General features: G+C 48.8%; 24 non-coding genes across 24 annotated transcripts; all 24 read left to right on the top strand.

Annotated features, from left to right (window-relative positions):
• Nucleotides 1–38180: 38180 nt before the first annotated feature.
• Nucleotides 38181–38253, top strand: Trnat-agu (transfer RNA threonine (anticodon AGU)). The gene has a single exon. It is a non-coding gene; the product is annotated as a tRNA-Thr (tRNA).
• A 1515-nt stretch (nucleotides 38254–39768) lies between these two features.
• Nucleotides 39769–39841, top strand: Trnat-agu (transfer RNA threonine (anticodon AGU)). Its single transcript has one exon. It is a non-coding gene; the product is annotated as a tRNA-Thr (tRNA).
• A 1515-nt stretch (nucleotides 39842–41356) lies between these two features.
• Nucleotides 41357–41429, top strand: Trnat-agu (transfer RNA threonine (anticodon AGU)). Its single transcript has one exon. It is a non-coding gene; the product is annotated as a tRNA-Thr (tRNA).
• A 1504-nt stretch (nucleotides 41430–42933) lies between these two features.
• Trnat-agu (transfer RNA threonine (anticodon AGU)) lies at nucleotides 42934–43006 on the top strand. Its single transcript has one exon. It is a non-coding gene; the product is annotated as a tRNA-Thr (tRNA).
• A 1514-nt stretch (nucleotides 43007–44520) lies between these two features.
• Trnat-agu (transfer RNA threonine (anticodon AGU)) lies at nucleotides 44521–44593 on the top strand. Its single transcript has one exon. It is a non-coding gene; the product is annotated as a tRNA-Thr (tRNA).
• Nucleotides 44594–46107: 1514 nt separating this feature from the next.
• Nucleotides 46108–46180, top strand: Trnat-agu (transfer RNA threonine (anticodon AGU)). Its single transcript has one exon. It is a non-coding gene; the product is annotated as a tRNA-Thr (tRNA).
• A 1515-nt stretch (nucleotides 46181–47695) lies between these two features.
• Trnat-agu (transfer RNA threonine (anticodon AGU)) lies at nucleotides 47696–47768 on the top strand. The gene has a single exon. It is a non-coding gene; the product is annotated as a tRNA-Thr (tRNA).
• A 3099-nt stretch (nucleotides 47769–50867) lies between these two features.
• On the top strand, nucleotides 50868–50940 carry Trnat-agu (transfer RNA threonine (anticodon AGU)). Its single transcript has one exon. It is a non-coding gene; the product is annotated as a tRNA-Thr (tRNA).
• A 1515-nt stretch (nucleotides 50941–52455) lies between these two features.
• On the top strand, nucleotides 52456–52528 carry Trnat-agu (transfer RNA threonine (anticodon AGU)). The gene has a single exon. It is a non-coding gene; the product is annotated as a tRNA-Thr (tRNA).
• Nucleotides 52529–55627: 3099 nt separating this feature from the next.
• On the top strand, nucleotides 55628–55700 carry Trnat-agu (transfer RNA threonine (anticodon AGU)). The gene has a single exon. It is a non-coding gene; the product is annotated as a tRNA-Thr (tRNA).
• A 1514-nt stretch (nucleotides 55701–57214) lies between these two features.
• Nucleotides 57215–57287, top strand: Trnat-agu (transfer RNA threonine (anticodon AGU)). Its single transcript has one exon. It is a non-coding gene; the product is annotated as a tRNA-Thr (tRNA).
• Nucleotides 57288–58791: 1504 nt separating this feature from the next.
• Nucleotides 58792–58864, top strand: Trnat-agu (transfer RNA threonine (anticodon AGU)). Its single transcript has one exon. It is a non-coding gene; the product is annotated as a tRNA-Thr (tRNA).
• A 1514-nt stretch (nucleotides 58865–60378) lies between these two features.
• Nucleotides 60379–60451, top strand: Trnat-agu (transfer RNA threonine (anticodon AGU)). The gene has a single exon. It is a non-coding gene; the product is annotated as a tRNA-Thr (tRNA).
• A 1514-nt stretch (nucleotides 60452–61965) lies between these two features.
• On the top strand, nucleotides 61966–62038 carry Trnat-agu (transfer RNA threonine (anticodon AGU)). The gene has a single exon. It is a non-coding gene; the product is annotated as a tRNA-Thr (tRNA).
• Nucleotides 62039–63553: 1515 nt separating this feature from the next.
• Nucleotides 63554–63626, top strand: Trnat-agu (transfer RNA threonine (anticodon AGU)). Its single transcript has one exon. It is a non-coding gene; the product is annotated as a tRNA-Thr (tRNA).
• Nucleotides 63627–65141: 1515 nt separating this feature from the next.
• Trnat-agu (transfer RNA threonine (anticodon AGU)) lies at nucleotides 65142–65214 on the top strand. The gene has a single exon. It is a non-coding gene; the product is annotated as a tRNA-Thr (tRNA).
• Nucleotides 65215–68295: 3081 nt separating this feature from the next.
• Nucleotides 68296–68368, top strand: Trnat-agu (transfer RNA threonine (anticodon AGU)). The gene has a single exon. It is a non-coding gene; the product is annotated as a tRNA-Thr (tRNA).
• Nucleotides 68369–69884: 1516 nt separating this feature from the next.
• Trnat-agu (transfer RNA threonine (anticodon AGU)) lies at nucleotides 69885–69957 on the top strand. Its single transcript has one exon. It is a non-coding gene; the product is annotated as a tRNA-Thr (tRNA).
• A 2956-nt stretch (nucleotides 69958–72913) lies between these two features.
• Nucleotides 72914–72986, top strand: Trnat-agu (transfer RNA threonine (anticodon AGU)). Its single transcript has one exon. It is a non-coding gene; the product is annotated as a tRNA-Thr (tRNA).
• Nucleotides 72987–74501: 1515 nt separating this feature from the next.
• Trnat-agu (transfer RNA threonine (anticodon AGU)) lies at nucleotides 74502–74574 on the top strand. Its single transcript has one exon. It is a non-coding gene; the product is annotated as a tRNA-Thr (tRNA).
• A 1503-nt stretch (nucleotides 74575–76077) lies between these two features.
• Trnat-agu (transfer RNA threonine (anticodon AGU)) lies at nucleotides 76078–76150 on the top strand. Its single transcript has one exon. It is a non-coding gene; the product is annotated as a tRNA-Thr (tRNA).
• Nucleotides 76151–78754: 2604 nt separating this feature from the next.
• Nucleotides 78755–78827, top strand: Trnaa-cgc (transfer RNA alanine (anticodon CGC)). The gene has a single exon. It is a non-coding gene; the product is annotated as a tRNA-Ala (tRNA).
• A 25274-nt stretch (nucleotides 78828–104101) lies between these two features.
• Trnaa-cgc (transfer RNA alanine (anticodon CGC)) lies at nucleotides 104102–104174 on the top strand. Its single transcript has one exon. It is a non-coding gene; the product is annotated as a tRNA-Ala (tRNA).
• A 3104-nt stretch (nucleotides 104175–107278) lies between these two features.
• Trnaa-cgc (transfer RNA alanine (anticodon CGC)) lies at nucleotides 107279–107351 on the top strand. The gene has a single exon. It is a non-coding gene; the product is annotated as a tRNA-Ala (tRNA).
• The last annotated feature ends 35263 nt before the right edge of the window (nucleotides 107352–142614 follow it).

Raw genomic sequence — 142614 nt, forward strand, 5'->3', positions numbered from 1 at the left:
TGAAAGACACCCTAACGGATACATAGAGAGTAGTGTTTGTCTGCTGAATAATGGGAATGCAAGGGTCTGTGTCGTATATATGGCTGTATGTAGCACCATTAGTCTTCGGGGGCGGGCGTAGCTCAGATGGTAGAGCGCTTGCTCAGTATGTGAGAAGTACTGGGATCAATACCCAGTGCCTGCATAATTTTTAACACACCTACATGCGCACCTTGCCATGCAAGAGGAATAATTCACAACCAGCAGATGTGTCTAGGAAGATACAAGCGAATGATTAGCATCCACAATTGACAAGCGTGCTGTTATTAGTGCGCAGGAAGCACCCTCCTCCCACGCCTACACTTAATTTAGAAACAGTACAAGTGTTACCGTGAGATTCTCAAGCCTATGTCGGAAAGATCTGCCTTGCGCCAAGTTCACGTAAATCCCACTGCACATTCCTATTCTTTGCGTGTAGTCAGCTGCTACTGGTGTTGCTAGTTGTGACTGCTGATAACAGATGCCGTAGCAATCAATTCATGGAGTGAGTTGTGTGTTTTGCGATAGTCTGTCTCTGACAAGCAAGTACAGGTGACATAGGTGCGAACACAGGAAGCTTGCAGACCCTCGCTGCCTGCAGACACCGAGCAGCCACACTAGGAGGGCGGCCTAAGCCGTAGGCGAAATGTGCTCATTCGCTTTGGCGCGACGTCGAACTATAAATAATGCTGTCACTAGCGTGAGCGTTGCGTGAGCGTCGTGGAAAGTCGGAAAAGTCGGCTGCGAGGGTGAGTGCCAAGTTTGGGGAATGTTTCGTAGTATGCGCATTGCAATGGAGACGCGGAAACTTGTTGTGGCCCAGTGTTTTGCAGTTGGACGACAAGATTGGTACACAGTAGTAAAGAGCGAGGCACTGAGTTGGCATGAATAATGGAGTGCACAATGGGGCTCGAGATGTGTTTGTTACCTCAGGTGCTGTATGATTGTCGACAAGGAGTGAAAACGGAGCAATTTATGACGGCTCTTTCAATTTAAGACGTTAAAAACAGACGGAATTTGCATTTGTAATACCAGAGCATCGAAACTACTTGGAACTTTTGTGTATATGAACGGGTCCGCGCCTTTGTACTCTGCTCCCTTCACCGCTACAAACCAACCAACCATCGTGTCCGTGCGCATCTGAGTCGCAAAGAATGGGGAATAGCGCAGTTTGCTCGTGCATGGGGCGTAGCTCAGTTGGTAGAGCGTTCGCTTCGCATGTGAAAGGTCCAGGGTTCAAGCCGCGGCGCCTCCATTTTTTGTGGTCAGTGCATGATAAGTGTTGGTCGCGGCGAACCTAAAGGCACGCAAGATGTTGCAAAGCCAGCGTCACAGACTGATATGATGTATACTGACGTAAGGAGAGCAAGATGTAAGTGTGGGGACTGGCTGTTATCGAGGTGTCATCGAGTGCAGATCTGTCTTAGGTATCGCGGCTTAACCTCATTGAAGTCTAGAGGGTGGACAACACGTTGGTCTTACTCAGAGCGGTGTCCGAATTCTATTTTCGACGTTATACGTTCCACTTTCATTGTGGCCAACTACGATTCGATACAGAATGCACGAAACCTGAAAGACACCCTAACGGATACATAGAGAGTAGTGTTTGTCTGCTGAATAATGGGAATGCAAGGGTCTGTGTCGTATATATGGCTGTATGTAGCACCATTAGTCTTCGGGGGCGGGCGTAGCTCAGATGGAAGAGCGCTCGCTCAGTATGTGAGAAGTACTGGGATCAATACCCAGTGCCTGCATAATTTTTAACACACCTACATGCGCACCTTGCCATGCAAGAGGAATAATTCACAACCAGCAGATGTGTCTAGGAAGATACAAGCGAATGATTAGCATCCACAATTGACAAGCGTGCTGTTATTAGTGCGCAGGAAGCACCCTCCTCCCACGCCTACACTTAATTTAGAAACAGTACAAGTGTTACCGTGAGATTCTCAAGCCTATGTCGGAAAGATCTGCCTTGCGCCAAGTTCACGTAAATCCCACTGCACATTCCTATTCTTTGCGTGTTGTCAGCTACTACTGGTGTTGCTAGTTGTGACTGCTGATAACAGATGCCGTAGCAATCAATTCATGGAGTGAGTTGTGTGTTTTGCGATAGTCTGTCTCTGACAAGCAAGTACAGGTGACATAGGTGCGAACACAGGAAGCTTGCAGACCCTCGCTGCCTGCAGACACCGAGCAGCCACACTAGGAGGGCGGCCTAAGCCGTAGGCGAAATGTGCTCATTCGCTTTGGCGCGACGTCGAACTATAAATAATGCTGTCACTAGCGTGAGCGTTGCGTGAGCGTCGTGGAAAGTCGGCTGCGAGGGTGAGTGCCAAGTTTGGGGAATGTTTCGTAGTATGCGCATTGCAATGGAGACGCGGAAACTTGTTGTGGCCCAGTGTTTTGCAGTTGGACGACAAGATTGGTACACAGTAGTAAAGAGCGAGGCACTGAGTTGGCATGAATAATGGAGTGCACAATGGGGCTCGAGATGTGTTTGTTACCTCAGGTGCTGTATGATTGTCGACAAGGAGTGAAAACGGAGCAATTTATGACGGCTCTTTCAATTTAAGACGTTAAAAACAGACGGAATTTGCATTTGTAATACCAGAGCATCGAAACTACTTGGAACTTTTGTGTATATGAACGGGTCCGCGCCTTTGTACTCTGCTCCCTTCACCGCTACAAACCAACCAACCATCGTGTCCGTGCGCATCTGAGTCGCAAAGAATGGGGAATAGCGCAGTTTGCTCGTGCATGGGGCGTAGCTCAGTTGGTAGAGCGTTCGCTTCGCATGTGAAAGGTCCAGGGTTCAAGCCGCGGCGCCTCCACTTTTTGTGGTCAGTGCATGGTAAGTGTTGGTCGCGGCGAACCTAAAGGCACGCAAGATGTTGCAAAGCCAGCGTCACAGACTGATATGATGTATACTGACGTAAGGAGAGCAAGATGTAAGTGTGGGGACTGGCTGTTATCGAGGTGTCATCGAGTGCAGATCTGTCTCAGGTATCGCGGCTTAACCTCATTGAAGTCTAGAGGGTGGACAACACGTTGGTCTTACTCAGAGCGGTGTCCGAATTCTATTTTCGACGTTATACGTTCCACTTTCATTGTGGCCAACTACGATTCGATACAGAATGCACGAAACCTGAAAGACACCCTAACGGATACATAGAGAGTAGTGTTTGTCTGCTGAATAATGGGAATGCAAGGGTCTGTGTCGTATATATGGCTGTATGTAGCACCATTAGTCTTCGGGGGCGGGCGTAGCTCAGATGGTAGAGCGCTCGCTCAGTATGTGAGAAGTACTGGGATCAATACCCAGTGCCTGCATAATTTTTAACACACCTACATGCGCACCTTGCCATGCAAGAGGAATAATTCACAACCAGCAGATGTGTCTAGGAAGATACAAGCGAATGATTAGCATCCACAATTGACAAGCGTGCTGTTATTAGTGCGCAGGAAGCACCCTCCTCCCACGCCTACACTTAATTTAGAAACAGTACAAGTGTTCCCGTAAGATTCTCAAGCCTATGTCGGAATGATCTGCCTTGCGCCGAGTTCACGGAATCCCACTGCACATTCCTATTCATTGCGTGCAGTCAGCTGCTACTGGTGTTGCTAGTTGTGACTGCTGATAACAGATGCCGTAGCAATCAATTCATGGAGTGAGTTGTGTGTTTTGCGATAGTCTGTCTCTGACAAGCAAGCACAGGTGACGTAGGTGCGAACACAGGAAGCTTGCAGACCCTCGCTGCCTGCAGACACCGAGCAGCCACACTAGGAGTGCGGCCTAAGCCGTAGGCGAAATGTGCTCATTCGCTTTGGCGCGACGTCGAACTATAAATAATGCTGTCACTAGCGTGAGCGTCGTGGAAAGTCGGAAAAGTCGGCTGCGAGGGTGAGTGCCAAGTTTGGGGAATGTTTCGTAGTATGCGCATTGCAATGGAGACGCGGAAACTTGTTGTGGCCCAGTGTTTTGCAGTTGGACGACAAGATTGGTACACAGTAGTAAAGAGCGAGGCACTGAGTTGGCATGAATAATGGAGTGCACAATGGGGCTCGAGATGTGTTTGTTACCTCAGGTGCTGTATGATTGTCGACAAGGAGTGAAAACGGAGCAATTTATGACGGCTCTTTCAATTTAAGACGTTAAAAACAGACGGAATTTGCATTTGTAATACCAGAGCATCGAAACTACTTGGAACTTTTGTGTATATGAACGGGTCCGCGCCTTTGTACTCTGCTCCCTTCACCGCTACAAACCAACCAACCATCGTGTCCGTGCGCATCTGAGTCGCAAAGAATGGGGAATAGCGCAGTTTGCTCGTGCATGGGGCGTAGCTCAGTTGGTAGAGCGTTCGCTTCGCATGTGAAAGGTCCAGGGTTCAAGCCGCGGCGCCTCCATTTTTTGTGGTCAGTGCATGGTAAGTGTTGGTCGCGGCGAACCTAAAGGCACGCAAGATGTTGCAAAGCCAGCGTCACAGACTGATATGATGTATACTGACGTAAGGAGAGCAAGATGTAAGTGTGGGGACTGGCTGTTATCGAGGTGTCATCGAGTGCAGATCTGTCTTAGGTATCGCGGCTTAACCTCATTGAAGTCTAGAGGGTGGACAACACGTTGGTCTTACTCAGAGCGGTGTCCGAATTCTATTTTCGACGTTATACGTTCCACTTTCATTGTGGCCAACTACGATTCGATACAGAATGCACGAAACCTGAAAGACACCCTAGCGGATACATAGAGAGTAGTGTTTGTCTGCTGAATAATGGGAATGCAAGGGTCTGTGTCGTATATATGGCTGTATGTAGCACCATTAGTCTTCGGGGCCGGGCGTAGCTCAGATGGTAGAGCGTTCGCTCAGTATGTGAGAAGTACTGGGATCAATACCCAGTGCCTGCATAATTTTTAACACACCTACATGCGCACCTTGCCATGCAAGAGGAATAATTCACAACCAGCAGATGTGTCTAGGAAGATACAAGCGAATGATTAGCATCCACAATTGACAAGCGTGCTGTTATTAGTGCGCAGGAAGCACCCTCCTCCCACGCCTACACTTAATTTAGAAACAGTACAAGTGTTCCCGTAAGATTCTCAAGCCTATGTCGGAAAGATCTGCCTTGCGCCGAGTTCACGTAAATCCCACTGCACATTCCTATTCATTGCGTGCAGTCAGCTGCTACTGGTGTTGCTAGTTGTGACTGCTGATAACAGATGCCGTAGCAATCAATTCATGGAGTGAGTTGTGTGTTTTGCGATAGTCTGTCTCTGACAAGCAAGCACAGGTGACGTAGGTGCGAACACAGGAAGCTTGCAGACCCTCGCTGCCTGCAGACACCGAGCAGCCACACTAGGAGTGCGGCCTAAGCCGTAGGCGAAATGTGCTCATTCGCTTTGGCGCGACGTCGAACTATAAATAATGCTGTCACTAGCGTGAGCGTTGCGTGAGCGTCGTGGAAAGTCGGAAAAGTCGGCTGCGAGGGTGAGTGCCAAGTTTGGGGAATGTTTCGTAGTATTCGCATTGCAATGGAGACGCGGAAACTTGTTGTGGCCCAGTGTTTTGCAGTTGGACGACAAGATTGGTACACAGTAGTAAAGAGCGAGGCACTGAGTTGGCATGAATAATGGAGTGCACAATGGGGCTCGAGATGTGTTTGTTACCTCAGGTGCTGTATGATTGTCGACAAGGAGTGAAAACGGAGCAATTTATGACGGCTCTTTCAATTTAAGACGTTAAAAACAGACGGAATTTGCATTTGTAATACCAGAGCATCGAAACTACTTGGAACTTTTGTGTATATGAACGGGTCCGCGCCTTTGTACTCTGCTCCCTTCACCGCTACAAACCAACCAACCATCGTGTCCGTGCGCATCTGAGTCGCAAAGAATGGGGAATAGCGCAGTTTGCTCGTGCATGGGGCGTAGCTCAGTTGGTAGAGCGTTCGCTTCGCATGTGAAAGGTCCAGGGTTCAAGCCGCGGCGCCTCCATTTTTTGTGGTCAGTGCATGGTAAGTGTTGGTCGCGGCGAACCTAAAGGCACGCAAGATGTTGCAAAGCCAGCGTCACAGACTGATATGATGTATACTGACGTAAGGAGAGCAAGATGTAAGTGTGGGGACTTGCTGTTATCGAGGTGTCATCGAGTGCAGATCTGTCTTAGGTATCGCGGCTTAACCTCATTGAAGTCTAGAGGGTGGACAACACGTTGGTCTTACTCAGAGCGGTGTCCGAATTCTATTTTCGACGTTATACGTTCCACTTTCATTGTGGCCAACTACGATTCGATACAGAATGCACGAAACCTGAAAGACACCCTAGCGGATACATAGAGAGTAGTGTTTGTCTGCTGAATAATGGGAATGCAAGGGTCTGTGTCGTATATATGGCTGTATGTAGCACTATTAGTCTTCGGGGCCGGGCGTAGCTCAGATGGTAGAGCGCTCGCTCAGTATGTGAGAAGTACTGGGATCAATACCCAGTGCCTGCATAATTTTTAACACACCTACATGCGCACCTTGCCATGCAAGAGGAATAATTCACAACCAGCAGATGTGTCTAGGAAGATACAAGCGAATGATTAGCATCCACAATTGACAAGCGTGCTGTTATTAGTGCGCAGGAAGCACCCTCCTCCCACGCCTACACTTAATTTAGAAACAGTACAAGTGTTCCCGTAAGATTCTCAAGCCTATGTCGGAATGATCTGCCTTGCGCCGAGTTCACGTAAATCCCACTGCACATTCCTATTCATTGCGTGCAGTCAGCTGCTACTGGTGTTGCTAGTTGTGACTGCTGATAACAGATGCCGTAGCAATCAATTCATGGAGTGAGTTGTGTGTTTTGCGATAGTCTGTCTCTGACAAGCAAGCACAGGTGACGTAGGTGCGAACACAGGAAGCTTGCAGACCCTCGCTGCCTGCAGACACCGAGCAGCCACACTAGGAGTGCGGCCTAAGCCGTAGGCGAAATGTGCTCATTCGCTTTGGCGCGACGTCGAACTATAAATAATGCTGTCACTAGCGTGAGCGTTGCGTGAGCGTCGTGGAAAGTCGGAAAAGTCGGCTGCGAGGGTGAGTGCCAAGTTTGGGGAATGTTTCGTAGTATGCGCATTGCAATGGAGTCGCGGAAACTTGTTGTGGCCCAGTGTTTTGCAGTTGGACGACAAGATTGGTACACAGTAGTAAAGAGCGAGGCACTGAGTTGGCATGAATAATGGAGTGCACAATGGGGCTCGAGATGTGTTTGTTACCTCAGGTGCTGTATGATTGTCGACAAGGAGTGAAAACGGAGCAATTTATGACGGCTCTTTCAATTTAAGACGTTAAAAACAGACGGAATTTGCATTTGTAATACCAGAGCATCGAAACTACTTGGAACTTTTGTGTATATGAACGGGTCCGCGCCTTTGTACTCTGCTCCCTTCACCGCTACAAACCAACCAACCATCGTGTCCGTGCGCATCTGAGTCGCAAAGAATGGGGAATAGCGCAGTTTGCTCGTGCATGGGGCGTAGCTCAGTTGGTAGAGCGTTCGCTTCGCATGTGAAAGGTCCAGGGTTCAAGCCGCGGCGCCTCCATTTTTTGTGGTCAGTGCATGGTAAGTGTTGGTCGCGGCGAACCTAAAGGCACGCAAGATGTTGCAAAGCCAGCGTCACATACTGATATGATGTATACTGACGTAAGGAGAGCAAGATGTAAGTGTGGGGACTGGCTGTTATCGAGGTGTCATCGAGTGCAGATCTGTCATAGGTATCGCGGCTTAACCTCATTGAAGTCTAGAGGGTGGACAACACGTTGGTCTTACTCAGAGCGGTGTCCGAATTCTATTTTCGACGTTATACGTTCCACTTTCATTGTGGCCAACTACGATTCGATACAGAATGCACGAAACCTGAAAGACACCCTAACGGATACATAGAGAGTACTGTTTGTCTGCTGAATAATGGGAATGCAAGGGTCTGTGTCGTATATATGGCTGTATGTAGCACCATTAGTCTTCGGGGCCGGGCGTAGCTCAGATGGTAGAGCGCTCGCTCAGTATGTGAGAAGTACTGGGATCAATACCCAGTGCCTGCATAATTTTTAACACACCTACATGCGCACCTTGCCATGCAAGAGGAATAATTCACAACCAGCAGATGTGTCTAGGAAGATACAAGCGAATGATTAGCATCCACAATTGACAAGCGTGCTGTTATTAGTGCGCAGGAAGTACCCTCCTCCCACGCCTACACTTAATTTAGAAACAGTACAAGTGTTCCCGTAAGATTCTCAAGCCTATGTCGGAAAGATCTGCCTTGCGCCGAGTTCACGTAAATCCCACTGCACATTCCTATTCATTGCGTGCAGTCAGCTGCTACTGGTGTTGCTAGTTGTGACTGCTGATAACAGATGCCGTAGCAATCAATTCATGGAGTGAGTTGTGTGTTTTGCGATAGTCTGTCTCTGACAAGCAAGTACAGGTGACATAGGTGCGAACACAGGAAGCTTGCAGACCCTCGCTGCCTGCAGACACCGAGCAGCCACACTAGGAGGGCGGCCTAAGCCGTAGGCGAAATGTGCTCATTCGCTTTGGCGCGACGTCGAACTATAAATAATGCTGTCACTAGCGTGAGCGTTGCGTGAGCGTCGTGGAAAGTCGGAAAAGTCGGCTGCGAGGGTGAGTGCCAAGTTTGGGGAATGTTTCGTAGTATGCGCATTGCAATGGAGTCGCGGAAACTTGTTGTGGCCCAGTGTTTTGCAGTTGGACGACAAGATTGGTACACAGTAGTAAAGAGCGAGGCACTGAGTTGGCATGAATAATGGAGTGCACAATGGGGCTCGAGATGTGTTTGTTACCTCAGGTGCTGTATGATTGTCGACAAGGAGTGAAAACGGAGCAATTTATGACGGCTCTTTCAATTTAAGACGTTAAAAACAGACGGAATTTGCATTTGTAATACCAGAGCATCGAAACTACTTGGAACTTTTGTGTATATGAACGGGTCCGCGCCTTTGTACTCTGCTCCCTTCACCGCTACAAACCAACCAACCATCGTGTCCGTGCGCATCTGAGTCGCAAAGAATGGGGAATAGCGCAGTTTGCTCGTGCATGGGGCGTAGCTCAGTTGGTAGAGCGTTCGCTTCGCATGTGAAAGGTCCAGGGTTCAAGCCGCGGCGCCTCCATTTTTTGTGGTCAGTGCATGGTAAGTGTTGGTCGCGGCGAACCTAAAGGCACGCAAGATGTTGCAAAGCCAGCGTCACATACTGATATGATGTATACTGACGTAAGGAGAGCAAGATGTAAGTGTGGGGACTGGCTGTTATCGAGGTGTCATCGAGTGCAGATCTGTCATAGGTATCGCGGCTTAACCTCATTGAAGTCTAGAGGGTGGACAACACGTTGGTCTTACTCAGAGCGGTGTCCGAATTCTATTTTCGACGTTATACGTTCCACTTTCATTGTGGCCAACTACGATTCGATACAGAATGCACGAAACCTGAAAGACACCCTAACGGATACATAGAGAGTAGTGTTTGTCTGCTGAATAATGGGAATGCAAGGGTCTGTGTCGTATATATGGCTGTATGTAGCACCATTAGTCTTCGGGGCCGGGCGTAGCTCAGATGGTAGAGCGCTCGCTCAGTATGTGAGAAGTACTGGGATCAATACCCAGTGCCTGCATAATTTTTAACACACCTACATGCGCACCTTGCCATGCAAGAGGAATAATTCACAACCAGCAGATGTGTCTAGGAAGATACAAGCGAATGATTAGCATCCACAATTGACAAGCGTGCTGTTATTAGTGCGCAGGAAGTACCCTCCTCCCACGCCTACACTTAATTTAGAAACAGTACAAGTGTTCCCGTAAGATTCTCAAGCCTATGTCGGAAAGATCTGCCTTGCGCCGAGTTCACGTAAATCCCACTGCACATTCCTATTCATTGCGTGCAGTCAGCTGCTACTGGTGTTGCTAGTTGTGACTGCTGATAACAGATGCCGTAGCAATCAATTCATGGAGTGAGTTGTGTGTTTTGCGATAGTCTGTCTCTGACAAGCAAGTACAGGTGACATAGGTGCGAACACAGGAAGCTTGCAGACCCTCGCTGCCTGCAGACACCGAGCAGCCACACTAGGAGGGCGGCCTAAGCCGTAGGCGAAATGTGCTCATTCGCTTTGGCGCGACGTCGAACTATAAATAATGCTGTCACTAGCGTGAGCGTTGCGTGAGCGTCGTGGAAAGTCGGAAAAGTCGGCTGCGAGGGTGAGTGCCAAGTTTGGGGAATGTTTCGTAGTATGCGCATTGCAATGGAGTCGCGGAAACTTGTTGTGGCCCAGTGTTTTGCAGTTGGACGACAAGATTGGTACACAGTAGTAAAGAGCGAGGCACTGAGTTGGCATGAATAATGGAGTGCACAATGGGGCTCGAGATGTGTTTGTTACCTCAGGTGCTGTATGATTGTCGACAAGGAGTGAAAACGGAGCAATTTATGACGGCTCTTTCAATTTAAGACGTTAAAAACAGACGGAATTTGCATTTGTAATACCAGAGCATCGAAACTACTTGGAACTTTTGTGTATATGAACGGGTCCGCGCCTTTGTACTCTGCTCCCTTCACCGCTACAAACCAACCAACCATCGTGTCCGTGCGCATCTGAGTCGCAAAGAATGGGGAATAGCGCAGTTTGCTCGTGCATGGGGCGTAGCTCAGTTGGTAGAGCGTTCGCTTCGCATGTGAAAGGTCCAGGGTTCAAGCCGCGGCGCCTCCATTTTTTGTGGTCAGTGCATGGTAAGTGTTGGTCGCGGCGAACCTAAAGGCACGCAAGATGTTGCAAAGCCAGCGTCACAGACTGATATGATGTATACTGACGTAAGGAGAGCAAGATGTAAGTGTGGGGACTGGCTGTTATCGAGGTGTCATCGAGTGCAGATCTGTCTTAGGTATCGCGGCTTAACCTCATTGAAGTCTAGAGGGTGGACAACACGTTGGTCTTACTCAGAGCGGTGTCCGAATTCTATTTTCGACGTTATACGTTCCACTTTCATTGTGGCCAACTACGATTCGATACAGAATGCACGAAACCTGAAAGACACCCTAGCGGATACATAGAGAGTAGTGTTTGTCTGCTGAATAATGGGAATGCAAGGGTCTGTGTCGTATATATGGCTGTATGTAGCACTATTAGTCTTCGGGGCCGGGCGTAGCTCAGATGGTAGAGCGCTCGCTCAGTATGTGAGAAGTACTGGGATCAATACCCAGTGCCTGCATAATTTTTAACACACCTACATGCGCACCTTGCCATGCAAGAGGAATAATTCACAACCAGCAGATGTGTCTAGGAAGATACAAGCGAATGATTAGCATCCACAATTGACAAGCGTGCTGTTATTAGTGCGCAGGAAGCACCCTCCTCCCACGCCTACACTTAATTTAGAAACAGTACAAGTGTTCCCGTAAGATTCTCAAGCCTATGTCGGAATGATCTGCCTTGCGCCGAGTTCACGTAAATCCCACTGCACATTCCTATTCATTGCGTGCAGTCAGCTGCTACTGGTGTTGCTAGTTGTGACTGCTGATAACAGATGCCGTAGCAATTAATTCATGGAGTGAGTTGTGTGTTTTGCGATAGTCTGTCTCTGACAAGCAAGCACAGGTGACGTAGGTGCGAACACAGGAAGCTTGCAGACCCTCGCTGCCTGCAGACACCGAGCAGCCACACTAGGAGTGCGGCCTAAGCCGTAGGCGAAATGTGCTCATTCGCTTTGGCGCGACGTCGAACTATAAATAATGCTGTCACTAGCGTGAGCGTTGCGTGAGCGTCGTGGAAAGTCGGAAAAGTCGGCTGCGAGGGTGAGTGCCAAGTTTGGGGAATGTTTCGTAGTATTCGCATTGCAATGGAGACGCGGAAACTTGTTGTGGCCCAGTGTTTTGCAGTTGGACGAGAAGATTGGTACACAGTAGTAAAGAGCGAGGCACTGAGTTGGCATGAATAATGGAGTGCACAATGGGGCTCGAGATGTGTTTGTTACCTCAGGTGCTGTATGATTGTCGACAAGGAGTGAAAACGGAGCAATTTATGACGGCTCTTTCAATTTAAGACGTTAAAAACAGACGGAATTTGCATTTGTAATACCAGAGCATCGAAACTACTTGGAACTTTTGTGTATATGAACGGGTCCGCGCCTTTGTACTCTGCTCCCTTCACCGCTACAAACCAACCAACCATCGTGTCCGTGCGCATCTGAGTCGCAAAGAATGGGGAATAGCGCAGTTTGCTCGTGCATGGGGCGTAGCTCAGTTGGTAGAGCGTTCGCTTCGCATGTGAAAGGTCCAGGGTTCAAGCCGCGGCGCCTCCATTTTTTGTGGTCAGTGCATGGTAAGTGTTGGTCGCGGCGAACCTAAAGGCACGCAAGATGTTGCAAAGCCAGCGTCACAGACTGATATGATGTATACTGACGTAAGGAGAGCAAGATGTAAGTGTGGGGACTGGCTGTTATCGAGGTGTCATCGAGTGCAGATCTGTCTTAGGTATCGCGGCTTAACCTCATTGAAGTCTAGAGGGTGGACAACACGTTGGTCTTACTCAGAGCGGTGTCCGAATTCTATTTTCGACGTTATACGTTCCACTTTCATTGTGGCCAACTACGATTCGATACAGAATGCACGAAACCTGAAAGACACCCTAGCGGATACATAGAGAGTAGTGTTTGTCTGCTGAATAATGGGAATGCAAGGGTCTGTGTCGTATATATGGCTGTATGTAGCACTATTAGTCTTCGGGGCCGGGCGTAGCTCAGATGGTAGAGCGCTCGCTCAGTATGTGAGAAGTACTGGGATCAATACCCAGTGCCTGCATAATTTTTAACACACCTACATGCGCACCTTGCCATGCAAGAGGAATAATTCACAACCAGCAGATGTGTCTAGGAAGATACAAGCGAATGATTAGCATCCACAATTGACAAGCGTGCTGTTATTAGTGCGCAGGAAGCACCCTCCTCCCACGCCTACACTTAATTTAGAAACAGTACAAGTGTTCCCGTAAGATTCTCAAGCCTATGTCGGAATGATCTGCCTTGCGCCGAGTTCACGTAAATCCCACTGCACATTCCTATTCATTGCGTGCAGTCAGCTGCTACTGGTGTTGCTAGTTGTGACTGCTGATAACAGATGCCGTAGCAATCAATTCATGGAGTGAGTTGTGTGTTTTGCGATAGTCTGTCTCTGACAAGCAAGCACAGGTGACGTAGGTGCGAACACAGGAAGCTTGCAGACCCTCGCTGCCTGCAGACACCGAGCAGCCACACTAGGAGTGCGGCCTAAGCCGTAGGCGAAATGTGCTCATTCGCTTTGGCGCGACGTCGAACTATAAATAATGCTGTCACTAGCGTGAGCGTTGCGTGAGCGTCGTGGAAAGTCGGAAAAGTCGGCTGCGAGGGTGAGTGCCAAGTTTGGGGAATGTTTCGTAGTATGCGCATTGCAATGGAGTCGCGGAAACTTGTTGTGGCCCAGTGTTTTGCAGTTGGACGACAAGATTGGTACACAGTAGTAAAGAGCGAGGCACTGAGTTGGCATGAATAATGGAGTGCACAATGGGGCTCGAGATGTGTTTGTTACCTCAGGTGCTGTATGATTGTCGACAAGGAGTGAAAACGGAGCAATTTATGACGGCTCTTTCAATTTAAGACGTTAAAAACAGACGGAATTTGCATTTGTAATACCAGAGCATCGAAACTACTTGGAACTTTTGTGTATATGAACGGGTCCGCGCCTTTGTACTCTGCTCCCTTCACCGCTACAAACCAACCAACCATCGTGTCCGTGCGCATCTGAGTCGCAAAGAATGGGGAATAGCGCAGTTTGCTCGTGCATGGGGCGTAGCTCAGTTGGTAGAGCGTTCGCTTCGCATGTGAAAGGTCCAGGGTTCAAGCCGCGGCGCCTCCATTTTTTGTGGTCAGTGCATGGTAAGTGTTGGTCGCGGCGAACCTAAAGGCACGCAAGATGTTGCAAAGCCAGCGTCACAGACTGATATGATGTATACTGACGTAAGGAGAGCAAGATGTAAGTGTGGGGACTGGCTGTTATCGAGGTGTCATCGAGTGCAGATCTGTCTTAGGTATCGCGGCTTAACCTCATTGAAGTCTAGAGGGTGGACAACACGTTGGTCTTACTCAGAGCGGTGTCCGAATTCTATTTTCGACGTTATACGTTCCACTTTCATTGTGGCCAACTACGATTCGATACAGAATGCACGAAACCTGAAAGACACCCTAGCGGATACATAGAGAGTAGTGTTTGTCTGCTGAATAATGGGAATGCAAGGGTCTGTGTCGTATATATGGCTGTATGTAGCACTATTAGTCTTCGGGGCCGGGCGTAGCTCAGATGGTAGAGCGCTCGCTCAGTATGTGAGAAGTACTGGGATCAATACCCAGTGCCTGCATAATTTTTAACACACCTACATGCGCACCTTGCCATGCAAGAGGAATAATTCACAACCAGCAGATGTGTCTAGGAAGATACAAGCGAATGATTAGCATCCACAATTGACAAGCGTGCTGTTATTAGTGCGCAGGAAGCACCCTCCTCCCACGCCTACACTTAATTTAGAAACAGTACAAGTGTTCCCGTAAGATTCTCAAGCCTATGTCGGAATGATCTGCCTTGCGCCGAGTTCACGTAAATCCCACTGCACATTCCTATTCATTGCGTGCAGTCAGCTGCTACTGGTGTTGCTAGTTGTGACTGCTGATAACAGATGCCGTAGCAATTAATTCATGGAGTGAGTTGTGTGTTTTGCGATAGTCTGTCTCTGACAAGCAAGCACAGGTGACGTAGGTGCGAACACAGGAAGCTTGCAGACCCTCGCTGCCTGCAGACACCGAGCAGCCACACTAGGAGTGCGGCCTAAGCCGTAGGCGAAATGTGCTCATTCGCTTTGGCGCGACGTCGAACTATAAATAATGCTGTCACTAGCGTGAGCGTTGCGTGAGCGTCGTGGAAAGTCGGAAAAGTCGGCTGCGAGGGTGAGTGCCAAGTTTGGGGAATGTTTCGTAGTATTCGCATTGCAATGGAGACGCGGAAACTTGTTGTGGCCCAGTGTTTTGCAGTTGGACGAGAAGATTGGTACACAGTAGTAAAGAGCGAGGCACTGAGTTGGCATGAATAATGGAGTGCACAATGGGGCTCGAGATGTGTTTGTTACCTCAGGTGCTGTATGATTGTCGACAAGGAGTGAAAACGGAGCAATTTATGACGGCTCTTTCAATTTAAGACGTTAAAAACAGACGGAATTTGCATTTGTAATACCAGAGCATCGAAACTACTTGGAACTTTTGTGTATATGAACGGGTCCGCGCCTTTGTACTCTGCTCCCTTCACCGCTACAAACCAACCAACCATCGTGTCCGTGCGCATCTGAGTCGCAAAGAATGGGGAATAGCGCAGTTTGCTCGTGCATGGGGCGTAGCTCAGTTGGTAGAGCGTTCGCTTCGCATGTGAAAGGTCCAGGGTTCAAGCCGCGGCGCCTCCATTTTTTGTGGTCAGTGCATGGTAAGTGTTGGTCGCGGCGAACCTAAAGGCACGCAAGATGTTGCAAAGCCAGCGTCACAGACTGATATGATGTATACTGACGTAAGGAGAGCAAGATGTAAGTGTGGGGACTGGCTGTTATCGAGGTGTCATCGAGTGCAGATCTGTCTTAGGTATCGCGGCTTAACCTCATTGAAGTCTAGAGGGTGGACAACACGTTGGTCTTACTCAGAGCGGTGTCCGAATTCTATTTTCGACGTTATACGTTCCACTTTCATTGTGGCCAACTACGATTCGATACAGAATGCACGAAACCTGAAAGACACCCTAGCGGATACATAGAGAGTAGTGTTTGTCTGCTGAATAATGGGAATGCAAGGGTCTGTGTCGTATATATGGCTGTATGTAGCACTATTAGTCTTCGGGGCCGGGCGTAGCTCAGATGGTAGAGCGCTCGCTCAGTATGTGAGAAGTACTGGGATCAATACCCAGTGCCTGCATAATTTTTAACACACCTACATGCGCACCTTGCCATGCAAGAGGAATAATTCACAACCAGCAGATGTGTCTAGGAAGATACAAGCGAATGATTAGCATCCACAATTGACAAGCGTGCTGTTATTAGTGCGCAGGAAGCACCCTCCTCCCACGCCTACACTTAATTTAGAAACAGTACAAGTGTTCCCGTAAGATTCTCAAGCCTATGTCGGAATGATCTGCCTTGCGCCGAGTTCACGTAAATCCCACTGCACATTCCTATTCATTGCGTGCAGTCAGCTGCTACTGGTGTTGCTAGTTGTGACTGCTGATAACAGATGCCGTAGCAATCAATTCATGGAGTGAGTTGTGTGTTTTGCGATAGTCTGTCTCTGACAAGCAAGCACAGGTGACGTAGGTGCGAACACAGGAAGCTTGCAGACCCTCGCTGCCTGCAGACACCGAGCAGCCACACTAGGAGTGCGGCCTAAGCCGTAGGCGAAATGTGCTCATTCGCTTTGGCGCGACGTCGAACTATAAATAATGCTGTCACTAGCGTGAGCGTTGCGTGAGCGTCGTGGAAAGTCGGAAAAGTCGGCTGCGAGGGTGAGTGCCAAGTTTGGGGAATGTTTCGTAGTATGCGCATTGCAATGGAGTCGCGGAAACTTGTTGTGGCCCAGTGTTTTGCAGTTGGACGACAAGATTGGTACACAGTAGTAAAGAGCGAGGCACTGAGTTGGCATGAATAATGGAGTGCACAATGGGGCTCGAGATGTGTTTGTTACCTCAGGTGCTGTATGATTGTCGACAAGGAGTGAAAACGGAGCAATTTATGACGGCTCTTTCAATTTAAGACGTTAAAAACAGACGGAATTTGCATTTGTAATACCAGAGCATCGAAACTACTTGGAACTTTTGTGTATATGAACGGGTCCGCGCCTTTGTACTCTGCTCCCTTCACCGCTACAAACCAACCAACCATCGTGTCCGTGCGCATCTGAGTCGCAAAGAATGGGGAATAGCGCAGTTTGCTCGTGCATGGGGCGTAGCTCAGTTGGTAGAGCGTTCGCTTCGCATGTGAAAGGTCCAGGGTTCAAGCCGCGGCGCCTCCATTTTTTGTGGTCAGTGCATGGTAAGTGTTGGTCGCGGCGAACCTAAAGGCACGCAAGATGTTGCAAAGCCAGCGTCACAGACTGATATGATGTATACTGACGTAAGGAGAGCAAGATGTAAGTGTGGGGACTGGCTGTTATCGAGGTGTCATCGAGTGCAGATCTGTCTTAGGTATCGCGGCTTAACCTCATTGAAGTCTAGAGGCTGGACAACACGTTGGTCTTACTCAGAGCGGTGTCCGAATTCTATTTTCGACGTTATACGTTCCACTTTCATTGTGGCCAACTACGATTCGATACAGAATGCACGAAACCTGAAAGACACCCTAACGGATACATAGAGAGTAGTGTTTGTCTGCTGAATAATGGGAATGCAAGGGTCTGTGTCGTATATATGGCTGTATGTAGCACCATTAGTCTTCGGGGCCGGGCGTAGCTCAGATGGTAGAGCGCTCGCTCAGTATGTGAGAAGTACTGGGATCAATACCCAGTGCCTGCATAATTTTTAACACACCTACATGCGCACCTTGCCATGCAAGAGGAATAATTCACAACCAGCAGATGTGTCTAGGAAGATACAAGCGAATGATTAGCATCCACAATTGACAAGCGTGCTGTTATTAGTGCGCAGGAAGTACCCTCCTCCCACGCCTACACTTAATTTAGAAACAGTACAAGTGTTCCCGTAAGATTCTCAAGCCTATGTCGGAAAGATCTGCCTTGCGCCGAGTTCACGTAAATCCCACTGCACATTCCTATTCATTGCGTGCAGTCAGCTGCTACTGGTGTTGCTAGTTGTGACTGCTGATAACAGATGCCGTAGCAATCAATTCATGGAGTGTGTTGTGTGTTTTGCGATAGTCTGTCTCTGACAAGCAAGTACAGGTGACATAGGTGCGAACACAGGAAGCTTGCAGACCCTCGCTGCCTGCAGACACCGAGCAGCCACACTAGGAGGGCGGCCTAAGCCGTAGGCGAAATGTGCTCATTCGCTTTGGCGCGACGTCGAACTATAAATAATGCTGTCACTAGCGTGAGCGTTGCGTGAGCGTCGTGGAAAGTCGGAAAAGTCGGCTGCGAGGGTGAGTGCCAAGTTTGGGGAATGTTTCGTAGTATGCGCATTGCAATGGAGTCGCGGAAACTTGTTGTGGCCCAGTGTTTTGCAGTTGGACGACAAGATTGGTACACAGTAGTAAAGAGCGAGGCACTGAGTTGGCATGAATAATGGAGTGCACAATGGGGCTCGAGATGTGTTTGTTACCTCAGGTGCTGTATGATTGTCGACAAGGAGTGAAAACGGAGCAATTTATGACGGCTCTTTCAATTTAAGACGTTAAAAACAGACGGAATTTGCATTTGTAATACCAGAGCATCGAAACTACTTGGAACTTTTGTGTATATGAACGGGTCCGCGCCTTTGTACTCTGCTCCCTTCACCGCTACAAACCAACCAACCATCGTGTCCGTGCGCATCTGAGTCGCAAAGAATGGGGAATAGCGCAGTTTGCTCGTGCATGGGGCGTAGCTCAGTTGGTAGAGCGTTCGCTTCGCATGTGAAAGGTCCAGGGTTCAAGCCGCGGCGCCTCCATTTTTTGTGGTCAGTGCATGGTAAGTGTTGGTCGCGGCGAACCTAAAGGCACGCAAGATGTTGCAAAGCCAGCGTCACAGACTGATATGATGTATACTGACGTAAGGAGAGCAAGATGTAAGTGTGGGGACTGGCTGTTATCGAGGTGTCATCGAGTGCAGATCTGTCTTAGGTATCGCGGCTTAACCTCATTGAAGTCTAGAGGGTGGACAACACGTTGGTCTTACTCAGAGCGGTGTGCGAATTCTATTTTCGACGTTATACGTTCCACTTTCATTGTGGCCAACTACGATTCGATACAGAATGCACGAAACCTGAAAGACACCCTAGCGGATACATAGAGAGTAGTGTTTGTCTGCTGAATAATGGGAATGCAAGGGTCTGTGTCGTATATATGGCTGTATGTAGCACTATTAGTCTTCGGGGCCGGGCGTAGCTCAGATGGTAGAGCGCTCGCTCAGTATGTGAAAAGTACTGGGATCAATACCCAGTGCCTGCATAATTTTTAACACACCTACATGCGCACCTTGCCATGCAAGAGGAATAATTCACAACCAGCAGATGTGTCTAGGAAGATACAAGCGAATGATTAGCATCCACAATTGACAAGCGTGCTGTTATTAGTGCGCAGGAAGCACCCTCCTCCCACGCCTACACTTAATTTAGAAACAGTACAAGTGTTCCCGTAAGATTCTCAAGCCTATGTCGGAATGATCTGCCTTGCGCCGAGTTCACGTAAATCCCACTGCACATTCCTATTCATTGCGTGCAGTCAGCTGCTACTGGTGTTGCTAGTTGTGACTGCTGATAACAGATGCCGTAGCAATTAATTCATGGAGTGAGTTGTGTGTTTTGCGATAGTCTGTCTCTGACAAGCAAGCACAGGTGACGTAGGTGCGAACACAGGAAGCTTGCAGACCCTCGCTGCCTGCAGACACCGAGCAGCCACACTAGGAGTGCGGCCTAAGCCGTAGGCGAAATGTGCTCATTCGCTTTGGCGCGACGTCGAACTATAAATAATGCTGTCACTAGCGTGAGCGTTGCGTGAGCGTCGTGGAAAGTCGGAAAAGTCGGCTGCGAGGGTGAGTGCCAAGTTTGGGGAATGTTTCGTAGTATTCGCATTGCAATGGAGACGCGGAAACTTGTTGTGGCCCAGTGTTTTGCAGTTGGACGACAAGATTGGTACACAGTAGTAAAGAGCGAGGCACTGAGTTGGCATGAATAATGGAGTGCACAATGGGGCTCGAGATGTGTTTGTTACCTCAGGTGCTGTATGATTGTCGACAAGGAGTGAAAACGGAGCAATTTATGACGGCTCTTTCAATTTAAGACGTTAAAAACAGACGGAATTTGCATTTGTAATACCAGAGCATCGAAACTACTTGGAACTTTTGTGTATATGAACGGGTCCGCGCCTTTGTACTCTGCTCCCTTCACCGCTACAAACCAACCAACCATCGTGTCCGTGCGCATCTGAGTCGCAAAGAATGGGGAATAGCGCAGTTTGCTCGTGCATGGGGCGTAGCTCAGTTGGTAGAGCGTTCGCTTCGCATGTGAAAGGTCCAGGGTTCAAGCCGCGGCGCCTCCATTTTTTGTGGTCAGTGCATGGTAAGTGTTGGTCGCGGCGAACCTAAAGGCACGCAAGATGTTGCAAAGCCAGCGTCACAGACTGATATGATGTATACTGACGTAAGGAGAGCAAGATGTAAGTGTGGGGACTGGCTGTTATCGAGGTGTCATCGAGTGCAGATCTGTCTTAGGTATCGCGGCTTAACCTCATTGAAGTCTAGAGGGTGGACAACACGTTGGTCTTACTCAGAGCGGTGTCCGAATTCTATTTTCGACGTTATACGTTCCACTTTCATTGTGGCCAACTACGATTCGATACAGAATGCACGAAACCTGAAAGACACCCTAGCGGATACATAGAGAGTAGTGTTTGTCTGCTGAATAATGGGAATGCAAGGGTCTGTGTCGTATATATGGCTGTATGTAGCACTATTAGTCTTCGGGGCCGGGCGTAGCTCAGATGGTAGAGCGCTCGCTCAGTATGTGAGAAGTACTGGGATCAATACCCAGTGCCTGCATAATTTTTAACACACCTACATGCGCACCTTGCCATGCAAGAGGAATAATTCACAACCAGCAGATGTGTCTAGGAAGATACAAGCGAATGATTAGCATCCACAATTGACAAGCGTGCTGTTATTAGTGCGCAGGAAGCACCCTCCTCCCACGCCTACACTTAATTTAGAAACAGTACAAGTGTTCCCGTAAGATTCTCAAGCCTATGTCGGAATGATCTGCCTTGCGCCGAGTTCACGTAAATCCCACTGCACATTCCTATTCATTGCGTGCAGTCAGCTGCTACTGGTGTTGCTAGTTGTGACTGCTGATAACAGATGCCGTAGCAATCAATTCATGGAGTGAGTTGTGTGTTTTGCGATAGTCTGTCTCTGACAAGCAAGCACAGGTGACGTAGGTGCGAACACAGGAAGCTTGCAGACCCTCGCTGCCTGCAGACACCGAGCAGCCACACTAGGAGTGCGGCCTAAGCCGTAGGCGAAATGTGCTCATTCGCTTTGGCGCGACGTCGAACTATAAATAATGCTGTCACTAGCGTGAGCGTTGCGTGAGCGTCGTGGAAAGTCGGAAAAGTCGACTGCGAGGGTGAGTGCCAAGTTTGGGGAATGTTTCGTAGTATGCGCATTGCAATGGAGACGCGGAAACTTGTTGTGGCCCAGTGTTTTGCAGTTGGACGACAAGATTGGTACACAGTAGTAAAGAGCGAGGCACTGAGTTGGCATGAATAATGGAGTGCACAATGGGGCTCGAGATGTGTTTGTTACCTCAGGTGCTGTATGATTGTCGACAAGGAGTGAAAACGGAGCAATTTATGACGGCTCTTTCAATTTAAGACGTTAAAAACAGACGGAATTTGCATTTGTAATACCAGAGCATCGAAACTACTTGGAACTTTTGTGTATATGAACGGGTCCGCGCCTTTGTACTCTGCTCCCTTCACCGCTACAAACCAACCAACCATCGTGTCCGTGCGCATCTGAGTCGCAAAGAATGGGGAATAGCGCAGTTTGCTCGTGCATGGGGCGTAGCTCAGTTGGTAGAGCGTTCGCTTCGCATGTGAAAGGTCCAGGGTTCAAGCCGCGGCGCCTCCATTTTTTGTGGTCAGTGCATGATAAGTGTTGGTCGCGGCGAACCTAAAGGCACGCAAGATGTTGCAAAGCCAGCGTCACAGACTGATATGATGTATACTGACGTAAGGAGAGCAAGATGTAAGTGTGGGGACTGGCTGTTATCGAGGTGTCATCGAGTGCAGATCTGTCTTAGGTATCGCGGCTTAACCTCATTGAAGTCTAGAGGCTGGACAACACGTTGGTCTTACTCAGAGCGGTGTCCGAATTCTATTTTCGACGTTATACGTTCCACTTTCATTGTGGCCAACTACGATTCGATACAGAATGCACGAAACCTGAAAGACACCCTAACGGATACATAGAGAGTAGTGTTTGTCTGCTGAATAATGGGAATGCAAGGGTCTGTGTCGTATATATGGCTGTATGTAGCACCATTAGTCTTCGGGGGCGGGCGTAGCTCAGATGGTAGAGCGCTCGCTCAGTATGTGAGAAGTACTGGGATCAATACCCAGTGCCAGCATAATTTTTAACACACCTACATGCGCACCTTGCCACGCAAGAGGAATAATTCACAACCAGCAGATGTGTCTAGGAAGATACAAGCGAATGATTAGCATCCACAATTGACAAGCGTGCTGTTATTAGTGCGCAGGAAGCACCCTCCTCCCACGCCTACACTTAATTTAGAAACAGTACAAGTGTTCCCGTAAGATTCTCAAGCCTATGTCGGAAAGATCTGCCTTGCGCCGAGTTCACGTAAATCCCACTGCACATTCCTATTCATTGCGTGCAGTCAGCTGCTACTGGTGTTGCTAGTTGTGACTGCTGATAACAGATGCCGTAGCAATCAATTCATGGAATGAGTTGTGTGTTTTGCGATAGTCTGTCTCTGACAAGCAAGTACAGGTGACATAGGTGCGAACACAGGAAGCTTGCAGACCCTCGCTGCCTGCAGACACCGAGCAGCCACACTAGGAGGGCGGCCTAAGCCGTAGGCGAAATGTGCTCATTCGCTTTGGCGCGACGTCGAACTATAAATAATGCTGTCACTAGCGTGAGCGTTGCGTGAGCGTCGTGGAAAGTCGGAAAAGTCGGCTGCGAGGGTGAGTGCCAAGTTTGGGGAATGTTTCGTAGTATGCGCATTGCAATGGAGACGCGGAAACTTGTTGTGGCCCAGTGTTTTGCAGTTGGACGACAAGATTGGTACACAGTAGTAAAGAGCGAGGCACTGAGTTGGCATGAATAATGGAGTGCACAATGGGGCTCGAGATGTGTTTGTTACCTCAGGTGCTGTATGATTGTCGACAAGGAGTGAAAACGGAGCAATTTATGACGGCTCTTTCAATTTAAGACGTTAAAAACAGACGGAATTTGCATTTGTAATACCAGAGCATCGAAACTACTTGGAACTTTTGTGTATATGAACGGGTCCGCGCCTTTGTACTCTGCTCCCTTCACCGCTACAAACCAACCAACCATCGTGTCCGTGCGCATCTGAGTCGCAAAGAATGGGGAATAGCGCAGTTTGCTCGTGCATGGGGCGTAGCTCAGTTGGTAGAGCGTTCGCTTCGCATGTGAAAGGTCCAGGGTTCAAGCCGCGGCGCCTCCATTTTTTGTGGTCAGTGCATGGTAAGTGTTGGTCGCGGCGAACCTAAAGGCACGCAAGATGTTGCAAAGCCAGCGTCACAGACTGATATGATGTATACTGATGTAAGGAGAGCAAGATGTAAGTGTGGGGACTGGCTGTTATCGAGGTGTCATCGAGTGCAGATCTGTCTTAGGTATCGCGGCTTAACCTCATTGAAGTCTAGAGGGTGGACAACACGTTGGTCTTACTCAGAGCGGTGTCCGAATTCTATTTTCGACGTTATACGTTCCACTTTCATTGTGGCCAACTACGATTCGATACAGAATGCACGAAACCTGAAAGACACCCTAACGGATACATAGAGAGTAGTGTTTGTCTGCTGAATAATGGGAATGCAAGGGTCTGTGTCGTATATATGGCTGTATGTAGCACCATTAGTCTTCGGGGGCGGGCGTAGATCAGATGGTAGAGCGCTCGCTCAGTATGTGAGAAGTACTGGGATCAATACCCAGTGCCTGCATAAATTTTAACACACCTACATGCGCACCTTGCCATGCAAGAGGAATAATTCACAACCAGCAGATGTGTCTAGGAAGATACAAGCGAATGATTAGCATCCACAATTGACAAGCGTGCTGTTATTAGTGCGCAGGAAGCACCCTCCTCCCACGCCTACACTTAATTTAGAAACAGTACAAGTGTTCCCGTAAGATTCTCAAGCCTATGTCGGAAAGATCTGCCTTGCGCCGAGTTCACGTAAATCCCACTGCACATTCCTATTCATTGCGTGCAGTCAGCTGCTACTGGTGTTGCTAGTTGTGACTGCTGATAACAGATGCCGTAGCAATCAATTCATGGAATGAGTTGTGTGTTTTGCGATAGTCTGTCTCTGACAAGCAAGTACAGGTGACATAGGTGCGAACACAGGAAGTTTGCAGACCCTCGCTGCCTGCAGACACCGAGCAGCCACACTAGGAGTGCGGCCTAAGCCGTAGGCGAAATGTGCTCATTCGCTTTGGCGCGACGTCGAACTATAAATAATGCTGTCACTAGCGTGAGCGTTGCGTGAGCGTCGTGGAAAGTCGGAAAAGTCGGCTGCGAGGGTGAGTGCCAAGTTTGGGGAATGTTTCGTAGTATTCGCATTGCAATGGAGACGCGGAAACTTGTTGTGGCCCAGTGTTTTGCAGTTGGACGACAAGATTGGTACACAGTAGTAAAGAGCGAGGCACTGAGTTGGCATGAATAATGGAGTGCACAATGGGGCTCGAGATGTGTTTGTTACCTCAGGTGCTGTATGATTGTCGACAAGGAGTGAAAACGGAGCAATTTATGACGGCTCTTTCAATTTAAGACGTTAAAAACAGACGGAATTTGCATTTGTAATACCAGAGCATCGAAACTACTTGGAACTTTTGTGTATATGAACGGGTCCGCGCCTTTGTACTCTGCTCCCTTCACCGCTACAAACCAACCAACCATCGTGTCCGTGCGCATCTGAGTCGCAAAGAATGGGGAATAGCGCAGTTTGCTCGTGCATGGGGCGTAGCTCAGTTGGTAGAGCGTTCGCTTCGCATGTGAAAGGTCCAGGGTTCAAGCCGCGGCGCCTCCATTTTTTGTGGTCAGTGCATGGTAAGTGTTGGTCGCGGCGAACCTAAAGGCACGCAAGATGTTGCAAAGCCAGCGTCACAGACTGATATGATGTATACTGACGTAAGGAGAGCAAGATGTAAGTGTGGGGACTGGCTGTTATCGAGGTGTCATCGAGTGCAGATCTGTCTTAGGTATCGCGGCTTAACCTCATTGAAGTCTAGAGGGTGGACAACACGTTGGTCTTACTCAGAGCGGTGTCCGAATTCTATTTTCGACGTTATACGTTCCACTTTCATTGTGGCCAACTACGATTCGATACAGAATGCACGAAACCTGAAAGACACCCTAGCGGATACATAGAGAGTAGTGTTTGTCTGCTGAATAATGGGAATGCAAGGGTCTGTGTCGTATATATGGCTGTATGTAGCACTATTAGTCTTCGGGGCCGGGCGTAGCTCAGATGGTAGAGCGCTCGCTCAGTATGTGAGAAGTACTGGGATCAATACCCAGTGCCTGCATAATTTTTAACACACCTACATGCGCACCTTGCCATGCAAGAGGAATAATTCACAACCAGCAGATGTGTCTAGGAAGATACAAGCGAATGATTAGCATCCACAATTGACAAGCGTGCTGTTATTAGTGCGCAGGAAGCACCCTCCTCCCACGCCTACACTTAATTTAGAAACAGTACAAGTGTTCCCGTAAGATTCTCAAGCCTATGTCGGAATGATCTGCCTTGCGCCGAGTTCACGTAAATCCCACTGCACATTCCTATTCATTGCGTGCAGTCAGCTGCTACTGGTGTTGCTAGTTGTGACTGCTGATAACAGATGCCGTAGCAATCAATTCATGGAGTGAGTTGTGTGTTTTGCGATAGTCTGTCTCTGACAAGCAAGCACAGGTGACGTAGGTGCGAACACAGGAAGCTTGCAGACCCTCGCTGCCTGCAGACACCGAGCAGCCACACTAGGAGTGCGGCCTAAGCCGTAGGCGAAATGTGCTCATTCGCTTTGGCGCGACGTCGAACTATAAATAATGCTGTCACTAGCGTGAGCGTTGCGTGAGCGTCGTGGAAAGTCGGAAAAGTCGACTGCGAGGGTGAGTGCCAAGTTTGGGGAATGTTTCGTAGTATGCGCATTGCAATGGAGACGCGGAAACTTGTTGTGGCCCAGTGTTTTGCAGTTGGACGACAAGATTGGTACACAGTAGTAAAGAGCGAGGCACTGAGTTGGCATGAATAATGGAGTGCACAATGGGGCTCGAGATGTGTTTGTTACCTCAGGTGCTGTATGATTGTCGACAAGGAGTGAAAACGGAGCAATTTATGACGGCTCTTTCAATTTAAGACGTTAAAAACAGACGGAATTTGCATTTGTAATACCAGAGCATCGAAACTACTTGGAACTTTTGTGTATATGAACGGGTCCGCGCCTTTGTACTCTGCTCCCTTCACCGCTACAAACCAACCAACCATCGTGTCCGTGCGCATCTGAGTCGCAAAGAATGGGGAATAGCGCAGTTTGCTCGTGCATGGGGCGTAGCTCAGTTGGTAGAGCGTTCGCTTCGCATGTGAAAGGTCCAGGGTTCAAGCCGCGGCGCCTCCATTTTTTGTGGTCAGTGCATGATAAGTGTTGGTCGCGGCGAACCTAAAGGCACGCAAGATGTTGCAAAGCCAGCGTCACAGACTGATATGATGTATACTGACGTAAGGAGAGCAAGATGTAAGTGTGGGGACTGGCTGTTATCGAGGTGTCATCGAGTGCAGATCTGTCTTAGGTATCGCGGCTTAACCTCATTGAAGTCTAGAGGCTGGACAACACGTTGGTCTTACTCAGAGCGGTGTCCGAATTCTATTTTCGACGTTATACGTTCCACTTTCATTGTGGCCAACTACGATTCGATACAGAATGCACGAAACCTGAAAGACACCCTAACGGATACATAGAGAGTAGTGTTTGTCTGCTGAATAATGGGAATGCAAGGGTCTGTGTCGTATATATGGCTGTATGTAGCACCATTAGTCTTCGGGGGCGGGCGTAGCTCAGATGGTAGAGCGCTCGCTCAGTATGTGAGAAGTACTGGGATCAATACCCAGTGCCAGCATAATTTTTAACACACCTACATGCGCACCTTGCCACGCAAGAGGAATAATTCACAACCAGCAGATGTGTCTAGGAAGATACAAGCGAATGATTAGCATCCACAATTGACAAGCGTGCTGTTATTAGTGCGCAGGAAGCACCCTCCTCCCACGCCTACACTTAATTTAGAAACAGTACAAGTGTTCCCGTAAGATTCTCAAGCCTATGTCGGAAAGATCTGCCTTGCGCCGAGTTCACGTAAATCCCACTGCACATTCCTATTCATTGCGTGCAGTCAGCTGCTACTGGTGTTGCTAGTTGTGACTGCTGATAACAGATGCCGTAGCAATCAATTCATGGAATGAGTTGTGTGTTTTGCGATAGTCTGTCTCTGACAAGCAAGTACAGGTGACATAGGTGCGAACACAGGAAGCTTGCAGACCCTCGCTGCCTGCAGACACCGAGCAGCCACACTAGGAGGGCGGCCTAAGCCGTAGGCGAAATGTGCTCATTCGCTTTGGCGCGACGTCGAACTATAAATAATGCTGTCACTAGCGTGAGCGTTGCGTGAGCGTCGTGGAAAGTCGGAAAAGTCGGCTGCGAGGGTGAGTGCCAAGTTTGGGGAATGTTTCGTAGTATGCGCATTGCAATGGAGACGCGGAAACTTGTTGTGGCCCAGTGTTTTGCAGTTGGACGACAAGATTGGTACACAGTAGTAAAGAGCGAGGCACTGAGTTGGCATGAATAATGGAGTGCACAATGGGGCTCGAGATGTGTTTGTTACCTCAGGTGCTGTATGATTGTCGACAAGGAGTGAAAACGGAGCAATTTATGACGGCTCTTTCAATTTAAGACGTTAAAAACAGACGGAATTTGCATTTGTAATACCAGAGCATCGAAACTACTTGGAACTTTTGTGTATATGAACGGGTCCGCGCCTTTGTACTCTGCTCCCTTCACCGCTACAAACCAACCAACCATCGTGTCCGTGCGCATCTGAGTCGCAAAGAATGGGGAATAGCGCAGTTTGCTCGTGCATGGGGCGTAGCTCAGTTGGTAGAGCGTTCGCTTCGCATGTGAAAGGTCCAGGGTTCAAGCCGCGGCGCCTCCATTTTTTGTGGTCAGTGCATGGTAAGTGTTGGTCGCGGCGAACCTAAAGGCACGCAAGATGTTGCAAAGCCAGCGTCACAGACTGATATGATGTATACTGATGTAAGGAGAGCAAGATGTAAGTGTGGGGACTGGCTGTTATCGAGGTGTCATCGAGTGCAGATCTGTCTTAGGTATCGCGGCTTAACCTCATTGAAGTCTAGAGGGTGGACAACACGTTGGTCTTACTCAGAGCGGTGTCCGAATTCTATTTTCGACGTTATACGTTCCACTTTCATTGTGGCCAACTACGATTCGATACAGAATGCACGAAACCTGAAAGACACCCTAACGGATACATAGAGAGTAGTGTTTGTCTGCTGAATAATGGGAATGCAAGGGTCTGTGTCGTATATATGGCTGTATGTAGCACCATTAGTCTTCGGGGGCGGGCGTAGATCAGATGGTAGAGCGCTCGCTCAGTATGTGAGAAGTACTGGGATCAATACCCAGTGCCTGCATAAATTTTAACACACCTACATGCGCACCTTGCCATGCAAGAGGAATAATTCACAACCAGCAGATGTGTCTAGGAAGATACAAGCGAATGATTAGCATCCACAATTGACAAGCGTGCTGTTATTAGTGCGCAGGAAGCACCCTCCTCCCACGCCTACACTTAATTTAGAAACAGTACAAGTGTTCCCGTAAGATTCTCAAGCCTATGTCGGAAAGATCTGCCTTGCGCCGAGTTCACGTAAATCCCACTGCACATTCCTATTCATTGCGTGCAGTCAGCTGCTACTGGTGTTGCTAGTTGTGACTGCTGATAACAGATGCCGTAGCAATCAATTCATGGAATGAGTTGTGTGTTTTGCGATAGTCTGTCTCTGACAAGCAAGTACAGGTGACATAGGTGCGAACACAGGAAGTTTGCAGACCCTCGCTGCCTGCAGACACCGAGCAGCCACACTAGGAGGGCGGCCTAAGCCGTATTCGAAATGTGCTCATTCGCTTTGGCGCGACGTCGAACTATAAATAATGCTGTCACTAGCGTGAGCGTTGCGTGAGCGTCGTGGAAAGTCGGAAAAGTCGGCTGCGAGGGTGAGTGCCAAGTTTGGGGAATGTTTCGTAGTATTCGCATTGCAATGGAGACGCGGAAACTTGTTGTGGCCCAGTGTTTTGCAGTTCGACGACAAGATTGGTACACAGTAGTAAAGAGCGAGGCACTGAGTTGGCATGAATAATGGAGTGCACAATGGGGCTCGAGATGTGTTTGTTACCTCAGGTGCTGTATGATTGTCGACAAGGAGTGAAAACGGAGCAATTTATGACGGCTCTTTCAATTTAAGACGTTAAAAACAGACGGAATTTGCATTTGTAATACCAGAGCATCGAAACTACTTGGAACTTTTGTGTATATGAACGGGTCCGCGCCTTTGTACTCTGCTCCCTTCACCGCTACAAACCAACCAACCATCGTGTCCGTGCGCATCTGAGTCGCAAAGAATGGGGAATAGCGCAGTTTGCTCGTGCATGGGGCGTAGCTCAGTTGGTAGAGCGTTCGCTTCGCATGTGAAAGGTCCAGGGTTCAAGCCGCGGCGCCTCTATTTTTTGTGGTCAGTGCATGGTAAGTGTTGGTCGCGGCGAACCTAAAGGCACGCAAGATGTTGCAAAGCCAGCGTCACAGACTGATATGATGTATACTGACGTAAGGAGAGCAAGATGTAAGTGTGGGGACTGGCTGTTATCGAGGTGTCATCGAGTGCAGATCTGTCTTAGGTATCGCGGCTTAACCTCATTGAAGTCTAGAGGGTGGACAACACGTTGGTCTTACTCAGAGCGGTGTCCGAATTCTATTTTCGACGTTATACGTTCCACTTTCATTGTGGCCAACTACGATTCGATACAGAATGCACGAAACCTGAAAGACACCCTAACGGATACATAGAGAGTAGTGTTTGTCTGCTGAATAATGGGAATGCAAGGGTCTGTGTCGTATATATGGCTGTATGTAGCACCATTAGTCTTCGGGGGCGGGCGTAGCTCAGATGGTAGAGCGCTCGCTCAGTATGTGAGAAGTACTGGGATCAATACCCAGTGCCTGCATAAATTTTAACACACCTACATGCGCACCTTGCCATGCAAGAGGAATAATTCACAACCAGCAGATGTGTCTAGGAAGATACAAGCGAATGATTAGCATCCACAATTGACAAGCGTGCTGTTATTAGTGCGCAGGAAGCACCCTCCTCCCACGCCTACACTTAATTTAGAAACAGTACAAGTGTTCCCGTAAGATTCTCAAGCCTATGTCGGAAAGATCTGCCTTGCGCCGAGTTCACGTAAATCCCACTGCACATTCCTATTCATTGCGTGCAGTCAGCTGCTACTGGTGTTGCTAGTTGTGACTGCTGATAACAGATGCCGTAGCAATCAATTCATGGAATGAGTTGTGTGTTTTGCGATAGTCTGTCTCTGACAAGCAAGTACAGGTGACATAGGTGCGAACACAGGAAGCTTGCAGACCCTCGCTGCCTGCAGACACCGAGCAGCCACACTAGGAGGGCGGCCTAAGCCGTAGGCGAAATGTGCTCATTCGCTTTGGCGCGACGTCGAACTATAAATAATGCTGTCACTAGCGTGAGCGTCGTGGAAAGTCGGAAAAGTCGGCTGCGAGGGTGAGTGCCAAGTTTGGGGAATGTTTCGTAGTATGCGCATTGCAATGGAGACGCGGAAACTTGTTGTGGCCCAGTGTTTTGCAGTTGGACGACAAGATTGGTACACAGTAGTAAAGAGCGAGGCACTGAGTTGGCATGAATAATGGAGTGCACAATGGGGCTCGAGATGTGTTTGTTACCTCAGGTGCTGTATGATTGTCGACAAGGAGTGAAAACGGAGCAATTTATGACGGCTCTTTCAATTTAAGACGTTAAAAACAGACGGAATTTGCATTTGTAATACCAGAGCATCGAAACTACTTGGAACTTTTGTGTATATGAACGGGTCCGCGCCTTTGTACTCTGCTCCCTTCACCGCTACAAACCAACCAACCATCGTGTCCGTGCGCATCTGAGTCGCAAAGAATGGGGAATAGCGCAGTTTGCTCGTGCATGGGGCGTAGCTCAGTTGGTAGAGCGTTCGCTTCGCATGTGAAAGGTCCAGGGTTCAAGCCGCGGCGCCTCCATTTTTTGTGGTCAGTGCATGGTAAGTGTTGGTCGCGGCGAACCTAAAGGCACGCAAGATGTTGCAAAGCCAGCGTCACAGACTGATATGATGTATACTGATGTAAGGAGAGCAAGATGTAAGTGTGGGGACTGGCTGTTATCGAGGTGTCATCGAGTGCAGATCTGTCTTAGGTATCGCGGCTTAACCTCATTGAAGTCTAGAGGGTGGACAACACGTTGGTCTTACTCAGAGCGGTGTCCGAATTCTATTTTCGACGTTATACGTTCCACTTTCATTGTGGCCAACTACGATTCGATACAGAATGCACGAAACCTGAAAGACACCCTAACGGATACATAGAGAGTAGTGTTTGTCTGCTGAATAATGGGAATGCAAGGGTCTGTGTCGTATATATGGCTGTATGTAGCACCATTAGTCTTCGGGGGCGGGCGTAGATCAGATGGTAGAGCGCTCGCTCAGTATGTGAGAAGTACTGGGATCAATACCCAGTGCCTGCATAAATTTTAACACACCTACATGCGCACCTTGCCATGCAAGAGGAATAATTCACAACCAGCAGATGTGTCTAGGAAGATACAAGCGAATGATTAGCATCCACAATTGACAAGCGTGCTGTTATTAGTGCGCAGGAAGCACCCTCCTCCCACGCCTACACTTAATTTAGAAACAGTACAAGTGTTCCCGTAAGATTCTCAAGCCTATGTCGGAAAGATCTGCCTTGCGCCGAGTTCACGTAAATCCCACTGCACATTCCTATTCATTGCGTGCAGTCAGCTGCTACTGGTGTTGCTAGTTGTGACTGCTGATAACAGATGCCGTAGCAATCAATTCATGGAATGAGTTGTGTGTTTTGCGATAGTCTGTCTCTGACAAGCAAGTACAGGTGACATAGGTGCGAACACAGGAAGTTTGCAGACCCTCGCTGCCTGCAGACACCGAGCAGCCACACTAGGAGGGCGGCCTAAGCCGTATTCGAAATGTGCTCATTCGCTTTGGCGCGACGTCGAACTATAAATAATGCTGTCACTAGCGTGAGCGTTGCGTGAGCGTCGTGGAAAGTCGGAAAAGTCGGCTGCGAGGGTGAGTGCCAAGTTTGGGGAATGTTTCGTAGTATTCGCATTGCAATGGAGACGCGGAAACTTGTTGTGGCCCAGTGTTTTGCAGTTCGACGACAAGATTGGTACACAGTAGTAAAGAGCGAGGCACTGAGTTGGCATGAATAATGGAGTGCACAATGGGGCTCGAGATGTGTTTGTTACCTCAGGTGCTGTATGATTGTCGACAAGGAGTGAAAACGGAGCAATTTATGACGGCTCTTTCAATTTAAGACGTTAAAAACAGACGGAATTTGCATTTGTAATACCAGAGCATCGAAACTACTTGGAACTTTTGTGTATATGAACGGGTCCGCGCCTTTGTACTCTGCTCCCTTCACCGCTACAAACCAACCAACCATCGTGTCCGTGCGCATCTGAGTCGCAAAGAATGGGGAATAGCGCAGTTTGCTCGTGCATGGGGCGTAGCTCAGTTGGTAGAGCGTTCGCTTCGCATGTGAAAGGTCCAGGGTTCAAGCCGCGGCGCCTCTATTTTTTGTGGTCAGTGCATGGTAAGTGTTGGTCGCGGCGAACCTAAAGGCACGCAAGATGTTGCAAAGCCAGCGTCACAGACTGATATGATGTATACTGACGTAAGGAGAGCAAGATGTAAGTGTGGGGACTGGCTGTTATCGAGGTGTCATCGAGTGCAGATCTGTCTTAGGTATCGCGGCTTAACCTCATTGAAGTCTAGAGGGTGGACAACACGTTGGTCTTACTCAGAGCGGTGTCCGAATTCTATTTTCGACGTTATACGTTCCACTTTCATTGTGGCCAACTACGATTCGATACAGAATGCACGAAACCTGAAAGACACCCTAACGGATACATAGAGAGTAGTGTTTGTCTGCTGAATAATGGGAATGCAAGGGTCTGTGTCGTATATATGGCTGTATGTAGCACCATTAGTCTTCGGGGGCGGGCGTAGCTCAGATGGTAGAGCGCTCGCTCAGTATGTGAGAAGTACTGGGATCAATACCCAGTGCCTGCATAAATTTTAACACACCTACATGCGCACCTTGCCATGCAAGAGGAATAATTCACAACCAGCAGATGTGTCTAGGAAGATACAAGCGAATGATTAGCATCCACAATTGACAAGCATGCTGTTATTAGTGCGCAGGAAGCACCCTCCTCCCACGCCTACACTTAATTTAGAAACAGTACAAGTGTTCCCGTAAGATTCTCAAGCCTATGTCGGAAAGATCTGCCTTGCGCCGAGTTCACGTAAATCCCACTGCACATTCCTATACATTGCGTGCAGTCAGCTGCTACTGGTTTTGCTAGTTGTGACTGCTGATAACAGATGCCGTAGCAATCAATTCATGGAGTGAGTTGTGTGTTTTGCGATAGTCTGTCTCTGACAAGCAAGTACAGGTGACATAGGTGCGAACACAGGAAGCTTGCAGACCCTCGCTGCCTGCAGACACCGAGCAGCCACACTAGGAGGGCGGCCTAAGCCGTAGGCGAAATGTGCTCATTCGCTTTGGCGCGACGTCGAACTATAAATAATGCTGTCACTAGCGTGAGCGTTGCGTGAGCGTCGTGGAAAGTCGGAAAAGTCGGCTGCGAGGGTGAGTGCCAAGTTTGGGGAATGTTTCGTAGTATGCGCATTGCAATGGAGACGCGGAAACTTGTTGTGGCCCAGTGTTTTGCAGTTGGACGACAAGATTGGTACACAGTAGTAAAGAGCGAGGCACTGAGTTGGCATGAATAATGGAGTGCACAATGGGGCTCGAGATGTGTTTGTTACCTCAGGTGCTGTATGATTGTCGACAAGGAGTGAAAACGGAGCAATTTATGACGGCTCTTTCAATTTAAGACGTTAAAAACAGACGGAATTTGCATTTGTAATACCAGAGCATCGAAACTACTTGGAACTTTTGTGTATATGAACGGGTCCGCGCCTTTGTACTCTGCTCCCTTCACCGCTACAAACCAACCAACCATCGTGTCCGTGCGCATCTGAGTCGCAAAGAATGGGGAATAGCGCAGTTTGCTCGTGCATGGGGCGTAGCTCAGTTGGTAGAGCGTTCGCTTCGCATGTGAAAGGTCCAGGGTTCAAGCCGCGGCGCCTCCATTTTTTGTGGTCAGTGCATGGTAAGTGTTGGTCGCGGCGAACCTAAAGGCACGCAAGATGTTGCAAAGCCAGCGTCACAGACTGATATGATGTATACTGACGTAAGGAGAGCAAGATGTAAGTGTGGGGACTGGCTGTTATCGAGGTGTCATCGAGTGCAGATCTGTCTTAGGTATCGCGGCTTAACCTCATTGAAGTCTAGAGGGTGGACAACACGTTGGTCTTACTCAGAGCGGTGTCCGAATTCTATTTTCGACGTTATACGTTCCACTTTCATTGTGGCCAACTACGATTCGATACAGAATGCACGAAACCTGAAAGACACCCTAACGGATACATAGAGAGTAGTGTTTGTCTGCTGAATAATGGGAATGCAAGGGTCTGTGTCGTATATATGGCTGTATGTAGCACCATTAGTCTTCGGGGGCGGGCGTAGATCAGATGGTAGAGCGCTCGCTCAGTATGTGAGAAGTACTGGGATCAATACCCAGTGCCTGCATAAATTTTAACACACCTACATGCGCACCTTGCCATGCAAGAGGAATAATTCACAACCAGCAGATGTGTCTAGGAAGATACAAGCGAATGATTAGCATCCACAATTGACAAGCGTGCTGTTATTAGTGCGCAGGAAGCACCCTCCTCCCACGCCTACACTTAATTTAGAAACAGTACAAGTGTTCCCGTAAGATTCTCAAGCCTATGTCGGAAAGATGTGCCTTGCGCCGAGTTCACGTAAATCCCACTGCACATTCCTATTCATTGCGTGCAGTCAGCTGCTACTGGTGTTGCTAGTTGTGACTGCTGATAACAGATGCCGTAGCAATCAATTCATGGAGTGAGTTGTGTGTTTTGCGATAGTCTGTCTCTGACAAGCAAGCACAGGTGACGTAGGTGCGAACACAGGAAGCTTGCAGACCCTCGCTGCCTGCAGACACCGAGCAGCCACACTAGGAGTGCGGCCTAAGCCGTAGGCGAAATGTGCTCATTCGCTTTGGCGCGACGTCGAACTATAAATAATGCTGTCACTAGCGTGAGCGTTGCGTGATCGTCGTGGAAAGTCGGAAAAGTCGGCTGAGAGGGTGAGTGCCAAGTTTGGGGAATGTTTCGTAGTATGCGCATTGCAATGGAGACGCGGAAACTTGTTGTGGCCCAGTGTTTTGCAGTTGGACGACAAGATTGGTACACAGTAGTAAAGAGCGAGGCACTGAGTTGGCATGAATAATGGAGTGCACAATGGGGCTCGAGATGTGTTTGTTACCTCAGGTGCTGTATGATTGTCGACAAGGAGTGAAAACGGAGCAATTTATGACGGCTCTTTCAATTTAAGACGTTAAAAACAGACGGAATTTGCATTTGTAATACCAGAGCATCGAAACTACTTGGAACTTTTGTGTATATGAACGGGTCCGCGCCTTTGTACTCTGCTCCCTTCACCGCTACAAACCAACCAACCATCGTGTCCGTGCGCATCTGAGTCGCAAAGAATGGGGAATAGCGCAGTTTGCTCGTGCATGGGGCGTAGCTCAGTTGGTAGAGCGTTCGCTTCGCATGTGAAAGGTCCAGGGTTCAAGCTGCGGCGCCTCCATTTTTTGTGGTCAGTGCATGGTAAGTGTTGGTCGCGGCGAACCTAAAGGCACGCAAGATGTTGCAAAGCCAGCGTCACAGACTGATATGATGTATACTGACGTAAGGAGAGCAAGATGTAAGTGTGGGGACTGGCTGTTATCGAGGTGTCATCGAGTGCAGATCTGTCTTAGGTATCGCGGCTTAACCTCATTGAAGTCTAGAGGGTGGACAACACGTTGGTCTTACTCAGAGCGGTGTCCGAATTCTATTTTCGACGTTATACGTTCCACTTTCATTGTGGCCAACTACGATTCGATACAGAATGCACGAAACCTGAAAGACACCCTAACGGATACATAGAGAGTAGTGTTTGTCTGCTGAATAATGGGAATGCAAGGGTCTGTGTCGTATATATGGCTGTATGTAGCACCATTAGTCTTCGGGGGCGGGCGTAGCTCAGATGGTAGAGCGCTCGCTCAGTATGTGAGAAGTACTGGGATCAATACCCAGTGCCTGCGTAATTTTTAACACACCTACATGCGCACCTTGCCATGCAAGAGGAATAATTCACAACCAGCAGATGTGTCTAGGAAGATACAAGCGAATGATTAGCATCCACAATTGACAAGCGTGCTGTTATTAGTGCGCAGGAAGCACCCTCCTCCCACGCCTACACTTAATTTAGAAACAGTACAAGTGTTCCCGTAAGATTCTCAAGCCTATGTCGGAAAGATCTGCCTTGCGCCGAGTTCACGTAAATCCCACTGCACATTCCTATTCTTTGCGTGCAGTCAGCTGCTACTGGTGTTGCTAGTTGTGACTGCTGATAACAGATGCCGTAGCAATCAATTCATGGAGTGAGTTGTGTGTTTTGCGATAGTCTGTCTCTGACAAGCAAGCACAGGTGACGTAGGTGCGAACACAGGAAGCTTGCAGACCCTCGCTGCCTGCAGACACCGAGCAGCCACACTAGGAGGGCGGCCTAAGCCGTAGGCGAAATGTGCTCATTCGCTTTGGCGCGACGTCGAACTATAAATAATGCTGTCACTAGCGTGAGCGTCGTGGAAAGTCGGAAAAGTCGGCTGCGAGGGTGAGTGCCAAGTTTGGGGAATGTTTCGTAGTATGCGCATTGCAATGGAGACGCGGATACTTGTTGTGGCCCAGTGTTTTGCAGTTGGACGACAAGATTGGTACACAGTAGTAAAGAGCGAGGCACTGAGTTGGCATGAATAATGGAGTGCACAATGGGGCTCGAGATGTGTTTGTTACCTCAGGTGCTGTATGATTGTCGACAAGGAGTGAAAACGGAGCAATTTATGACGGCTCTTACAATTTAAGACGTTAAAAACAGACGGAATTTGCATTTGTAATACCAGAGCATCGAAACTACTTGGAACTTTTGTGTATATGAACGGGTCCGCGCCTTTGTACTCTGCTCCCTTCACCGCTACAAACCAACCAACCATCGTGTCCGTGCGCTTCTGAGTCGCAAAGGATGGGGAATAGCGCAGTTTGCTCGTGCATGGGGCGTAGCTCAGTTGGTAGAACGTTCGCTTCGCATGTGAAAGGTCCAGGGTTCAAGCCGCGGCGCCTCCATTTTTTGTGGTCAGTGCATGGTAAGTGTTGGTCGCGGCGAACCTAAAGGCACGCAAGATGTTGCAAAGCCAGCGTCACAGACTGATATGATGTATACTGACGTAAGGAGAGCAAGATGTAAGTGTGGGGACCGGCTGTTATCGAGGTGTCATCGAGTGCAGATCAGTCTTAGGTATCGCGGCTTAACCTCATTGAAGTCTAGAGGGTGGACAACACGTTGGTCTTACTCAGAGCGGTGTCCGAATTCTATTTTCGACGTTATACGTTCCACTTTCATTGTGGCCAACTACGATTCGATACAGAATGCACGAAACCTGAAAGACACCCTAACGGATACATAGAGAGTAGTGTTTGTCTGCTGAATAATGGGAGTGCAAGGGTCTGTGTCGTCTATATGGCTGTATGTAGCACCATTAGTCTTCGGGGGCGGGCGTAGCTCAGATGGTAGAGCGCTCGCTCAGTATGCGAGAGGTACTGGGATCAATACCCAGTGCCTGCATAAATTTTAACACACCTACATGCGCACCTTGCCATGCAAGAGGAATAATTCACAACCAGCAGATGTGTCTAGGAAGATACAAGCGAATGATTAGCATCCACAATTGACAAGCGTGCTGTTATTACTGCGCAGGAAGCACCCTCCTCCCACGCCTACACTTAATTTAGGAACAGTACAAGTGTTCCCGTAAGATTCTCAAGCCTATGTCGGAAAGATGTGCCTTGCGCCGAGTTCACGTAAATCCCACTGCACATTCCTATTCTTTGCGTGCAGTCAGCTGCTACTGGTGTTGCTAGTTGTGACTGCTGATAACAGATGCCGTAGCAATCAATTCATGGAGTGAGTTGTGTGTTTTGCGATAGTCTGTCTCTGACAAGCAAGCACAGGTGACATAGGTGCGAACACAGGAAGCTTGCAGACCCTCGCTGCCTGCAGACACCAAGCAGCCACACTAGGAGGGCGGCCTAAGCCGTAGGCGAAATGTGCTCATTCGCTTTGGCGCGACGTCGAACTATAAATAATGCTGTCACTAGCGTGAGCGTTGCGTGAGCGTCGTGGAAAGTCGGAAAAGTCGATTGCGAGGGTGAGTGCCAAGTTTGGGGAATGTTTCGTAGTATGCGCATTGCAATGGAGACGCGGAAACTTGTTGTGGCCCAGTGTTTTGCAGTTGGACGACAAGATTGGTACACAGTAGTAAAGAGCGAGGCACTGAGTTGGCATGAATAATGGAGTGCACAATGGGGCTCGAGATGTGTTTGTTACCTCAGGTGCTGTATGATTGTCGACAAGGAGTGAAAACGGAGCAATTTATGACGGCTCTTTCAATTTAAGACGTTAAAAACAGACAGAATTTGCATTTGTAATACCAGAGCATCGAAACTACTTGGAACTTTTGTGTATATGAACGGGTCCGCGCCTTTGTACTCTGCTCCCTTCACCGCTACAAACCAACCAACCATCGTGTCCGTGCGCATCTGAGTCGCAAAGGATGGGGAATAGCGCAGTTTGCTCGTGCATGGGGCGTAGCTCAGTAGGTAGAACGTTCGCTTCGCATGTGAAAGGTCCAGGGTTCAAGCCGCGGCGCTTCCATTTTTTGTGGTCGGTGCATGGTAAGTGTTGGTCGCGGCGAACCTAAAGGCACGCAAGATGTTGCAAAGCCAGCGTGACAGACTGATATGATGTATACTGACGTAAGGAGAGCAAGATGTAAGTGTGGGGACCGGCTGTTATCGAGGTGTCATCGAGTGCAGATCAGTCTTAGGTATCGTGGCTTAACCTCATTGAAGTCTAGAGGGTGGACAACACGTTGGTCTTACTCAGTGCGGTGTCCGAATTCTATTTTCGACGTTATACGTTCCACTTTCATTGTGGCCAACTACGATTCGATACAGAATGCACGAAACCTGAAAGACACCCTAACGGATACATAGAGAGTAGTGTTTGTCTGCTGAATAATGGGAGTGCAAGGGTCTGTGTCGTCTATATGGGTGTAGGTAGCACCATTAGTCTTCGGGGGTGGGCGTAGCTCAGTTGGTAGAGCGCTCGCTCAGTATGCGAGAGGTACTGGGATCAATACCCAGTGCCTGCATAAATTTTAACACACCTACATGCGCACCTTTTCATGCAAGAGGAATAATTCACAACCAGCAGATGTGTCTAGGAAGATACAAGCGAATGATTAGCATCCACAATTGACAAGCGTGCTGTTATTAGTGCGCAGGAAGCACCCTCCTCCCACGCCTACACTTAATTTAGAAACAGTACAAGTGTTCCCGTAAGATTCTCAAGCCTATGTCGGAATGATCTGCCTTGCGCCGAGTTCACGTAAATCCCACTGCACATTCCTATTCTTTGCGTGCAGTCAGCTGCTACTGGTGTTGCTAGTTGTGACTGCTGATAACAGATGCCGTAGCAATCAATTCATGGAGTGAGTTGTGTGTTTTGCGATAGTCTGTCTCTGACAAGCAAGCACAGGTGACATAGGTGCGAACACAGGAAGCTTGCAGACCCTCGCTGCCAGCAGACACCGAGCAGCCACACTAGGAGGGCGGCCTAAGCCGTAGGCGAAATGTGCTCATTCGCTTTGGCGCGACGTCGAACTATAAATAATGCTGTCACTAGCGTGAGCGTTGCGTGAGCGTCGTGGAAAGTCGGAAAAGTCGACTGCGAGGGTGAGTGCCAAGTTTGGGGAATGTTTCGTAGTATGCGCATTGCAATGGAGACGCGGAAACTTGTTGTGGCCCAGTGTTTTGCAGTTGGACGACAAGATTGGTACACAGTAGTAAAGAGCGAGGCACTGAGTTGGCATGAATAATGGAGTGCACAATGGGGCTCGAGATGTGTTTGTTACCTCAGGTGCTGTATGATTGTCGACAAGGAGTGAAAACGGAGCAATTTATGACGGCTCTTTCAATTTAAGACGTTAAAAACAGACAGAATTTGCATTTGTAATACCAGAGCATCGAAACTACTTGGAACTTTTGTGTATATGAACGGGTCCGCGCCTTTGTACTCTGCTCCCTTCACCGCTACAAACCAACCAACCATCGTGTCCGTGCGCATCTGAGTCGCAAAGGATGGGGAATAGCGCAGTTTGCTCGTGCATGGGGCGTAGCTCAGTAGGTAGAACGTTCGCTTCGCATGTGAAAGGTCCAGGGTTCAAGCCGCGGCGCTTCCATTTTTTGTGGTCGGTGCATGGTAAGTGTTGGTCGCGGCGAACCTAAAGGCACGCAAGATGTTGCAAAGCCAGCGTCACAGACTGATATGATGTATACTGACGTAAGGAGAGCAAGATGTAAGTGTGGGGACCGGCTGTTATCGAGGTGTCATCGAGTGCAGATCAGTCTTAGGTATCGTGGCTTAACCTCATTGAAGTCTAGAGGGTGGACAACACGTTGGTCTTACTCAGTGCGGTGTCCGAATTCTATTTTCGACGTTATACGTTCCACTTTCATTGTGGCCAACTACGATTCGATACAGAATGCACGAAACCTGAAAGACACCCTAACGGATACATAGAGAGTAGTGTTTGTCTGCTGAATAATGGGAGTGCAAGGGTCTGTGTCGTCTATATGGCTGTAGGTAGCACCATTAGTCTTCGGGGGCGGGCGTAGCTCAGATGGTAGAGCGCTCGCTCAGTATGCGAGAGGTACTGGGATCAATACCCAGTGCCTGCATAAATTTTAACACACCTACATGCGCACCTTTTCATGCAAGAGGAATAATTCACAACCAGCAGATGTGTCTAGGAAGATACAAGCGAATGATTAGCATCCACAATTGACAAGCGTGCTGTTATTAGTGCGCAGGAAGCACCCTCCTCCCACGCCTACACTTAATTTAGGAACAGTACAAGTGTTCCCGTAAGATTCTCAAGCCTATGTCGGAAAGATGTGCCTTGCGCCGAGTTCACGTAAATCCCACTGCACATTCCTATTCTTTGCGTGCAGTCAGCTGCTACTGGTGTTGCTAGTTGTGACTGCTGATAACAGATGCCGTAGCAATCAATTCATGGAGTGAGTTGTGTGTTTTGCGATAGTCTGTCTCTGACAAGCAAGCACAGGTGACATAGGTGCGAACACAGGAAGCTTGCAGACCCTCGCTGCCTGCAGACACCAAGCAGCCACACTAGGAGGGCGGCCTAAGCCGTAGGCGAAATGTGCTCATTCGCTTTGGCGCGACGTCGAACTATAAATAATGCTGTCACTAGCGTGAGCGTCGTGGAAAGTCGGAAAAGTCGACTGCGAGGGTGAGTGCCAAGTTTGGGGAATGTTTCGTAGTATGCGCATTGCAATGGAGACGCGGAAACTTGTTGTGGCCCAGTGTTTTGCAGTTGGACGACAAGATTGGTACACAGTAGTAAAGAGCGAGGCACTGAGTTGGCACGAATAATGGAGTGCACAATGGGGCTCGAGATGTGTTTGTTACCTCAGGTGCTGTATGATTGTCGACAAGGAGTGAAAACGGAGCAATTTATGACGGCTCTTTCAATTTAAGACGTTAAAAACAGACAGAATTTGCATTTGTAATACCAGAGCATCGAAACTACTTGGAACTTTTGTGTATATGAACGGGTCCGCGCCTTTGTACTCTGCTCCCTTCACCGCTACAAACCAACCAACCATCGTGTCCGTGCGCATCTGAGTCGCAAAGGATGGGGAATAGCGCAGTTTGCTCGTGCATGGGGCGTAGCTCAGTAGGTAGAACGTTCGCTTCGCATGTGAAAGGTCCAGGGTTCAAGCCGCGGCGCTTCCATTTTTTGTGGTCGGTGCATGGTAAGTGTTGGTCGCGGCGAACCTAAAGGCACGCAAGATGTTGCAAAGCCAGCGTCACAGACTGATATGATGTATACTGACGTAAGGAGAGCAAGATGTAAGTGTGGGGACCGGCTGTTATCGAGGTGTCATCGAGTGCAGATCAGTCTTAGGTATCGTGGCTTAACCTCATTGAAGTCTAGAGGGTGGACAACACGTTGGTCTTACTCAGTGCGGTGTCCGAATTCTATTTTCGACGTTATACGTTCCACTTTCATTGTGGCCAACTACGATTCGATACAGAATGCACGAAACCTGAAAGACACCCTAACGGATACATAGAGAGTAGTGTTTGTCTGCTGAATAATGGGAGTGCAAGGGTCTGTGTCGTCTATATGGCTGTAGGTAGCAACCTTAGTTTTCGGGGGCGGGCGTAGCTCAGATGGTAGAGCGCTCGCTCAGTATGCGAGAGGTACTGGGATCAATACCCAGTGCCTGCATAAATTTTAACACACCTACATGCGCACCTTTTCATGCAAGAGGAATAATTCACAACCAGCAGATGTGTCTAAGAAGATACAAGCGAATGATTAGCATTCACAATTGACAAGCGTGCTGTTATTAGTGCGCAGGAAGCACCCTCCTCCCACGCCTACACTTAATTTAGAAACAGTACAAGTGTTCCCGTAAGATTCTCAAGCCTATGTCGGAAATTGTGCCTTGCGCCGAGTTCACGTAAATCCCACTGCACATTCCTATTCTTTGCGTGCAGTAAGCTGCTACTGGTGTTGCTAGTTGTGACTGCTGATAACAGATGCCGTAGCAATCAATTCATGGAGTGAGTTGTGTGTTTTGCGATAGTCTGTCTCTGACAAGCAAGCACAGGTGACATAGGTGCGAACACAGGAAGCTTGCAGACCCTCGCTGCCTGCAGACACCGAGCAGCCACACTAGGAGGGCGGCCTAAGCCGTAGGCGAAATGTGCTCATTCGCTTTGGCGCGACGTCGAACTATAAATAATGCTGTCACTAGCGTGAGCGTTGCGTGAGCGTCGTGGAAAGTCGGAAAAGTCGACTGCGAGGGTGAGTGCCAAGTTTGGGGAATGTTTCGTAGTATGCGCATTGCAATGGAGACGCGGAAACTTGTTGTGGCCCAGTGTTTTGCAGTTGGACGACAAGATTGGTACACAGTAGTAAAGAGCGAGGCACTGAGTTGGCATGAATAATGGAGTGCACAATGGGGCTCGAGATGTGTTTGTTACCTCAGGTGCTGTATGATTGTCGACAAGGAGTGAAAACGGAGCAATTTATGACGGCTCTTTCAATTTAAGACGTTAAAAACAGACAGAATTTGCATTTGTAATACCAGAGCATCGAAACTATTTGGAACTTTTGTGTATATGAACGGGTCCGCGCCTTTGTACTCTGCTCCCTTCACCGCTACAAACCAACCAACCATCGTGTCCGTGCGCATCTGAGTCGCAAAGGATGGGGAATAGCGCAGTTTGCTCGTGCATGGGGCGTAGCTCAGTAGGTAGAACGTTCGCTTCGCATGTGAAATGTCCAGGGTTCAAGCCGCGGCGCTTCCATTTTTTGTGGTCGGTGCATGGTAAGTGTTGGTCGCGGCGAACCTAAAGGCACGCAAGATGTTGCAAAGCCAGCGTCACAGACTGATATGATGTATACTGACGTAAGGAGAGCAAGATGTAAGTGTGGGGACCGGCTGTTATCGAGGTGTCATCGAGTGCAGATCAGTCTTAGGTATCGTGGCTTAACCTCATTGAAGTCTAGAGGGTGGACAACACGTTGGTCTTACTCAGTGCGGTGTCCGAATTCTATTTTCGACGTTATACGTTCCACTTTCATTGTGGCCAACTACGATTCGATACAGAATGCACGAAACCTGAAAGACACCCTAACGGATACATAGAGAGTAGTGTTTGTCTGCTGAATAATGGGAGTGCAAGGGTCTGTGTCGTCTATATGGCTGTAGGTAGCACCATTAGTCTTTGGGGGCGGGCGTAGCTCAGATGGTAGAGCGCTCGCTCAGTATGCGAGAGGTACTGGGATCAATACCCAGTGCCTGCATAAATTTTAACACACCTACATGCGCACCTTTTCATGCAAGAGGAATAATTCACAACCAGCAGATGTGTCTAAGAAGATACAAGCGAATGATTAGCATTCACAATTGACAAGCGTGCTGTTATTAGTGCGCAGGAAGCACCCTCCTCCCACGCCTACACTTAATTTAGAAACAGTACAAGTGTTCCCGTAAGATTCTCAAGCCTATGTCGGAAATTGTGCCTTGCGCCGAGTTCACGTAAATCCCACTGCACATTCCTATTCTTTGCGTGCAGTCAGCTGCTACTGGTGTTGCTAGTTGTGACTGCTGATAACAGATGCCGTAGCAATCAATTCATGGAGTGAGTTGTGTGTTTTGCGATAGTCTGTCTCTGACAAGCAAGCACAGGTGACATAGGTGCGAACACAGGAAGCTTGCAGACCCTCGCTGCCTGCAGACACCGAGCAGCCACACTAGGAGGGCGGCCTAAGCCGTAGGCGAAATGTGCTCATTCGCTTTGGCGCGACGTCGAACTATAAATAATGCTGTCACTAGCGTGAGCGTTGCGTGAGCGTCGTGGAAAGTCGGAAAAGTCGACTGCGAGGGTGAGTGCCAAGTTTGGGGAATGTTTCGTAGTATGCGCATTGCAATGGAGACGCGGAAACTTGTTGTGGCCCAGTGTTTTGCAGTTGGACGACAAGATTGGTACACAGTAGTAAAGAGCGAGGCACTGAGTTGGCATGAATAATGGAGTGCACAATGGGGCTCGAGATGTGTTTGTTACCTCAGGTGCTGTATGATTGTCGACAAGGAGTGAAAACGGAGCAATTTATGACGGCTCTTACAATTTAAGACGTTAAAAACAGACGGAATTTGCATTTGTAATACCAGAGCATCGAAACTACTTGGAACTTTTGTGAATATGAACGGGTCCGCGCCTTTGTACTCTGCTCCCTTCACCGCTACAAACCAACCAACCATCGTGTCCGTGCGCTTCTGAGTCGCAAAGGATGGGGAATAGCGCAGTTTGCTCGTGCATGGGGCGTAGCTCAGTTGGTAGAACGTTCGCTTCGCATGTGAAAGGTCCAGGGTTCAAGCTGCGGCGCCTCCATTTTTTGTGGTCAGTGCATGGTAAGTGTTGGTCGCGGCGAACCTAAAGGCACGCAAGATGTTGCAAAGCCAGCGTCACAGACTGATATGATGTATACTGACGTAAGGAGAGCAAGATGTAAGTGTGGGGACCGGCTGTTATCGAGGTGTCATCGAGTGCAGATCTGTCTTAGGTATCGCGGCTTAACCTCATTGAAGTCTAGAGGGTGCACAACACGTTGGTCTTACTCAGAGCGGTGTCCGAATTCTATTTTCGACGTTATACGTTCCACTTTCATTGTGGCCAACTACGATTCGATACAGAATGCACGAAACCTGAAAGACACCCTAACGGATACATAGAGAGTAGTGTTTGTCTGCTGAATAATCGGAGTGCAAGGGTCTGTGTCGTCTATATGGCTGTATGTAGCACCATTAGTCTTCGGGGGCGGGCGTAGCTCAGATGGTAGAGCGCTCGCTCAGTATGCGAGAGGTACTGGGATCAATACCCAGTGCCTGCATAAATTTTAACACACCTACATGCGCACCTTGCCATGCAAGAGGAATAATTCACAACCAGCAGATGTGTCTAGGAAGATACAAGCGAATGATTAGCATCCACAATTGACAAGCGTGCTGTTATTAGTGCGCAGGAAGCACCCTCCTCCCACGCCTACACTTAATTTAGAAACAGTACAAGTGTTCCCGTAAGATTCTCAAGCCTATGTCGGAAAGATCTGCCTTGCGCCGAGTTCACGTAAATCACACTGCACATTCCTATTCTTTGCGTGCAGTCAGCTGCTACTGGTGTTGCTAGTTGTGACTGCTGATAACAGATGCCGTAGCAATCAATTCATGGAGTGAGTTGTGTGTTTTGCGATAGTCTGTCTCTGACAAGCAAGCACAGGTGACATAGGTGCGAACACAGGAAGCTTGCAGACCCTCGCTGCCAGCAGACACCGAGCAGCCACACTAGGAGGGCGGCCTAAGCCGTAGGCGAAATGTGCTCATTCGCTTTGGCGCGACGTCGAACTATAAATAATGCTGTCACTAGCGTGAGCGTTGCGTGAGCGTCGTGGAAAGTCGGAAAAGTCGACTGCGAGGGTGAGTGCCAAGTTTGGGGAATGTTTCGTAGTATGCGCATTGCAATGGAGACGCGGAAACTTGTTGTGGCCCAGTGTTTTGCAGTTGGACGACAAGATTGGTACACAGTAGTAAAGAGCGAGGCACTGAGTTGGCATGAATAATGGAGTGCACAATGGGGCTCGAGATGTGTTTGTTACCTCAGGTGCTGTATGATTGTCGACAAGGAGTGAAAACGGAGCAATTTATGACGGCTCTTTCAATTTAAGACGTTAAAAACAGACAGAATTTGCATTTGTAATACCAGAGCATCGAAACTACTTGGAACTTTTGTGTATATGAACGGGTCCGCGCCTTTGTACTCTGCTCCCTTCACCGCTACAAACCAACCAACCATCGTGTCCGTGCGCATCTGAGTCGCAAAGGATGGGGAATAGCGCAGTTTGCTCGTGCATGGGGCGTAGCTCAGTAGGTAGAACGTTCGCTTCGCATGTGAAAGGTCCAGGGTTCAAGCCGCGGCGCTTCCATTTTTTGTGGTCGGTGCATGGTAAGTGTTGGTCGCGGCGAACCTAAAGGCACGCAAGATGTTGCAAAGCCAGCGTCACAGACTGATATGATGTATACTGACGTAAGGAGAGCAAGATGTAAGTGTGGGGACCGGCTGTTATCGAGGTGTCATCGAGTGCAGATCAGTCTTAGGTATCGTGGCTTAACCTCATTGAAGTCTAGAGGGTGGACAACACGTTGGTCTTACTCAGTGCGGTGTCCGAATTCTATTTTCGACGTTATACGTTCCACTTTCATTGTGGCCAACTACGATTCGATACAGAATGCACGAAACCTGAAAGACACCCTAACGGATACATAGAGAGTAGTGTTTGTCTGCTGAATAATGGGAGTGCAAGGGTCTGTGTCGTCTATATGGCTGTAGGTAGCAACCTTAGTCTTCGGGGGCGGGCGTAGCTCAGATGGTAGAGCGCTCGCTCAGTATGCGAGAGGTACTGGGATCAATACCCAGTGCCTGCATAAATTTTAACACACCTACATGCGCACCTTTTCATGCAAGAGGAATAATTCACAACCAGCAGATGTGTCTAAGAAGATACAAGCGAATGATTAGCATTCACAATTGACAAGCGTGCTGTTATTAGTGCGCAGGAAGCACCCTCCTCCCACGCCTACACTTAATTTAGAAACAGTACAAGTGTTCCCGTAAGATTCTCAAGCCTATGTCGGAAATTGTGCCTTGCGCCGAGTTCACGTAAATCCCACTGCACATTCCTATTCTTTGCGTGCAGTCAGCTGCTACTGGTGTTGCTAGTTGTGACTGCTGATAACAGATGCCGTAGCAATCAATTCATGGAGTGAGTTGTGTGTTTTGCGATAGTCTGTCTCTGACAAGCAAGCACAGGTGACATAGGTGCGAACACAGGAAGCTTGCAGACCCTCGCTGCCTGCAGACACCGAGCAGCCACACTAGGAGGGCGGCCTAAGCCGTAGGCGAAATGTGCTCATTCGCTTTGGCGCGACGTCGAACTATAAATAATGCTGTCACTAGCGTGAGCGTTGCGTGAGCGTCGTGGAAAGTCGGAAAAGTCGACTGCGAGGGTGAGTGCCAAGTTTGGGGAATGTTTCGTAGTATGCGCATTGCAATGGAGACGCGGAAACTTGTTGTGGCCCAGTGTTTTGCAGTTGGACGACAAGATTGGTACACAGTAGTAAAGAGCGAGGCACTGAGTTGGCATGAATAATGGAGTGCACAATGGGGCTCGAGATGTGTTTGTTACCTCAGGTGCTGTATGATTGTCGACAAGGAGTGAAAACGGAGCAATTTATGACGGCTCTTTCAATTTAAGACGTTAAAAACAGACAGAATTTGCATTGTAATACCAGAGCATCGAAACTACTTGGAACTTTTGTGTATATGAACGGGTCCGCGCCTTTGTACTCTGCTCCCTTCACCGCTACAAACCAACCAACCATCGTGTCCGTGCGCATCTGAGACGCAAAGGATGGGGAATAGCGCAGTTTGCTCGTGCATGGGGCGTAGCTCAGTAGGTAGAACGTTCGCTTCGCATGTGAAAGGTCCAGGGTTCAAGCCGCGGCGCTTCCATTTTTTGTGGTCGGTGCATGGTAAGTGTTGGTCGCGGCGAACCTAAAGGCACGCAAGATGTTGCAAAGCCAGCGTCACAGACTGATATGATGTATACTGACGTAAGGAGAGCAAGATGTAAGTGTGGGGACCGGCTGTTATCGAGGTGTCATCGAGTGCAGATCAGTCTTAGGTATCGTGGCTTAACCTCATTGAAGTCTAGAGGGTGGACAACACGTTGGTCTTACTCAGTGCGGTGTCCGAATTCTATTTTCGACGTTATACGTTCCACTTTCATTGTGGCCAACTACGATTCGATACAGAATGCACGAAACCTGAAAGACACCCTAACGGATACATAGAGAGTAGTGTTTGTCTGCTGAATAATGGGAGTGCAAGGGTCTGTGTCGTCTATATGGCTGTAGGTAGCAAGGTTAGTCTTCGGGGACGGGCGTAGCTCAGATGGTAGAGCGCTCGCTCAGTATGCGAGAGGTACTGGGATCAATACCCAGTGCCTGCATAAATTTTAACACACCTACATGCGCACCTTTTCATGCAAGAGGAATAATTCACAACCAGCAGATGTGTCTAGGAAGATACAAGCGAATGATTAGCATCCACAATTGACAAGCGTGCTGTTATTAGTGCGCAGGAAGCACCCTCCTCCCACGCCTACACTTAATTTAGAAACAGTACAAGTGTTCCCGTAAGATTCTCAAGCCTATGTCGGAAATTGTGCCTTGCGCCGAGTTCACGTAAATCCCACTGCACATTCCTATTCTTTGCGTGCAGTCAGCTGCTACTGGTGTTGCTAGTTGTGACTGCTGATAACAGATGCCGTAGCAATCAATTCATGGAGTGAGTTGTGTGTTTTGCGATAGTCTGTCTCTGACAAGCAAGCACAGGTGACATAGGTGCGAACACAGGAAGCTTGCAGACCCTCGCTGCCTGCAGACACCGAGCAGCCACACTAGGAGGGCGGCCTAAGCCGTAGGCGAAATGTGCTCATTCGCTTTGGCGCGACGTCGAACTATAAATAATGCTGTCACTAGCGTGAGCGTTGCGTGAGCGTCGTGGAAAGTCGGAAAAGTCGGCTGCGAGGGTGAGTGCCAAGTTTGGGGAATGTTTCGTAGTATGCGCATTGCAATGGAGACGCGGAAACTTGTTGTGGCCCAGTGTTTTGCAGTTGGACGACAAGATTGGTACACAGTAGTAAAGAGCGAGGCACTGAGTTGGCATGAATAATGGAGTGCACAATGGGGCTCGAGATGTGTTTGTTACCTCAGGTGCTGTATGATTGTCGACAAGGAGTGAAAACGGAGCAATTTATGACGGCTCTTTCAATTTAAGACGTTAAAAACAGACAGAATTTGCATTGTAATACCAGAGCATCGAAACTACTTGGAACTTTTGTGTATATGAACGGGTCCGCGCCTTTGTACTCTGCTCCCTTCACCGCTACAAACCAACCAACCATCGTGTCCGTGCGCATCTGAGTCGCAAAGGATGGGGAATAGCGCAGTTTGCTCGTGCATGGGGCGTAGCTCAGTAGGTAGAACGTTCGCTTCGCATGTGAAAGGTCCAGGGTTCAAGCCGCGGCGCTTCCATTTTTTGTGGTCGGTGCATGGTAAGTGTTGGTCGCGGCGAACCTAAAGGCACGCAAGATGTTGCAAAGCCAGCGTCACAGACTGATATGATGTATACTGACGTAAGGAGAGCAAGATGTAAGTGTGGGGACCGGCTGTTATCGAGGTGTCATCGAGTGCAGATCAGTCTTAGGTATCGTGGCTTAACCTCATTGAAGTCTAGAGGGTGGACAACACGTTGGTCTTACTCAGTGCGGTGTCCGAATTCTATTTTCGACGTTATACGTTCCACTTTCATTGTGGCCAACTACGATTCGATACAGAATGCACGAAACCTGAAAGACACCCTAACGGATACATAGAGAGTAGTGTTTGTCTGCTGAATAATGGGAGTGCAAGGGTCTGTGTCGTCTATATGGCTGTAGGTAGCAAGGTTAGTCTTCGGGGGCGGGCGTAGCTCAGATGGTAGAGCGCTCGCTCAGTATGCGAGAGGTACTGGGATCAATACCCAGTGCCTGCATAAATTTTAACACACCTACATGCGCACCTTTTCATGCAAGAGGAATAATTCACAACCAACAGATGTGTCTAGGAAGATAGAAGCGAATGATTAGCATCCACAATTGACAAGCGTGCTGTTATTAGTGCGCAGGAAGCACCCTCCTCCCACGCCTACACTTAATTTAGAAACAGTACAAGTGTTCCCGTAAGATTCTCAAGCCTATGTCGGAAAGATCTGCCTTGCGCCGAGTTCACGTAAATCCCACTGCACATTCCTATTCTTTGCGTGCAGTCAGCTGCTACTGGTGTTGCTAGTTGTGACTGCTGATAACAGATGCCGTAGCAATCAATTCATGGAGTGAGTTGTGTGTTTTGCGATAGTCTGTCTCTGACAAGCAAGCACAGGTGACATAGGTGCGAACACAGGAAGCTTGCAGACCCTCGCTGCCTGCAGACACCGAGCAGCCACACTAGGAGGGCGGCCTAAGCCGTAGGCGAAATGTGCTCATTCGCTTTGGCGCGACGTCGAACTATAAATAATGCTGTCACTAGCGTGAGCGTTGCGTGAGCGTCGTGGAAAGTCGGAAAAGTCGACTGCGAGGGTGAGTGCCAAGTTTGGGGAATGTTTCGTAGTATGCGCATTGCAATGGAGACGCGGAAACTTGTTGTGGCCCAGTGTTTTGCAGTTGGACGACAAGATTGGTACACAGTAGTAAAGAGCGAGGCACTGAGTTGGCATGAATAATGGAGTGCACAATGGGGCTCGAGATGTGTTTGTTACCTCAGGTGCTGTATGATTGTCGACAAGGAGTGAAAACGGAGCAATTTATGACGGCTCTTTCAATTTAAGACGTTAAAAACAGACAGAATTTGCATTTGTAATACCAGAGCATCGAAACTACTTGGAACTTTTGTGTATATGAACGGGTCCGCGCCTTTGTACTCTGCTCCCTTCACCGCTACAAACCAACCAACCATCGTGTCCGTGCGCATCTGAGTCGCAAAGGATGGGGAATAGCGCAGTTTGCTCGTGCATGGGGCGTAGCTCAGTAGGTAGAACGTTCGCTTCGCATGTGAAAGGTCCAGGGTTCAAGCCGCGGCGCTTCCATTTTTTGTGGTCGGTGCATGGTAAGTGTTGGTCGCGGCGAACCTAAAGGCACGCAAGATGTTGCAAAGCCAGCGTCACAGACTGATATGATGTATACTGACGTAAGGAGAGCAAGATGTAAGTGTGGGGACCGGCTGTTATCGAGGTGTCATCGAGTGCAGATCAGTCTTAGGTATCGTGGCTTAACCTCATTGAAGTCTAGAGGGTGGACAACACGTTGGTCTTACTCAGTGCGGTGTCCGAATTCTATTTTCGACGTTATACGTTCCACTTTCATTGTGGCCAACTACGATTCGATACAGAATGCACGAAACCTGAAAGACACCCTAACGGATACATAGAGAGTAGTGTTTGTCTGCTGAATAATGGGAGTGCAAGGGTCTGTGTCGTCTATATGGCTGTAGGTAGCAACCTTAGTCTTCGGGGGCGGGCGTAGCTCAGATGGTAGAGCGCTCGCTCAGTATGCGAGAGGTACTGGGATCAATACCCAGTGCCTGCATAAATTTTAACACACCTACATGCGCACCTTTTCATGCAAGAGGAATAATTCACAACCAGCAGATGTGTCTAAGAAGATACAAGCGAATGATTAGCATTCACAATTGACAAGCGTGCTGTTATTAGTGCGCAGGAAGCACCCTCCTCCCACGCCTACACTTAATTTAGAAACAGTACAAGTGTTCCCGTAAGATTCTCAAGCCTATGTCGGAAATTGTGCCTTGCGCCGAGTTCACGTAAATCCCACTGCACATTCCTATTCTTTGCGTGCAGTCAGCTGCTACTGGTGTTGCTAGTTGTGACTGCTGATAACAGATGCCGTAGCAATCAATTCATGGAGTGAGTTGTGTGTTTTGCGATAGTCTGTCTCTGACAAGCAAGCACAGGTGACATAGGTGCGAACACAGGAAGCTTGCAGACCCTCGCTGCCTGCAGACACCGAGCAGCCACACTAGGAGGGCGGCCTAAGCCGTAGGCGAAATGTGCTCATTCGCTTTGGCGCGACGTCGAACTATAAATAATGCTGTCACTAGCGTGAGCGTTGCGTGAGCGTCGTGGAAAGTCGGAAAAGTCGACTGCGAGGGTGAGTGCCAAGTTTGGGGAATGTTTCGTAGTATGCGCATTGCAATGGAGACGCGGAAACTTGTTGTGGCCCAGTGTTTTGCAGTTGGACGACAAGATTGGTACACAGTAGTAAAGAGCGAGGCACTGAGTTGGCATGAATAATGGAGTGCACAATGGGGCTCGAGATGTGTTTGTTACCTCAGGTGCTGTATGATTGTCGACAAGGAGTGAAAACGGAGCAATTTATGACGGCTCTTTCAATTTAAGACGTTAAAAACAGACAGAATTTGCATTGTAATACCAGAGCATCGAAACTACTTGGAACTTTTGTGTATATGAACGGGTCCGCGCCTTTGTACTCTGCTCCCTTCACCGCTACAAACCAACCAACCATCGTGTCCGTGCGCATCTGAGACGCAAAGGATGGGGAATAGCGCAGTTTGCTCGTGCATGGGGCGTAGCTCAGTAGGTAGAACGTTCGCTTCGCATGTGAAAGGTCCAGGGTTCAAGCCGCGGCGCTTCCATTTTTTGTGGTCGGTGCATGGTAAGTGTTGGTCGCGGCGAACCTAAAGGCACGCAAGATGTTGCAAAGCCAGCGTCACAGACTGATATGATGTATACTGACGTAAGGAGAGCAAGATGTAAGTGTGGGGACCGGCTGTTATCGAGGTGTCATCGAGTGCAGATCAGTCTTAGGTATCGTGGCTTAACCTCATTGAAGTCTAGAGGGTGGACAACACGTTGGTCTTACTCAGTGCGGTGTCCGAATTCTATTTTCGACGTTATACGTTCCACTTTCATTGTGGCCAACTACGATTCGATACAGAATGCACGAAACCTGAAAGACACCCTAACGGATACATAGAGAGTAGTGTTTGTCTGCTGAATAATGGGAGTGCAAGGGTCTGTGTCGTCTATATGGCTGTAGGTAGCAAGGTTAGTCTTCGGGGACGGGCGTAGCTCAGATGGTAGAGCGCTCGCTCAGTATGCGAGAGGTACTGGGATCAATACCCAGTGCCTGCATAAATTTTAACACACCTACATGCGCACCTTTTCATGCAAGAGGAATAATTCACAACCAGCAGATGTGTCTAGGAAGATACAAGCGAATGATTAGCATCCACAATTGACAAGCGTGCTGTTATTAGTGCGCAGGAAGCACCCTCCTCCCACGCCTACACTTAATTTAGAAACAGTACAAGTGTTCCCGTAAGATTCTCAAGCCTATGTCGGAAATTGTGCCTTGCGCCGAGTTCACGTAAATCCCACTGCACATTCCTATTCTTTGCGTGCAGTCAGCTGCTACTGGTGTTGCTAGTTGTGACTGCTGATAACAGATGCCGTAGCAATCAATTCATGGAGTGAGTTGTGTGTTTTGCGATAGTCTGTCTCTGACAAGCAAGCACAGGTGACATAGGTGCGAACACAGGAAGCTTGCAGACCCTCGCTGCCTGCAGACACCGAGCAGCCACACTAGGAGGGCGGCCTAAGCCGTAGGCGAAATGTGCTCATTCGCTTTGGCGCGACGTCGAACTATAAATAATGCTGTCACTAGCGTGAGCGTTGCGTGAGCGTCGTGGAAAGTCGGAAAAGTCGGCTGCGAGGGTGAGTGCCAAGTTTGGGGAATGTTTCGTAGTATGCGCATTGCAATGGAGACGCGGAAACTTGTTGTGGCCCAGTGTTTTGCAGTTGGACGACAAGATTGGTACACAGTAGTAAAGAGCGAGGCACTGAGTTGGCATGAATAATGGAGTGCACAATGGGGCTCGAGATGTGTTTGTTACCTCAGGTGCTGTATGATTGTCGACAAGGAGTGAAAACGGAGCAATTTATGACGGCTCTTTCAATTTAAGACGTTAAAAACAGACAGAATTTGCATTGTAATACCAGAGCATCGAAACTACTTGGAACTTTTGTGTATATGAACGGGTCCGCGCCTTTGTACTCTGCTCCCTTCACCGCTACAAACCAACCAACCATCGTGTCCGTGCGCATCTGAGTCGCAAAGGATGGGGAATAGCGCAGTTTGCTCGTGCATGGGGCGTAGCTCAGTAGGTAGAACGTTCGCTTCGCATGTGAAAGGTCCAGGGTTCAAGCCGCGGCGCTTCCATTTTTTGTGGTCGGTGCATGGTAAGTGTTGGTCGCGGCGAACCTAAAGGCACGCAAGATGTTGCAAAGCCAGCGTCACAGACTGATATGATGTATACTGACGTAAGGAGAGCAAGATGTAAGTGTGGGGACCGGCTGTTATCGAGGTGTCATCGAGTGCAGATCAGTCTTAGGTATCGTGGCTTAACCTCATTGAAGTCTAGAGGGTGGACAACACGTTGGTCTTACTCAGTGCGGTGTCCGAATTCTATTTTCGACGTTATACGTTCCACTTTCATTGTGGCCAACTACGATTCGATACAGAATGCACGAAACCTGAAAGACACCCTAACGGATACATAGAGAGTAGTGTTTGTCTGCTGAATAATGGGAGTGCAAGGGTCTGTGTCGTCTATATGGCTGTAGGTAGCAAGGTTAGTCTTCGGGGGCGGGCGTAGCTCAGATGGTAGAGCGCTCGCTCAGTATGCGAGAGGTACTGGGATCAATACCCAGTGCCTGCATAAATTTTAACACACCTACATGCGCACCTTTTCATGCAAGAGGAATAATTCACAACCAACAGATGTGTCTAGGAAGATAGAAGCGAATGATTAGCATCCACAATTGACAAGCGTGCTGTTATTAGTGCGCAGGAAGCACCCTCCTCCCACGCCTACACTTAATTTAGAAACAGTACAAGTGTTCCCGTAAGATTCTCAAGCCTATGTCGGAAATTGTGCCTTGCGCCGAGTTCACGTAAATCCCACTGCACATTCCTATTCTTTGCGTGCAGTCAGCTGCTACTGGTGTTGCTAGTTGTGACTGCTGATAACAGATGCCGTAGCAATCAATTCATGGAGTGAGTTGTGTGTTTTGCGATAGTCTGTCTCTGACAAGCAAGCACAGGTGACATAGGTGCGAACACAGGAAGCTTGCAGACCCTCGCTGCCTGCAGACACCGAGCAGCCACACTAGGAGGGCGGCCTAAGCCGTAGGCGAAATGTGCTCATTCGCTTTGGCGCGACGTCGAACTATAAATAATGCTGTCACTAGCGTGAGCGTTGCGTGAGCGTCGTGGAAAGTCGGAAAAGTCGACTGCGAGGGTGAGTGCCAAGTTTGGGGAATGTTTCGTAGTATGCGCATTGCAATGGAGACGCGGAAACTTGTTGTGGCCCAGTGTTTTGCAGTTGGACGACAAGATTGGTACACAGTAGTAAAGAGCGAGGCACTGAGTTGGCATGAATAATGGAGTGCACAATGGGGCTCGAGATGTGTTTGTTACCTCAGGTGCTGTATGATTGTCGACAAGGAGTGGAAACGGAGCAATTTATGACGGCTCTTACAATTTAAGACGTTAAAAACAGACGGAATTTGCATTTGTAATACCAGAGCATCGAAACTACTTGGAACTTTTGTGTATATGAACGGGTCCGCGCCTTTGTACTCTGCTCCCTTCACCGCTACAAACCAACCAACCATCGTGTCCGTGCGCTTCTGAGTCGCAAAGGATGGGGAATAGCGCAGTTTGCTCGTGCATGGGGCGTAGCTCAGTTGGTAGAACGTTCGCTTCGCATGTGAAAGGTCCAGGGTTCAAGCCGCGGCGCCTCCATTTTTTGTGGTCAGTGCATGGTAAGTGTTGGTCGCGGCGAACCTAAAGGCACGCAAGATGTTGCAAAGCCAGCGTCACAGACTGATATGATGTATACTGACGTAAGGAGAGCAAGATGTAAGTGTGGGGACCGGCTGTTATCGAGGTGTCATCGAGTGCAGATCAGTCTTAGGTATCGCGGCTTAACCTCATTGAAGTCTAGAGGGTGCACAACACGTTGTTCTTACTCAGAGCGGTGTCCGAATTCTATTTTCGACGTTATACGTTCCACTTTCATTGTGGCCAACTACGATTCGATACAGAATGCACGAAACCTGAAAGACACCCTAACGGATACATAGAGAGTAGTGTTTGTCTGCTGAATAATGGGAGTGCAAGGGTCTGTGTCGTCTATATGGCTGTATGTAGCACCATTAGTCTTCGGGGGCGGGCGTAGCTCAGATGGTAGAGCGCTCGCTCAGTATGCGAGAGGTACTGGGATCAATACCCAGTGCCTGCATAAATTTTAACACACCTACATGCGCACCTTGCCATGCAAGAGGAATAATTCACAACCAGCAGATGTGTCTAGGAAGATACAAGCGAATGATTAGCATCCACAATTGACAAGCGTGCTGTTATTAGTGCGCAGGAAGCACCCTCCTCCCACGCCTAAACTTAATTTAGGAACAGTACAAGTGTTCCCGTAAGATTCTCAAGCCTATGTCGGAAAGATGTGCCTTGCGCCGAGTTCACGTAAATCCCACTGCACATTCCTATTCTTTGCGTGCAGTCAGCTGCTACTGGTGTTGCTAGTTGTGACTGCTGATAACAGATGCCGTAGCAATCAATTCATGGAGTGAGTTGTGTGTTTTGCGATAGTCTGTCTCTGACAAGCAAGCACAGGTGACATAGGTGCGAACACAGGAAGCTTGCAGACTCTCGCTGCTTGCAGACACCAAGCAGCCACACTAGGAGGGCGGCCTAAGCCGTAGGCGAAATGTGCTCATTCGCTTTGGCGCGACGTCGAACTATAAATAATGCTGTCACTAGCGTGAGCGTCGTGGAAAGTCGGAAAAGTCGACTGCGAGGGTGAGTGCCAAGTTTGGGGAATGTTTCGTAGTATGCGCATTGCAATGGAGACGCGGAAACTTGTTGTGGCCCAGTGTTTTGCAGTTGGACGACAAGATTGGTACACAGTAGTAAAGAGCGAGGCACTGAGTTGGCATGAATAATGGAGTGCACAATGGGGCTCGAGATGTGTTTGTTACCTCAGGTGCTGTATGATTGTCGACAAGGAGTGAAAACGGAGCAATTTATGACGGCTCTTTCAATTTAAGACGTTAAAAACAGACAGAATTTGCATTTGTAATACCAGAGCATCGAAACTACTTGGAACTTTTGTGTATATGAACGGGTCCGCGCCTTTGTACTCTGCTCCCTTCACCGCTACAAACCAACCAACCATCGTGTCCGTGCGCATCTGAGTCGCAAAGGATGGGGAATAGCGCAGTTTGCTCGTGCATGGGGCGTAGCTCAGTAGGTAGAACGTTCGCTTCGCATGTGAAAGGTCCAGGGTTCAAGCCGCGGCGCCTCCATTTTTTGTGGTCGGTGCATGGTAAGTGTTGGTCGCGGCGAACCTAAAGGCACGCAAGATGTTGCAAAGCCAGCGTCACAGACTGATATGATGTATACTGACGTAAGGAGAGCAAGATGTAAGTGTGGGGACCGGCTGTTATCGAGGTGTCATCGAGTGCAGATCAGTCTTAGGTATCGCGGCTTAACCTCATTGAAGTCTAGAGGGTGGACAACACGTTGGTCTTACTCAGTGCGGTGTCCGAATTCTATTTTCGACGTTATACGTTCCACTTTCATTGTGGCCAACTACGATTCGATACAGAATGCACGAAACCTGAAAGACACCCTAACGGATACATAGAGAGTAGTGTTTGTCTGCTGAATAATGGGAGTGCAAGGGTCTGTGTCGTCTATATGGCTGTAAGTAGCACCATTAGTCTTCGGGGGCGGGCGTAGCTCAGATGGTAGAGCGCTCGCTCAGTATGCGAGAGGTACTGGGATCAATACCCAGTGCCTGCATAAATTTTAACACACCTACATGCGCACCTTTTCATGCAAGAGGAATAATTCACAACCAGCAGATGTGTCTAGGAAGATACAAGCGAATGATTAGCATCCACAATTGACAAGCGTGCTGTTATTAGTGCGCAGGAAGCACCCTCCTCCCACGCCTACACTTAATTTAGAAACAGTACTAGTGTTCCCGTAAGATTCTCAAGCCTATGTCGGAAAGATCTGCCTTGCGCCGAGTTCACGTAAATCCCACTGCACATTCCTATTCTTTGCGTGCAGTCAGCTGCTACTGGTGTTGCTAGTTGTGACTGCTGATAACAGATGCCGTAGCAATCAATTCATGGAGTGAGTTGTGTGTTTTGCGATAGTCTGTCTCTGACAAGCAAGCACAGGTGACATAGGTGCGAACACAGGAAGCTTGCAGACCCTCGCTGCCTGCAGACACCGAGCAGCCACACTAGGAGGGCGGCCTAAGCCGTAGGCGAAATGTGCTCATTCGCTTTGGCGCGACGTCGAACTATAAATAATGCTGTCACTAGCGTGAGCGTTGCGTGAGCGTCGTGGAAAGTCGGAAAAGTCGGCTGCGAGGGTGAGTGCCAAGTTTGGGGAATGTTTCGTAGTATGCGCATTGCAATGGAGACGCGGAAACTTGTTGTGGCCCAGTGTTTTGCAGTTGGACGACAAGATTGGTACACAGTTGTAAAGAGCGAGGCACTGAGTTGGCATGAATAATGGAGTGCACAATGGGGCTCGAGATGTGTTTGTTACCTCAGGTGCTGTATGATTGTCGACAAGGAGTGAAAACGGAGCAATTTATGACGGCTCTTTCAATTTAAGACGTTAAAAACAGACAGAATTTGCATTGTAATACCAGAGCATCGAAACTACTTGGAACTTTTGTGTATATGAACGGGTCCGCGCCTTTGTACTCTGCTCCCTTCACCGCTACAAACCAACCAACCATCGTGTCCGTGCGCATCTGAGTCGCAAAGGATGGGGAATAGCGCAGTTTGCTCGTGCATGGGGCGTAGCTCAGTAGGTAGAACGTTCGCTTCGCATGTGAAAGGTCCAGGGTTCAAGCCGCGGCGCTTCCATTTTTTGTGGTCGGTGCATGGTAAGTGTTGGTCGCGGCGAACCTAAAGGCACGCAAGATGTTGCAAAGCCAGCGTCACAGACTGATATGATGTATACTGACGTAAGGAGAGCAAGATGTAAGTGTGGGGACCGGCTGTTATCGAGGTGTCATCGAGTGCAGATCAGTCTTAGGTATCGTGGCTTAACCTCATTGAAGTCTAGAGGGTGGACAACACGTTGGTCTTACTCAGTGCGGTGTCCGAATTCTATTTTCGACGTTATATGTTCCACTTTCATTGTGGCCAACTACGATTCGATACAGAATGCACGAAACCTGAAAGACACCCTAACGGATACATAGAGAGTAGTGTTTGTCTGCTGAATAATGGGAGTGCAAGGGTCTGTGTCGTCTATATGGCTGTAGGTAGCAAGGTTAGTCTTCGGGGGCGGGCGTAGCTCAGATGGTAGAGCGCTCGCTCAGTATGCGAGAGGTACTGGGATCAATACCCAGTGCCTGCATAAATTTTAACACACCTACATGCGCACCTTTTCATGCAAGAGGAATAATTCACAACCAGCAGATGTGTCTAGGAAGATACAAGCGAATGATTAGCATCCACAATTGACAAGCGTGCTGTTATTAGTGCGCAGGAAGCACCCTCCTCCCACGCCTACACTTAATTTAGAAACAGTACAAGTGTTCCCGTAAGATTCTCAAGCCTATGTCGGAAATTGTGCCTTGCGCCGAGTTCACGTAAATCCCACTGCACATTCCTATTCTTTGCGTGCAGTCAGCTGCTACTGGTGTTGCTAGTTGTGACTGCTGATAACAGATGCCGTAGCAATCAATTCATGGAGTGAGTTGTGTGTTTTGCGATAGTCTGTCTCTGACAAGCAAGCACAGGTGACATAGGTGCGAACACAGGAAGCTTGCAGACCCTCGCTGCCTGCAGACACCGAGCAGCCACACTAGGAGGGCGGCCTAAGCCGTAGGCGAAATGTGCTCATTCGCTTTGGCGCGACGTCGAACTATAAATAATGCTGTCACTAGCGTGAGCGTTGCGTGAGCGTCGTGGAAAGTCGGAAAAGTCGACTGCGAGGGTGAGTGCCAAGTTTGGGGAATGTTTCGTAGTATGCGCATTGCAATGGAGACGCGGAAACTTGTTGTGGCCCAGTGTTTTGCAGTTGGACGACAAGATTGGTACACAGTAGTAAAGAGCGAGGCACTGAGTTGGCATGAATAATGGAGTGCACAATGGGGCTCGAGATGTGTTTGTTACCTCAGGTGCTGTATGATTGTCGACAAGGAGTGAAAACGGAGCAATTTATGACGGCTCTTACAATTTAAGACGTTAAAAACAGACGGAATTTGCATTTGTAATACCAGAGCATCGAAACTACTTGGAACTTTTGTGTATATGAACGGGTCCGCGCCTTTGTACTCTGCTCCCTTCACCGCTACAAACCAACCAACCATCGTGTCCGTGCGCTTCTGAGTCGCAAAGGATGGGGAATAGCGCAGTTTGCTCGTGCATGGGGCGTAGCTCAGTTGGTAGAACGTTCGCTTCGCATGTGAAAGGTCCAGGGTTCAAGCCGCGGCGCCTCCATTTTTTGTGGTCAGTGCATGGTAAGTGTTGGTCGCGGCGAACCTAAAGGCACGCAAGATGTTGCAAAGCCAGCGTCACAGACTGATATGATGTATACTGACGTAAGGAGAGCAAGATGTAAGTGTGGGGACCGGCTGTTATCGAGGTGTCTTCGAGTGCAGATCAGTCTTAGGTATCGCGGCTTAACCTCATTGAAGTCTAGAGGGTGCACAACACGTTGTTCTTACTCAGAGCGGTGTCCGAATTCTATTTTCGACGTTATACGTTCCACTTTCATTGTGGCCAACTACGATTCGATACAGAATGCACGAAACCTGAAAGACACCCTAACGGATACATAGAGAGTAGTGTTTGTCTGCTGAATAATGGGAGTGCAAGGGTCTGTGTCGTCTATATGGCTGTATGTAGCACCATTAGTCTTCGGGGGCGGGCGTAGCTCAGATGGTAGAGCGCTCGCTCAGTATGCGAGAGGTACTGGGATCAATACCCAGTGCCTGCATAAATTTTAACACACCTACATGCGCACCTTGCCATGCAAGAGGAATAATTCACAACCAGCAGATGTGTCTAGGAAGATACAAGCGAATGATTAGCATCCACAATTGACAAGCGTGCTGTTATTAGTGCGCAGGAAGCACCCTCCTCCCACGCCTAAACTTAATTTAGGAACCGTACAAGTGTTCCCGTAAGATTCTCAAGCCTATGTCGGAAAGATGTGCCTTGCGCCGAGTTCACGTAAATCCCACTGCACATTCCTATTCTTTGCGTGCAGTCAGCTGCTACTGGTGTTGCTAGTTGTGACTGCTGATAACAGATGCCGTAGCAATCAATTCATGGAGTGAGTTGTGTGTTTTGCGATAGTCTGTCTCTGACAAGCAAGCACAGGTGACATAGGTGCGAACACAGGAAGCTTGCAGACTCTCGCTGCCTGCAGACACCAAGCAGCCACACTAGGAGGGCGGCCTAAGCCGTAGGCGAAATGTGCTCATTCGCTTTGGCGCGACGTCGAACTATAAATAATGCTGTCACTAGCGTGAGCGTTGCGTGAGCGTCGTGGAAAGTCGGAAAAGTCGACTGCGAGGGTGAGTGCCAAGTTTGGGGAATGTTTCGTAGTATGCGCATTGCAATGGAGACGCGGAAACTTGTTGTGGCCCAGTGTTTTGCAGTTGGACGACAAGATTGGTACACAGTAGTAAAGAGCGAGGCACTGAGTTGGCATGAATAATGGAGTGCACAATGGGGCTCGAGATGTGTTTGTTACCTCAGGTGCTGTATGATTGTCGACAAGGAGTGAAAACGGAGCAATTTATGACGGCTCTTTCAATTTAAGACGTTAAAAACAGACAGAATTTGCATTTGTAATACCAGAGCATCGAAACTACTTGGAACTTTTGTGTATATGAACGGGTCCGCGCCTTTGTACTCTGCTCCCTTCACCGCTACAAACCAACCAACCATCGTGTCCGTGCGCATCTGAGTCGCAAAGGATGGGGAATAGCGCAGTTTGCTCGTGCATGGGGCGTAGCTCAGTAGGTAGAACGTTCGCTTCGCATGTGAAAGGTCCAGGGTTCAAGCTGCGGCGCCTCCATTTTTTGTGGTCGGTGCATGGTAAGTGTTGGTCGCGGCGAACCTAAAGGCACGCAAGATGTTGCAAAGCCAGCGTCACAGACTGATATGATGTATACTGACGTAAGGAGAGCAAGATGTAAGTGTGGGGACCGGCTGTTATCGAGGTGTCATCGAGTGCAGATCAGTCTTAGGTATCGCGGCTTAACCTCATTGAAGTCTAGAGGGTGGACAACACGTTGGTCTTACTCAGTGCGGTGTCCGAATTCTATTTTCGACGTTATACGTTCCACTTTCATTGTGGCCAACTACGATTCGATACAGAATGCACGAAACCTGAAAGACACCCTAACGGATACATAGAGAGTAGTGTTTGTCTGCTGAATAATGGGAGTGCAAGGGTCTGTGTCGTCTATATGGCTGTAAGTAGCACCATTAGTCTTCGGGGGCGGGCGTAGCTCAGATGGTAGAGCGCTCGCTCAGTATGCGAGAGGTACTGGGATCAATACCCAGTGCCTGCATAAATTTTAACACACCTACATGCGCACCTTTTCATGCAAGAGGAATAATTCACAACCAGCAGATGTGTCTAGGAAGATACAAGCGAATGATTAGCATCCACAATTGACAAGCGTGCTGTTATTAGTGCGCAGGAAGCACCCTCCTCCCACGCCTACACTTAATTTAGAAACAGTACTAGTGTTCCCGTAAGATTCTCAAGCCTATGTCGGAAAGATCTGCCTTGCGCCGAGTTCACGTAAATCCCACTGCACATTCCTATTCTTTGCGTGCAGTCAGCTGCTACTGGTGTTGCTAGTTGTGACTGCTGATAACAGATGCCGTAGCAATCAATTCATGGAGTGAGTTGTGTGTTTTGCGATAGTCTGTCTCTGACAAGCAAGCACAGGTGACATAGGTGCGAACACAGGAAGCTTGCAGACCCTCGCTGCCTGCAGACACCGAGCAGCCACACTAGGAGGGCGGCCTAAGCCGTAGGCGAAATGTGCTCATTCGCTTTGGCGCGACGTCGAACTATAAATAATGCTGTCACTAGCGTGAGCGTTGCGTGAGCGTCGTGGAAAGTCGGAAAAGTCGACTGCGAGGGTGAGTGCCAAGTTTGGGGAATGTTTCGTAGTATGCGCATTGCAATGGAGACGCGGAAACTTGTTGTGGCCCAGTGTTTTGCAGTTGGACGACAAGATTGGTACACAGTAGTAAAGAGCGAGGCACTGAGTTGGCATGAATAATGGAGTGCACAATGGGGCTCGAGATGTGTTTGTTACCTCAGGTGCTGTATGATTGTCGACAAGGAGTGAAAACGGAGCAATTTATGACGGCTCTTACAATTTAAGACGTTAAAAACAGACGGAATTTGCATTTGTAATACCAGAGCATCGAAACTACTTGGAACTTTTGTGTATATGAACGGGTCCGCGCCTTTGTACTCTGCTCCCTTCACCGCTACAAACCAACCAACCATCGTGTCCGTGCGCTTCTGAGTCGCAAAGGATGGGGAATAGCGCAGTTTGCTCGTGCATGGGGCGTAGCTCAGTTGGTAGAACGTTCGCTTCGCATGTGAAAGGTCCAGGGTTCAAGCCGCGGCGCCTCCATTTTTTGTGGTCAGTGCATGGTAAGTGTTGGTCGCGGCGAACCTAAAGGCACGCAAGATGTTGCAAAGCCAGCGTCACAGACTGATATGATGTATACTGACGTAAGGAGAGCAAGATGTAAGTGTGGGGACCGGCTGTTATCGAGGTGTCATCGAGTGCAGATCAGTCTTAGGTATCGCGGCTTAACCTCATTGAAGTCTAGAGGGTGCACAACACGTTGTTCTTACTCAGAGCGGTGTCCGAATTCTATTTTCGACGTTATACGTTCCACTTTCATTGTGGCCAACTACGATTCGATACAGAATGCACGAAACCTGAAAGACACCCTAACGGATACATAGAGAGTAGTGTTTGTCTGCTGAATAATGGGAGTGCAAGGGTCTGTGTCGTCTATATGGCTGTATGTAGCACCATTAGTCTTCGGGGGCGGGCGTAGCTCAGATGGTAGAGCGCTCGCTCAGTATGCGAGAGGTACTGGGATCAATACCCAGTGCCTGCATAAATTTTAACACACCTACATGCGCACCTTGCCATGCAAGAGGAATAATTCACAACCAGCAGATGTGTCTAGGAAGATACAAGCGAATGATTAGCATCCACAATTGACAAGCGTGCTGTTATTAGTGCGCAGGAAGCACCCTCCTCCCACGCCTAAACTTAATTTAGGAACAGTACAAGTGTTCCCGTAAGATTCTCAAGCCTATGTCGGAAAGATGTGCCTTGCGCCGAGTTCACGTAAATCCCACTGCACATTCCTATTCTTTGCGTGCAGTCAGCTGCTACTGGTGTTGCTAGTTGTGACTGCTGATAACAGATGCCGTAGCAATCAATTCATGGAGTGAGTTGTGTGTTTTGCGATAGTCTGTCTCTGACAAGCAAGCACAGGTGACATAGGTGCGAACACAGGAAGCTTGCAGACTCTCGCTGCCTGCAGACACCAAGCAGCCACACTAGGAGGGCGGCCTAAGCCGTAGGCGAAATGTGCTCATTCGCTTTGGCGCGACGTCGAACTATAAATAATGCTGTCACTAGCGTGAGCGTCGTGGAAAGTCGGAAAAGTCGACTGCGAGGGTGAGTGCCAAGTTTGGGGAATGTTTCGTAGTATGCGCATTGCAATGGAGACGCGGAAACTTGTTGTGGCCCAGTGTTTTGCAGTTGGACGACAAGATTGGTACACAGTAGTAAAGAGCGAGGCACTGAGTTGGCATGAATAATGGAGTGCACAATGGGGCTCGAGATGTGTTTGTTACCTCAGGTGCTGTATGATTGTCGACAAGGAGTGAAAACGGAGCAATTTATGACGGCTCTTTCAATTTAAGACGTTAAAAACAGACAGAATTTGCATTTGTAATACCAGAGCATCGAAACTACTTGGAACTTTTGTGTATATGAACGGGTCCGCGCCTTTGTACTCTGCTCCCTTCACCGCTACAAACCAACCAACCATCGTGTCCGTGCGCTTCTGAGTCGCAAAGGATGGGGAATAGCGCAGTTTGCTCGTGCATGGGGCGTAGCTCAGTAGGTAGAACGTTCGCTTCGCATGTGAAAGGTCCAGGGTTCAAGCCGCGGCGCCTCCATTTTTTGTGGTCGGTGCATGGTAAGTGTTGGTCGCGGCGAACCTAAAGGCACGCAAGATGTTGCAAAGCCAGCGTCACAGACTGATATGATGTATACTGACGTAAGGAGAGCAAGATGTAAGTGTGGGGACCGGCTGTTATCGAGGTGTCATCGAGTGCAGATCAGTCTTAGGTATCGCGGCTTAACCTCATTGAAGTCTAGAGGGTGGACAACACGTTGGTCTTACTCAGTGCGGTGTCCGAATTCTATTTTCGACGTTATACGTTCCACTTTCATTGTGGCCAACTACGATTCGATACAGAATGCACGAAACCTGAAAGACACCCTAACGGATACATAGAGAGTAGTGTTTGTCTGCTGAATAATGGGAGTGCAAGGGTCTGTGTCGTTTATATGGCTGTAAGTAGCACCATTAGTCTTCGGGGGCGGGCGTAGCTCAGATGGTAGAGCGCTCGCTCAGTATGCGAGAGGTACTGGAATCAATACCCAGTGCCTGCATAAATTTTAACACACCTACATGCGCACCTTTTCATGCAAGAGGAATAATTCACAACCAGCAGATGTGTCTAGGAAGATACAAGCGAATGATTAGCATCCACAATTGACAAGCGTGCTGTTATTAGTGCGCAGGAAGCACCCTCCTCCCACGCCTACACTTAATTTAGAAACAGTACAAGTGTTCCCGTAAGATTCTCAAGCCTATGTCGGAAAGATCTGCCTTGCGCCGAGTTCACGTAAATCCCACTGCACATTCCTATTCTTTGCGTGCAGTCAGCTGCTACTGGTGTTGCTAGTTGTGACTGCTGATAACAGATGCCGTAGCAATCAATTCATGGAGTGAGTTGTGTGTTTTGCGATAGTCTGTCTCTGACAAGCAAGCACAGGTGACATAGGTGCGAACACAGGAAGCTTGCAGACCCTCGCTGCCTGCAGACACCGAGCAGCCACACTAGGAGGGCGGCCTAAGCCGTAGGCGAAATGTGCTCATTCGCTTTGGCGCGACGTCGAACTATAAATAATGCTGTCACTAGCGTGAGCGTCGTGGAAAGTCGGAAAAGTCGGCTGCGAGGGTGAGTGCCAAGTTTGGGGAATGTTTCGTAGTATGCGCATTGCAATGGAGTCGCGGAAACTTGTTGTGGCCCAGTGTTTTGCAGTTGGACGACAAGATTGGTACACAGTAGTAAAGAGCGAGGCACTGAGTTGGCATGAATAATGGAGTGCACAATGGGGCTCGAGATGTGTTTGTTACCTCAGGTGCTGTATGATTGTCGACAAGGAGTGAAAACGGAGCAATTTATGACGGCTCTTTCAATTTAAGACGTTAAAAACAAACAGAATTTGCATTTGTAATACCAGAGCATCGAAACTACTTGGAACTTTTGTGTATATGAACGGGTCCGCGCCTTTGTACTCTGCTCCCTTCACCGCTACAAACCAACCAACCATCGTGTCCGTGCGCATCTGAGTCGCAAACGATGGGGAATAGCGCAGTTTGCTCGTGCATGGGGCGTAGCTCAGTAGGTAGAACGTTCGCTTCGCATGTGAAAGGTCCAGGGTTCAAGCCGCGGCGCCTCCATTTTTTGTGGTCGGTGCATGGTAAGTGTTGGTTGCGGCGAACCTAAAGGCACGCAAGATGTTGCAAAGCCAGCGTCACAGACTGATATGATGTATACTGACGTAAGGAGAGCAAGATGTAAGTGTGGGGACCGGCTGTTATCGAGGTGTCATCGAGTGCAGATCAGTCTTAGGTATCGCGGCTTAACCTCATTGAAGTCTAGAGGGTGGACAACACGTTGGTCTTACTCAGTGCGGTGTCCAAATTCTATTTTCGACGTTATACGTTCCACTTTCATTGTGGCCAACTACGATTCGATACAGAATGCACGAAACCTGAAAGACACCCTAACGGATACATAGAGAGTAGTGTTTGTCTGCTGAATAATTGGAGTGCAAGTGTCTGTGTCGTCTATATGGCTGTAGGTAGCACCATTAGTCTTCGGGGGCGGGCGTAGCTCAGATGGTAGAGCGCTCGCTCAGTATGCGAGAGGTACTGGGATCAATACCCAGTGCCTGCATAAATTTTAACACACCTACATGCGCACCTTGCCATGCAAGAGGAATAATTCACAACCAGCAGATGTGTCTAGGAAGATACAAGCGAATAATTAGCATCCACAATTGACAAGCGTGCTGTTATTAGTGCGCAGGAAGCACCCTCCCCCCCACGCCTACACTTAATTTAGGAACAGTACAAGTGTTCCCGTAAGATTCTCAAGCCTATGTCGGAAAGATGTGCCTTGCGCCGAGTTCACGTAAATCCCACTGCACATTCCTATTCTTTGCGTGCAGTCAGCTGCTACTGGTGTTGCTAGTTGTGACTGCTGATAACAGATGCCGTAGCAATCAATTCATGGAGTGAGTTGTGTGTTTTGCGATAGTCTGTCTCTGACAAGCAAGCACAGGTGACATAGGTGCGAACACAGGAAGCTTGCAGACCCTCGCTGCCTGCAGACACCGAGCAGCCACACTAGGAGGGCGGCCTAAGACGTAGGCGAAATGTGCTCATTCGCTTTGGCGCGACGTCGAACTATAAATAATGCTGTCACTAGCGTGAGCGTTGCGTGAGCGTCGTGGAAAGTCGGAAAAGTCGACTTCGAGGGTGAGTGCCAAGTTTGGGGAATGTTTCGTAGTATGCGCATTACAATGGAGACGCGGAAACTTGTTGTGGCCCAGTGTTTTGCAGTTGGACGACAAGATTGGTACACAGTAGTAAAGAGCGAGGCACTGAGTTGGCATGAATAATGGAGTGCACAATGGGGCTCGAGATGTGTTTGTTACCTCAGGTGCTGTATGATTGTCGACAAGGAGTGAAAACGGAGCAATTTATGACGGCTCTTTCAATTTAAGACGTTAAAAACAAACAGAATTTGCATTTGTAATACCAGAGCATCGAAACTACTTGGAACTTTTGTGTATATGAACGGGTCCGCGCCTTTGTACTCTGCTCCCTTCACCGCTACAAACCAACCAACCATCGTGTCCGTGCGCATCTGAGTCGCAAACGATGGGGAATAGCGCAGTTTGCTCGTGCATGGGGCGTAGCTCAGTAGGTAGAACGTTCGCTTCGCATGTGAAAGGTCCAGGGTTCAAGCCGCGGCGCCTCCATTTTTTGTGGTCGGTGCATGGTAAGTGTTGGTCGCGGCGAACCTAAAGGCACGCAAGATGTTGCAAAGCCAGCGTCACAGACTGATATGATGTATACTGACGTAAGGAGAGCAAGATGTAAGTGTGGGGACCGGCTGTTATCGAGGTGTCATCGAGTGCAGATCAGTCTTAGGTATCGCGGCTTAACCTCATTGAAGTCTAGAGGGTGGACAACACGTTGGTCTTACTCAGTGCGGTGTCCAAATTCTATTTTCGACGTTATACGTTCCACTTTCATTGTGGCCAACTACGATTCGATACAGAATGCACGAAACCTGAAAGACACCCTAACGGATACATAGAGAGTAGTGTTTGTCTGCTGAATAATGGGAGTGCAAGTGTCTGTGTCGTCTATATGGCTGTAGGTAGCACCATTAGTCTTCGGGGGCGGGCGTAGCTCAGATGGTAGAGCGCTCGCTCAGTATGCGAGAGGTACTGGGATCAATACCCAGTGCCTGCATAAATTTTAACACACCTACATGCGCACCTTTTCATGCAAGAGGAATAATTCACAACCAGCAGATGTGTCTAGGAAGATACAAGCGCATGATTAGCATCCACAATTGACAAGCGTGCTGTTATTAGTGCGCAGGAAGCACCCTCCTCCCACGCCTACACTTAATTTAGAAACAGTACAAGTGTTCCCGTAAGATTCTCAAGCCTATGTCGGAAATTGTGCCTTGCGCCGAGTTCACGTAAATCCCACTGCACATTCCTATTCTTTGCGTGCAGTCAGCTGCTACCGGTGTTGCTAGTTGTGACTGCTGATAACAGATGCCGTAGCAATCAATTCATGGAGTGAGTTGTGTGTTTTGCGATAGTCTGTCTCTGACAAGCAAGCACAGGTGACATAGGTGCGAACACAGGAAGCTTGCAGACCCTCGCTGCCTGCAGACACCGAGCAGCCACACTAGGAGGGCGGCCTAAGCCGTAGGCGAAATGTGCTCATTCGCTTTGGCGCGACGTCGAACTATAAATAATGCTGTCACTAGCGTGAGCGTTGCGTGAGCGTCGTGGAAAGTCGGAAAAGTCGACTGCGAGGGTGAGTGCCAAGTTTGGGGAATGTTTCGTAGTATGCGCATTGCAATGGAGACGCGGAAACTTGTTGTGGCCCAGTGTTTTGCAGTTGGACGACAAGATTGGTACACAGTAGTAAAGAGCGAGGCACTGAGTTGGCATGAATAATGGAGTGCACAATGGGGCTCGAGATGTGTTTGTTACCTCAGGTGCTGTATGATTGTCGACAAGGAGTGAAAACGGAGCAATTTATGACGGCTCTTACAATTTAAGACGTTAAAAACAGACGGAATTTGCATTTGTAATACCAGAGCATCGAAACTACTTGGAACTTTTGTGTATATGAACGGGTCCGCGCCTTTGTACTCTGCTCCCTTCACCGCTACAAACCAACCAACCATCGTGTCCGTGCGCATCTGAGTCGCAAAGGATGGGGAATAGCGCAGTTTGCTCGTGCATGGGGCGTAGCTCAGTTGGTAGAACGTTCGCTTGGCATGTGAAAGGTCCAGGGTTCAAGCCGCGGCGCCTCCATTTTTTCTGGTCAGTGCATGGTAAGTGTTGGTCGCGGCGAACCTAAAGGCACGCAAGATGTTGCAAAGCCAGCTTCACAGACTGATATGATGTATACTGACGTAAGGAGAGCAAGATGTAAGTGTGGGGACCGGCTGTTATCGAGGTGTCATCGAGTGCAGATCAGTCTTAGGTATCGCGGCTTAACCTCATTGAAGTCTAGAGGGTGGACAACACGTTGGTCTTACTCAGAGCGGTGTCCGAATTCTATTTTCGACGTTATACGTTCCACTTTCATTGTGGCCAACTACGATTCGATACAGAATGCACGAAACCTGAAAGACACCCTAACGGATACATAGAGAGTAGCGTTTGTCTGCTGAATAATGGGAGTGCAAGGGTCTGTGTCGTCTATATGGCTGTATGTAGCACCATTAGTCTTCGGGGGCGATACAAGCGAATGATTAGCATCCACAATTGACAAGCGTGCTGTTATTAGTGCGCAGGAAGCACCCTCCTCCCACGCCTACACTTAATTTAGAAACAGTACAAGTGTTCCCGTAAGATTCTCAAGCCTATGTCGGAAAGATCTGCCTTGCGCCGAGTTCACGTAAATCCCACTGCACATTCCTATTCTTTGCGTGCAGTCAGCTGCTACTGGTGTTGCTAGTTGTGACTGCTGATAACAGATGCCGTAGCAATCAATTCATGGAGTGAGTTGTGTGTTTTGCGATAGTCTGTCTCTGACAAGCAAGCACAGGTGACATAGGTGCGAACACAGGAAGCTTGCAGACCCTCGCTGCCTGCAGACACCGAGCAGCCACACTAGGAGGGCGGCCTAAGACGTAGGCGAAATGTGCTCATTCGCTTTGGCGCGACGTCGAACTATAAATAATGCTGTCACTAGCGTGAGCGTTGCGTGAGCGTCGTGGAAAGTCGGAAAAGTCGGCTGCGAGGGTGAGTGCCAAGTTTGGGGAATGTTTCGTAGTATGCGCATTGCAATGGAGACGCGGAAACTTGTTGTGGCCCAGTGTTTTGCAGTTGGACGACAAGATTGGTACACAGTAGTAAAGAGCGAGGCACTGAGTTGGCATGAATAATGGAGTGCACAATGGGGCTCGAGATGTGTTTGTTACCTCAGGTGCTGTATGATTGTCGACAAGGAGTGAAAACGGAGCAATTTATGACGGCTCTTTCAATTTAAGACGTTAAAAACAGACGGAATTTGCATTTGTAATACCAGAGCATCGAAACTACTTGGAACTTTTGTGTATATGAACGGGTCCGCGCCTTTGTACTCTGCTCCCTTCACCGCTACAAACCAATCAACCATCGTGTCCGTGCGCATCTGAGACGCAAAGAATGGGGAATCGCGCAGTTTGCTCGTGCATGGGGCGTAGCTCAGTTGGTAGAACGTTCGCTTCGCATGTGAAAGGTCCAGGGTTGAAGCCGCGGCGCCTCCATTTTTTGAGGTCAGTGCATGGTAAGTGTTGGTCGCGGCGAACCTAAAGGCACGCAAGATGTTGCAAAGCCAGCGTCACAGACTGATATGATGTATACTGACGTAAGGAGAGCAAGATGTAAGTGTGGGGACCGGCTGTTATCGAGGTGTCATCGAGTGCAGATCAGTCTTAGGTATCGCGGCTTAACCTCATTGAAGTCTAGAGGGTGGACAACACGTTGGTCTTACTCAGAGCGGTGTCCGAATTCTATTTCCGACGTTATACGTTCCACTTTCATTGTGGCCAACTACGATTCGATACAGAATGCACGAAACCTGAAAGACACCCTAACGGATACATAGAGAGTAGTGTTTGTCTGCTGAATAATGGGAGTGCAAGGGTCTGTGTCGTCTATATGGCTGTATGTAGCACCATTAGTCTTCGGAGGCGGGCGTAGCTCAGATGGTAGAGCGCTCGCTCAGTATGCGAGAGGTACTGGGATCAATACCCAGTGCCTGCATAAATTTTAACACACCTACATGCGCACCTTGCCATGCAAGAGGAATAATTCACAACCAGCAGATGTGTCTAGGAAGATACAAGCGAATGATTAGCATCCACAATTGACAAGCGTGCTGTTATTAGTGCGCAGGAAGCACCCTCCTCCCACGCCTACACTTAATTTAGAAACAGTACAAGTGTTCCCGTAAGATTCTCAAGCCTATGTCGGAAAGATCTGCCTTGCGCCGAGTTCACGTAAATCCCACTGCACATTCCTATTCTTTGCGTGCAGTCAGCTGCTACTGGTGTTGCTAGTTGTGACTGCTGATAACAGATGCCGTAGCAATCAATTCATGGAGTGAGTTGTGTGTTTTGCGATAGTCTGTCTCTGACAAGCAAGCACAGGTGACATAGGTGCGAACACAGGAAGCTTGCAGACCCTCGCTGCCTGCAGACACCGAGCAGCCACACTAGGAGGGCGGCCTAAGCCGTAGGCGAAATGTGCTCATTCGCTTTGGCGCGACGTCGAACTATAAATAATGCTGTCACTAGCGTGAGCGTTGCGTGAGCGTCGTGGAAAGTCGGAAAAGTCGGCTGCGAGGGTGAGTGCCAAGTTTGGGGAATGTTTCGTAGTATGCGCATTGCAATGGAGACGCGGAAACTTGTTGTGGCCCAGTGTTTTGCAGTTGGACGACAAGATTGGTACACAGTAGTAAAGAGCGAGGCACTGAGTTGGCATGAATAATGGAGTGCACAATGGGGCTCGAGATGTGTTTGTTACCTCAGGTGCTGTATGATTGTCGACAAGGAGTGAAAACGGAGCAATTTATGACGGCTCTTTCAATTTAAGACGTTAAAAACAGACGGAATTTGCATTTGTAATACCAGAGCATCGAAACTACTTGGAACTTTTGTGTATATGAACGGGTCCGCGCCTTTGTACTCTGCTCCCTTCACCGCTACAAACCAATCAACCATCGTGTCCGTGCGCATCTGAGACGCAAAGAATGGGGAATCGCGCAGTTTGCTCGTGCATGGGGCGTAGCTCAGTTGGTAGAACGTTCGCTTCGCATGTGAAAGGTCCAGGGTTGAAGCCGCGGCGCCTCCATTTTTTGTGGTCAGTGCATGGTAAGTGTTGGTCGCGGCGAACCTAAAGGCACGCAAGATGTTGCAAAGCCAGCGTCACAGACTGATATGATGTATACTGACGTAAGGAGAGCAAGATGTAAGTGTGGGGACCGGCTGTTATCGAGGTGTCATCGAGTGCAGATCAGTCTTAGGTATCGCGGCTTAACCTCATTGAAGTCTAGAGGGTGGACAACACGTTGGTCTTACTCAGAGCGGTGTCCGAATTCTATTTCCGACGTTATACGTTCCACTTTCATTGTGGCCAACTACGATTCGATACAGAATGCACGAAACCTGAAAGACACCCTAACGGATACATAGAGAGTAGTGTTTGTCTGCTGAATAATGGGAGTGCAAGGGTCTGTGTCGTCTATATGGCTGTATGTAGCACCATTAGTCTTCGGAGGCGGGCGTAGCTCAGATGGTAGAGCGCTCGCTCAGTATGCGAGAGGTACTGGGATCAATACCCAGTGCCTGCATAAATTTTAACACACCTACATGCGCACCTTGCCATGCAAGAGGAATAATTCACAACCAGCAGATGTGTCTAGGAAGATACAAGCGAATGATTAGCATCCACAATTGACAAGCGTGCTGTTATTAGTGCGCAGGAAGCACCCTCCTCCCACGCCTACACTTAATTTAGAAACAGTACAAGTGTTCCCGTAAGATTCTCAAGCCTATGTCGGAAAGATCTGCCTTGCGCCGAGTTCACGTAAATCCCACTGCACATTCCTATTCTTTGCGTGCAGTCAGCTGCTACTGGTGTTGCTAGTTGTGACTGCTGATAACAGATGCCGTAGCAATCAATTCATGGAGTGAGTTGTGTGTTTTGCGATAGTCTGTCTCTGACAAGCAAGCACAGGTGACATAGGTGCGAACACAGGAAGCTTGCAGACCCTCGCTGCCTGCAGACACCGAGCAGCCACACTAGGAGGGCGGCCTAAGCCGTAGGCGAAATGTGCTCATTCGCTTTGGCGCGACGTCGAACTATAAATAATGCTGTCACTAGCGTGAGCGTCGTGGAAAGTCGGAAAAGTCGACTGCGAGGGTGAGTGCCAAGTTTGGGGAATGTTTCGTAGTATGCGCATTGCAATGGAGACGCGGAAACTTGTTGTGGCCCAGTGTTTTGCAGTTGGACGACAAGATTGGTACACAGTAGTAAAGAGCGAGGCACTGAGTTGGCATGAATAATGGAGTGCACAATGGGCTCGAGATGTGTTTGTTACCTCAGGTGCTGTATGATTGTCGACAAGGAGTGAAAACGGAGCAATTTATGACGGCTCTTTCAATTTAAGACGTTAAAAACAGACGGAATTTGCATTTGTAATACCAGAGCATCGAAACTACTTGGAACTTTTGTGTATATGAACGGGTCCGCGCCTTTGTACTCTGCTCCCTTCACCGCTACAAACCAACCAACCATCGTGTCCGTGCGCTTCTGAGTCGCAAAGGATGGGGAATAGCGCAGTTTGCTCGTGCGTGGGGCGTAGCTCAGTTGGTAGAACGTTCGCTTCGCATGTGAAAGGTCCAGGGTTCAAGCCGCGGCGCCTCAATTTTTTGTGGTCAGTGCATGGTAAGTGTTGGTCGCGGCGAACCTAAAGGCACGCAAGATGTTGCAAAGCCAGCGTCACAGACTGATATGATGTATACTGACGTAAGGAGAGCAAGATGTAAGTGTGGGGACCGGCTGTTATCGAGGTGTCATCGAGTGCAGATCAGTCTTAGGTATCGCGGCTTAACCTCATTGAAGTCTAGAGGGTGGACAACACGTTGGTCTTACTCAGAGCGGTGTCCGAATTCTATTTTCGACGTTATACGTTCCACTTTCATTGTGGCCAACTACGATTCGATACAGAATGCACGAAACCTGAAAGACACCCTAACGGATACATAGAGAGTAGTGTTTGTCTGCTGAATAATGGGAGTGCAAGGGTCTGTGTCGTCTATATGGCTGTATGTAGCACCATTAGTCTTCGGGGGCGGGCGTAGCTCAGATGGTAGAGCGCTCGCTCAGTATGCGAGAGGTACTGGGATCAATACCCAGTGCCTGCATAAATTTTAACACACCTACATGCGCACCTTGCCATGCAAGAGGAATAATTCACAACCAGCAGATGTGTCTAGGAAGATACAAGCGAATGATTAGCATCCACAATTGACAAGCGTGCTGTTATTAGTGCGCAGGAAGCACCCTCCTCCCACGCCTACACTTAATTTAGAAACAGTACAAGTGTTCCCGTAAGATTCTCAAGCCTATGTCGGAAAGATCTGCCTTGCGCCGAGTTCACGTAAATCCCACTGCACATTCCTATTCTTTGCCTGCAGTCAGCTGCTACTGGTGTTGCTAGTTGTGACTGCTGATAACAGATGCCGTAGCAATCAATTCATGGAGTGAGTTGTGTGTTTTGCGATAGTCTGTCTCTGACAAGCAAGCACAGGTGACATAGGTGCGAACACAGGAAGCTTGCAGACCCTCGCTGCCTGCAGACACCGAGCAGCCACACTAGGAGGGCGGCCTAAGCCGTAGGCGAAATGTGCTCATTCGCTTTGGCGCGACGTCGAACTATAAATAATGCTGTCACTAGCGTGAGCGTTGCGTGAGCGTCGTGGAAAGTCGGAAAAGTCGACTGCGAGGGTGAGTGCCAAGTTTGGGGAATGTTTCGTAGTATGCGCATTGCAATGGAGACGCGGAAACTTGTTGTGGCCCAGTGTTTTGCAGTTGGACGACAAGATTGGTACACAGTAGTAAAGAGCGAGGCACTGAGTTGGCATGAATAATGGAGTGCACAATGGGGCTCGAGATGTGTTTGTTACCTCAGGTGCTGTATGATTGTCGACAAGGAGTGAAAACGGAGCAATTTATGACGGCCCTTTCAATTTAAGACGTTAAAAACAGACGGAATTTGCATTTGTAATACCAGAGCATCGAAACTACTTGGAACTTTTGTGTATATGAACGGGTCCGCGCCTTTGTACTCTGCTCCCTTCACCGCTACAAACCAACCAACCATCGTGTCCGTGCGCATCTGAGTCGCAAAGGATGGGGAATAGCGCAATTTGCTCGTGCATGGGGCGTAGCTCAGTTGGTAGAACGTTCGCTTCGCATGTGAAATGTCCAGGGTTCAAGCCGCGGCGCCTCCATTTTTTGTGGTCAGTGCATGGTAAGTGTTGGTCGCGGCGAACCTAAAGGCACGCAAGATGTTGCAAAGCCAGCGTCACAGACTGATATGATGTATACTGACGTAAGGAGAGCAAGATGTAAGTGTGGGGACTGGCTGTTATCGAGGTGTCATCGAGTGCAGATCTGTCTTAGGTATCGCGGCTTAACCTCATTGAAGTCTAGAGGGTGGACAACACGTTGGTCTTACTCAGAGCGGTGTCCGAATTCTATTTTCGACGTTATACGTTCCACTTTCATTGTGGCCAACTACGATTCGATACAGAATGCACGAAACCTGAAAGACACCCTAACGGATACATAAGGAGTAGTGTTTGTCTGCTGAATAATGGGAATGCAAGGGTCTGTGTCGTATATATGGCTGTATGTAGCACCATTAGTCTTCGGAGGGCGGGTGAAGCTCAGATGGTAGAGCGCTCGCTCAGTATGCGAGAAGTACTGGGATCAATACCCAGTGCCTGCAGAATTTTTAACACACCTCCATGCGCACCTTGCCATGCAAGAGGAATAATTCACAACCAGCAGATGTGTCTAGGAAGATACAAGCGAATGATTAGCATCCACAATTGACAAGCGTGCTGTTATTAGTGCGCAGGAAGCACCCTCCTCCCACGCCTACACTTAATTTAGAAACAGTACAAGTGTTCCCGTAAGATTCTCAAGCCTATGTCGGAAAGATCTGCCTTGCGCCGAGTTCACGTAAATCCCACTGCACATTCCTATTCTTTGCGTGCAGTCAGCTGCTACTGGTGTTGCTAGTTGTGACTGCTGATAACAGATGCCGAAGCAATCAATTCATGGAGTGAGTTTTGTGTTTTGCGATAGTCTGTCTCTGACAAGCAAGCACAGGTGACATAGGTGCGAACACAGGAAGCTTGCAGACCCTCGCTGCCTGCAGACACCGAGCAGCCACACTAGGAGGGCGGCCTAAGCCGTAGGCGAAATGTGCTCATTCGCTTTGGCGCGACGTCGAACTATAAATAATGCTGTCACTAGCGTGAGCGTTGCGTGAGCGTCGTGGAAAGTCGGAAAAGTCGACTGCGAGGGTGAGTGCCAAGTTTGGGGAATGTTTCGTAGTATGCGCATTGCAATGGAGACGCGGAAACTTGTTGTGGCCCAGTGTTTTGCAGTTGGACGACAAGATTGGTACACAGTAGTAAAGAGCGAGGCACTGAGTTGGCATGAATAATGGAGTGCACAATGGGCTCGAGATGTGTTTGTTACCTCAGGTGCTGTATGATTGTCGACAAGGAGTGAAAACGGAGCAATTTATGACGGCTCTTTCAATTTAAGACGTTAAAAACAGACGGAATTTGCATTTGTAATACCAGAGCATCGAAACTACTTGGAACTTTTGTGTATATGAACGGGTCCGCGCCTTTGTACTCTGCTCCCTTCACCGCTACAAACCAACCAAACATCGTCTCCGTGCGCATCTGAGTCGCAAAGAATGGGGAATAGCGCAGTTTGCTCGTGCATGGGGCGTAGCTCAGTTGGTAGAGCGTTCGCTTCGCATGTGAAATGTCCAGGGTTCAAGCCGCGGCGCCTCAATTTTTTGTGGTCAGTGCATGGTAAGTGTTATTCGCGGCGAAGCTAAAGGCACGCAAGATGTTGCAAAGCCAGCGTCACAGACTGATATGATGTATACTGACGTAAGGAGAGCAAGATGTAAGTGTGGGGACTGGCTGTTATCGAGGTGTCATCGAGTGCAGATCTGTCTTAGGTATCGCGGCTTAACCTCATTGAAGTCTAGAGGGTGGACAACACGTTGGTCTTACTCAGAGCGGTGTCCGAATTCTATTTTCGACGTTATACGTTCCACTTTCATTGTGGCCAACTACGATTCGATACAGAATGCACGAAACCTGAAAGACACCCTAACGGATACATAAGGAGTAGTGTTTGTCTGCTGAATAATGGGAATGCAAGGGTCTGTGTCGTATATATGGCTGTATGTAGCTCCATTAGTCTTCGGAGGGCGGGCGAAGCTCAGATGGTAGAGCGCTCGCTCAGTATGCGAGAAGTACTGGGATCAATACCCAGTGCCTGCAGAATTTTTAACACACCTACATGCGCACCTTGCCATGCAAGAGGAATAATTCACAACCAGCAGATGTGTCTAGGAAGATACAAGCGAATGATTAGCATCCACAATTGACAAGCGTGCTGTTATTAGTGCGCAGGAAGCACCCTCCTCCCACGCCTACACTTAATTTAGAAACAGTACAAGTGTTCCCGTAAGATTCTCAAGCCTATGTCGGAAAGATCTGCCTTGCGCCGAGTTCACGTAAATCCCACTGCACATTCCTATTCTTTGCGTGCAGTCAACTGCTACTGGTGTTGCTAGTTGTGACTGCTGATAACAGATGCCGTAGCAATCAATTCATGGAGTGAGTTGTGTGTTTTGCGATAGTCTGTCTCTGACAAGCAAGCACAGGTGACATAGGTGCGAACACAGGAAGCTTGCAGACCCTCGCTGCCTGCAGACACCGAGCAGCCACACTAGGAGGGCGGCCTAAGCCGTAGGCGAAATGTGCTCATTCGCTTTGGCGCGACGTCGAACTATAAATAATGCTGTCACTAGCGTGAGCGTCGTGGAAAGTCGGAAAAGTCGGCTGCGAGGGTGAGTGCCAAGTTTGGGGAATGTTTCGTAGTATGCGCATTGCAATGGAGTCGCGGTAACTTGTTGTGGCCCAGTGTTTTGCAGTTGGACGACAAGATTGGTACACAGTAGTAAAGAGCGAGGCACTGAGTTGGCATGAATAATGGAGTGCACAATGGGGCTCGAGATGTGTTTGTTACCTCAGGTGCTGTATGATTGTCGACAAGGAGTGAAAACGGAGCAATTTATGACGGCTCTTTCAATTTAAGACGTTAAAAACAGACGGAATTTGCATTTGTAATACCAGAGCATCGAAACTACTTGGAACTTTTGTGTATATGAACGGGTCCGCGCCTTTGTACTCTGCTCCCTTCACCGCTACAAACCAACCAACCATCGTGTCCGTGCGCATCTGAGTCGCAAAGAATGGGGAATAGCGCAGTTTGCTCGTGCATGGGGCGTAGCTCAGTTGGTAGAGCGTTCGCTTCGCATGTGAAAGGTTCAGGGTTCAAGCCGCGGCGCCTCCATTTTTTGTGGTCAGTGCATGGTAAGTGTTGGTCGCGGCGAACCTAAAGGCACGCAAGATGTTGCAAAGCCAGCGTCACAGACTGATATGATGTATACTGACGTAAGGAGAGCAAGATGTAAGTGTGGGGACTGGCTGTTATCGAGGTGTCATCGAGTGCAGATCTGTCTTAGGTATCGCGGCTTAACCTCATTGAAGTCTAGAGGGTGGACAACACGTTGGTCTTACTCAGAGCGGTGTCCGAATTTTATTTTCGACGTTATACGTTCCACTTTCATTGTGGCCAACTACGATTCGATACAGAATGCACGAAACCTGAAAGACACCCTAACGGATACATAAGGAGTAGTGTTTGTCTGCTGAATAATGGGAATGCAAGGGTCTGTGTCGTATATATGGCTGTATGTAGCACCATTAGTCTTTGGAGGGCGGGCGAAGCTCAGATGGTAGAGCGCTCGCTCAGTATGCGAGAAGTACTGGGATCAATACCCAGTGCCTGCAGAATTTTTAACACACCTACATGCGCACCTTGCCATGCAAGAGGAATAATTCACAACCAGCAGATGTGTCTAGGAAGATACAAGCGAATGATTAGCATCCACAATTGACAAGCGTGCTGTTATTAGTGCGCAGGAAGCACCCTCCTCCCACGCCTACACTTAATTTAGAAACAGTACAAGTGTTCCCGTAAGATTCTCAAGCCTATGTCGGAAAGATCTGCCTTGCGCCGAGTTCACGTAAATCCCACTGCACATTCCTATTCTTTGCGTGCAGTCAGCTGCTACTGGTGTTGCTAGTTGTGACTGCTGATAACAGATGCCGTAGCAATCAATTCATGGAGTGAGTTGTGTGTTTTGCGATAGTCTGTCTCTGACAAGCAAGCACAGGTGACATAGGTGCGAACACAGGAAGCTTGCAGACCCTCGCTGCCTGCAGACACCGAGCAGCCACACTAGGAGGGCGGCCTAAGCCGTAGGCGAAATGTGCTCATTCGCTTTGGCGCGACGTCGAACTATAAATAATGCTGTCACTAGCGTGAGCGTCGTGGAAAGTCGGAAAAGTCGGCTGCGAGGGTGAGTGCCAAGTTTGGGGAATGTTTCGTAGTATGCGCATTGCAATGGAGACGCGGAAACTTGTTGTGGTCCAGTGTTTTGCAGTTGGACGACAAGATTGGTACACAGTAGTAAAGAGCGAGGCACTGAGTTGGCATGAATAATGGAGTGCACAATGGGGCTCGAGATGTGTTTGTTACCTCAGGTGCTGTATGATTGTCGACAAGGAGTGAAAACGGAGCAATTTATGACGGCTCTTTCAATTTAAGACGTTAAAAACAGACGGAATTTGCATTTGTAATACCAGAGCATCGAAACTACTTGGAACTTTTGTGTATATGAACGGGTCCGCGCCTTTGTACTCTGCTCCCTTCACCGCTACAAACCAACCAACCATCGTGTCCGTGCGCATCTGAGTCGCAAAGGATGGGGAATAGCGCAGTTTGCTCGTGCATGGGGCGTAGCTCAGTTGGTAGAACGTTCGCTTCGCATGTGAAAGGTCCAGGGTTCAAGCCGCGGCGCCTCCATTTTTTGTGGTCAGTGCATGGTAAGTGTTGGTCGCGGCGAACCTAAAGGCACGCAAGATGTTGCAAAGCCAGCGTCACAGACTGATATGATGTATACTGACGTAAGGAGAGCAAGATGTAAGTGTGGGGACTGGCTGTTATCGAGGTGTCATCGAGTGCAGATCTGTCTTAGGTATCGCGGCTTAACCTCATTGAAGTCTAGAGGGTGGACAACACGTTGGTCTTACTCAGAGCGGTGTCCGAATTCTATTTTCGACGTTATACGTTCCACTTTCATTGTGGCCAACTACGATTCGATACAGAATGCACGAAACCTGAAAGACACCCTAACGGATACATAGAGAGTAGTGTTTGTCTGCTGAATAATGGGAATGCAAGGGTCTGTGTCGTATATATGGCTGTATGTAGCACCATTAGTCTTCGGAGTGCGGGCGAAGCTCAGATGGTAGAGCGCTCGATCAGTATGCGAGAAGTACTGGGATCAATACCCAGTGCCTGCAGAATTTTTAACACACCTACATGCGCACCTTGCCATGCAAGAGGAATAATTCACAACCAGCAGATGTGTCTAGGAAGATACAAGCGAATGATTAGCATCCACAATTGACAAGCGTGCTGTTATTAGTGCGCAGGAAGCACCCTCCTCCCACGCCTACACTTAATTTAGAAACAGTACAAGTGTTCCCGTAAGATTCTCAAGCCTATGTCGGAAAGATCTGCCTTGCGCCGAGTTCACGTAAATCCCACTGCACATTCCTATTCTTTGCGTGCAGTCAGCTGCTACTGGTGTTGCTAGTTGTGACTGCTGATAACAGATGCCGTAGCAATCAATTCATGGAGTGAGTTGTGTGTTTTGCGATAGTCTGTCTCTGACAAGCAAGCACAGGTGACATAGGTGCGAACACGGGAAGCTTGCAGACCCTCGCTGCCTGCAGACACCGAGCAGCCACACTAGGAGGGCGGCCTAAGCCGTAGGCGAAATGTGCTCATTCGCTTTGGCGCGACGTCGAACTATAAATAATGCTGTCACTAGCGTGAGCGTCTTGGAAAGTCGGAAAAGTCGGCTGCGAGGGTGAGTGCCAAGTTTGGGGAATGTTTCGTAGTATGCGCATTGCAATGGAGTCGCGGAAACTTGTTGTTGCCCAGTGTTTTGCAGTTGGACGACAAGATTGGTACACAGTAGTAAAGAGCGAGGCACTGAGTTGGCATGAATAATGGAGTGCACAATGGGGCTCGAGATGTGTTTGTTACCTCAGGTGCTGTATGATTGTCGACAAGGAGTGAAAACGGAGCAATTTATGACGGCTCTTTCAATTTAAGACGTTAAAAACAGACGGAATTTGCATTTGTAATACCAGAGCATCGAAACTACTTGGAACTTTTGTGTATATGAACGGGTCCGCGCCTTTGTACTCTGCTCCCTTCACCGCTACAAACCAACCAACCATCGTGTCCGTGCGCATCTGAGTCGCAAAGAATGGGGAATAGCGCAGTTTGCTCGTGCATGGGGCGTAGCTCAGTTGGTAGAGCGTTCGCTTCGCATGTGAAAGGTCCAGGGTTCAAGCCGCGGCGCCTCCATTTTTTGTGGTCAGTGCATGGTAAGTGTTGGTCGCGGCGAACCTAAAGGCACGCAAGATGTTGCAAAGCCAGCGTCACAGACTGATATGATGTATACTGACGTAAGGAGAGCAAGATGTAAGTGTGGGGACTGGCTGTTATCGAGGTGTCATCGAGTGCAGATCTGTCTTAGGTATCGCGGCTTAACCTCATTGAAGTCTAGAGGGTGGACAACACGTTGGTCTTACTCAGAGCGGTGTCCGAATTCTATTTTCGACGTTATACGTTCCACTTTCATTGTGGCCAACTACGATTCGATACAGAATGCACGAAACCTGAAAGACACCCTAACGGATACATAAGGAGTAGTGTTTGTCTGCTGAATAATGGGAATGCAAGGGTCTGTGTCGTATATATGGCTGTATGTAGCTCCATTAGTCTTCGGAGGGCGGGCGAAGCTCAGATGGTAGAGCGCTCGCTCAGTATGCGAGAAGTACTGGGATCAATACCCAGTGCCTGCAGAATTTTTAACACACCTACATGCGCACCTTGCCATGCAAGAGGAATAATTCACAACCAGCAGATGTGTCTAGGAAGATACAAGCGAATGATTAGCATCCACAATTGACAAGCGTGCTGTTATTAGTGCGCAGGAAGCACCCTCCTCCCACGCCTACACTTAATTTAGAAACAGTACAAGTGTTCCCGTAAGATTCTCAAGCCTATGTCGGAAAGATCTGCCTTGCGCCGAGTTCACGTAAATCCCACTGCACATTCCTATTCTTTGCGTGCAGTCAGCTGCTACTGGTGTTGCTAGTTGTGACTGCTGATAACAGATGCCGTAGCAATCAATTCATGGAGAGAGTTGTGTGTTTTGCGATAGTCTGTCTCTGACAAGCAAGCACAGGTGACATAGGTGCGAACACAGGAAGCTTGCAGACCCTCGCTGCCTGCAGACACCGAGCAGCCACACTAGGAGGGCGGCCTAAGCCGTAGGCGAAATGTGCTCATTCGCTTTGGCGCGACGTCGAACTATAAATAATGCTGTCACTAGCGTGAGCGTTGCGTGAGCGTCGTGGAAAGTCGGAAAAGTCGGCTGCGAGGGTGAGTGCCAAGTTTGGGGAATGTTTCGTAGTATGCGCATTGCAATGGAGTCGCGGAAACTTGTTGTTGCCCAGTGTTTTGCAGTTGGACGACAAGATTGGTACACAGTAGTAAAGAGCGAGGCACTGAGTTGGCATGAATAATGGAGTGCACAATGGGGCTCGAGATGTGTTTGTTACCTCAGGTGCTGTATGATTGTCGACAAGGAGTGAAAACGGAGCAATTTATGACGGCTCTTTCAATTTAAGACGTTAAAAACAGACGGAATTTGCATTTGTAATACCAGAGCATCGAAACTACTTGGAACTTTTGTGTATATGAACGGGTCCGCGCCTTTGTACTCTGCTCCCTTCACCGCTACAAACCAACCAACCATCGTGTCCGTGCGCATCTGAGTCGCAAAGAATGGGGAATAGCGCAGTTTGCTCGTGCATGGGGCGTAGCTCAGTTGGTAGAGCGTTCGCTTCGCATGTGAAAGGTCCAGGGTTCAAGCCGCGGCGCCTCCATTTTTTGTGGTCAGTGCATGGTAAGTGTTGGTCGCGGCGAACCTAAAGGCACGCAAGATGTTGCAAAGCCAGCGTCACAGACTGATATGATGTATACTGACGTAAGGAGAGCAAGATGTAAGTGTGGGGACTGGCTGTTATCGAGGTGTCATCGAGTGCAGATCTGTCTTAGGTATCGCGGCTTAACCTCATTGAAGTCTAGAGGGTGGACAACACGTTGGTCTTACTCAGAGCGGTGTCCGAATTCTATTTTCGACGTTATACGTTCCACTTTCATTGTGGCCAACTACGATTCGATACAGAATGCACGAAACCTGAAAGACACCCTAACGGATACATAAGGAGTAGTGTTTGTCTGCTGAATAATGGGAATGCAAGGGTCTGTGTCGTATATATGGCTGTATGTAGCTCCATTAGTCTTCGGAGGGCGGGCGAAGCTCAGATGGTAGAGCGCTCGCTCAGTATGCGAGAAGTACTGGGATCAATACCCAGTGCCTGCAGAATTTTTAACACACCTACATGCGCACCTTGCCATGCAAGAGGAATAATTCACAACCAGCAGATGTGTCTAGGAAGATACAAGCGAATGATTAGCATCCACAATTGACAAGCGTGCTGTTATTAGTGCGCAGGAAGCACCCTCCTCCCACGCCTACACTTAATTTAGAAACAGTACAAGTGTTCCCGTAAGATTCTCAAGCCTATGTCGGAAAGATCTGCCTTGCGCCGAGTTCACGTAAATCCCACTGCACATTCCTATTCTTTGCGTGCAGTCAGCTGCTACTGGTGTTGCTAGTTGTGACTGCTGATAACAGATGCCGTAGCAATCAATTCATGGAGAGAGTTGTGTGTTTTGCGATAGTCTGTCTCTGACAAGCAAGCACAGGTGACATAGGTGCGAACACAGGAAGCTTGCAGACCCTCGCTGCCTGCAGACACCGAGCAGCCACACTAGGAGGGCGGCCTAAGCCGTAGGCGAAATGTGCTCATTCGCTTTGGCGCGACGTCGAACTATAAATAATGCTGTCACTAGCGTGAGCGTTGCGTGAGCGTCGTGGAAAGTCGGAAAAGTCGGCTGCGAGGGTGAGTGCCAAGTTTGGGGAATGTTTCGTAGTATGCGCATTGCAATGGAGACGCGGAAACTTGTTGTGGCCCAGTGTTTTGCAGTTGGACGACAAGATTGGTACACAGTAGTAAAGAGCGAGGCACTGAGTTGGCATGAATAATGGAGTGCACAATGGGGCTCGAGATGTGTTTGTTACCTCAGGTGCTGCATGATTGTCGACAAGGAGTGAAAACGGAGCAATTTATGACGGCTCTTTCAATTTAAGACGTTAAAAACAGACGGAATTTGCATTTGTAATACCAGAGCATCGAAACTACTTGGAACTTTTGTGTATATGAACGGGTCCGCGCCTTTGTACTCTGCTCCCTTCACCGCTACAAACCAACCAACCATCGTGTCCGTGCGCACCTGAGTCGCAAAGAATGGGGAATAGCGCAGTTTGCTCGTGCATGGGGCGTAGCTCAGTTGGTAGAGCGTTCGCTTCGCATGTGAAAGGTCCAGGGTTCAAGCCGCGGCGCCTCCATTTTTTGTGGTCAGTGCATGGTAAGTGTTGGTCGCGGCGAACCTAAAGGCACGCAAGATGTTGCAAAGCCAGCGTCACAGACTGATATGATGTATACTGACGTAAGGAGAGCAAGATGTAAGTGTGGGGACTGGCTGTTATCGAGGTGTCATCGAGTGCAGATCTGTCTTAGGTATCGCGGCTTAACCTCATTGAAGTCTAGAGGGTGGACAACACGTTGGTCTTACTCAGAGCGGTGTCCGAATTCTATTTTCGACGTTATACGTTCCACTTTCATTGTGGCCAACTACGATTCGATACAGAATGCACGAAACCTGAAACACACCCTAACGGATACATAAGGAGTAGTGTTTGTCTGCTGAATAATGGGAATGCAAGGGTCTGTGTCGTATATATGGCTGTATGTAGCTCCATTAGTCTTCGGAGGGCGGGCGAAGCTCAGATGGTAGAGCGCTCGCTCAGTATGCGAGAAGTTCTGGGATCAATACCCAGTGCCTGCAGAATTTTTAACACACCTACATGCGCACCTTGCCATGCAAGAGGAATAATTCACAACCAGCAGATGTGTCTAGGAAGATACAAGCGAATGATTAGCATCCACAATTGACAAGCGTGCTGTTATTAGTGCGCAGGAAGCACCCTCCTCCCACGCCTACACTTAATTTAGAAACAGTACAAGTGTTCCCGTAAGATTCTCAAGCCTATGTCGGAAAGATCTGCCTTGCGCCGAGTTCACGTAAATCCCACTGCACATTCCTATTCTTTGCGTGCAGTCAGCTGCTACTGGTGTTGCTAGTTGTGACTGCTGATAACAGATGCCGTAGCAATCAATTCATGGAGTGAGTTGTGTGTTTTGCGATAGTCTGTCTCTGACAAGCAAGCACAGGTGACATAGGTGCGAACACAGGAAGCTTGCAGACCCTCGCTGCCTGCAGACACCGAGCAGCCACACTAGGAGGGCGGCCTAAGCCGTAGGCGAAATGTGCTCATTCGCTTTGGCGCGACGTCGAACTATAAATAATGCTGTCACTAGCGTGAGCGTTGCGTGAGCGTCGTGGAAAGTCGGAAAAGTCGGCTGCGAGGGTGAGTGCCAAGTTTGGGGAATGTTTCGTAGTATGCGCATTGCAATGGAGACGCGGAAACTTGTTGTGGCCCAGTGTTTTGCAGTTGGACGACAAGATTGGTACACAGTAGTAAAGAGCGAGGCACTGAGTTGGCATGAATAATGGAGTGCACAATGGGGCTCGAGATGTGTTTGTTACCTCAGGTGCTGCATGATTGTCGACAAGGAGTGAAAACGGAGCAATTTATGACGGCTCTTTCAATTTAAGACGTTAAAAACAGACGGAATTTGCATTTGTAATACCAGAGCATCGAAACTACTTGGAACTTTTGTGTATATGAACGGGTCCGCGCCTTTGTACTCTGCTCCCTTCACCGCTACAAACCAACCAACCATCGTGTCCGTGCGCACCTGAGTCGCAAAGAATGGGGAATAGCGCAGTTTGCTCGTGCATGGGGCGTAGCTCAGTTGGTAGAGCGTTCGCTTCGCATGTGAAAGGTCCAGGGTTCAAGCCGCGGCGCCTCCATTTTTTGTGGTCAGTGCATGGTAAGTGTTGGTCGCGGCGAACCTAAAGGCACGCAAGATGTTGCAAAGCCAGCGTCACAGACTGATATGATGTATACTGACGTAAGGAGAGCAAGATGTAAGTGTGGGGACTGGCTGTTATCGAGGTGTCATCGAGTGCAGATCTGTCTTAGGTATCGCGGCTTAACCTCATTGAAGTCTAGAGGGTGGACAACACGTTGGTCTTACTCAGAGCGGTGTCCGAATTCTATTTTCGACGTTATACGTTCCACTTTCATTGTGGCCAACTACGATTCGATACAGAATGCACGAAACCTGAAAGACACCCTAACGGATACATAAGGAGTAGTGTTTGTCTGCTGAATAATGGGAATGCAAGGGTCTGTGTCGTATATATGGCTGTATGTAGCACCATTAGTCTTCGGAGGGCGGGCGAAGCTCAGATGGTAGAGCGCTCGCTCAGTATGCGAGAAGTACTGGGATCAATACCCAGTGCCTGCAGAATTTTTAACACACCTACATGCGCACCTTGCCATGCAAGAGGAATAATTCACAACCAGCAGATGTGTCTAGGAAGATACAAGCGAATGATTAGCATCCACAATTGACAAGCGTGCTGTTATTAGTGCGCAGGAAGCACCCTCCTCCCACGCCTACACTTAATTTAGAAACAGTACAAGTGTTCCCGTAAGATTCTCAAGCCTATGTCGGAAAGATCTGCCTTGCGCCGAGTTCACGTAAATCCCACTGCACATTCCTATTCTTTGCGTGCAGTCAGCTGCTACTGGTGTTGCTAGTTGTGACTGCTGATAACAGATGCCGTAGCAATCAATTCATGGAGTGAGTTGTGTGTTTTGCGATAGTCTGTCTCTGACAAGCAAGCACAGGTGACATAGGTGCGAACACAGGAAGCTTGCAGACCCTCGCAGCCTGCAGACACCGAGCAGCCACACTAGGAGGGCGGCCTAAGCCGTAGGCGAAATGTGCTCATTCGCTTTGGCGCGACGTCGAACTATAAATAATGCTGTCACTAGCGTGAGCGTTGCGTGAGCGTCGTGGAAAGTCGGAAAAGTCGGCTGCGAGGGTGAGTGCCAAGTTTGGGGAATGTTTCGTAGTATGCGCATTGCAATGGAGACGCGGAAACTTGTTGTGGCCCAGTGTTTTGCAGTTGGACGACAAGATTGGTACACAGTAGTAAAGAGCGAGGCACTGAGTTGGCATGAATAATGGAGTGCACAATGGGGCTCGAGATGTGTTTGTTACCTCAGGTGCTGTATGATTGTCGACAAGGAGTGAAAACGGAGCAATTTATGACGGCTCTTTCAATTTAAGACGTTAAAAACAGACGGAATTTGCATTTGTAATACCAGAGCATCGAAACTACTTGGAACTTTTGTGTATATGAACGGGTCCGCGCCTTTGTACTCTGCTCCCTTCACCGCTACAAACCAACCAACCATCGTGTCCGTGCGCATCTGAGTCGCAAAGAATGGGGAATAGCGCAGTTTGCTCGTGCATGGGGCGTAGCTCAGTTGGTAGAGCGTTCGCTTCGCATGTGAAAGGTCCAGGTTTCAAGCCGCAGCGCCTCCATTTTTTGTGGTCAGTGCATGGTAAGTGTTAGTCGCGGCGAACCTAAAGGCACGCAAGATGTTGCAAAGCCAGCGTCACAGACTGATATGATGTATACTGACGTAAGGAGAGCAAGATGTAAGTGTGGGGACTGGCTGTTATCGAGGTGTCATCGAGTGCAGATCTGTCTTAGGTATCGCGGCTTAACCTCATTGAAGTCTAGAGGGTGGACAACACGTTGGTCTTACTCAGAGCGGTGTCCGAATTCTATTTTCGACGTTATACGTTCCACTTTCATTGTGGCCAACTACGATTCGATACAGAATGCACGAAACCTGAAAGACACCCTAACGGATACATAAGGAGTAGTGTTTGTCTGCTGAATAATGGGAATGCAAGGGTCTGTGTCGTATATATGGCTGTATGTAGCACCATTAGTCTTCGGAGGGCGGGCGAAGCTCAGATGGTAGAGCGCTCGCTCAGTATGCGAGAAGTACTGGGATCAATACCCAGTGCCTGCAGAATTTTTAACACACCTACATGCGCACCTTGCCATGCAAGAGGAATAATTCACAACCAGCAGATGTGTCTAGGAAGATACAAGCGAATGATTAGCATCCACAATTGACAAGCGTGCTGTTATTAGTGCGCAGGAAGCACCCTCCTCCCACGCCTACACTTAATTTAGAAACAGTACAAGTGTTCCCGTAAGATTCTCAAGCCTATGTCGGAAAGATCTGCCTTGCGCCGAGTTCACGTAAATCCCACTGCACATTCCTATTCTTTGCGTGCAGTCAGCTGCTACTGGTGTTGCTAGTTGTGACTGCTGATAACAGATGCCGTAGCAATCAATTCATGGAGTGAGTTGTGTGTTTTGCGATAGTCTGTCTCTGACAAGCAAGCACAGGTGACATAGGTGCGAACACAGGAAGCTTGCAGACCCTCGCTGCCTGCAGACACCGAGCAGCCACACTAGGAGGGCGGCCTAAGCCGTAGGCGAAATGTGCTCATTCGCTTTGGCGCGACGTCGAACTATAAATAATGCTGTCACTAGCGTGAGCGTCGTGGAAAGTCGGAAAAGTCGGCTGCGAGGGTGAGTGCCAAGTTTGGGGAATGTTTCGTAGTATGCGCATTGCAATGGAGTCGCGGAAACTTGTTGTGGCCCAGTGTTTTGCAGTTGGACGACAAGATTGGTACACAGTAGTAAAGAGCGAGGCACTGAGTTGGCATGAATAATGGAGTGCACAATGGGGCTCGAGATGTGTTTGTTACCTCAGGTGCTGTATGATTGTCGACAAGGAGTGAAAACGGAGCAATTTATGACGGCTCTTTCAATTTAAGACGTTAAAAACAGACGGAATTTGCATTTGTAATACCAGAGCATCGAAACTACTTGGAACTTTTGTGTATATGAACGGGTCCGCGCCTTTGTACTCTGCTCCCTTCACCGCTACAAACCAACCAACCATCGTGTCCGTGCGCATCTGAGTCGCAAAGAATGGGGAATAGCGCAGTTTGCTCGTGCATGGGGCGTAGCTCAGTTGGTAGAGCGTTCGCTTCGCATGTGAAAGGTCCAGGGTTCAAGCCGCGGCGCCTCCATTTTTTGTGGTCAGTGCATGGTAAGTGTTGGTCGCGGCGAACCTAAAGGCACGCAAGATGTTGCAAAGCCAGCGTCACAGACTGATATGATGTATACTGACGTAAGGAGAGCAAGATGTAAGTGTGGGGACTGGCTGTTATCGAGGTGTCATCGAGTGCAGATCTGTCTTAGGTATCGCGGCTTAACCTCATTGAAGTCTAGAGGGTGGACAACACGTTGGTCTTACTCAGAGCGGTGTCCGAATTCTATTTTCGACGTTATACGTTCCACTTTCATTGTGGCCAACTACGATTCGATACAGAATGCACGAAACCTGAAAGACACCCTAACGGATACATAAGGAGTAGTGTTTGTCTGCTGAATAATGGGAATGCAAGGGTCTGTGTCGTATATATGGCTGTATGTAGCTCCATTAGTCGTCGGAGGGCGGGCGAAGCTCAGATGGTAGAGCGCTCGCTCAGTATGCGAGAAGTACTGGGATCAATACCCAGTGCCTGCAGAATTTTTAACACACCTACATGCGCACCTTGCCATGCAAGAGGAATAATTCACAACCAGCAGATGTGTCTAGGAAGATACAAGCGAATGATTAGCATCCACAATTGACAAGCGTGCTGTTATTAGTGCGCAGGAAGCACCCTCCTCCCACGCCTACACTTAATTTAGAAACAGTACAAGTGTTCCCGTAAGATTCTCAAGCCTATGTCGGAAAGATCTGCCTTGCGCCGAGTTCACGTAAATCCCACTGCACATTCCTATTCTTTGCGTGCAGTCAGCTGCTACTGGTGTTGCTAGTTGTGACTGCTGATAACAGATGCCGTAGCAATCAATTCATGGAGTGAGTTGTGTGTTTTGCGATAGTCTGTCTCTGATAAGCAAGCACAGGTGACATAGGTGCGAACACAGGAAGCTTGCAGACCCTCGCTGCCTGCAGACACCGAGCAGCCACACTAGGAGGGCGGCCTAAGCCGTAGGCGAAATGTGCTCATTCGCTTTGGCGCGACGTCGAACTATAAATAATGCTGTCACTAGCGTGAGCGTCGTGGAAAGTCGGAAAAGTCGGCTGCGAGGGTGAGTGCCAAGTTTGGGGAATGTTTCGTAGTATGCGCATTGCAATGGAGTCGCGGAAACTTGTTGTGGCCCAGTGTTTTGCAGTTGGACGACAAGATTGGTACACAGTAGTAAAGAGCGAGGCACTGAGTTGGCATGAATAATGGAGTGCACAATGGGGCTCGAGATGTGTTTGTTACCTCAGGTGCTGTATGATTGTCGACAAGGAGTGAAAACGGAGCAATTTATGACGGCTCTTTCAATTTAAGACGTTAAAAACAGACGGAATTTGCATTTGTAATACCAGAGCATCGAAACTACTTGGAACTTTTGTGTATATGAACGGGTCCGCGCCTTTGTACTCTGCTCCCTTCACCGCTACAAACCAACCAACCATCGTGTCCGTGCGCATCTGAGTCGCAAAGAATGGGGAATAGCGCAGTTTGCTCGTGCATGGGGCGTAGCTCAGTTGGTAGAGCGTTCGCTTCGCATGTGAAAGGTCCAGGGTTCAAGCCGCGGCGCCTCCGTTTTTTGTGGTCAGTGCATGGTAAGTGTTGGTCGCGGCGAACCTAAAGGCACGCAAGATGTTGCAAAGCCAGCGTCACAGACTGATATGATGTATACTGACGTAAGGAGAGCAAGATGTAAGTGTGGGGACTGGCTGTTATCGAGGTGTCATCGAGTGCAGATCTGTCTTAGGTATCGCGGCTTAACCTCATTGAAGTCTAGAGGGTGGACAACACGTTGGTCTTACTCAGAGCGGTGTCCGAATTCTATTTTCGACGTTATACGTTCCACTTTCATTGTGGCCAACTACGATTCGATACAGAATGCACGAAACCTGAAAGACACCCTAACGGATACATAAGGAGTAGTGTTAGTCTGCTAAATAATGGGAATGCAAGGGTCTGTGTCGTATATATGGCTGTATGTAGCTCCATTAGTCTTCGGAGGGCGGGCGCAGCTCAGATGGTAGAGCGCTCGCTCAGTACGCGAGAAGTACTGGGATCAATACCCAGTGCCTGCAGAATTTTTAACACACCTACATGCGCACCTTGCCATGCAAGAGGAATAATTCACAACCAGCAGATGTGTCTAGGAAGATACAAGCGAATGATTAGCATCCACAATTGACAAGCGTGCTGTTATTAGTGCGCAGGAAGCACCCTCCTCCCACGCCTACACTTAATTTAGAAACAGTACAAGTGTTCCCGTAAGATTCTCAAGCCTATGTCGGAAAGATCTGCCTTGCGCCGAGTTCACGTAAATCCCACTGCACATTCCTATTCTTTGCGTGCAGTCAGCTGCTACTGGTGTTGCTAGTTGTGACTGCTGATAACAGATGCCGTAGCAATCAATTCATGGAGTGAGTTGTGTGTTTTGCGATAGTCTGTCTCTGACAATCAAGCACAGGTGACATAGGTGCGAACACAGGAAGCTTGCAGACCCTCGCTGCCTGCAGACACCGAGCAGCCACACTAGGAGGGCGGCCTAAGCCGTAGGCGAAATGTGCTCATTCGCTTTGGCGCGACGTCGAACTATAAATAATGCTGTCACTAGCGTGAGCGTTGCGTGAGCGTCGTGGAAAGTCGGAAAAGTCGGCTGCGAGGGTGAGTGCCAAGTTTGGGGAATGTTTCGTAGTATGCGCATTGCAATGGAGACGCGGAAACTTGTTGTGGCCCAGTGTTTTGCAGTTGGACGACAAGATTGGTACACAGTAGTAAAGAGCGAGGCACTGAGTTGGCATGAATAATGGAGTGCACAATGGGGCTCGAGATGTGTTTGTTACCTCAGGTGCTGTATGATTGTCGACAAGGAGTGAAAACGGAGCAATTTATGACGGCTCTTTCAATTTAAGACGTTAAAAACAGACGGAATTTGCATTTGTAATACCAGAGCATCGAAACTACTTGGAACTTTTGTGTATATGAACGGGTCCGCGCCTTTGTACTCTGCTCCCTTCACCGCTACAAACCAACCAACCATCGTGTCCGTGCGCATCTGAGTCGCAAAGAATGGGGAATAGCGCAGTTTGCTCGTGCATGGGGCGTAGCTCAGTTGGTAGAGCGTTCGCTTCGCATGTGAAAGGTCCAGGTTTCAAGCCGCAGCGCCTCCATTTTTTTGTGGTCAGTGCATGGTAAGTGTTAGTCGCGGCGAACCTAAAGGCACGCAAGATGTTGCAAAGCCAGCGTCACAGACTGATATGATGTATACTGACGTAAGGAGAGCAAGATGTAAGTGTGGGGACTGGCTGTTATCGAGGTGTCATCGAGTGCAGATCTGTCTTAGGTATCGCGGCTTAACCTCATTGAAGTCTAGAGGGTGGACAACACGTTGGTCTTACTCAGAGCGGTGTCCGAATTCTATTTTCGACGTTATACGTTCCACTTTCATTGTGGCCAACTACGATTCGATACAGAATGCACGAAACCTGAAAGACACCCTAACGGATACATAAGGAGTAGTGTTTGTCTGCTGAATAATGGGAATGCAAGGGTCTGTGTCGTATATATGGCTGTATGTAGCACCATTAGTCTTCGGAGGGCGGGCGAAGCTCAGATGGTAGAGCGCTCGCTCAGTATGCGAGAAGTACTGGGATCAATACCCAGTGCCTGCAGAATTTTTAACACACCTACATGCGCACCTTGCCATGCAAGAGGAATAATTCACAACCAGCAGATGTGTCTAGGAAGATACAAGCGAATGATTAGCATCCACAATTGACAAGCGTGCTGTTATTAGTGCGCAGGAAGCACCCTCCTCCCACGCCTACACTTAATTTAGAAACAGTACAAGTGTTCCCGTAAGATTCTCAAGCCTATGTCGGAAAGATCTGCCTTGCGCCGAGTTCACGTAAATCCCACTGCACATTCCTATTCTTTGCGTGCAGTCAGCTGCTACTGGTGTTGCTAGTTGTGACTGCTGATAACAGATGCCGTAGCAATCAATTCATGGAGTGAGTTGTGTGTTTTGCGATAGTCTGTCTCTGACAAGCAAGCACAGGTGACATAGGTGCGAACACAGGAAGCTTGCAGACCCTCGCTGCCTGCAGACACCGAGCAGCCACACTAGGAGGGCGGCCTAAGCCGTAGGCGAAATGTGCTCATTCGCTTTGGCGCGACGTCGAACTATAAATAATGCTGTCACTAGCGTGAGCGTCGTGGAAAGTCGGAAAAGTCGGCTGCGAGGGTGAGTGCCAAGTTTGGGGAATGTTTCGTAGTATGCGCATTGCAATGGAGTCGCGGAAACTTGTTGTGGCCCAGTGTTTTGCAGTTGGACGACAAGATTGGTACACAGTAGTAAAGAGCGAGGCACTGAGTTGGCATGAATAATGGAGTGCACAATGGGGCTCGAGATGTGTTTGTTACCTCAGGTGCTGTATGATTGTCGACAAGGAGTGAAAACGGAGCAATTTATGACGGCTCTTTCAATTTAAGACGTTAAAAACAGACGGAATTTGCATTTGTAATACCAGAGCATCGAAACTACTTGGAACTTTTGTGTATATGAACGGGTCCGCGCCTTTGTACTCTGCTCCCTTCACCGCTACAAACCAACCAACCATCGTGTCCGTGCGCATCTGAGTCGCAAAGAATGGGGAATAGCGCAGTTTGCTCGTGCATGGGGCGTAGCTCAGTTGGTAGAGCGTTCGCTTCGCATGTGAAAGGTCCAGGGTTCAAGCCGCGGCGCCTCCATTTTTTGTGGTCAGTGCATGGTAAGTGTTGGTCGCGGCGAACCTAAAGGCACGCAAGATGTTGCAAAGCCAGCGTCACAGACTGATATGATGTATACTGACGTAAGGAGAGCAAGATGTAAGTGTGGGGACTGGCTGTTATCGAGGTGTCATCGAGTGCAGATCTGTCTTAGGTATCGCGGCTTAACCTCATTGAAGTCTAGAGGGTGGACAACACGTTGGTCTTACTCAGAGCGGTGTCCGAATTCTATTTTCGACGTTATACGTTCCACTTTCATTGTGGCCAACTACGATTCGATACAGAATGCACGAAACCTGAAAGACACCCTAACGGATACATAAGGAGTAGTGTTTGTCTGCTGAATAATGGGAATGCAAGGGTCTGTGTCGTATATATGGCTGTATGTAGCTCCATTAGTCGTCGGAGGGCGGGCGAAGCTCAGATGGTAGAGCGCTCGCTCAGTATGCGAGAAGTACTGGGATCAATACCCAGTGCCTGCAGAATTTTTAACACACCTACATGCGCACCTTGCCATGCAAGAGGAATAATTCACAACCAGCAGATGTGTCTAGGAAGATACAAGCGAATGATTAGCATCCACAATTGACAAGCGTGCTGTTATTAGTGCGCAGGAAGCACCCTCCTCCCACGCCTACACTTAATTTAGAAACAGTACAAGTGTTCCCGTAAGATTCTCAAGCCTATGTCGGAAAGATCTGCCTTGCGCCGAGTTCACGTAAATCCCACTGCACATTCCTATTCTTTGCGTGCAGTCAGCTGCTACTGGTGTTGCTAGTTGTGACTGCTGATAACAGATGCCGTAGCAATCAATTCATGGAGTGAGTTGTGTGTTTTGCGATAGTCTGTCTCTGACAAGCAAGCACAGGTGACATAGGTGCGAACACAGGAAGCTTGCAGACCCTCGCTGCCTGCAGACACCGAGCAGCCACACTAGGAGGGCGGCCTAAGCCGTAGGCGAAATGTGCTCATTCGCTTTGGCGCGACGTCGAACTATAAATAATGCTGTCACTAGCGTGAGCGTCGTGGAAAGTCGGAAAAGTCGGCTGCGAGGGTGAGTGCCAAGTTTGGGGAATGTTTCGTAGTATGCGCATTGCAATGGAGTCGCGGAAACTTGTTGTGGCCCAGTGTTTTGCAGTTGGACGACAAGATTGGTACACAGTAGTAAAGAGCGAGGCACTGAGTTGGCATGAATAATGGAGTGCACAATGGGGCTCGAGATGTGTTTGTTACCTCAGGTGCTGTATGATTGTCGACAAGGAGTGAAAACGGAGCAATTTATGACGGCTCTTTCAATTTAAGACGTTAAAAACAGACGGAATTTGCATTTGTAATACCAGAGCATCGAAACTACTTGGAACTTTTGTGTATATGAACGGGTCCGCGCCTTTGTACTCTGCTCCCTTCACCGCTACAAACCAACCAACCATCGTGTCCGTGCGCATCTGAGTCGCAAAGAATGGGGAATAGCGCAGTTTGCTCGTGCATGGGGCGTAGTTCAGTTGGTAGAGCGTTCGCTTCGCATGTGAAAGGTCCAGGGTTCAAGCCGCGGTGCCTCCGTTTTTTGTGGTCAGTGCATGGTAAGTGTTGGTCGCGGCGAACCTAAAGGCACGCAAGATGTTGCAAAGCCAGCGTCACAGACTGATATGATGTATACTGACGTAAGGAGAGCAAGATGTAAGTGTGGGGACTGGCTGTTATCGAGGTGTCATCGAGTGCAGATCTGTCTTAGGTATCGCGGCTTAACCTCATTGAAGTCTAGAGGGTGGACAACACGTTGGTCTTACTCAGAGCGGTGTCCGAATTCTATTTTCGACGTTATACGTTCCACTTTCATTGTGGCCAACTACGATTCGATACAGAATGCACGAAACCTGAAAGACACCCTAACGGATACATAAGGAGTAGTGTTAGTCTGCTAAATAATGGGAATGCAAGGGTCTGTGTCGTATATATGGCTGTATGTAGCTCCATTAGTCTTCGGAGGGCGGGCGCAGCTCAGATGGTAGAGCGCTCGCTTAGTACGCGAGAAGTACTGGGATCAATACCCAGTGCCTGCAGAATTTTTAACACACCTACATGCGCACCTTGCCATGCAAGAGGAATAATTCACAACCAGCAGATGTGTCTAGGAAGATACAAGCGAATGATTAGCATCCACAATTGACAAGCGTGCTGTTATTAGTGCGCAGGAAGCACCCTCCTCCCACGCCTACACTTAATTTAGAAACAGTACAAGTGTTCCCGTAAGATTCTCAAGCCTATGTCGGAAAGATCTGCCTTGCGCCGAGTTCACGTAAATCCCACTGCACATTCCTATTCTTTGCGTGCAGTCAGCTGCTACTGGTGTTGCTAGTTGTGACTGCTGATAACAGATGCCGTAGCAATCAATTCATGGAGTGAGTTGTGTGTTTTGCGATAGTCTGTCTCTGACAATCAAGCACAGGTGACATAGGTGCGAACACAGGAAGCTTGCAGACCCTCGCTGCCTGCAGACACCGAGCAGCCACACTAGGAGGGCGGCCTAAGCCGTAGGCGAAATGTGCTCATTCGCTTTGGCGCGACGTCGAACTATAAATAATGCTGTCACTAGCGTGAGCGTTGCGTGAGCGTCGTGGAAAGTCGGAAAAGTCGGCTGCGAGGGTGAGTGCCAAGTTTGGGGAATGTTTCGTAGTATGCGCATTGCAATGGAGACGCGGAAACTTGTTGTGGCCCAGTGTTTTGCAGTTGGACGACAAGATTGGTACACAGTAGTAAAGAGCGAGGCACTGAGTTGGCATGAATAATGGAGTGCACAATGGGGCTCGAGATGTGTTTGTTACCTCAGGTGCTGTATGATTGTCGACAAGGAGTGAAAACGGAGCAATTTATGACGGCTCTTTCAATTTAAGACGTTAAAAACAGACGGAATTTGCATTTGTAATACCAGAGCATCGAAACTACTTGGAACTTTTGTGTATATGAACGGGTCCGCGCCTTTGTACTCTGCTCCCTTCACCGCTACAAACCAACCAACCATCGTGTCCGTGCGCATCTGAGTCGCAAAGAATGGGGAATAGCGCAGTTTGCTCGTGCATGGGGCGTAGCTCAGTTGGTAGAGCGTTCGCTTCGCATGTGAAAGGTCCAGGGTTCAAGCCGCGGCGCCTCCATTTTTTGTGGTCAGTGCATGGTAAGTGTTGGTCGCGGCGAACCTAAAGGCACGCAAGATGTTGCAAAGCCAGCATCACAGACTGATATGATGTATACTGACGTAAGGAGAGCAAGATGTAAGTGTGGGGACTGGCTGTTATCGAGGTGTCATCGAGTGCAGATCTGTCTTAGGTATCGCGGCTTAACCTCATTGAAGTCTAGAGGGTGGACAACACGTTGGTCTTACTCAGAGCGGTGTCCGAATTCTATTTTCGACGTTATACGTTCCACTTTCATTGTGGCCAACTACGATTCGATACAGAATGCACGAAACCTGAAAGACACCCTAACGGATACATAAGGAGTAGTGTTTGTCTGCTGAATAATGGGAATGCAAGGGTCTGTGTCGTATATATGGCTGTATGTAGCACCATTAGTCTTCGGAGGGCGGGCGAAGCTCAGATGGTAGAGCGCTCGCTCAGTATGCGAGAAGTACTGGGATCAATACCCAGTGCCTGCAGAATTTTTAACACACCTACATGCGCACCTTGCCATGCAAGAGGAATAATTCACAACCAGCAGATGTGTCTAGGAAGATACAAGCGAATGATTAGCATCCACAATTGACAAGCGTGCTGTTATTAGTGCGCAGGAAGCACCCTCCTCCCACGCCTACACTTAATTTAGAAACAGTACAAGTGTTCCCGTAAGATTCTCAAGCCTATGTCGGAAAGATCTGCCTTGCGCCGAGTTCACGTAAATCCCACTGCACATTCCTATTCTTTGCGTGCAGTCAGCTGCTACTGGTGTTGCTAGTTGTGACTGCTGATAACAGATGCCGTAGCAATCAATTCATGGAGTGAGTTGTGTGTTTTGCGATAGTCTGTCTCTGACAAGCAAGCACAGGTGACATAGGTGCGAACACAGGAAGCTTGCAGACCCTCGCAGCCTGCAGACACCGAGCAGCCACACTAGGAGGGCGGCCTAAGCCGTAGGCGAAATGTGCTCATTCGCTTTGGCGCAACGTCGAACTATAAATAATGCTGTCACTAGCGTGAGCGTTGCGTGAGCGTCGTGGAAAGTCGGAAAAGTCGGCTGCGAGGGTGAGTGCCAAGTTTGGGGAATGTTTCGTAGTATGCGCATTGCAATGGAGACGCGGAAACTTGTTGTGGCCCAGTGTTTTGCAGTTGGACGACAAGATTGGTACACAGTAGTAAAGAGCGAGGCACTGAGTTGGCATGAATAATGGAGTGCACAATGGGGCTCGAGATGTGTTTGTTACCTCAGGTGCTGTATGATTGTCGACAAGGAGTGAAAACGGAGCAATTTATGACGGCTCTTTCAATTTAAGACGTTAAAAACAGACGGAATTTGCATTTGTAATACCAGAGCATCGAAACTACTTGGAACTTTTGTGTATATGAACGGGTCCGCGCCTTTGTACTCTGCTCCCTTCACCGCTACAAACCAACCAACCATCGTGTCCGTGCGCCTCTGAGTCGCAAAGAATGGGGAATAGCGCAGTTTGCTCGTGCATGGGGCGTAGCTCAGTTGGTAGAGCGTTCGCTTCGCATGTGAAAGGTCCAGGGTTGAAGCCGCGGCGCCTCCATTTTTTGTGGTCAGTGCATGGTAAGTGTTGGTCGCGGCGAACCTAAAGGCACGCAAGATGTTGCAAAGCCAGCGTCACAGACTGATATGATGTATACTGACGTAAGGAGAGCAAGATGTAAGTGTGGGGACTGGCTGTTATCGAGGTGTCATCGAGTGCAGATCTGTCTTAGGTATCGCGGCTTAACCTCATTGAAGTCTAGAGGGTGGACAACACGTTGGTCTTACTCAGAGCGGTGTCCGAATTCTATTTTCGACGTTATACGTTCCACTTTCATTGTGGCCAACTACGATTCGATACAGAATGCACGAAACCTGAAAGACACCCTAACGGATACATAGAGAGTAGTGTTTGTCTGCTGAATAATGGGAATGCAAGGGTCTGTGTCGTATATATGGCTGTATGTAGCACCATTAGTCTCCGGAGGGCGGGCGAAGCTCAGATGGTAGAGCGCTCGCTCAGTATGCGAGAAGTACTGGGATCAATACCCAGTGCCTGCAGAATTTTTAACACACCTACATGCGCACCTTGCCATGCAAGAGGAATAATTCACAACCAGCAGATGTGTCTAGGAAGATACAAGCGAATGATTAGCATCCACAATTGACAAGCGTGCTGTTATTAGTGCGCAGGAAGCACCCTCCTCCCACGCCTACACTTAATTTAGAAACAGTACAAGTGTTCCCGTAAGATTCTCAAGCCTATGTCGGAAAGATCTGCCTTGCGCCGAGTTCACGTAAATCCCACTGCACATTCCTATTCTTTGCGTGCAGTCAGCTGCTACTGGTGTTGCTAGTTGTGACTGCTGATAACAGATGCCGTAGCAATCAATTCATGGAGTGAGTTGTGTGTTTTGCGATAGTCTGTCTCTGACAAGCAAGCACAGGTGACATAGGTGCGAACACAGGAAGCTTGCAGACCCTCGCAGCCTGCAGACACCGAGCAGCCACACTAGGAGGGCGGCCTAAGCCGTAGGCGAAATGTGCTCATTCGCTTTGGCGCGACGTCGAACTATAAATAATGCTGTCACTAGCGTGAGCGTTGCGTGAGCGTCGTGGAAAGTCGGAAAAGTCGGCTGCGAGGGTGAGTGCCAAGTTTGGGGAATGTTTCGTAGTATGCGCATTGCAATGGAGACGCGGAAACTTGTTGTGGCCCAGTGTTTTGCAGTTGGACGACAAGATTGGTACACAGTAGTAAAGAGCGAGGCACTGAGTTGGCATGAATAATGGAGTGCACAATGGGGCTCGAGATGTGTTTGTTACCTCAGGTGCTGTATGATTGTCGACAAGGAGTGAAAACGGAGCAATTTATGACGGCTCTTTCAATTTAAGACGTTAAAAACAGACGGAATTTGCATTTGTAATACCAGAGCATCGAAACTACTTGGAACTTTTGTGTATATGAACGGGTCCGCGCCTTTGTACTCTGCTCCCTTCACCGCTACAAACCAACCAACCATCGTGTCCGTGCGCACCTGAGTCGCAAAGAATGGGGAATAGCGTTGTTTGCTCGTGCATGGGGCGTAGCTCAGTTGGTAGAGCGTTCGCTTCGCATGTGAAAGGTCCAGGGTTCAAACCGCGGCGCCTCCATTTTTTGTGGTCAGTGCATGGTAAGTGTTGGTCGCGGCGAACCTAAAGGCACGCAAGATGTTGCAAAGCCAGCGTCACAGACTGATATGATGTATACTGACGTAAGGAGAGCAAGATGTAAGTGTGGGGACTGGCTGTTATCGAGGTGTCATCGAGTGCAGATCTGTCTTAGGTATCGCGGCTTAACCTCATTGAAGTCTAGAGGGTGGACAACACGTTGGTCTTACTCAGAGCGGTGTCCGAATTCTATTTTCGACGTTATACGTTCCACTTTCATTGTGGCCAACTACGATTCGATACAGAATGCACGAAACCTTAAAGACACCCTAACGGATACATAGAGAGTAGTGTTTGTCTGCTGAATAATGGGAATGCAAGGGTCTGTGTCGTATATATGGCTGTATGTAGCACCATTAGTCTCCGGAGGGCGGGCGAAGTTCAGATGGTAGAGCGCTCGCTCAGTATGCGAGAAGTACTGGGATCAATACCCAGTGCCTGCAGAATTTTTAACACACCTACATGCGCACCTTGCCATGCAAGAGGAATAATTCACAACCAGCAGATGTGTCTAGGAAGATACAAGCGAATGATTAGCATCCACAATTGACAAGCGTGCTGTTATTAGTGCGCAGGAAGCACCCTCCTCCCACGCCTACACTTAATTTAGAAACAGTACAAGTGTTCCCGTAAGATTCTCAAGCCTATGTCGGAAAGATCTGCCTTGCGCCGAGTTCACGTAAATCCCACTGCACATTCCTATTCTTTGCGTGCAGTCAGCTGCTACTGGTGTTGCTAGTTGTGACTGCTGATAACAGATGCCGTAGCAATCAATTCATGGAGTGAGTTGTGTGTTTTGCGATAGTCTGTCTCTGACAAGCAAGCACAGGTGACATAGGTGCGAACACAGGAAGCTTGCAGACCCTCGCAGCCTGCAGACACCGAGCAGCCACACTAGGAGGGCGGCCTAAGCCGTAGGCGAAATGTGCTCATTCGCTTTGGCGCGACGTCGAACTATAAATAATGCTGTCACTAGCGTGAGCGTTGAGTGAGCGTCGTGGAAAGTCGGAAAAGTCGGCTGCGAGGGTGAGTGCCAAGTTTGGGGAATGTTTCGTAGTATGCGCATTGCAATGGAGACGCGGAAACTTGTTGTGGCCCAGTGTTTTGCAGTTGGACGACAAGATTGGTACACAGTAATAAAGAGCGAGGCACTGAGTTGGCATGAATAATGGAGTGCACAATGGGGCTCGAGATGTGTTTGTTACCTCAGGTGCTGTATGATTGTCGACAAGGAGTGAAAACGGAGCAATTTATGACGGCTCTTTCAATTTAAGACGTTAAAAACAGACGGAATTTGCATTTGTAATACCAGAGCATCGAAACTACTTGGAACTTTTGTGTATATGAACGGGTCCGCGCCTTTGTACTCTGCTCCCTTCACCGCTACAAACCAACCAACCATCGTGTCCGTGCGCATCTGAGTCGCAAAAATGGGGAATAGCGCAGTTTGCTCGTGCATGGGGCGTAGCTCAGTTGGTAGAGCGTTCGCTTCGCATGTGAAAGGTCCAGGGTTCAAGCCGCGGCGCCTCAATTTTTTGTGGTCAGTGCATGGTAAGTGTTGGTCGCGGCGAACCTAAAGGCACGCAAGATGTTGCAAAGCCAGCGTCACAGACTGATATGATGTATACTGACGTAAGGACAGCAAGATGTAAGTGTGGGGACTGGCTGTTATCGAGGTGTCATCGAGTGCAGATCTGTCTTAGGTATCGCGGCTTAACCTCATTGAAGTCTAGAGGGTGGACAACACGTTGGTCTTACTCAGAGCGGTGTCCGAATTCTATTTTCGACGTTATACGTTCCACTTTCATTGTGGCCAACTACGATTCGATACAGAATGCACGAAACCTGAAAGACACCCTAACGGATACATAAGGAGTAGTGTTTGTCTGCTGAATAATGGGAATGCAAGGGTCTGTGTCGTATATATGGCTGTATGTAGCACCATTAGTCTTCGGAGGGCGGGCGAAGCTCAGATGGTAGAGCGCTCGCTCAGTATGCGAGAAGTACTGGGATCAATACCCAGTGCCTGCAGAATTTTTAACACACCTCCATGCGCACCTTGCCATGCAAGAGGAATAATTCACAACCAGCAGATGTGTCTAGGAAGATACAAACGAATGATTAGCATCCACAATTGACAAGCGTGCTGTTATTAGTGCGCAGGAAGCACCCTCCTCCCACGCCTACACTTAATTTAGAAACAGTACAAGTGTTCCCGTAAGATTCTCAAGCCTATGTCGGAAAGATCTGCCTTGCGCCGAGTTCACGTAAATCCCACTGCACATTCCTATTCTTTGCGTGCAGTCAGCTGCTACTGGTGTTGCTAGTTGTGACTGCTGATAACAGATGCCGTAGCAATCAATTCATGGAGTGAGTTGTGTGTTTTGCGATAGTCTGTCTCTGACAAGCAAGCACAGGTGACATAGGTGCGAACACAGGAAGCTTGCAGACCCTCGCAGCCTGCAGACACCGAGCAGCCACACTAGGAGGGCGGCCTAAGCCGTAGGCGAAATGTGCTCATTCGCTTTGGCGCGACGTCGAACTATAAATAATGCTGTCACTAGCGTGAGCGTTGCGTGAGCGTCGTGGAAAGTCGGAAAAGTCGGCTGCGAGGGTGAGTGCCAAGTTTGGGGAATGTTTCGTAGTATGCGCATTGCAATGGAGACGCGGAAACTTGTTGTGGCCCAGTGTTTTGCAGTTGGACGACAAGATTGGTACACAGTAGTAAAGAGCGAGGCACTGAGTTGGCATGAATAATGGAGTGCACAATGGGGCTCGAGATGTGTTTGTTACCTCAGGTGCTGTATGATTGTCGACAAGGAGTGAAAACGGAGCAATTTATGACGGCTCTTTCAATTTAAGACTTTAAAAACAGACGGAATTTGCATTTGTAATACCAGAGCATCGAAACTACTTGGAACTTTTGTGTATATGAACGGGTCCGCGCCTTTGTACTCTGCTCCCTTCACCGCTACAAACCAACCAACCATCGTGTCCGTGCGCCTCTGAGTCGCAAAGAATGGGGAATAGCGCAGTTTGCTCGTGCATGGGGCGTAGCTCAGTTGGTAGAGCGTTCGCTTCGCATGTGAAAGGTCCAGGGTTCAAACCGCGGCGCCTCCATTTTTTGTGGTCAGTGCATGGTAAGTGTTGGTCGCGGCGAACCTAAAGGCACGCAAGATGTTGCAAAGCCAGCGTCACAGACTGATATGATGTATACTGACGTAAGGAGAGCAAGATGTAAGTGTGGGGACTGGCTGTTATCGAGGTGTCATCGAGTGCAGATCTGTCTTAGGTATCGCGGCTTAACCTCATTGAAGTCTAGAGGGTGGACAACACGTTGGTCTTACTCAGAGCGGTGTCCGAATTCTATTTTCGACGTTATACGTTCCACTTTCATTGTGGCCAACTACGATTCGATACAGAATGCACGAAACCTTAAAGACACCCTAACGGATACATAGAGAGTAGTGTTTGTCTGCTGAATAATGGGAATGCAAGGGTCTGTGTCGTATATATGGCTGTATGTAGCACCATTAGTCTCCGGAGGGCGGGCGAAGCTCAGATGGTAGAGCGCTCGCTCAGTATGCGAGAAGTACTGGGATCAATACCCAGTGCCTGCAGAATTTTTAACACACCTACATGCGCACCTTGCCATGCAAGAGGAATAATTCACAACCAGCAGATGTGTCTAGGAAGATACAAGCGAATGATTAGCATCCACAATTGACAAGCGTGCTGTTATTAGTGCGCAGGAAGCACCCTCCTCCCACGCCTACACTTAATTTAGAAACAGTACAAGTGTTCCCGTAAGATTCTCAAGCCTATGTCGGAAAGATCTGCCTTGCGCCGAGTTCACGTAAATCCCACTGCACATTCCTATTCTTTGCGTGCAGTCAGCTGCTACTGGTGTTGCTAGTTGTGACTGCTGATAACAGATGCCGTAGCAATCAATTCATGGAGTGAGTTGTGTGTTTTGCGATAGTCTGTCTCTGACAAGCAAGCACAGGTGACATAGGTGCGAACACAGGAAGCTTGCAGACCCTCGCAGCCTGCAGACACCGAGCAGCCACACTAGGAGGGCGGCCTAAGCCGTAGGCGAAATGTGCTCATTCGCTTTGGCGCGACGTCGAACTATAAATAATGCTGTCACTAGCGTGAGCGTTGCGTGAGCGTCGTGGAAAGTCGGAAAAGTCGGCTGCGAGGGTGAGTGCCAAGTTTGGGGAATGTTTCGTAGTATGCGCATTGCAATGGAGACGCGGAAACTTGTTGTGGCCCAGTGTTTTGCAGTTGGACGACAAGATTGGTACACAGTAGTAAAGAGCGAGGCACTGAGTTGGCATGAATAATGGAGTGCACAATGGGGCTCGAGATGTGTTTGTTACCTCAGGTGCTGTATGATTGTCGACAAGGAGTGAAAACGGAGCAATTTATGACGGCTCTTTCAATTTAAGACGTTAAAAACAGACGGAATTTGCATTTGTAATACCAGAGCATCGAAACTACTTGGAACTTTTGTGTATATGAACGGGTCCGCGCCTTTGTACTCTGCTCCCTTCACCGCTACAAACCAACCAACCATCGTGTCCGTGCGCATCTGAGTCGCAAAAATGGGGAATAGCGCAGTTTGCTCGTGCATGGGGCGTAGCTCAGTTGGTAGAGCGTTCGCTTCGCATGTGAAAGGTCCAGGGTTCAAGCCGCGGCGCCTCAATTTTTTGTGGTCAGTGCATGGTAAGTGTTGGTCGCGGCGAACCTAAAGGCACGCAAGATGTTGCAAAGCCAGCGTCACAGACTGATATGATGTATACTGACGTAAGGAGAGCAAGATGTAAGTGTGGGGACTGGCTGTTATCGAGGTGTCATCGAGTGCAGATCTGTCTTAGGTATCGCGGCTTAACCTCATTGAAGTCTAGAGGGTGGACAACACGTTGGTCTTACTCAGAGCGGTGTCCGAATTCTATTTTCGACGTTATACGTTCCACTTTCATTGTGGCCAACTACGATTCGATACAGAATGCACGAAACCTGAAAGACACCCTAACGGATACATAAGGAGTAGTGTTTGTCTGCTGAATAATGGGAATGCAAGGGTCTGTGTCGTATATATGGCTGTATGTAGCACCATTAGTCTTCGGAGGGCGGGCGAAGCTCAGATGGTAGAGCGCTCGCTCAGTATGCGAGAAGTACTGGGATCAATACCCAGTGCCTGCAGAATTTTTAACACACCTCCATGCGCACCTTGCCATGCAAGAGGAATAATTCACAACCAGCAGATGTGTCTAGGAAGATACAAACGAATGATTAGCATCCACAATTGACAAGCGTGCTGTTATTAGTGCGCAGGAAGCACCCTCCTCCCACGCCTACACTTAATTTAGAAACAGTACAAGTGTTCCCGTAAGATTCTCAAGCCTATGTCGGAAAGATCTGCCTTGCGCCGAGTTCACGTAAATCCCACTGCACATTCCTATTCTTTGCGTGCAGTCAGCTGCTACTGGTGTTGCTAGTTGTGACTGCTGATAACAGATGCCGTAGCAATCAATTCATGGAGTGAGTTGTGTGTTTTGCGATAGTCTGTCTCTGACAAGGAAGCACAGGTGACATAGGTGCGAACACAGGAAGCTTGCAGACCCTCGCTGCCTGCAGACACCGAGCTGCCACACTAGGAGGGCGGCCTAAGCCGTAGGCGAAATGTGCTCATTCGCTTTGGCGCGACGTCGAACTATAAATAATGCTGTCACTAGCGTGAGCGTTGCGTGAGCGTCGTGGAAAGTCGGAAAAGTCGGCTGCGAGGGTGAGTGCCAAGTTTGGGGAATGTTTCGTAGTATGCGCATTGCAATGGAGACGCGGAAACTTGTTGTGGCCCAGTGTTTTGCAGTTGGACGACAAGATTGGTACACAGTAGTAAAGAGCGAGGCACTGAGTTGGCATGAATAATGGAGTGCACAATGGGGCTCGAGATGTGTTTGTTACCTCAGGTGCTGTATGATTGTCGACAAGGAGTGAAAACGGAGCAATTTATGACGGCTCTTTCAATTTAAGACGTTAAAAACAGACGGAATTTGCATTTGTAATACCAGAGCATCGAAACTACTTGGAACTGTTGTGTATATGAACGGGTCCGCGCCTTTGTACTCTGCTCCCTTCACCGCTACAAACCAACCAACCATCGTGTCCGTGCGCATCTGAGTCGCAAAGAATGGGGAATAGCGCAGTTTGCTCGTGCATGGGGCGTAGCTCAGTTGGTAGAGCGTTCGCTTCGCATGTGAAAGGTCCAGGGTTCAAGCCGCGGCGCCTCCATTTTTTGTGGTCAGTGCATGGTAAGTGTTGGTCGCGGCGAACCTAAAGGCACGCAAGATGTTGCAAAGCCAGCGTCACAGACTGATATGATGTATACTGACGTAAGGAGAGCAAGATGTAAGTGTGGGGACTGGCTGTTATCGAGGTGTCATCGAGTGCAGATCTGTCTTAGGTATCGCGGCTTAACCTCATTGAAGTCTAGAGGGTGGACAACACGTTGGTCTTACTCAGAGCGGTGTCCGAATTCTATTTTCGACGTTATACGTTCCACTTTCATTGTGGCCAACTACGATTCGATACAGAATGCACGAAACCTGAAAGACACCCTAACGGATACATAAGGAGTAGTGTTTGTCTGCTGAATAATGGGAATGCAAGGGTCTGTGTCGTATATATGGCTGTATGTAGCACCATTAGTCTTCGGAGGGCGGGCGAAACTCAGATGGTAGAGCGCTCGCTCAGTATGCGAGAAGTACTGGGATCAATACCCAGTGCCTGCAGAATTTTTAACACACCTACATGCGCACCTTGCCATGCAAGAGGAATAATTCACAACCAGCAGATGTGTCTAGGAAGATACAAGCGAATGATTAGCATCCACAATTGACAAGCGTGCTGTTATTAGTGCGCAGGAAGCACCCTCCTCCCACGCCTACACTTAATTTAGAAACAGTACAAGTGTTCCCGTAAGATTCTCAAGCCTATGTCGGAAAGATCTGCCTTGCGCCGAGTTCACGTAAATCCCACTGCACATTCCTATTCTTTGCGTGCAGTCAGCTGCTACTGGTGTTGCTAGTTGTGACTGCTGATAACAGATGCCGTAGCAATCAATTCATGGAGTGAGTTGTGTGTTTTGCGATAGTCTGTCTCTGACAAGCAAGCACAGGTGACATAGGTGCGAACACAGGAAGCTTGCAGACCCTCGCAGCCTGCAGACACCGAGCAGCCACACTAGGAGAGCGGCCTAAGCCGTAGGCGAAATGTGCTCATTCGCTTTGGCGCAACGTCGAACTATAAATAATGCTGTCACTAGCGTGAGCGTTGCGTGAGCGTCGTGGAAAGTCGGAAAAGTCGGCTGCGAGGGTGAGTGCCAAGTTTGGGGAATGTTTTGTAGTATGCGCATTGCAATGGAGACGCGGAAACTTGTTGTGGCCCAGTGTTTTGCAGTTGGACGACAAGATTGGTACACAGTAGTAAAGAGCGAGGCACTGAGTTGGCATGAATAATGGAGTGCACAATGGGGCTCGAGATGTGTTTGTTACCTCAGGTGCTGTATGATTGTCGACAAGGAGTGAAAACGGAGCAATTTATGACGGCTCTTTCAATTTAAGACGTTAAAAACAGACGGAATTTGGATTTGTAATACCAGAGCATCGAAACTACTTGGAACTTTTGTGTATATGAACGGGTCCGCGCCTTTGTACTCTGCTCCCTTCACCGCTACAAACCAACCAACCATCGTGTCCGTGCGCCTCTGAGTCGCAAAGAATGGGGAATAGCGCAGTTTGCTCGTGCATGGGGCGTAGCTCAGTTGGTAGAGCGTTCGCTTCGCATGTGAAAGGTCCAGGGTTCAAGCCGCGGCGCCTCCATTTTTTGTGGTCAGTGCATGGTAAGTGTTGGTCGCGGCGAACCTAAAGGCACGCAAGATGTTGCAAAGCCAGCGTCACAGACTGATATGATGTATACTGACGTAAGGAGAGCAAGATGTAAGTGTGGGGACTGGCTGTTATCGAGGTGTCATCGAGTGCAGATCTGTCTTAGGTATCGCGGCTTAACCTCATTGAAGTCTAGAGGGTGGACAACACGTTGGTCTTACTCAGAGCGGTGTCCGAATTCTATTTTCGACGTTATACGTTCCACTTTCATTGTGGCCAACTACGATTCGATACAGAATGCACGAAACCTGAAAGACACCCTAACGGATACATAAGGAGTAGTGTTTGTCTGCTGAATAATGGGAATGCAAGGGTCTGTGTCGTATATATGGCTGTATGTAGCACCATTAGTCTTCGGAGGGCGGGCGAAGCTCAGATGGTAGAGCGCTCGCTCAGTATGCGAGAAGTACTGGGATCAATACCCAGTGCCTGCAGAATTTTTAACACACCTACATGCGCACCTTGCCATGCAAGAGGAATAATTCACAACCAGCAGATGTGTCTAGGAAGATACAAGCGAATGATTAGCATCCACAATTGACAAGCGTGCTGTTATTAGTGCGCAGGAAGCACCCTCCTCCCACGCCTACACTTAATTTAGAAACAGTACAAGTGTTCCCGTAAGATTCTCAAGCCTATGTCGGAAAGATCTGCCTTGCGCCGAGTTCACGTAAATCCCACTGCACATTCCTATTCTTTGCGTGCAGTCAGCTGCTACTGGTGTTGCTAGTTGTGACTGCTGATAACAGATGCCGTAGCAATCAATTCATGGAGTGAGTTGTGTGTTTTGCGATAGTCTGTCTCTGACAAGCAAGCACAGGTGACATAGGTGCGAACACAGGAAGCTTGCAGACCCTCGCTGCCTGCAGACACCGAGCTGCCACACTAGGAGGGCGGCCTAAGCCGTAGGCGAAATGTGCTCATTCGCTTTGGCGCGACGTCGAACTATAAATAATGCTGTCACTAGCGTGAGCGTCGTGGAAAGTCGGAAAAGTCGGCTGCGAGGGTGAGTGCCAAGTTTGGGGAATGTTTCGTAGTATGCGCATTGCAATGGAGACGCGGAAACTTGTTGTGGCCCAGTGTTTTGCAGTTGGACGACAAGATTGGTACACAGTAGTAAAGAGCGAGGCACTGAGTTGGCATGAATAATGGAGTGCACAATGGGGCTCGAGATGTGTTTGTTACCTCAGGTGCTGTATGATTGTCGACAAGGAGTGAAAACGGAGCAATTTATGACGGCTCTTTCAATTTAAGACGTTAAAAACAGACGGAATATGCATTTGTAATACCAGAGCATCGAAACTACTTGGAACTGTTGTGTATATGAACGGGTCCGCGCCTTTGTACTCTGCTCCCTTCACCGCTACAAACCAACCAACCATCGTGTCCGTGCGCATCTGAGTCGCAAAGAATGGGGAATAGCGCAGTTTGCTCGTGCATGGGGCGTAGCTCAGTTGGTAGAGCGTTCGCTTCGCATGTGAAAGGTCCAGGGTTCAAGCCGCGGCGCCTCCATTTTTTGTGGTCAGTGCATGGTAAGTGTTGGTCGCGGCGAACCTAAAGGCACGCAAGATGTTGCAAAGCCAGCGTCACAGACTGATATGATGTATACTGACGTAAGGAGAGCAAGATGTAAGTGTGGGGACTGGCTGTTATCGAGGTGTCATCGAGTGCAGATCTGTCTTAGGTATCGCGGCTTAACCTCATTGAAGTCTAGAGGGTGGACAACACGTTGGTCTTACTCAGAGCGGTGTCCGAATTCTATTTTCGACGTTATACGTTCCACTTTCATTGTGGCCAACTACGATTCGATACAGAATGCACGAAACCTGAAAGACACCCTAACGGATACATAAGGAGTAGTGTTTGTCTGCTGAATAATGGGAATGCAAGGGTCTGTGTCGTATATATGGCTGTATGTAGCACCATTAGTCTTCGGAGGGCGGGCGAAGCTCAGATGGTAGAGCGCTCGCTCAGTATGCGAGAAGTACTGGGATCAATACCCAGTGCCTGCAGAATTTTTAACACACCTACATGCGCACCTTGCCATGCAAGAGGAATAATTCACAACCAGCAGATGTGTCTAGGAAGATACAAGCGAATGATTAGCATCCACAATTGACAAGCGTGCTGTTATTAGTGCGCAGGAAGCACCCTCCTCCCACGCCTACACTTAATTTAGAAACAGTACAAGTGTTCCCGTAAGATTCTCAAGCCTATGTCGGAAAGATCTGCCTTGCGCCGAGTTCACGTAAATCCCACTGCACATTCCTATTCTTTGCGTGCAGTCAGCTGCTACTGGTGTTGCTAGTTGTGACTGCTGATAACAGATGCCGTAGCAATCAATTCATGGAGTGAGTTGTGTGTTTTGCGATAGTCTGTCTCTGACAAGCAAGCACAGGTGACATAGGTGCGAACACAGGAAGCTTGCAGACCCTCGCAGCCTGCAGACACCGAGCAGCCACACTAGGAGGGCGGCCTAAGCCGTAGGCGAAATGTGCTCATTCGCTTTGGCGCAACGTCGAACTATAAATAATGCTGTCACTAGCGTGAGCGTTGCGTGAGCGTCGTGGAAAGTCGGAAAAGTCGGCTGCGAGGGTGAGTGCCAAGTTTGGGGAATGTTTCGTAGTATGCGCATTGCAATGGAGACGCGGAAACTTGTTGTGGCCCAGTGTTTTGCAGTTGGACGACAAGATTGGTACACAGTAGTAAAGAGCGAGGCACTGAGTTGGCATGAATAATGGAGTGCACAATGGGGCTCGAGATGTGTTTGTTACCTCAGGTGCTGTATGATTGTCGACAAGGAGTGAAAACGGAGCAATTTATGACGGCTCTTTCAATTTAAGACGTTAAAAACAGACGGAATTTGGATTTGTAATACCAGAGCATCGAAACTACTTGGAACTTTTGTGTATATGAACGGGTCCGCGCCTTTGTACTCTGCTCCCTTCACCGCTACAAACCAACCAACCATCGTGTCCGTGCGCCTCTGAGTCGCAAAGAATGGGGAATAGCGCAGTTTGCTCGTGCATGGGGCGTAGCTCAGTTGGTAGAGCGTTCGCTTCGCATGTGAAAGGTCCAGGGTTCAAGCCGCGGCGCCTCCATTTTTTGTGGTCAGTGCATGGTAAGTGTTGGTCGCGGCGAACCTAAAGGCACGCAAGATGTTGCAAAGCCAGCGTCACAGACTGATATGATGTATACTGACGTAAGGAGAGCAAGATGTAAGTGTGGGGACTGGCTGTTATCGAGGTGTCATCGAGTGCAGATCTGTCTTAGGTATCGCGGCTTAACCTCATTGAAGTCTAGAGGGTGGACAACACGTTGGTCTTACTCAGAGCGGTGTCCGAATTCTATTTTCGACGTTATACGTTCCACTTTCATTGTGGCCAACTACGATTCGATACAGAATGCACGAAACCTGAAAGACACCCTAACGGATACATAAGGAGTAGTGTTTGTCTGCTGAATAATGGGAATGCAAGGGTCTGTGTCGTATATATGGCTGTATGTAGCACCATTAGTCTTCGGAGGGCGGGCGAAGCTCAGATGGTAGAGCGCTCGCTCAGTATGCGAGAAGTACTGGGATCAATACCCAGTGCCTGCAGAATTTTTAACACACCTACATGCGCACCTTGCCATGCAAGAGGAATAATTCACAACCAGCAGATGTGTCTAGGAAGATACAAGCGAATGATTAGCATCCACAATTGACAAGCGTGCTGTTATTAGTGCGCAGGAAGCACCCTCCTCCCACGCCTACACTTAATTTAGAAACAGTACAAGTGTTCCCGTAAGATTCTCAAGCCTATGTCGGAAAGATCTGCCTTGCGCCGAGTTCACGTAAATCCCACTGCACATTCCTATTCTTTGCGTGCAGTCAGCTGCTACTGGTGTTGCTAGTTGTGACTGCTGATAACAGATGCCGTAGCAATCAATTCATGGAGTGAGTTGTGTGTTTTGCGATAGTCTGTCTCTGACAAGCAAGCACAGGTGACATAGGTGCGAACACAGGAAGCTTGCAGACCCTCGCAGCCTGCAGACACCGAGCAGCCACACTAGGAGGGCGGCCTAAGCCGTAGGCGAAATGTGCTCATTCGCTTTGGCGCAACGTCGAACTATAAATAATGCTGTCACTAGCGTGAGCGTCGTGGAAAGTCGGAAAAGTCGGCTGCGAGGGTGAGTGCCAAGATTGGGGAATGTTTCGTAGTATGCGCATTGCAATGGAGACGCGGAAACTTGTTGTGGCCCAGTGTTTTGCAGTTGGACGACAAGATTGGTACACAGTAGTAAAGAGCGAGGCACTGAGTTGGCATGAATAATGGAGTGCACAATGGGGCTCGAGATGTGTTTGTTACCTCAGGTGCTGTATGATTGTCGACAAGGAGTGAAAACGGAGCAATTTATGACGGCTCTTTCAATTTAAGACGTTAAAAACAGACGGAATTTGCATTTGTAATACCAGAGCATCGAAACTACTTGGAACTTTTGTGTATATGAACGGGTCCGCGCCTTTGTACTCTGCTCCCTTCACCGCTACAAACCAACCAACCATCGTGTCCGTGCGCATCTGAGACGCAAAAATGGGGAATAGCGCAGTTTGCTCGTGCATGGGGCGTAGCTCAGTTGGTAGAGCGTTCGCTTCGCATGTGAAAGGTCCAGGGTTCAAGCCGCGGCGCCTCCATTTTTTGTGGTCAGTGCATGGTAAGTGTTGGTCGCGGCGAACCTAAAGGCACGCAAGATGTTGCAAAGCCAGCGTCACAGACTGATATGATGTATACTGACGTAAGGAGAGCAAGATGTAAGTGTGGGGACTGGCTGTTATCGAGGTGTCATCGAGTGCAGATCTGTCTTAGGTATCGCGGCTTAACCTCATTGAAGTCTAGAGGGTGGACAACACGTTGGTCTTACTCAGAGCGGTGTCCGAATTCTATTTTCGACGTTATACGTTCCACTTTCATTGTGGCCAACTACGATTCGATACAGAATGCACGAAACCTGAAAGACACCCTAACGGATACATAAGGAGTAGTGTTTGTCTGCTGAATAATGGGAATGCAAGGGTCTGTGTCGTATATATGGCTGTATGTAGCACCATTAGTCTTCGGAGGGCGGGCGAAGCTCAGATGGTAGAGCGCTCGCTCAGTATGCGAGAAGTACTGGGATCAATACCCAGTGCCTGCAGAATTTTTAACACACCTCCATGCGCACCTTGCCATGCAAGAGGAATAATTCACAACCAGCAGATGTGTCTAGGAAGATACAAACGAATGATTAGCATCCACAATTGACAAGCGTGCTGTTATTAGTGCGCAGGAAGCACCCTCCTCCCACGCCTACACTTAATTTAGAAACAGTACAAGTGTTCCCGTAAGATTCTCAAGCCTATGTCGGAAAGATCTGCCTTGCGCCGAGTTCACGTAAATCCCACTGCACATTCCTATTCTTTGCGTGCAGTCAGCTGCTACTGGTGTTGCTAGTTGTGACTGCTGATAACAGATGCCGTAGCAATCAATTCATGGAGTGAGTTGTGTGTTTTGCGATAGTCTGTCTCTGACAAGCAAGCACAGGTGACATAGGTGCGAACACAGGAAGCTTGCAGACCCTCGCTGCCTGCAGACACCGAGCTGCCACACTAGGAGGGCGGCCTAAGCCGTAGGCGAAATGTGCTCATTCGCTTTGGCGCGACGTCGAACTATAAATAATGCTGTCACTAGCGTGAGCGTCGTGGAAAGTCGGAAAAGTCGGCTGCGAGGGTGAGTGCCAAGTTTGGGGAATGTTTCGTAGTATGCGCATTGCAATGGAGACGCGGAAACTTGTTGTGGCCCAGTGTTTTGCAGTTGGACGACAAGATTGGTACACAGTAGTAAAGAGCGAGGCACTGAGTTGGCATGAATAATGGAGTGCACAATGGGGCTCGAGATGTGTTTGTTACCTCAGGTGCTGTATGATTGTCGACAAGGAGTGAAAACGGAGCAATTTATGACGGCTCTTTCAATTTAAGACGTTAAAAACAGACGGAATTTGCATTTGTAATACCAGAGCATCGAAACTAATTGGAACTTTTGTGTATATGAACGGGTCCGCGCCTTTGTACTCTGCTCCCTTCACCGCTACAAACCAACCAACCATCGTGTCCGTGCGCATCTGAGTCGCAAAGAATGGGGAATAGCGCAGTTTGCTCGTGCATGGGGCGTAGCTCAGTTGGTAGAGCGTTCGCTTCGCATGTGAAAGGTCCAGGGTTCAAGCCGCGGCGCCTCCATTTTTTGTGGTCAGTGCATGGTAAGTGTTGGTCGCGGCGAACCTAAAGGCACGCAAGATGTTGCAAAGCCAGCGTCACAGACTGATATGATGTATACTGACGTAAGGAGAGCAAGATGTAAGTGTGGGGACTGGCTGTTATCGAGGTGTCATCGAGTGCAGATCTGTCTTAGGTATCGCGGCTTAACCTCATTGAAGTCTAGAGGGTGGACAACACGTTGGTCTTACTCAGAGCGGTGTCCGAATTCTATTTTCGACGTTATACGTTCCACTTTCATTGTGGCCAACTACGATTCGATACAGAATGCACGAAACCTGAAAGACACCCTAACGGATACATAAGGAGTAGTGTTTGTCTGCTGAATAATGGGAATGCAAGGGTCTGTGTCGTATATATGGCTGTATGTAGCACCATTAGTCTTCGGAGGGCGGGCGAAGCTCAGATGGTAGAGCGCTCGCTCAGTATGCGAGAAGTGCTGGGATCAATACCCAGTGCCTGCAGAATTTTTAACACGCCTACATGCGCACCTTGCCATGCAAGAGGAATAATTCACAACCAGCAGATGTGTCTAGGAAGATACAAGCGAATGATTAGCATCCACAATTGACAAGCGTGCTGTTATTAGTGCGCAGGAAGCACCCTCCTCCCACGCCTACACTTAATTTAGAAACAGTACAAGTGTTCCCGTAAGATTCTCAAGCCTATGTCGGAAAGATCTGCCTTGCGCCGAGTTCACGTAAATCCCACTGCACATTCCTATTCTTTGCGTGCAGTCAGCTGCTACTGGTGTTGCTAGTTGTGACTGCTGATAACAGATGCCGTAGCAATCAATTCATGGAGTGAGTTGTGTGTTTTGCGATAGTCTGTCTCTGACAAGCAAGCACAGGTGACATAGGTGCGAACACAGGAAGCTTGCAGACCCTCGCAGCCTGCAGACACCGAGCAGCCACACTAGGAGGGCGGCCTAAGCCGTAGGCGAAATGTGCTCATTCGCTTTGGCGCGACGTCGAACTATAAATAATGCTGTCACTAGCGTGAGCGTTGCGTGAGCGTCGTGGAAAGTCGGAAAAGTCGGCTGCGAGGGTGAGTGCCAAGTTTGGGGAATGTTTCGTAGTATGCGCATTGCAATGGAGACGCGGAAACTTGTTGTGGCCCAGTGTTTTGCAGTTGGACGACAAGATTGGTACACAGTAGTAAAGAGCGAGGCACTGAGTTGGCATGAATAATGGAGTGCACAATGGGGCTCGAGATGTGTTTGTTACCTCAGGTGCTGTATGATTGTCGACAAGGAGTGAAAACGGAGCAATTTATGACGGCTCTTTCAATTTAAGACGTTAAAAACAGACGGAATTTGCATTTGTAATACCAGAGCATCGAAACTACTTGGAACTTTTGTGTATATGAACGGGTCCGCGCCTTTGTACTCTGCTCCCATCACCGCTACAAACCAACCAACCATCGTGTCCGTGCGCCTCTGAGTCGCAAAGAATGGGGAATAGCGCAGTTTACTCGTGCATGGGGCGTAGCTCAGTTGGTAGAGCGTTCGCTTCGCATGTGAAAGGTCCAGGGTTCAAGCCGCGGCGCCTCCATTTTTTGTGGTCAGTGCATGGTAAGTGTTGGTCGCGGCGAACCTAAAGGCACGCAAGATGTTGCAAAGCCAGCGTCACAGACTGATATGATGTATACTGACGTAAGGAGAGCAAGATGTAAGTGTGGGGACTGGCTGTTATCGAGGTGTCATCGAGTGCAGATCTGTCTTAGGTATCGCGGCTTAACCTCATTGAAGTCTAGAGGGTGGACAACACGTTGGTCTTACTCAGAGCGGTGTCCGAATTCTATTTTCGACGTTATACGTTCCACTTTCATTGTGGCCAACTACGATTCGATACAGAATGCACGAAACCTGAAAGACACCCTAACGGATACATAGAGAGTAGTGTTTGTCTGCTGAATAATGGGAATGCAAGGGTCTGTGTCGTATATATGGCTGTATGTAGCACCATTAGTCTTCGGAGGGCGGGCGAAGCTCAGATGGTAGAGCGCTCGCTCAGTATGCGAGAAGTACTGGGATCAATACCCAGTGCCTGCAGAATTTTTAACACACCTACATGCGCACCTTGCCATGCAAGAGGAATAATTCACAACCAGCAGATGTGTCTAGGAAGATACAAGCGAATGATTAGCATCCACAATTGACAAGCGTGCTGTTATTAGTGCGCAGGAAGCACCCTCCTCCCACGCCTACACTTAATTTAGAAACAGTACAAGTGTTCCCGTAAGATTCTCAAGCCTATGTCGGAAAGATCTGCCTTGCGCCGAGTTCACGTAAATCCCACTGCACATTCCTATTTTTTGCGTGCAGTCAGCTGCTACTGGTGTTGCTAGTTGTGACTGCTGATAACAGATGTCGTAGCAATCAATTCATGGAGTGAGTTGTGTGTTTTGCGATAGTCTGTCTCTGACAAGCAAGCACAGGTGACATAGGTGCGAACACAGGAAGCTTGCAGACCCTCGCAGCCTGCAGACACCGAGCAGCCACACTAGGAGGGCGGCCTAAGCCGTAGGCGAAATGTGCTCATTCGCTTTGGCGCAACGTCGAACTATAAATAATGCTGTCACTAGCGTGAGCGTCGTGGAAAGTCGGAAAAGTCGGCTGCGAGGGTGAGTGCCAAGTTTGGGGAATGTTTCGTAGTATGCGCATTGCAATGGAGACGCGGAAACTTGTTGTGGCCCAGTGTTTTGCAGTTGGACGACAAGATTGGTACACAGTAGTAAAGAGCGAGGCACTGAGTTGGCATGAATAATGGAGTGCACAATGGGGCTCGAGATGTGTTTGTTACCTCAGGTGCTGTATGATTGTCGACAAGGAGTGAAAACGGAGCAATTTATGACGGCTCTTTCAATTTAAGACGTTAAAAACAGACGGAATTTGCATTTGTAATACCAGAGCATCGAAACTACTTGGAACTTTTGTGTATATGAACGGGTCCGCGCCTTTGTACTCTGCTCCCTTCACCGCTACAAACCAACCAACCATCGTGTCCGTGCGCCTCTGAGTCGCAAAGAATGGGGAATAGCGCAGTTTGCTCGTGCATGGGGCGTAGCTCAGTTGGTAGAGCGTTCGCTTCGCATGTGAAAGGTCCAGGGTTCAAGCCGCGGCGCCTCCATTTTTTGTGGTCAGTGCATGGTAAGTGTTGGTCGCGGCGAACCTAAAGGCACGCAAGATGTTGCAAAGCCAGCGTCACAGACTGATATGATGTATACTGACGTAAGGAGAGCAAGATGTAAGTGTGGGGACTGGCTGTTATCGAGGTGTCATCGAGTGCAGATCTGTCTTAGGTATCGCGGCTTAACCTCATTGAAGTCTAGAGGGTGGACAACACGTTGGTCTTACTCAGAGCGGTGTCCGAATTCTATTTTCGACGTTATACGTTCCACTTTCATTGTGGCCAACTACGATTCGATACAGAATGCACGAAACCTGAAAGACACCCTAACGGATACATAGAGAGTAGTGTTTGTCTGCTGAATAATGGGAATGCAAGGGTCTGTGTCGTATATATGGCTGTATGTAGCACCATTAGTCTTCGGAGGGCGGGCGAAGCTCAGATGGTAGAGCGCTCGCTCAGTATGCGAGAAGTACTGGGATCAATACCCAGTGCCTGCAGAATTTTTAACACACCTACATGCGCACCTTGCCATGCAAGAGGAATAATTCACAACCAGCAGATGTGTCTAGGAAGATACAAGCGAATGATTAGCATCCACAATTGACAAGCGTGCTGTTATTAGTGCGCAGGAAGCACCCTCCTCCCACGCCTACACTTAATTTAGAAACAGTACAAGTGTTCCCGTAAGATTCTCAAGCCTATGTCGGAAAGATCTGCCTTGCGCCGAGTTCACGTAAATCCCACTGCACATTCCTATTCTTTGCGTGCAGTCAGCTGCTACTGGTGTTGCTAGTTGTGACTGCTGATAACAGATGCCGTAGCAATCAATTCATGGAGTGAGTTGTGTGTTTTGCGATAGTCTGTCTCTGACAAGCAAGCACAGGTGACATAGGTGCGAACACAGGAAGCTTGCAGACCCTCGCAGCCTGCAGACACCGAGCAGCCACACTAGGAGGGCGGCCTAAGCCGTAGGCGAAATGTGCTCATTCGCTTTGGCGCAACGTCGAACTATAAATAATGCTGTCACTAGCGTGAGCGTTGCGTGAGCGTCGTGGAAAGTCGGAAAAGTCGGCTGCGAGGGTGAGTGCCAAGTTTGGGGAATGTTTCGTAGTATGCGCATTGCAATGGAGACGCGGAAACTTATTGTGGCCCAGTGTTTTGCAGTTGGACGACAAGATTGGTACACAGTAGTAAAGAGCGAGGCACTGAGTTGGCATGAATAATGGAGTGCACAATGGGGCTCGAGATGTGTTTGTTACCTCAGGTGCTGTATGATTGTCGACAAGGAGTGAAAACGGAGCAATTTATGACGGCTCTTTCAATTTAAGACGTTAAAAACAGACGGAATTTGCATTTGTAATACCAGAGCATCGAAACTACTTGGAACTTTTGTGTATATGAACGGGTCCGCGCCTTTGTACTCTGCTCCCTTCACCGCTACAAACCAACCAACCATCGTGTCCGTGCGCCTCTGAGTCGCAAAGAATGGGGAATAGCGCAGTTTGCTCGTGCATGGGGCGTAGCTCAGTTGGTAGAGCGTTCGCTTCGCATGTGAAAGGTCCAGGGTTCAAGCCGCGGCGCCTCTATTTTTTGTGGTCAGTGCATGGTAAGTGTTGGTCGCGGCGAACCTAAAGGCACGCAAGATGTTGCAAAGCCAGCGTCACAGACTGATATGATGTATACTGACGTAAGGAGAGCAAGATGTAAGTGTGGGGACTGGCTGTTATCGAGGTGTCATCGAGTGCAGATCTGTCTTAGGTATCGCGGCTTAACCTCATTGAAGTCTAGAGGGTGGACAACACGTTGGTCTTACTCAGAGCGGTGTCCGAATTCTATTTTCGACGTTATACGTTCCACTTTCATTGTGGCCAACTACGATTCGATACAGAATGCACGAAACCTGAAAGACACCCTAACGGATACATAGAGAGTAGTGTTTGTCTGCTGAATAATGGGAATGCAAGGGTCTGTGTCGTATATATGGCTGTATGTAGCACCATTAGTCTTCGGAGGGCGGGCGAAGCTCAGATGGTAGAGCGCTCGCTCAGTATGCGAGAAGTACTGGGATCAATTCCCAGTGCCTGCAGAATTTTTAACACACCTACATGCGCACCTTGCCATGCAAGAGGAATAATTCACAACCAGCAGATGTGTCTAGGAAGATACAAGCGAATGATTAGCATCCACAATTGACAAGCGTGCTGTTATTAGTGCGCAGGAAGCACCTTCCTCCCACGCTTACACTTAATTTAGAAACAGTACAAGTGTTCCCGTAAGATTCTCAAGCCTATGTCGGAAAGATCTGCCTTGCGCCGAGTTCACGTAAATCCCACTGCACATTCCTATTCTTTGCGTGCAGTCAGCTGCTACTGGTGTTGCTAGTTGTGACTGCTGATAACAGATGCCGTAGCAATCAATTCATGGAGTGAGTTGTGTGTTTTGCGATAGTCTGTCTCTGACAAGCAAGCACAGGTGACATAGGTGCGAACACAGGAAGCTTGCAGACCCTCGCAGCCTGCAGACACCGAGCAGCCACACTAGGAGGGCGGCCTAAGCCGTAGGCGAAATGTGCTCATTCGCTTTGGCGCGACGTCGAACTATAAATAATGCTGTCACTAGCGTGAGCGTTGCGTGAGCGTCGTGGAAAGTCGGAAAAGTCGGCTGCGAGGGTGAGTGCCAAGTTTGGGGAATGTTTCGTAGTATGCGCATTGCAATGGAGACGCGGAAACTTGTTGTGGCCCAGTGTTTTGCAGTTGGACGACAAGATTGGTACACAGTAGTAAAGAGCGAGGCACTGAGTTGGCATGAATAATGGAGTGCACAATGGGGCTCGAGATGTGTTTGTTACCTCAGGTGCTGTATGATTGTCGACAAGGAGTGAAAACGGAGCAATTTATGACGGTTCTTTCAATTTAAGACGTTAAAAACAGACGGAATTTGCATTTGTAATACCAGAGCATCGAAACTACTTGGAACTTTTGTGTATATGAACGGGTCCGCGCCTTTGTACTCTGCTCCCTTCACCGCTACAAACCAACCAACCATCGTGTCCGTGCGCCTCTGAGTCGCAAAGAATGGGGAATAGCGCAGTTTGCTCGTGCATGGGGCGTAGCTCAGTTGGTAGAGCGTTCGCTTCGCATGTGAAAGGTCCAGGGTTCAAGCCGCGGCGCCTCCATTTTTTGTGGTCAGTGCATGGTAAGTGTTGGTCGCGGCGAACCTAAAGGCACGCAAGATGTTGCAAAGCCAGCGTCACAGACTGATATGATGTATACTGACGTAAGGAGAGCAAGATGTAAGTGTGGGGACTGGCTGTTATCGAGGTGTCATCGAGTGCAGATCTGTCTTAGGTATCGCGGCTTAACCTCATTGAAGTCTAGAGGGTGGACAACACGTTGGTCTTACTCAGAGCGGTGTCCGAATTCTATTTTCGACGTTATACGTTCCACTTTCATTGTGGCCAACTACGATTCGATACAGAATGCACGAAACCTGAAAGACACCCTAACGGATACATAGAGAGTAGTGTTTGTCTGCTGAATAATGGGAATGCAAGGGTCTGTGTCGTATATATGGCTGTATGTAGCACCATTAGTCTTCGGAGGGCGGGCGAAGCTCAGATGGTAGAGCGCTCGCTCAGTATGCGAGAAGTACTGGGATCAATACCCAGTGCCTGCAGAATTTTTAACACACCTACATGCGCACCTTGCCATGCAAGAGGAATAATTCACAACCAGCAGATGTGTCTAGGAAGATACAAGCGAATGATTAGCATCCACAATTGACAAGCGTGCTGTTATTAGTGCGCAGGAAGCACCCTCCTCCCACGCCTACACTTAATTTAGAAACAGTACAAGTGTTCCCGTAAGATTCTCAAGCCTATGTCGGAAAGATCTGCCTTGCGCCGAGTTCACGTAAATCCCACTGCACATTCCTATTCTTTGCGTGCAGTCAGCTGCTACTGGTGTTGCTAGTTGTGACTGCTGATAACAGATGCCGTAGCAATCAATTCATGGAGTGAGTTGTGTGTTTTGCGATAGTCTGTCTCTGACAAGCAAGCACAGGTGACATAGGTGCGAACACAGGAAGCTTGCAGACCCTCGCAGCCTGCAGACACCGAGCAGCCACACTAGGAGGGCGGCCTAAGCCGTAGGCGAAATGTGCTCATTCGCTTTGGCGCAACGTCGAACTATAAATAATGCTGTCACTAGCGTGAGCGTTGCGTGAGCGTCGTGGAAAGTCGGAAAAGTCGGCTGCGAGGGTGAGTGCCAAGTTTGGGGAATGTTTCGTAGTATGCGCATTGCAATGGAGACGCGGAAACTTGTTGTGGCCCAGTGTTTTGCAGTTGGACGACAAGATTGGTACACAGTAGTAAAGAGCGAGGCACTGAGTTGGCATGAATAATGGAGTGCACAATGGGGCTCGAGATGTGTTTGTTACCTCAGGTGCTGTATGATTGTCGACAAGGAGTGAAAACGGAGCAATTTATGACGGCTCTTTCAATTTAAGACGTTAAAAACAGACGGAATTTGCATTTGTAATACCAGAGCATCGAAACTACTTGGAACTTTTGTGTATATGAACGGGTCCGCGCCTTTGTACTCTGCTCCCTTCACCGCTACAAACCAACCAACCATCGTGTCCGTGCGCCTCTGAGTCGCAAAGAATGGGGAATAGCGCAGTTTGCTCGTGCATGGGGCGTAGCTCAGTTGGTAGAGCGTTCGCTTCGCATGTGAAAGGTCCAGGGTTCAAGCCGCGGCGCCTCTATTTTTTGTGGTCAGTGCATGGTAAGTGTTGGTCGCGGCGAACCTAAAGGCACGCAAGATGTTGCAAAGCCAGCGTCACAGACTGATATGATGTATACTGACGTAAGGAGAGCAAGATGTAAGTGTGGGGACTGGCTGTTATCGAGGTGTCATCGAGTGCAGATCTGTCTTAGGTATCGCGGCTTAACCTCATTGAAGTCTAGAGGGTGGACAACACGTTGGTCTTACTCAGAGCGGTGTCCGAATTCTATTTTCGACGTTATACGTTCCACTTTCATTGTGGCCAACTACGATTCGATACAGAATGCACGAAACCTGAAAGACACCCTAACGGATACATAGAGAGTAGTGTTTGTCTGCTGAATAATGGGAATGCAAGGGTCTGTGTCGTATATATGGCTGTATGTAGCACCATTAGTCTTCGGAGGGCGGGCGAAGCTCAGATGGTAGAGCGCTCGCTCAGTATGCGAGAAGTACTGGGATCAATACCCAGTGCCTGCAGAATTTTTAACACACCTACATGCGCACCTTGCCATGCAAGAGGAATAATTCACAACCAGCAGATGTGTCTAGGAAGATACAAGCGAATGATTAGCATCCACAATTGACAAGCGTGCTGTTATTAGTGCGCAGGAAGCACCCTCCTCCCACGCTTACACTTAATTTAGAAACAGTACAAGTGTTCCCGTAAGATTCTCAAGCCTATGTCGGAAAGATCTGCCTTGCGCCGAGTTCACGTAAATCCCACTGCACATTCCTATTCTTTGCGTGCAGTCAGCTGCTACTGGTGTTGCTAGTTGTGACTGCTGATAACAGATGCCGTAGCAATCAATTCATGGAGTGAGTTGTGTGTTTTGCGATAGTCTGTCTCTGACAAGCAAGCACAGGTGACATAGGTGCGAACACAGGAAGCTTGCAGACCCTCGCAGCCTGCAGACACCGAGCAGCCACACTAGGAGGGCGGCCTAAGCCGTAGGCGAAATGTGCTCATTCGCTTTGGCGCGACGTCGAACTATAAATAATGCTGTCACTAGCGTGAGCGTTGCGTGAGCGTCGTGGAAAGTCGGAAAAGTCGGCTGCGAGGGTGAGTGCCAAGTTTGGGGAATGTTTCGTAGTATGCGCATTGCAATGGAGACGCGGAAACTTGTTGTGGCCCAGTGTTTTGCAGTTGGACGACAAGATTGGTACACAGTAGTAAAGAGCGAGGCACTGAGTTGGCATGAATAATGGAGTGCACAATGGGGCTCGAGATGTGTTTGTTACCTCAGGTGCTGTATGATTGTCGACAAGGAGTGAAAACGGAGCAATTTATGACGGTTCTTTCAATTTAAGACGTTAAAAACAGACGGAATTTGCATTTGTAATACCAGAGCATCGAAACTACTTGGAACTTTTGTGTATATGAACGGGTCCGCGCCTTTGTACTCTGCTCCCTTCACCGCTACAAACCAACCAACCATCGTGTCCGTGCGCCTCTGAGTAGCAAAGAATGGGGAATAGCGCAGTTTGCTCGTGCATGGGGCGTAGCTCAGTTGGTAGAGCGTTCGCTTCGCATGTGAAAGGTCCAGGGTTCAAGCCGCGGCGCCTCCATTTTTTGTGGTCAGTGCATGGTAAGTGTTGGTCGCGGCGAACCTAAAGGCACGCAAGATGTTGCAAAGCCAGCGTCACAGACTGATATGATGTATACTGACGTAAGGAGAGCAAGATGTAAGTGTGGGGACTGGCTGTTATCGAGGTGTCATCGAGTGCAGATCTGTCTTAGGTATCGCGGCTTAACCTCATTGAAGTCTAGAGGGTGGACAACACGTTGGTCTTACTCAGAGCGGTGTCCGAATTCTATTTTCGACGTTATACGTTCCACTTTCATTGTGGCCAACTACGATTCGATACAGAATGCACGAAACCTGAAAGACACCCTAACGGATACATAGAGAGTAGTGTTTGTCTGCTGAATAATGGGAATGCAAGGGTCTGTGTCGTATATATGGCTGTATGTAGCACCATTAGTCTTCGGAGGGCGGGCGAAGCTCAGATGGTAGAGCGCACGCTCAGTATGCGAGAAGTACTGGGATCAATACCCAGTGCCTGCAGAATTTTTAACACACCTACATGCGCACCTTGCCATGCAAGAGGAATAATTCACAACCAGCAGATGTGTCTAGGAAGATACAAGCGAATGATTAGCATCCACAATTGACAAGCGTGCTGTTATTAGTGCGCAGGAAGCACCCTCCTCCCACGCCTACACTTAATTTAGAAACAGTACAAGTGTTCCCGTAAGATTCTCAAGCCTATGTCGGAAAGATCTGCCTTGCGCCGAGTTCACGTAAATCCCACTGCACATTCCTATTCTTTGCGTGCAGTCAGCTGCTACTGGTGTTGCTAGTTGTGACTGCTGATAACAGATGCCGTAGCAATCAATTCATGGAGTGAGTTGTGTGTTTTGCGATAGTCTGTCTCTGACAAGCAAGCACAGGTGACATAGGTGCGAACACAGGAAGCTTGCAGACCCTCGCAGCCTGCAGACACCGAGCAGCCACACTAGGAGGGCGGCCTAAGCCGTAGGCGAAATGTGCTCATTCGCTTTGGCGCGACGTCGAACTATAAATAATGCTGTCACTAGCGTGAGCGTTGCGTGAGCGTCGTGGAAAGTCGGAAAAGTCGGCTGCGAGGGTGAGTGCCAAGTTTGGGGAATGTTTCGTAGTATGCGCATTGCAATGGAGACGCGGAAACTTGTTGTGGCCCAGTGTTTTGCAGTTGGACGACAAGATTGGTACACAGTAGTAAAGAGCGAGGCACTGAGTTGGCATGAATAATGGAGTGCACAATGGGGCTCGAGATGTGTTTGTTACCTCAGGTGCTGTATGATTGTCGACAAGGAGTGAAAACGGAGCAATTTATGACGGTTCTTTCAATTTAAGACGTTAAAAACAGACGGAATTTGCATTTGTAATACCAGAGCATCGAAACTACTTGGAACTTTTGTGTATATGAACGGGTCCGCGCCTTTGTACTCTGCTCCCTTCACCGCTACAAACCAACCAACCATCGTGTCCGTGCGCCTCTGAGTCGCAAAGAATGGGGAATAGCGCAGTTTGCTCGTGCATGGGGCGTAGCTCAGTTGGTAGAGCGTTCGCTTCGCATGTGAAAGGTCCAGGGTTCAAGCCGCGGCGCCTCCATTTTTTGTGGTCAGTGCATGGTAAGTGTTGGTCGCGGCGAACCTAAAGGCACGCAAGATGTTGCAAAGCCAGCGTCACAGACTGATATGATGTATACTGACGTAAGGAGAGCAAGATGTAAGTGTGGGGACTGGCTGTTATCGAGGTGTCATCGAGTGCAGATCTGTCTTAGGTATCGCGGCTTAACCTCATTGAAGTCTAGAGGGTGGACAACACGTTGGTCTTACTCAGAGCGGTGTCCGAATTCTATTTTCGACGTTATACGTTCCACTTTCATTGTGGCCAACTACGATTCGATACAGAATGCACGAAACCTGAAAGACACCCTAACGGATACATAGAGAGTAGTGTTTGTCTGCTGAATAATGGGAATGCAAGGGTCTGTGTCGTATATATGGCTGTATGTAGCACCATTAGTCTTCGGAGGGCGGGCGAAGCTCAGATGGTAGAGCGCACGCTCAGTATGCGAGAAGTACTGGGATCAATACCCAGTGCCTGCAGAATTTTTAACACACCTACATGCGCACCTTGCCATGCAAGAGGAATAATTCACAACCAGCAGATGTGTCTAGGAAGATACAAGCGAATGATTAGCATCCACAATTGACAAGCGTGCTGTTATTAGTGCGCAGGAAGCACCCTCCTCCCACGCCTACACTTAATTTAGAAACAGTACAAGTGTTCCCGTAAGATTCTCAAGCCTATGTCGGAAAGATCTGCCTTGCGCCGAGTTCACGTAAATCCCACTGCACATTCCTATTCTTTGCGTGCAGTCAGCTGCTACTGGTGTTGCTAGTTGTGACTGCTGATAACAGATGCCGTAGCAATCAATTCATGGAGTGAGTTGTGTGTTTTGCGATAGTCTGTCTCTGACAAGCAAGCACAGGTGACATAGGTGCGAACACAGGAAGCTTGCAGACCCTCGCAGCCTGCAGACACCGAGCAGCCACACTAGGAGGGCGGCCTAAGCCGTAGGCGAAATGTGCTCATTCGCTTTGGCGCAACGTCGAACTATAAATAATGCTGTCACTAGCGTGAGCGTTGCGTGAGCGTCGTGGAAAGTCGGAAAAGTCGGCTGCGAGGGTGAGTGCCAAGTTTGGGGAATGTTTCGTAGTATGCGCATTGCAATGGAGACGCGGAAACTTGTTGTGGCCCAGTGTTTTGCAGTTGGACGACAAGATTGGTACACAGTAGTAAAGAGCGAGGCACTGAGTTGGCATGAATAATGGAGTGCACAATGGGGCTCGAGATGTGTTTGTTACCTCAGGTGCTGTATGATTGTCGACAAGGAGTGAAAACGGAGCAATTTATGACGGCTCTTTCAATTTAAGACGTTAAAAACAGACGGAATTTGCATTTGTAATACCAGAGCATCGAAACTACTTGGAACTTTTGTGTATATGAACGGGTCCGCGCCTTTGTACTCTGCTCCCTTCACCGCTACAAACCAACCAACCATCGTGTCCGTGCGCCTCTGAGTCGCAAAGAATGGGGAATAGCGCAGTTTGCTCGTGCATGGGGCGTAGCTCAGTTGGTAGAGCGTTCGCTTCGCATGTGAAAGGTCCAGGGTTCAAGCCGCGGCGCCTCCATTTTTTGTGGTCAGTGCATGGTAAGTGTTGGTCGCGGCGAACCTAAAGGCACGCAAGATGTTGCAAAGCCAGCGTCACAGACTGATATGATGTATACTGACGTAAGGAGAGCAAGATGTAAGTGTGGGGACTGGCTGTTATCGAGGTGTCATCGAGTGCAGATCTGTCTTAGGTATCGCGGCTTAACCTCATTGAAGTCTAGAGGGTGGACAACACGTTGGTCTTACTCAGAGCGGTGTCCGAATTCTATTTTCGACGTTATACGTTCCACTTTCATTGTGGCCAACTACGATTCGATACAGAATGCACGAAACCTGAAAGACACCCTAACGGATACATAGAGAGTAGTGTTTGTCTGCTGAATAATGGGAATGCAAGGGTCTGTGTCGTATATATGGCTGTATGTAGCACCATTAGTCTCCGGAGGGCGGGCGAAGCTCAGATGGTAGAGCTCTCGCTCAGTATGCGAGAAGTACTGGGATCAATACCCAGTGCCTGCAGAATTTTTAACACACCTACATGCGCACCTTGCCATGCAAGAGGAATAATTCACAACCAGCAGATGTGTCTAGGAAGATACAAGCGAATGATTAGCATCCACAATTGACAAGCGTGCTGTTATTAGTGCGCAGGAAGCACCCTCCTCACACGCCTACACTTAATTTAGAAACAGTACAAGTGTTCCCGTAAGATTCTCAAGCCTATGTCGGAAAGATCTGCCTTGCGCCGAGTTCACGTAAATCCCACTGCACATTCCTATTCTTTGCGTGCAGTCAGCTGCTACTGGTGTTGCTAGTTGTGACTGCTGATAACAGATGCCGTAGCAATCAATTCATGGAGTTAGTTGTGTGTTTTGCGATAGTCTGTCTCTGACAAGCAAGCACAGGTGACATAGGTGCGAACACAGGAAGCTTGCAGACCCTCGCAGCCTGCAGACACCGAGCAGCCACACTAGGAGGGCGGCCTAAGCCGTAGGCGAAATGTGCTCATTCGCTTTGGCGCGACGTCGAACTATAAATAATGCTGTCACTAGCGTGAGCGTTGCGTGAGCGTCGTGGAAAGTCGGAAAAGTCGGCTGCGAGGGTGAGTGCCAAGTTTGGGGAATGTTTCGTAGTATGCGCATTGCAATGGAGACGCGGAAACTTGTTGTGGCCCAGTGTTTTGCAGTTGGACGACAAGATTGGTACACAGTAGTAAAGAGCGAGGCACTGAGTTGGCATGAATAATGGAGTGCACAATGGGGCTCGAGATGTGTTTGTTACCTCAGGTGCTGTATGATTGTCGACAAGGAGTGAAAACGGAGCAATTTATGACGGCTCTTTCAATTTAAGACGTTAAAAACAGACGGAATTTGCATTTGTAATACCAGAGCATCGAAACTACTTGGAACTTTTGTGTATATGAACGGGTCCGCGCCTTTGTACTCTGCTCCCTTCACCGCTACAAACCAACCAACCATCGTGTCCGTGCGCATCTGAGTCGCAAAGAATGGGGAATAGCGCAGTTTGCTCGTGCATGGGGCGTAGCTCAGTTGGTAGAGCGTTCGCTTCGCATGTGAAAGGTCCAGGGTTCAAGCCGCGGCGCCTCCATTTTTTGTGGTCAGTGCATGGTAAGTGTTGGTCGCGGCGAACCTAAAGGCACGCAACATGTTGCAAAGCCAGCGTCACAGACTGATATGATGTATACTGACGTAAGGAGAGCAAGATGTAAGTGTGGGGACTGGCTGTTATCGAGGTGTCATCGAGTGCAGATCTGTCTTAGGTATCGCGGCTTAACCTCATTGAAGTCTAGAGGGTGGACAACACGTTGGTCTTACTCAGAGCGGTGTCCGAATTCTATTTTCGACGTTATACGTTCCACTTTCATTGTGGCCAACTACGATTCGATACAGAATGCACGAAACCTGAAAGACACCCTAACGGATACATAGAGAGTAGTGTATGTCTGCTGAATAATGGGAATGCAAGGGTCTGTGTCGTATATATGGCTGTATGTAGCACCATTAGTCTCCGGAGGGCGGGCGAAGCTCAGATGGTAGAGCTCTCGCTCAGTATGCGAGAAGTACTGGGATCAATACCCAGTGCCTGCAGAATTTTTAACACACCTACATGCGCACCTTGCCATGCAAGAGGAATAATTCACAACCAGCAGATGTGTCTAGGAAGATACAAGCGAATGATTAGCATCCACAATTGACAAGCGTGCTGTTATTAGTGCGCAGGAAGCACCCTCCTCCCACGCCTACACTTAATTTAGAAACAGTACAAGTGTTCCCGTAAGATTCTCAAGCCTATGTCGGAAAGATCTGCCTTGCGCCGAGTTCACGTAAATCCCACTGCACATTCCTATTCTTTGCGTGCAGTCAGCTGCTACTGGTGTTGCTAGTTGTGACTGCTGATAACAGATGCCGTAGCAATCAATTCATGGAGTGAGTTGTGTGTTTTGCGATAGTCTGTCTCTGACAAGCAAGCACAGGTGACATAGGTGCGAACACAGGAAGCTTGCAGACCCTCGCAGCCTGCAGACACCGAGCAGCCACACTAGGAGGGCGGCCTAAGCCGTAGGCGAAATGTGCTCATTCGCTTTGGCGCGACGTCGAACTATAAATAATGCTGTCACTAGCGTGAGCGTTGCGTGAGCGTCGTGGAAAGTCGGAAAAGTCGGCTGCGAGGGTGAGTGCCAAGTTTGGGGAATGTTTCGTAGTATGCGCATTGCAATGGAGACGCGGAAACTTGTTGTGGCCCAGTGTTTTGCAGTTGGACGACAAGATTGGTACACAGTAGTAAAGAGCGAGGCACTGAGTTGGCATGAATAATGGAGTGCACAATGGGGCTCGAGATGTGTTTGTTACCTCAGGTGCTGTATGATTGTCGACAAGGAGTGAAAACGGAGCAATTTATGACGGCTCTTTCAATTTAAGACGTTAAAAACAGACGGAATTTGCATTTGTAATACCAGAGCATCGAAACTACTTGGAACTTTTGTGTATATGAACGGGTCCGCGCCTTTGTACTCTGCTCCCTTCACCGCTACAAACCAACCAACCATCGTGTCCGTGCGCATCTGAGTCGCAAAGAATGGGGAATAGCGCAGTTTGCTCGTGCATGGGGCGTAGCTCAGTTGGTAGAGCGTTCGCTTCGCATGTGAAAGGTCCAGGGTTCAAGCCGCGGCGCCTCCATTTTTTGTGGTCAGTGCATGGTAAGTGTTGGTCGCGGCGAACCTAAAGGCACGCAAGATGTTGCAAAGCCAGCGTCACAGACTGATATGATGTATACTGACGTAAGGAGAGCAAGATGTAAGTGTGGGGACTGGCTGTTATCGAGGTGTCATCGAGTGCAGATCTGTCTTAGGTATCGCGGCTTAACCTCATTGAAGTCTAGAGGGTGGACAACACGTTGGTCTTACTCAGAGCGGTGTCCGAATTCTATTTTCGACGTTATACGTTCCACTTTCATTGTGGCCAACTACGATTCGATACAGAATGCACGAAACCTGAAAGACACCCTAACGGATACATAGAGAGTAGTGTTTGTCTGCTGAATAATGGGAATGCAAGGGTCTGTGTCGTATATATGGCTGTATGTAGCACCATTAGTCTTCGGAGGGCGGGCGAAGCTCAGATGGTAGAGCGCTCGCTCAGTATGCGAGAAATACTGGGATCAATACCCAGTGCCTGCAGAATTTTTAACACACCTACATGCGCACCTTGCCATGCAAGAGGAATAATTCACAACCAGCAGATGTGTCTAGGAAGATACAAGCGAATGATTAGCATCCACAATTGACAAGCGTGCTGTTATTAGTGCGCAGGAAGCACCCTCCTCCCACGCTTACACTTAATTTAGAAACAGTACAAGTGTTCCCGTAAGATTCTCAAGCCTATGTCGGAAAGATCTGCCTTGCGCCGAGTTCACGTAAATCCCACTGCACATTCCTATTCTTTGCGTGCAGTCAGCTGCTACTGGTGTTGCTAGTTATGACTGCTGATAACAGATGCCGTAGCAATCAATTCATGGAGTGAGTTGTGTGTTTTGCGATAGTCTGTCTCTGACAAGCAAGCACAGGTGACATAGGTGCGAACACAGGAAGCTTGCAGACCCTCGCAGCCTGCAGACACCGAGCAGCCACACTAGGAGGGCGGCCTAAGCCGTAGGCGAAATGTGCTCATTCGCTTTGGCGCGACGTCGAACTATAAATATTGCTGTCACTAGCGTGAGCGTTGCGTGAGCGTCGTGGAAAGTCGGAAAAGTCGGCTGCGAGGGTGAGTGCCAAGTTTGGGGAATGTTTCGTAGTATGCGCATTGCAATGGAGACGCGGAAACTTGTTGTGGCCCAGTGTTTTGCAGTTGGACGACAAGATTGGTACACAGTAGTAAAGAGCGAGGCACTGAGTTGGCATGAATAATGGAGTGCACAATGGGGCTCGAGATGTGTTTGTTACCTCAGGTGCTGTATGATTGTCGACAAGGAGTGAAAACGGAGCAATTTATGACGGCTCTTTCAATTTAAGACGTTAAAAACAGAGGAATTTGCATTTGTAATACCAGAGCATCGAAACTACTTGGAACTTTTGTGTATATGAACGGGTCCGCGCCTTTGTACTCTGCTCCCTTCACCGCTACAAACCAACCAACGATCGTGTCCGTGCGCATCTGAGTCGCAAAGAATGGGGAATAGCGCAGTTTGCTCGTGCATGGGGCGTAGCTCAGTTGGTAGAGCGTTCGCTTCGCATGTCAAAGGTCCAGGGTTCAAGCCGCGGCGCCTCCATTTTTTGTGGTCAGTGCATGGTAAGTGTTGGTCGCGGCGAACCTAAAGGCACGCAAGATGTTGCAAAGCCAGCGTCACAGACTGATATGATGTATACTGACGTAAGGAGAGCAAGATGTAAGTGTGGGGACTGGCTGTTATCGAGGTGTCATCGAGTGCAGATCTGTCTTAGGTATCGCGGCTTAACCTCATTGAAGTCTAGAGGGTGGACAACACGTTGGTCTTACTCAGAGCGGTGTCCGAATTCTATTTTCGACGTTATACGTTCCACTTTCATTGTGGCCAACTACGATTCGATACAGAATGCACGAAACCTGAAAGACACCCTAACGGATACATAGAGAGTAGTGTTTGTCTGCTGAATAATGGGAATGCAAGGGTCTGTGTCGTATATATGGCTGTATGTAGCACCATTAGTCTTCGGAGGGCGGGCGAAGCTCAGATGGTAGAGCGCTCGCTCAGTATGCGAGAAATACTGGGATCAATACCCAGTGCCTGCAGAATTTTTAACACACCTACATGCGCACCTTGCCATGCAAGAGGAATAATTCACAACCAGCAGATGTGTCTAGGAAGATACAAGCGAATGATTAGCATCCACAATTGACAAGCGTGCTGTTATTAGTGCGCAGGAAGCACCCTCCTCCCACGCTTACACTTAATTTAGAAACAGTACAAGTGTTCCCGTAAGATTCTCAAGCCTATGTCGGAAAGATCTGCCTTGCGCCGAGTTCACGTAAATCCCACTGCACATTCCTATTCTTTGCGTGCAGTCAGCTGCTACTGGTGTTGCTAGTTATGACTGCTGATAACAGATGCCGTAGCAATCAATTCATGGAGTGAGTTGTGTGTTTTGCGATAGTCTGTCTCTGACAAGCAAGCACAGGTGACATAGGTGCGAACACAGGAAGCTTGCAGACCCTCGCAGCCTGCAGACACCGAGCAGCCACACTAGGAGGGCGGCCTAAGCCGTAGGCGAAATGTGCTCATTCGCTTTGGCGCGACGTCGAACTATAAATATTGCTGTCACTAGCGTGAGCGTTGCGTGAGCGTCGTGGAAAGTCGGAAAAGTCGGCTGCGAGGGTGAGTGCCAAGTTTGGGGAATGTTTCGTAGTATGCGCATTGCAATGGAGACGCGGAAACTTGTTGTGGCCCAGTGTTTTGCAGTTGGACGACAAGATTGGTACACAGTAGTAAAGAGCGAGGCACTGAGTTGGCATGAATAATGGAGTGCACAATGGGGCTCGAGATGTGTTTGTTACCTCAGGTGCTGTATGATTGTCGACAAGGAGTGAAAACGGAGCAATTTATGACGGCTCTTTCAATTTAAGACGTTAAAAACAGAGGAATTTGCATTTGTAATACCAGAGCATCGAAACTACTTGGAACTTTTGTGTATATGAACGGGTCCGCGCCTTTGTACTCTGCTCCCTTCACCGCTACAAACCAACCAACGATCGTGTCCGTGCGCATCTGAGTCGCAAAGAATGGGGAATAGCGCAGTTTGCTCGTGCATGGGGCGTAGCTCAGTTGGTAGAGCGTTCGCTTCGCATGTCAAAGGTCCAGGGTTCAAGCCGCGGCGCCTCCATTTTTTGTGGTCAGTGCATGGTAAGTGTTGGTCGCGGCGAACCTAAAGGCACGCAAGATGTTGCAAAGCCAGCGTCACAGACTGATATGATGTATACTGACGTAAGGAGAGCAAGATGTAAGTGTGGGGACTGGCTGTTATCGAGGTGTCATCGAGTGCAGATCTGTCTTAGGTATCGCGGCTTAACCTCATTGAAGTCTAGAGGGTGGACAACACGTTGGTCTTACTCAGAGCGGTGTCCGAATTCTATTTTCGACGTTATACGTTCCACTTTCATTGTGGCCAACTACGATTCGATACAGAATGCACGAAACCTGAAAGACACCCTAACGGATACATAGAGAGTAGTGTTTGTCTGCTGAATAATGGGAATGCAAGGGTCTGTGTCGTATATATGGCTGTATGTAGCACCATTAGTCTTCGGAGGGCGGGCGAAGCTCAGATGGTAGAGCGCTCGCTCAGTATGCGAGAAATACTGGGATCAATACCCAGTGCCTGCAGAATTTTTAACACACCTACATGCGCACCTTGCCATGCAAGAGGAATAATTCACAACCAGCAGATGTGTCTAGGAAGATACAAGCGAATGATTAGCATCCACAATTGACAAGCGTGCTGTTATTAGTGCGCAGGAAGCACCCTCCTCCCACGCTTACACTTAATTTAGAAACAGTACAAGTGTTCCCGTAAGATTCTCAAGCCTATGTCGGAAAGATCTGCCTTGCGCCGAGTTCACGTAAATCCCACTGCACATTCCTATTCTTTGCGTGCAGTCAGCTGCTACTGGTGTTGCTAGTTATGACTGCTGATAACAGATGCCGTAGCAATCAATTCATGGAGTGAGTTGTGTGTTTTGCGATAGTCTGTCTCTGACAAGCAAGCACAGGTGACATAGGTGCGAACACAGGAAGCTTGCAGACCCTCGCAGCCTGCAGACACCGAGCAGCCACACTAGGAGGGCGGCCTAAGCCGTAGGCGAAATGTGCTCATTCGCTTTGGCGCGACGTCGAACTATAAATATTGCTGTCACTAGCGTGAGCGTTGCGTGAGCGTCGTGGAAAGTCGGAAAAGTCGGCTGCGAGGGTGAGTGCCAAGTTTGGGGAATGTTTCGTAGTATGCGCATTGCAATGGAGACGCGGAAACTTGTTGTGGCCCAGTGTTTTGCAGTTGGACGACAAGATTGGTACACAGTAGTAAAGAGCGAGGCACTGAGTTGGCATGAATAATGGAGTGCACAATGGGGCTCGAGATGTGTTTGTTACCTCAGGTGCTGTATGATTGTCGACAAGGAGTGAAAACGGAGCAATTTATGACGGCTCTTTCAATTTAAGACGTTAAAAACAGAGGAATTTGCATTTGTAATACCAGAGCATCGAAACTACTTGGAACTTTTGTGTATATGAACGGGTCCGCGCCTTTGTACTCTGCTCCCTTCACCGCTACAAACCAACCAACGATCGTGTCCGTGCGCATCTGAGTCGCAAAGAATGGGGAATAGCGCAGTTTGCTCGTGCATGGGGCGTAGCTCAGTTGGTAGAGCGTTCGCTTCGCATGTCAAAGGTCCAGGGTTCAAGCCGCGGCGCCTCCATTTTTTGTGGTCAGTGCATGGTAAGTGTTGGTCGCGGCGAACCTAAAGGCACGCAAGATGTTGCAAAGCCAGCGTCACAGACTGATATGATGTATACTGACGTAAGGAGAGCAAGATGTAAGTGTGGGGACTGGCTGTTATCGAGGTGTCATCGAGTGCAGATCTGTCTTAGGTATCGCGGCTTAACCTCATTGAAGTCTAGAGGGTGGACAACACGTTGGTCTTACTCAGAGCGGTGTCCGAATTCTATTTTCGACGTTATACGTTCCACTTTCATTGTGGCCAACTACGATTCGATACAGAATGCACGAAACCTGAAAGACACCCTAACGGATACATAGAGAGTAGTGTTTGTCTGCTGAATAATGGGAATGCAAGGGTCTGTGTCGTATATATGGCTGTATGTAGCACCATTAGTCTTCGGAGGGCGGGCGAAGCTCAGATGGTAGAGCGCTCGCTCAGTATGCGAGAAATACTGGGATCAATACCCAGTGCCTGCAGAATTTTTAACACACCTACATGCGCACCTTGCCATGCAAGAGGAATAATTCACAACCAGCAGATGTGTCTAGGAAGATACAAGCGAATGATTAGCATCCACAATTGACAAGCGTGCTGTTATTAGTGCGCAGGAAGCACCCTCCTCCCACGCTTACACTTAATTTAGAAACAGTACAAGTTCCCGTAAGATTCTCAAGCCTATGTCGGAAAGATCTGCCTTGCGCCGAGTTCACGTAAATCCCACTGCACATTCCTATTCTTTGCGTGCAGTCAGCTGCTACTGGTGTTGCTAGTTGTGACTGCTGATAACAGATGCCGTAGCAATCAATTCATGGAGTGAGTTGTGTGTTTTGCGATAGTCTGTCTCTGACAAGCAAGCACAGGTGACATAGGTGCGAACACAGGAAGCTTGCAGACAGTCGCAGCCTGCAGACACCGAGCAGCCACACTAGGAGGGCGGCCTAAGCCGTAGGCGAAATGTGCTCATTCGCTTTGGCGCGACGTCGAACTATAAATAATGCTGTCACTAGCGTGAGCGTTGCGTGAGCGTCGTGGAAAGTCGGAAAAGTCGGCTGCGAGGGTGAGTGCCAAGTTTGGGGAATGTTTCGTAGTATGCGCATTGCAATGGAGACGCGGAAACTTGTTGTGGCCCAGTGTTTTGCAGTTGGACGACAAGATTGGTACACAGTAGTAAAGAGCGAGGCACTGAGTTGGCATGAATAATGGAGTGCACAATGGGGCTCGAGATGTGTTTGTTACCTCAGGTGCTGTATGATTGTCGACAAGGAGTGAAAACGGAGCAATTTATGACGGCTCTTTCAATTTAAGACGTTAAAAACAGACGGAATTTGCATTTGTAATACCAGAGCATCGAAACTACTTGGAACTTTTGTGTATATGAACGGGTCCGCGCCTTTGTACTCTGCTCCCTTCACCGCTACAAACCAACCAACCATCGTGTCCGTGCGCATCTGAGTCGCAAAGAATGGGGAATAGCGCAGTTTGCTCGTGCATGGGGCGTAGCTCAGTTGGTAGAGCGTTCGCTTCGCATGTGGAAGGTCCAGGGTTCAAGCCGCGGCGCCTCCATTTTTTGTGGTCAGTGCATGGTAAGTGTTGGTCGCGGCGAACCTAAAGGCACGCAACATGTTGCAAAGCCAGCGTCACAGACTGATATGATGTATACTGACGTAAGGAGAGCAAGATGTAAGTGTGGGGACTGGCTGTTATCGAGGTGTCATCGAGTGCAGATCTGTCTTAGGTATCGCGGCTTAACCTCATTGAAGTCTAGAGGGTGGACAACACGTTGGTCTTACTCAGAGCGGTGTCCGAATTCTATTTTCGACGTTATACGTTCCACTTTCATTGTGGCCAACTACGATTCGATACAGAATGCACGAAACCTGAAAGACACCCTAACGGATACATAGAGAGTAGTGTTTGTCTGCTGAATAGTGGGAATGCAAGGGTCTGTGTCGTATATATGGCTGTATGTAGCACCATTAGTCTTCGGAGGGCGGGCGAAGCTCAGATGGTAGAGCGCTCGCTCAGTATGCGAGAAATACTGGGATCAATACCCAGTGCCTGCAGAATTTTTAACACACCTACATGCGCACCTTGCCATGCAAGAGGAATAATTCACAACCAGCAGATGTGTCTAGGAAGATACAAGCGAATGATTAGCATCCACAATTGACAAGCGTGCTGTTATTAGTGCGCAGGAAGCACCCTCCTCCCACGCTTACACTTAATTTAGAAACAGTACAAGTGTTCCCGTAAGATTCTCAAGCCTATGTCGGAAAGATCTGCCTTGCGCCGAGTTCACGTAAATCCCACTGCACATTCCTATTCTTTGCGTGCAGTCAGCTGCTACTGGTGTTGCTAGTTGTGACTGCTGATAACAGATGCCGTAGCAATCAATTCATGGAGTGAGTTGTGTGTTTTGCGATAGTCTGTCTCTGACAAGCAAGCACAGGTGACATAGGTGCGAACACAGGAAGCTTGCAGACCCTCGCAGCCTGCAGACACCGAGCAGCCACACTAGGAGGGCGGCCTAAGCCGTAGGCGAAATGTGCTCATTCGCTTTGGCGCAACGTCGAACTATAAATAATGCTGTCACTAGCGTGAGCGTCGTGGAAAGTCGGAAAAGTCGGCTGCGAGGGTGAGTGCCAAGTTTGGGGAATGTTTCGTAGTATGCGCATTGCAATGGAGACGCGGAAACTTGTTGTGGCCCAGTGTTTTGCAGTTGGACGACAAGATTGGTACACAGTAGTAAAGAGCGAGGCACTGAGTTGGCATGAATAATGGAGTGCACAATGGGGCTCGAGATGTGTTTGTTACCTCAGGTGCTGTATGATTGTCGACAAGGAGTGAAAACGGAGCAATTTATGACGGCTCTTTCAATTTAAGACGTTAAAAACAGACGGAATTTGCATTTGTAATACCAGAGCATCGAAACTACTTGGAACTTTTGTGTATATGAACGGGTCCGCGCCTTTGTACTCTGCTCCCTTCACCGCTACAAACCAACCAACCATCGTGTCCGTGCGCCTCTGAGTCGCAAAGAATGGGGAATAGCGCAGTTTGCTCGTGCATGGGGCGTAGCTCAGTTGGTAGAGCGTTCGCTTCGCATGTGAAAGGTCCAGGGTTCAAGCCGCGGCGCCTCCATTTTTTGTGGTCAGTGCATGGTAAGTGTTGGTCGCGGCGAACCTAAAGGCACGCAAGATGTTGCAAAGCCAGCGTCACAGACTGATATGATGTATACTGACGTAAGGAGAGCAAGATGTAAGTGTGGGGACTGGCTGTTATCGAGGTGTCATCGAGTGCAGATCTGTCTTAGGTATCGCGGCTTAACCTCATTGAAGTCTAGAGGGTGGACAACACGTTGGTCTTACTCAGAGCGGTGTCCGAATTCTATTTTCGACGTTATACGTTCCACTTTCATTGTGGCCAACTACGATTCGATACAGAATGCACGAAACCTGAAAGACACCCTAACGGATACATAGAGAGTAGTGTTTGTCTGCTGAATAATGGGAATGCAAGGGTCTGTGTCGTATATATGGCTGTATGTAGCACCATTAGTCTCTGGAGGGCGGGCGAAGCTCAGATGGTAGAGCGCTCGCTCAGTATGCGAGAAGTACTGGGATCAATACCCAGTGCCTGCAGAATTTTTAACACACCTACATGCGCACCTTGCCATGCAAGAGGAATAATTCACAACCAGCAGATGTGTCTAGGAAGATACAAGCGAATGATTAGCATCCACAATTGACAAGCGTGCTGTTATTAGTGCGCAGGAAGCACCCTCCTCCCACGCCTACACTTAATTTAGAAACAGTACAAGTGTTCCCGTAAGATTCTCAAGCCTATGTCGGAAAGATCTGCCTTGCGCCGAGTTCACGTAAATCCCACTGCACATTCCTATTCTTTGCGTGCAGTCAGCTGCTACTGGTGTTGCTAGTTGTGACTGCTGATAACAGATGCCGTAGCAATCAATTCATGGAGTTAGTTGTGTGTTTTGCGATAGTCTGTCTCTGACAAGCAAGCACAGGTGACATAGGTGCGAACACAGGAAGCTTGCAGACCCTCGCAGCCTGCAGACACCGAGCAGCCACACTAGGAGGGCGGCCTAAGCCGTAGGCGAAATGTGCTCATTCGCTTTGGCGCGACGTCGAACTATAAATAATGCTGTCACTAGCGTGAGCGTCGTTTAAAGTCGGAAAAGTCGGCTGCGAGGGTGAGTGCCAAGTTTGGGGAATGTTTCGTAGTATGCGCATTGCAATGGAGACGCGGAAACTTGTTGTGGCCCAGTGTTTTGCAGTTGGACGACAAGATTGGTACACAGTAGTAAAGAGCGAGGCACTGAGTTGGCATGAATAATGGAGTGCACAATGGGGCTCGAGATGTGTTTGTTACCTCAGGTGCTGTATGATTGTCGACAAGGAGTGAAAACGGAGCAATTTATGACGGCTCTTTCAATTTAAGACGTTAAAAACAGACGGAATTTGCATTTGTAATACCAGAGCATCGAAACTACTTGGAACTTTTGTGTATATGAACGGGTCCGCGCCTTTGTACTCTGCTCCCTTCACCGCTACAAACCAACCAACCATCGTGTCCGTGCGCATCTGAGTCGCAAAGAATGGGGAATAGCGCAGTTTGCTCGTGCATGGGGCGTAGCTCAGTTGGTAGAGCGTTCGCTTCGCATGTGAAAGGTCCAGGGTTCAAGCCGCGGCGCCTCCATTTTTTGTGGTCAGTGCATGGTAAGTGTTGGTCGCGGCGAACCTAAAGGCACGCAACATGTTGCAAAGCCAGCGTCACAGACTGATATGATGTATACTGACGTAAGGAGAGCAAGATGTAAGTGTGGGGACTGGCTGTTATCGAGGTGTCATCGAGTGCAGATCTGTCTTAGGTATCGCGGCTTAACCTCATTGAAGTCTAGAGGGTGGACAACACGTTGGTCTTACTCAGAGCGGTGTCCGAATTCTATTTTCGACGTTATACGTTCCACTTTCATTGTGGCCAACTACGATTCGATACAGAATGCACGAAACCTGAAAGACACCCTAACGGATACATAGAGAGTAGTGTTTGTCTGCTGAATAATGGGAATGCAA

Source organism: Schistocerca gregaria, chromosome 3, assembly GCF_023897955.1.
Source record: "Schistocerca gregaria isolate iqSchGreg1 chromosome 3, iqSchGreg1.2, whole genome shotgun sequence".
Classification (NCBI taxonomy): Eukaryota; Metazoa; Arthropoda; class Insecta; order Orthoptera; family Acrididae; genus Schistocerca; species Schistocerca gregaria.